We start from the raw sequence: 144,179 nt of genomic DNA on the forward strand, positions 1-144,179 counted from the left end.
GTATAGAAACTCTGCTTTATTTACTGGAACATTCAGACACAGACGTGTTGACTTGAATTAACTCTGTCAACTGATTCAGTCCGGTTGTTTTTAGCTTGTATACAATTCTGAATGCAATTTCAGTAGAAGGAGCTGAACAGAAATGATTTACAGAAAATTTGGAATTTCGGGAAAGTGGGAATTTTGGGGGTTGTGGAAGGTTGTTCGCCTGAAGATTTTGTTTTTGTCAATGTTTGTAATGGGTTGAGAAGTGTGTAAAAATGCCATTCATTTCTATAAGAACTTTGGAGATGGAAAATGTGAATGAAAATGTGCGCGTAGCACGAATTCTCAAGTTCAAAGGGAATTAGTGTTACGGAAAATGTGAAATTTCAGAAAAACTGGGAATTTTTGGGATGTGGAATATTGTTAGTCCGAATGTCCCGAATGTTTTTGTGTTGGGATGTTTGGGATTGATGAAGAAATGCTGGCCTTTGTGTAACCATTCATTTTCAATAGCATTGTTCTATGAGTAAATGAGGGAATTTCTTGTAAATTTTTTGATAGAAAGCCAGTCTTTTCCTGAATGAGATGAACATTTTGACGTTGGAATGGTTTGAATCGGTTGAGCCCTTCAGCATTCACACAGTTCAAGTTTATTACTACTGCTTCTAATAATAATAATAATAATAATAATAAAAGTGATAGTTATAATCCAGGAACTGTTGATTCTGAACACTGCAGATCATAATAGTAAAGATGGAATTTGCAGGATAAGCCTGAAAAATTAATCAGTTCATAAAACTTTTGTCTCTGAATTCTTGAGGTATCTCTGTACTTTTTGAAGCAGTGAATTCCAGCTTGGCCTTTTTGTTCTTCTTGCTAATGAGTGGTGTGCATCTTCTGTACATTTCTTCATGACATCCTCTATGAACAGGAGATAGTGATACATTCACTCCTGTCCCCTGCAGGATGTTGCTGATGTCACTAACAGTTGTTTTAGGGTCTTTCTTTACAGCTCTCACTATGTTTCTGTCATCAACTTCTGATGCTTTCCTTGGTTTACCTATAGTTAGTTAGTACATCGGTGATTTCTTTCTTCTTAAGGACATTCCAAAAGTTTGCAGTGGCTATGACCAATGTTTGTGCAATGGTTCTGATTCTTCTCTCAGGTTCACAATTGCTTGTTTTTCACCTATAAAAAGCTCTCAGGTTTTCATCTTGTTTTCACCTCAAAATGTAGCATACACAGGCAAAACATATCCTACCCAACGTGAAACTGAGCGTAGACATTCAGTGCTATTTAGAGATCGAATAAGTAATGCAATAGGACACATACGTTAGTCACATGTTCCAATACTTTTGGTGGGTTGAAAGAAAAGGTGCTAGCTTTTAGGTTGTGTACCCGATCTAGATCTAAATACCTGAAAATAAAAGCTGAACTGTTGCTCTAGGGGGCGGCATGGCTCAGGTGGCAGAGTGTTCGTCTCCCAACCTGAAGGTTGTGAGTTTGATCCTCAGTCCTCCTGTGATCATGTCGAAGTATCCTTGGGCAAGATACTGAACCCCCAGTTGCTCCTGATGCTGCCTCATCGGTAGGTAAATGTACTAACAGTGTGAAAGCACTTTGAGTGCCTTGGAGGTGGAAAAGTGCTATACAAGTGAAAGACCATTTGCTCTCTGGTCTCATATTCATCTTTTGATGTCAAACTTAAATGTTTTCAGTCTACAGCAAAAATAAAGGAATTCCAATACTGTTCTAATACTTGTGGAGGTCAGTGTATTTACTGAATAGATGTCAGAGTAATGGCTATAAACACTAATCGAGTGAAGTAGGTTTTGTTTTATTATTTTCCTTACCCCTCCAAGAAAGAAGTAGTGAAAAAATGCTTTCTGTGCATTTGTTTCATCCTTGGGTGAAACATAAGCATAATCAATATTTTTTAACGACAGACCCCATGCTTTTTAAAATATTGATCTCTACCAAATGGTTGCAATGTCACTCAGTGATTAAAACAACCTTATTGATAGTCACAAATGTTTGCGGCAAAAAAAAATCTGAGCTTATCAAGAGACCTTAGGTCATTTACACAGTTTAAAAAATCTCTTATGGGAATACAGTTGTCCCTCCTTTAACACAGTTAATTGGTTCCAGACGATAACTGAATTTCCGCAAAGTAGGATTCCTTCTTTATAAATGGAATATTTCCGCATTTAGAGCATAGAAAACCTGTTTATGACTTTCTAAATACATATTTTACCGTTATTAAAGCTCTGTAGACATGAAACAACACCCCTATGGTCACAATTATGCGCCTATTATTCTTTGTTTACATCACATATTGGTCAACTGTGCAGGCTTCGGGATCACTGCAGGGACACGAGACGGCCGCCGCTTTAAGCATAGCGTTCTGCTGAGCTAACAGGTTAGCCAATTTCTATATTCTAAACTAAAGAAAGGGTTTCAAACAGAGTGGGGAAGAAGGACAAAGTATGAAGTCTAAAACCGACCACTGCAATAGAGTGACGGAGCGATGTTCGAACCACGATGTAGCGAGGGATGACTGTATAATCAGGATTATTCTCAACTAAAGAGTACCACTCAGTCAAAATAAATGTCTCCTTTCATTCACAACTGACACCTTGCTACATCTCATTTACCTTGTGATGATTTCCGAAATTTCAAAAACTATTATTTTAATTTGAGGACCCTGCTCCTCATCTCAGAGCCTCATTAGCGCCGTATTGTGCTTTAGGCACCATCCTATAACTCACGTTCTCTCACATTTGCTGACTTAAGACACTGAGGTGATTGTACTGTGGGAAATCTCACTTCCTGCTTGCTCCTCTGCCGGGGGAATGCAAGCGCACACGACTTCAAAATCCATTTGGCAGAGTAAAATGCATTTTGCTCTTATCACCTTCAGTTGCTTACATTTTCAATTATTCATGGTGCGGTAAAAGCCACACACTGGTGAGATTAGGCTTCTTAATTGTTTAACTAGTTTACTGCTGAACATTAGCTTAGCTTAATGAGAATAAAAGAGGCTAAACAAAAAGTCAACTATAACAATAACGGTGCTTTCACACTTTGTTGGTTAGGCACATTTAATGAATTGTTTGTGTACTTAAATGTATGGCTATTCAAATGAAACTTATTTTTTTAGCTTACATACACTGCTTCGATTCCCTTGTATGCGTACTTGTCATTCTACACAAATATAATGACTACGCCGTGCAAGAAGGGCTTGGAGAGTCTAAATTGCATTGTAAAAATGATCTCAACGTTCCTCTTTGTCTGTCCTTCCAGGCTATGCCCCGCCCTCCAGCAAGGCTCCTGCTCTCTGCGACCCCAACATAAACGCTATGTATAATGGATGGATGGACTTACTTTAGCAGTGCGTGTCTCTAACTACTCCCAGGCCATTTCTGTAGGTCACCTTCCAAATGCTCAGTGCAGAAAGGCGAAACGAGCATTACTGAGCTTGTACTTACTGCATGCCAGAAGGAGATAAAATGGGAATATGTGAAAGCGACTGCTTGTGCCAGCAGAGAATTATTACTCACCTCTGCAAGTATCACGCTACATTCCATTTAATGTACCTCAATAGCTAGAATTAAGTGCTTGTGCAGTTAACTGTTTCAGCCTTAATTTGTCGCCTACAAATGTCATGTACAACAAATTTGGGTATAAATATTTTATATTAGTTATAATGAGGTAACTATGAACTGCGCGTGATGGTGTTTTTGCTTTTTGGAGTTGTTCTGGTTCATCCAGAAAAGGATTAACTTTCCTTGTGCTTTTTCATAGGCATCTTTGTGGATTACTTTTGCCAACTCATTGTGACATTTATTACAAAAGATGGACCAACAAAATGTTTTGCTATTATCATTTATCATCTAGTGTTACACCAGGATGCGGGGTGGCTTGTATAATGAATAAAGTATTTTTATTATTAAACAAAAGATTGACTTAACGACATACACAATTTTGAAGTAGCAAAATAATAAAGAAAGTCTAGGAGGCACAGCAAGGACTAACATGAAACTCACCATGGAAGGTGGAAACAGGAACATGTGAATGATTGTCTATATGTGCCCTGCGATGTTTGAGAACTGTTTAAGAACCTGTTTAAGAACTTGTAATATGTTTTTTAAGTGTTATTAGAGCCCTCTGGACATAAAATAACACTCCTATAGTCACCTTTACCCAATTACCCAATATAGTTGACATAATAATAGAAAATAAGACATCTTAGACATAAATAAGCCATTACAGTAGCATTGACAGGTGGCTTGGTGGCTATTGTCACATCAGTGTAACGTTCCTGACATCTAGTGGCCAGTGTAGTAGAATACTACTGCAATGGCGCAGTGAACATTTACACAGGAGTGGCTGTCAGCCACAACTCACGTCAGTCACTCCACAACACGCGTCACTTGTCAGGCCCCGCCTTTTAAAGGCGCACACAACATTACGCTACATGAAATATCTTCTTAATGCCTTATATTTGTATTTTTGTATATTTAGCCATTTTTATTATTGAAAATGCTTAATTTGTGAATGCTTAATTCCAAGAATACATACAATTTGCTTATAAATGCATATGTTTTGACTAATAATAATAATAATAATAGTAATGGGACTGCACGGTGGCCTAGTGGTTAGCATGTTGGCCACACAGTCAGGAGATTGGGAAAATCTTGGTTCGAATGTCATCTCTGTGTGGAGTTTGCGTGTTCTCTCCGTGCGTGCGTGGATTTTCTTCATGTACTCAGATTTTTTCCCACATTCCAAAAACATGTATGTAAGGTTAATTGGAGACTCTAAATTGTCCATAGGTATGAATGTGAGTGTGAATGGTTGTTTGTCTTTATGTGCCCTGCGATTGGCTGGCGACCAGTCCAGGGTGTACCCCGCCTCTCGCCCAAAGTCAGCTGGGATAGGCTCCAGCACACCCCCGCGACCCTAATGAGGAAAAGTGGCAAAGTAAATGGATTGATGGATAATAATAATAATAATAATAATAATAATGACAATCATTCAACCATGAAAATGATCATTTAGTAATTAATTATTTTTTGACAAACCGCAATAGAGTTAGGGCACGATTTCGAACCGCGATGTAGCGTGGAACAACTGTATCGTTAACATATGCCAGTGTTGTTCTTATATTTTTTGGAGCCCAAGAAGGCCAGCAGCTTCAATGGCAGGGTTGTGGCTCTAAAAAACATTGTCTCTACAGTTAATAAAGGTTTAATGAAGGCGACGGTTTAAACCCCAGATTACATTTGAAACCATGAGGTTCATTCTTCAACCCATGCAGCTCAAGATGCTGCCAACAGCTGGCTGGGGGAGATAACATTCGTCAGCCGACTCACCCACTGTAAATATTAAAATTGTGTTCCATAGATACATGTGTTTATCAGTCTGATAAAGTGACATGGACAGGAACGTCACACCCGTGTGTTTTAATTTCAGAGTTGGTGTTTACTGACAAGATGCCATCATTTTTTAAATAGAATTTTCAGCATGTGTCCTATCTGTTTATGACTTTATTTTAACGGTAAACCCCATCTTTTTAGTATGTCAAATATTGCTACTGTTGACCTTACCTGGACCACAGTTTATGTATTTGTACAAACAATGTACATTTTAAAGAGTAAGACAAAAGAGTATAAAACATCATATGAAAACAGAAGAATCCAAATAAAAATATGCAGAAATTGAGGAAAATGATATCAACAAACAAAAATCCTTTATTATTGCCCATTCTCCTTATGTCTCTGGCCAAAGTCACAAGTAAATGTGCAAGTCAGTCAGTCCATCAGACCGAGGTGGCGTTGACATAAGCGGGTTCCACTGTACTGTAAATACGTATGTACAATTTATATTTGAAATAATTATATTTCATTAAATTGACCCCATTTAAAACTATCAATAATCCATCAGTTGGGCCAGAAAATTATCTGCAATTTGCAATTATTTAATTGGATAATTTTTTTGTCTGCGAGGCATCTGATCTGTGAGGTAAAAAATAGATTTTATAAAAAAAAAAAAAAAAAGAAGTGCTCTCCAATGAACTCCAACTCCATTTTGGCCTTCAATACACAATATGAGTCTGAAAAAGTCTCTATACAGATACTGTATGACAGGCAATCCACTTTTAGTACGCTCGAACACAATAATTTTGCTTCTTTCTTTTGTCGTGAATACAATGTATGTGGAATTGGCTTTTTGCTAACCCTCTATTAGAATGGTGGAAATGTGATTAAAAATGGGGAGGAGCACGACCAAATTAGGTTTCCCGGAACAGCATTACATTGTAAACTACAACAAAAAGTATGTAATATCTATCCAACAAAACAATGCCAAGGAATGCATCATTATGAGAACTGTGAAGACTACATATTGTGAGGAATTAATAACATTTTATTTTATACTGTATACATGGTATTCAATCATCATTTTAATGAAGGTTGACAAAAGAAAATACAGTATGTTTGTTTAGATGACTAATTTTAAGTTTCTGTTGTTATAATGCGCAACTAAATAAGTATTGTAGTGAAAATAATATGTCCACGTAAATAATGATTTAATAACGGAACAGCAACAGCAAAAAGCTGGTCAGCACCTGTGCGCATGCGCGAAAATGAGGAACGTACGGTGGACGTCAACAACAACATGATGCTGTAGCTATGGCGCCGAATATTTACGGATTTATACTGCTCTTTTACCTCAGTTGAATGTATAAAAGAAACGAGGGGGAGAAACGAAGAGGTGAAACTTACTCTGGTTACACCGTTTATCCTTTCACTTGCTGTACAGGCAGTTTAAGTCATGAAGCTAATCTCCCAGCTAATTAAGTTGCGTTGGGTAAGCTAGCGGTAGGTTAGCCAGGTGCTAGCAACGAACTTGTTGAAATAATAATAATAATTCTAATTTATGTATGTTGATTACCGTGTGTAAAAAAATAGTTTGTTAAAGAGTGTATCAAGTGTTGCACCAGTAAGCTAGAAGTCAGTAAGTTCGAAACAACTGTCGTTGTAATTAATGCTAATGGTAACACAGAATGAACGAGTATTGACTAACAACTACAATGAATTTATACATCATAATAAGTACCTACCTTGAATGAATATCTACATCAGGGGTTCTCAACTGCATTTGTCCTGGGATCAGACTCATCATCATGACTTACACACATATAATTAACTTTGTAGCAGTGTTAAAACATTTTGAAATTTGTAAAATCAAGTCTGTGCTTAATTCTATCTGATAAAGCATGACTTGAACTTTAATATGATACCTCATTCACATCTCTACCCAAAATATAAAATACGTTAGAGCAGTATATACTGTATATATGCACGCTATATGTCTATCACTGTTGTAAACACACACTCAATTTAAAAAAGAAAAAAAAAAAAAGTTGGAGCAGATTTTATACCAGAAAATACTTGTAGTGCCTTTGGTGCCCATTGCTTTAACATTGAGTCAGGACAAAAGCAGTGATCAACCCACGGACTTTGGCAAGTACAACACTTCTACAAAACATATATTAACTTAGGCTGTGAAAATATGTTTTACAAGTCATCAGAGTAACCATTTACATTTTTTTGATAATCCAAAATTCCAGAGAAGAAAGCCAAGTGTCATATCTGTCATGTAGGCCTAGCACTGCAGTGCAGCTGCAAGCCGTGTATTCGTTTTCACCCCACACTAACCATAAGAAATACACCTCGCTATCATCGAGGACAGGGATGTATAAAATCCACCAACATCCACTCCATATTTGAGAAAATCAATGTTTTTTAACATGATTTTGTTATAATGAAGCGGCATAGAAAATTGATGGATGGATGGATATCTAAATTATCCATATTTATTTGCTTTTATATTTACAATCATGGCATCCATATTGAAAATAGGACAACAATGCAAACGCGACATGTAGTCATTCCGGGTCAAAAATACATCAGATTTGAATGAAATTTTCACTGCAGCCTTATAAGTTAGAAATTTATAAGGTGATATCTTTTTTAGTTAGTGGGTTAGTGAGGTGTGTTAAGTGTAAAGCCAGGCTTGCCTGTTCAACAAAGGTAGCTCTCTTGTAAAGCAACTATATCACCATGGTATCTTAGGCTAAACTCATAACCTGTCCAGATTTTCAGCTTAAAATCGGCGATGAAAGTGCCGCTGTTTCAATGTGGAAGTCATTTGGAGATGGTATCACCATTTAGTGAGAACCCGGTGGACGTGGGAGCAAGAACAATTTGAGCAGCACTACGACGGGAGTGGCTAGTATGAGATCACACTGATTTGCTAGCATTCACTGATTGAATTCTCTATAAGAGATAAAGATTTCAGCCGAGAAAGTACGCTACATTTGGTCACTTTTTGCAATAATAATATGCAATATGAGCTATTAACTCGGCCAATGTTTGCGGATGTATATGTCACAGCAGTCCTTATATATTTTGCTCAGTAAATAATATTAATCCATGTCGTCAAAGTGTATACACAGCGTATTTTACAACTTTATTTTATACTCAGCTCAGAGCTAGTGCATACATTGTACACTGTTGTCCGCCCAGCCCCGGCCACCTCGATTGCTTACCATCATGACGGACTTTCTCCTCCATGGCGTACTACACTCTGTTCCATTCATTTGCAGCCGAATCAACAGTCCTTTCAATTCTTGTGTCCCTGGTCAGTAGCTTCTTTGAGGCAGAAATGTCAGAATGTTGGAAGAAAAGTATCTATGTAGATAGTGCTTTCAAAAGTGAGTTGCAGATATTTTAAAAAGGTCAAAAACTCAAGAAACACTTGCAGCACACTTAACTTCCTGTGGTGCATATGTGCCCTATGTATCTGTAAAGGTCACGCTGTCATGATAGAAATGGTTTTTTTATATCTAAATACGTATGATTTTATATCTTACTACAGTATAGAGTTTGCTGTAGAGCTCTCAAATTAGAGATAATACACATATTTCTGTGTATTGAGTGCATATTATTATTATCAGTGCAGATCGTATCATTGTAATGTCTACGTCATGTCTACTTTCAGCGTAACGTCAGCTATGAAAGTGCCACGGTTTCACTTTTTATCTAATTCCAAGATAGAATCACCTTTTATTGAAAGCCTACGAGGTTCCAGGGGTGACATGGAGAAAAAAAAATTTGAAAAAAGAGCATTGCCTGATATTATCTATCTATGAGCGACATTGATTTTACGACGAGGGAATACGCCAGATATGCTCACACGAGCACCAGGAATAAAGTGCGATATTTAATATTAATAATGAGGCCAGCATTAGCAGACGTAATCATCGCTGCAGTCCTTGCGTGAGTACTCATGTCAACACTGCCATCTAGTGGTCACAATGAGATACAAAGAAGATGGTGCAAAGATTTAAAAAATGTTTTTTGCGCCAATTTATTTTTTTTTAATGGATAAGTGTTAAAATGTCAAAGCTGTGCATTGGAACTCCTGATAACGTTCTATAATAATTCAATACTCATTTTTTTGTAAAATACACTGGCTGGGATTGCTTCACTTTTCAACAGAAGTAGAATAATATGACGTCAAACGCCCCCTTTCTTGTGAACGTCCACTTAGCACAAAGCCGGACACCGGACTTGACAAAGTAAGTTGATAACCACCGTTGCGGGACCAATTAAGTCTGATTGCGGATGTTAGGTTTTGTCGAGTTGCATCTTGAGCACAAAGCCTGGGTTTGTTGAGCCACTTTCGCCGTACACCCCCTAGATAAGTAATCTGATCTGTTATGATTCAGTGCAACCACGGTTCTTAATTCCCATTGTCTTCGTCTCTCCTAACAGCTTCTGTGCCACAATGAAAGCGAGCAGAGGCAACATGCTGGATGCTGGTGTGTTCAACAAGGTCAAATATTCGCGGCTGGCTGCGGATGACGATGGATACATTGACTTACAGGTACTAGGTGATATAGATAATGCAAGGTAATGGATGGAAAATGCTGTCAAATGATGTTAAATCACCTGTGGAAAATAACTGTCTGCTGCTCCTGGAATGTCATTCTTTCCAGTTTAAGAAAAGTCCACCAAAGGTCCCGTACAAGGCAATCGCACTGGCAATCTTTCTCTTTCTGGTTGGCTCCTTACTCATCGTCTTCGGGGCTCTTCTTCTCGCTGGCACTATTGTGGTTGAGGTGAGTTCATGTCTGTGTGAATGTGAATGTTGAAGGATATTTATCCATATGAGTTTACCTCGCCTCTTGCCCAAAGTCAGCTGGGATAAGCCCCGGTTCACCTGTGACCCTAATGAGGACAATTGTTATAGAAAGTTAATGGACAGAAAAGGTGTGCTTTTTAGATCTGGAATGCGGCTAAAAAGCTTTCTCGTTTCGACATTGAAATATAAACACAGTGGTACCTCGGTTTTTGTTATGAATTCATTCCAAAAGGCAAGGAAAGACTGAAATGGTTGAAAACAGAAATAATAACAGTAATGACATAAATCCAATCAATCTGTTCCAGACACCCAAAAATATTAACAAAAAATACATTTTTAGTAATTAATTATAGTTTTCCATACACAAAACAATGCAAAAATGATTATACAAGACAAATGAAATGAATAAATAACATTTAACATCACTTTTACCTTTTATTGAAGACATGTTGGCAGACGGCAAGGAGCAGAGAGCGAGGAGGGGAGAGGAGAGGAAGAGATTTACACTAACAATGACTTCTTAACATCTTCAGTCACAACATTAGCTTCCTTGATTTCTTCTCAAGGATGGAACATATTGTTGATGAGGCAAACTGAGTAGTTTGTGTAACATTCTCGTTTGAGTTTGCCAAATGAATGTGCCTTACAGCAGTGGTTCTAAAATGGTTTGACTGCAGGACCCACCATCATTCTTCAATGACAAGCTGCGACCCAAATTGCAGAAATGTTTTAACACAAACTTCTCAAATATCTATTTCATTTAATGTATTTTATTTAAATGTATTTATTTCAATTTTAAATTTAAAGGGACTGTTGGCAACAGTTACACTGTTGCACAGAGGGCGCTAACCTTTGAATGTGTTGCAAGCCTTATGTCCCACCTTTTTCTGTTTCCAGCATGTAAGCTTCGCCCCAGGTAACACACATATACAGCAGCCTTTGCTAAGCGCTGGCGGCGTAATTTTGGGCCAGCAGCAAATGAAAAGACAAGTGCAGTTTGAATTTGAGGTAGTACAAAATAAAACGGGTTATCAGCACAAAACAAGCTTCATGATCGTTTCAAGAGCAATATGCTTTATCCACAAATTCTAAAATTATTTGAACAAAAATTGTCTGTAAAGGTTTTCATTAGGGATGCTCCAATCAGGGTTTTGTGCTGCCGATTCCGATACCGATCATCCATGAGTGAAATCAGCCAATAGTGATACCAATCACATAGATTAAGTGGAAATTTTTGCATTTATTTATGATGAGTGCTATTGGCCAGGTGGCCTTATAAGGTGGAACATTTAGGACAATTCCAATGGCAATATGCTTTTTCACGGAACTTGGACGATTTTGACCGGTGGACGATCGATCGGAGCATCCTTAGTTTTCAATACACGGGGTAGTTGAATTGGAGGACTTGCACATGGACCTGCAGGACTCCAGACTGCAACTAAGTGGTCGCAATTTGCGATAAAAATTTTAGACACGGCGAGTAAATTTTTCATCTACTCGTGTTATTTGTATTACCGTAAAGCACCGTGTATAAACCGCACCTGTGTATTAACCGCACCCCCATTTTCAGGCTCACGGCGGGGAAAGAAAAATTTTAGTTCATAAACGCTTGCCAACTCTTTCATCTCAAATCAACATGCGTTAAGGTACTAAGCAATTTCAAAAAGAAGAAGAAAGGAGAAATCTGCTGTCCATCAATTCATCTGCAATGGAATTACATAATGCTGCATTGCTTCAGTGTGAATTTGAATAAACTCCCAATGTTTATTCAAGCATACACAAGCATTTTCAGCAACTGTACAGCAGAGAGTGCTAAAGTCAAAGCAACTGTCTGACCCACAGATGGCTTCCCAAATGCGCTTCTGGTCAATTTCTCCCTGTATTTATAGCCAAATTCTGGTATAGCGGACCCAAGCGTCCACGAACTTGCGTCCAGCGGCACCAAACTTTGACTGGGCGTTGTTGGAGCGGTGATGAACTTTGCCGTGGCGGAAAATTGGCCGCTCGTAATATTTTGTGCAGCTCAAAACTTTCGGAGCGGTACGAGGGACCATCAGCGGTGGCCGAGCGGATACGGCGTTGCCTTAACGGGGTCCAACTTCTGTTAAACGGTGGTGAACGAGCGGTGATTCATTTTTTTCACCGCTCCAGGAACGCTACAGCAAAGTTCAGGCGGTGAGACCGGGCTTGTAGTATGAGTGATCTTCCGCTGAAGCGTTGTAGAAGCGTTGCCTGATAATATTTTTTAGTCCGAGTCTGGTCACAGACCTGTCATGGTGTATAAACCGCACCCCGATTTTTTGCTTCTTAGAGGTGGAAAAAAAGTGCGGTTTATACACGGTGCTTTACGGTACTTTAAAACAGGCATAAAATTAAATTCAGGTTTGTGTCAAATAGTACAAAGTTTGTTTCACACAATTAAAGGCAAAAAAAAAAAACATTTGGGTTGGTTGGTCCTGACAAAAAGGTGTCTCTTATTTATTTTTGTGGAAGTTGGCAACCCGACCAGTTAATTTGCTGATTTCATTTTATTATTATTGAATATTTTCTGTTGCTGGCAAACTCCTGCTCCACACTTCAGCCCAGTAGTTGACAGTAATGCGCAAATGAGATGCCCACCAACATTAACTCAAACCAAAACAAAAAGAAAGAAGACGAACACCAAAGAAGAAGGCAGACCAATGTGTATGAGAGCGGGAGGCGAATAGCCACTGTGATTGGCGTTTGTGTGAAAAGAGGGCGGTATTTTAGTTATAATATATATGATGCCACCAAAGAGGCCTTCCAGAAGCTAGGACAGAAACAATGTGGCTAGAGAAGACAGTTTCCATTCAAAAAAATTCTTTTTTTTTTAATAATACAGTGAAAATGAGAGGAAATGTGAATATTTACTTTACAGGTCGATTTCGGTTTGCGTCCCTACACTTTCTCCTTGTGCCTCCTAAAATTTTAAGTTCGGGGCTACTGTGGTCCTACTAAAAAAAGTTAGTGTGGAGACCTGTCCTGGAAGAGAGGTGAAACATCTTCAAGAATATCTAGCGAGTCCAGTTCCTCTGATTGAACACTCAGTAGGTACACTGAGTGGGTCAATAGGTCGAATTGCGCAAGAAACGCCTCCCAATACCGTCATACTGTGTCTGGTAGTCTTCATTGTGGGCAGAATTCCTCCACACAACACAGCATGAGCTGCAGCGGTGAGATGCACTGTTCTACATTAGGATAACAAATATTTCAATGGACGGCACATTAAGTCCACACTCTATGCCCTTCCCCTCCCGCTGTTGTTGGCCATAAACATGGCATGCACCTCGAGGTGGCGTAGCAAGCGAATGGCACATACGCAAGATGCATTTGCGGACATCAGGTTGTTACAGTTTTTTCTTTTTTGGTAACGAGTGGGTTGTGACCCACCAGTTGAGAATCGCTGCCTTATAGGATACCCTAGTATTGTGTAAACTAAATGTTGCGAGATTTGGTGTGATTTTGGTGTATGATCCAAGATGGCTAAATAAAAAAGCAGTGCTTGCAGTATTGTCCGTCCACATCTTTATTAATACCACAAGATTGAACGTACCAAAGGGTGAAATCCAACACTTTGTTCGGCGCAATATTGTAACCGAGAGAGTGTATATGAACCGAGGCAAAATTTTGGCTACATTTTTTTTTTTTTGTCAAAAAGTAGGGCATTCGAAAATAGATATATGATTGTACACAAAGTGTATTGTTTAGCTGCCATTTAAAATCCTGTGGGCATGTTCCCACTGTGCATGTCTCAGGAAAGTCATTTTGAGAAAAAAACCTTTCTATAGCTCCCAAAACCCTTTTTTTTCATATATAGACTACAGACAAGGATAAAATTGTTGGTCCCCCACTGTGAAAGAAAGTAAAACCTATAATAGTCACTGAAACAACTCAAAACTGACAAAAGAAGTCATTTATAAAAAATACTGCAATCTGCCAAAATGCATCTGACAAGCTACAAAGCTTCTGGGAGACAAATCTGAAGCTTTTTGGCAAGACACATCAGCTTTTTGCTGACAGACGCAAAAAATGTGTAGAGTACAATAAAATCTCGGGGCTACCAAGGTATTCTGAGGCCAAATGTGTTGCACATTGTCAGAAAGCTCGGTTTCAATTGCAGCTCATGGGTCCTGCAACAAGAGCAGGACCCAAAACACACAGCCAAAAAACACTCAAGAAGAGACAAACATTGAACTATTTGGCTATATATGGAAAAAAAAAAGAACAATGAAATCACATTAATTTAGGCAAAAACATATTTTGCTAACTTTTTTAAGAGAACATATATCACTTGTGAAACTTAAATGATGACAAGTGTTTTTTAAGGAGACTCCGGATGTGAGAGTACAATGGCTGCGCCCTAGCAGGACTTCAAGATAACACGTAGGTGGGCTCCACGTGAGAGAGCAGTCGGTGAACCCAGCGTCTTCCACCGCTGACAAAAGGCTACCCATTTCGTATGATGAATTCAATTATTTTTGGGGTTATTTGCATAGCTTTCTGACACACATTCGGGCGAGTGTTGTCCAGCATGGACAGATGAGCCTTGAAAACTCACCATACTCCATCAAGTGTTCTTCAAATGCTGTATTAAATTAAAGCTTTTGAACGTGTTATCTGTGCAAGATATTTTGTTGGCAGGTAGGTTCCACCTGGCAGACATGTTTGTTTTTGTTTTGGCACGCCTGCGTAGTGTAAAGGAAAGTGGAGCTGGAGCTGGACTGGTTTGCTCGTGAGGAAATGCCCATTGGCTAGGTTCACACTTCAGGTCAATTCAGATTTTTTTGCTCATGTGTGACATGTATCTGATTTTTTTCATGTCAGTGTGAACAGCACAATTCCGATTTTTTTCAAATGTGATTCAGATCTCATTCGTATATGGATATATATCCGATATGTATGCGATGTGACTGCAGTATGAACGGTCAGGTCACATGTCAGAACTATACGTCGTCGCAAGGCGTGTATTGCCGTGCTTACCGAGACTTTAAAGGTACTCACGGATGTAGGCAGTCATCGAACGGTGTGGTTTATCGTGTAAGACTTGGATAAAGGTACTCACGGAGGTAGGCAAAAGTTCTTCTTCTCATCTGAAAATAATTTTTAAAAGGTGTTGGTGAAGCAGCTCTCGTCATGTCTCACCACTCCTGCCTCAGACATCCACCACATGCACCTTGGAATAGACAAGCTGTCTACGAACTGCAATAGCCAAAATTCTTGCCCTCTTTCTTCTTAATCTCCTACACGGAATCTTTGGTTAAGAAAATATTGACTTCCGTTGCACAATATACTAGCTATATGATACTAGCTCTTCATGCTCTAAAGTTGATTTTGAAATCAAAATAGTGATACTTTTGATACTTCAGATATATGATTTTGTCCTTTGTATTTTCTGATGTTGTATATTAGCTTGGCTACATTGTAAATGACACCACTAACTCGATATACTTCAGGGTTTAAAATAAATAAATAAATTACTACGATGTCTTGTATTGTTTAAGCTATGATTTGAAATACTGACCAGACACATTAGGTGAATTTGCACATATCGCCGATACCTGCCTGAATTTGACCGGATCGGATTGGATCGGAAATGAAATCAATGGTATCGCGCATCACTAGAGCACACACCACCTCTTTACTTCCGTAAACACACGGAAATACGAGTGATGCCGTGCTTTTGCGTATGCACGCCACTTTCCAGACACTTTGCGTCATTAACAAGTCGCATTTGTTTGGTAATGTGGACGACCACATACAAAAATCAAGATTAAAACAAAAAATCTGAATTGGGCTAAATACTCTGCAGTCTGAACATAGCCATCGAGAGCTGCTGGAAGTGAGTGCTTTATTTCAAGAATTACTTCGAAAGATTGTGCAACAAAATAGTGGGTACTATAATTTTTGTCCAGGCTGGTTTCATTATTTTTTGTTCTCAACCACAATTCAAAATCAATGTCTGATTTTCATTTCAGGGTTTCCACTAAATGTACTGTAATTGATCGTTTCGAACAAAGAAATGCTGATCACTGTGGGGGTTTTATTTTGATGGACCGTGACAATAGTTTTAGCTGGTGTTCATGTCTGCATGGTGCCCTTGTGGGGAGGACGACTCCATCTATGAATAGAAGCGGCAGAGTGGGATGGCAGATTGGGCCAGTCAAATTATTGTCAATAGCCAAGCTTTGGTCCTCACTAATGTGATTTCACCTCACTACGTCACGCATGACATTCTGCTCTGCTCTTTCAGTCAATCAAACACTGTCAACTCCATTAGAGGTACAGAACTGCGTGTTGGAAGTGATTTCACCCCATTTGCTCTTGTCTAACAACAGAAATATAAAATGATGTCATTATATCGTAGATTTCTAGAGACCACATATGAGTCTTCTTGTAAAAACAGCAATGTTTTCTTCACAGAAAGTAATTCAGGGCCTACTAGTTTGCATCGCGGTTCGAACATCACTCCTCTATCACAGTTTTTCAAAAATTAAGAAATAATCAGTTTTGTGTTTGACTATGGCCCATTATTTGTAAAAAAATATTGAAATACAAGGTATATGTAGTAGGACTGTCCGATAATATCGACCCACCAATAACATCTGCCCGATGTTGCATAAAAATATGATATCGATAGACATCGGTATGTGTTTTTTCCCGATAATGACAACCGATATAAAAAAAAATGCTGTATAGATGGACATTTTAATGTTCTCTTGGCCAGGATAACACCACAGTTTGTTCACATAAAGTGCAAGCCCACCTCCTTTGCGCTTTCCACAGGCTGTTGTGTTCCTGGCTGCTCTGAAATCGGCTAGCTCCTCAAGTTAGCATCTGGGACCCTAGCTGTTAGCCATTCAGTGAAGCACAAATAAGCTGCACTCCCTGAAGGTCTTGAAGTTCTTGCCAGCTTGTCGATCTTGCTCGGTAGTGAATTCATGTTTCACGTGATAATTGAAGGTACCCAAGATAGATATATAGATAGATAGACGTATAGATAGATCGATAGAATCTTTATTACTCTCCAAGAGACATTCACATTTTCAGCAGCTCTGCAAAAATGTCGTAATGAACTTAATCACAAGATCACGTCAAATTTGTAGTGCAATATACATAATAAACAATCATAATATATAATGATAATAATAATGATAATGATAATAATAATAATAATAATAATAATAATAATAATAATAATAAATAATAATAATAAGTAATAAGTATAATAATAGTAATAAGTCCAGTCCTGTCAAGTCCAGTCCTTCCACGACAGGGGATATGTGATGTTACTTACACATATCGGTATCGGTTGATATTGGAATTGGAAATTCAGAGTTGGACAATATCAGCATATCGGTTATCGGCAAAAAAGCCTAAATCGGACATCCCTAATAAGAAGTCTTCTGGTCGCTAGGCGTCAGTAATGTTACATTGATGAGACATGATATTAGATTAGATTACCTTCACCATCATGGAGTCAGCCATGGCATGGCCGACATGATAGAGTGAAAGGAAGTTCTCCTCTCATTCCATGTGGAAGTGGTAAGCTTTTGGCTTCTTACTTTGTTTTACCACACTCCGTTTGAAACACTTTCTTAAGTTTAGCGTAAGTAAATTGGAGAGGCTACCTAGTTAGCTCAGTACTGTAGCTTTACTATGCTAGTGGCGGTCGTCTCTTGTGTCCCTGCAGTGATCCCAAAGCCTGTGCAATGTGGTGTAAAGTAAGAGTGTAAAGGTGACAATTGGGGTGTTATTTCATGTCTGCAGGGTTCTAATAATGTTAAAAACAACATTTAGGAAGTCAAACAGGTTTTCTATGCTTTAACTATGGAAATATTCAGTTTATTAATATTGAATCCTGCTTTGCGGAAATTCAGCTATCATGGTCTGATCTGGAACCAATGAACCACGATAAACAAAGGACGACTGTGCTTCGGAATCATGGCAACGATGATACATTTGGAGTATCGGCCGATCTCACTCATGGATGATTGGTGTCGGAATAGACAGCATAAAACCCTGATCGGAGCATTCCTATTTTATTTACGTTTTGTTTCTCTGAATATAGGCCATGTTTTCTGTAGAAAACGCATTCCATTCACCTAAATTGGTAATAATTCATAAATATGTGATAATACAGATAAAATGTACAGCATACACGTCCCACTGTTAAAAAAAAGCCCGCAACTTTTACATGTTTATGTCTTTTTGCTTCCCTGATCATATTTTTTGTAAAGCGTTGAGGTGTTGCACTTTGTTCGGCAGCCCTTGAACGCACCCTAGTTTGCTGTGAAATGCAAAAGTGACCACAATCTGGCCTCAAAACTTGTAGCGAGGTGAACACAAATTTATGATCTTAAACTGTAACTGGAATTACAGCAGGCAAGCAGTGTGGATTATGTTGACACGTCTTGGAGAAATGCCTTCTCTGAACGCTAGCCGGGACGACCTAGTGACCTGCAGAGCACGGAGTCTCGTACTACCACTAGCCGCTTTCGAGTGAGGTGGAGGTGGCCCCACAATAGATGTAAGCGTGATGGTTGCGCTAGCCTGTGACTCTAATCTGTTCTATCGATCATCATAGTGTGTACAAAGCTGTTGAGGCTGCCTGTGCTTGCGTGGGTTCTGTCACACATGGGTCTCCAGCTTCCTCACCCAGACTAATAATGCTCGGTTAATTATAAATAAATCGTCTGTAGGTGTGAGCGATGTTTTTTTTTATACACAAAGTGATATTTTTAATTTTAGCGTTAATAATCAGGTTCTGATCCAAGACGTCAAATGAAGCAGTAATTGAAACACTCCAGTTAATCCTGCCTTTAAAAATAGATGTAATTAAGTTGCCTCAGTGTCTTATTATCTTGCTGCCAGTTTTCATCCGTGTTCCTTTCCAGGCTACCGCCGTTTCATGTATGTTGGAATATGAGTCTGTTGTTTTGTAGCCTGTGGATGCGTGGATCCCCCGCTGTGCCTTCCACTTCCGAAATTCACCACTCCGTGTGGGAGCTAACAGTCTGAACATATCAAATTTGTAATTATCAGTAGGAGGTTAATGTGAATGTATTCCAGGCAGCAGATTGTATTTGCAGAAAATGTGCTCTGACATGACGGAAAGAACCCCACACTATTTGAGATGTTGATTTGCCAATTAGTGCACATTCATTTAAAAACATGAACAACATATTTGAGATCAAATAGAGGTTATTGCTCCGTAATCAAATATTGAAACTGTGTATTGCTTTAATTAAACAAATGAGCAATGGTGGCTGAGTGCATATTTCATTTTAATCTGGAGAATCAAGGGTCAACTTTTTAACACTTTAAAATAGGCCATGCCTACAGAGCATCTTTTGGAAAAAAGACTTAAGATGAATCAATGCACAAGATGGCCATCTTGTGGTGAACGGATACACTCAACTTTGTGATGTCTTGTCGCTTTGCATAGTGAATGAAACCAGATCTCAAACAAAACAATCATGCCTTGTCTGACGATGAGCATTTCCTGTTTACTCACGCACAAAGTACACAGTAATACATTAAACCTGGGTTACTTACAGTACAGTAAACTATTGACTGCCATTAAAATCAAATGTCTCCTATTTGTGATTGTTATGCACGACTGACGTAGCAGTACGTGGACAAACTGGAGCGATCGGTTGACAGTCTTAAGACTGACAGACAGAACTAAAACATGGTCTATTTCTTTTTGGATTTCAGCACCCAGATCGCACCATCCCTGTCATCATCATAGGGATTCTTGTATTCCTTCCTGGATTTTACCATTTGAGAATCGCCTACTATGCTGCCAAGGGATACAGAGGTTACTCCTACGACGACATCCCAGATTTTGGCGACTGAATGGAGAGACAGGCTCTGACTTGCCTTTTGCCATATTTACACCCATAAAGTATTGCCTGCTATTTTTTTTTTCCCAGGATGTAGCATATACAACAAAAGTATCACACAGGCCAGACACAGCACACCATGTTTATCCACAGGTGGACTGTGCCGGATTTAAGATAATCTCTATGGTTCTGTCTGCGTCGCTCCATACAGAGAAAAACCTTACTGACAGTGAACCAAAGTGGCACAAACGATGCGCCTTTTTACCTGCATCCTAGCAGCTACGTGTTCTACAGTCTCAAGAGAGAATGCTGAAAACATGTTGACTCAAATCACCGCTGTTGTGTTACTGTTAAATACTGTTACTGTATGTCTATATCTATTTAATGTTATCCATCACTTCAAATGAGATGCCTTATGTCCATTGTTACACTGCTGTTTCATCATGTCCAAGTTTAAAACCAATATTTAACTCTGTTTGCAGCACTATGCAAGGACAGAATGCTTGATCAAATTGCAGTAGATGTTCCCTACAATATAGGAATATATTTACATTTGCAATCGCCTTTGTTTTTAATAAATGTGTATTTTAAGTAGATCTGCTTGATTAAAAAAAAAAAAGAACAAAATCAGTATCCATTTATTAGTTCTGTGTTTTTGGTGACAGGGTGAATTCTTAATAATTAGATTATTTTTAGACAAATATACAGTATTCAGTAACTGTTTCATTAAAGAAAAAAAAGTATCATGGTGATTGATTATGAAAAGCACAACAAAACAAAAATCAGCAACATAAAAACACATACAAAATAGTTATTCATTTTTGTAGCTCAGTGTTCTGTTTTTTTGTGTTCTTCAAACCTGATGGGAACAGACGGGAAGGCCTTAGTGTGTTGCAACATAACAGCCCCAGCCCCCAAGGCAAGGTCCATGAAGTCATGCAATCCCACAGACCTCTGACCTCACAATTGTGCTGGTGGATGAATGGAAAAAAAATACCCCTGACGCACACGCAACGTCTTGTGGGGAAGCCTTCATGTCCCTGTTTGTGCATTGTCCCAATACTTTTGCCCACAGTGTGACACTTCCGGGTTGGACCAGCAGTACCAGGGCAAGGACACCCTCTTGTGGTTGCCACTAAACTGGACGCCATCGAGGGGGAATTATACAAAAAAAACCCCCATCTGTCTGCATTTAAGCACGGGTCTAATGTTTGGGTTGTATGTCATGGGTTGTAAGTAAATGTGGTGGTGTGAGATTTTTGAATATAAGCAAAGGGGTGGCGTGGATGGCGGGAGGGAGGACACAACAGCAGTGCGGGTACTTCACCGTCACCTGGATGTGAAACACACACCTGTTGCCTGCTCCTGTTCGCCACATATATCACATTTCAGGCCGTTTCAAGAGCTGCAACCGACGACGCATTTCTGGAAAGACTGAACAGAATATTCGAGGGATGCTTTTATAAAACAAAAAGGACTCTCACACACACGGAGGCTGCCAGTGATCAAGCTACAGCCAGGTACGGTGATTTAAAACAGTTCTCTCAAATGTCTGCTTTTAAACAGCCTTATTTTCGTAAAAATGCTTCAATTATTTTTTTTTGTCAAAAGTTGAAATATGCTTGACTATAGCCAAGCATTGTATAGTATATATAATATCAATATTTTATACATAAAAAAGTACTCACTTCGAATGTAACTATTCAAGCGTAGGGCACTTGTACTGACCTCTACTTAAAAATAAAGTAGTGTGCTTGTTTTACATGATAACATATGCGAAGTGCACTAAATACAAGAAAATACATAATACGCTGAATACATGTTATTTATAGGGTAATAAGGCTCAAATATGACCTACACTTACGTATACCTGAAGTAATCTGACAAAAATATATCATTGTGGCCTACCTACGTATTTATGTACGATGCAAACTTTGCACTTGAGTCACACATTTGTAGTGTAGTACACAAGCTAACCTTTTACTTTTATCAACTGTAAAGTTGATATCTACTCATAGTAAGCTTGGAATTAATACTACAACATGCTTAACAAATCTACCGTACCTTTATACCTTTTTTCTTCAATGTATGTGCTTTGATTTCTTCTTTGCCTTTTCCAATCAAAAATTAGTTTTGTTAATAACACACGACCATCTCTTTTTAGGTGACACTGTGAAATACTCATTTATATTCTACCGCAGTCAAAGGTTTGGACACACTTTCTCATCTCATAGCATGAGAAAGTGTCTCCAAACTTACAGTGTGTGTGCTATTAGGTGGTGGAAAAGCTTGAAATGTTCTCTTACAAGTACTTGAAAGTAAGTTGACCATATTAAAGGAGGTTGAAGCCCCCAAAAGGTTGAGAAAGTTAAGGATCTTTTAAGGATGGTGCAAGTTCCTCTATTTAATGACCCTTCTATGGGAACTTCCGCATGGAAACAAACTCCCTTTTAACCAACATGTAATCAGATTTGATCTTTGTTGCGCCGTCTCAATGTTTATGTTTATTTGCTTTGAGGTATGATGGTATTAGAATGGTGTCTCAAACTCTTTGACAGATTATTAAGTTTTTCGAACCCTTTAAAAATTCCACCTGTATGTAAAAAGGGCTGGAATGGAAACTTTTCCCCCATAATAAGCTTTAAAGTTGACATTGTCTGTCAGTTAAATTGATACAGTGCTTTATAGTACAGGTTCATTATTCACCTTCAGGGGTTGTGTACTTTTTGTTTTTGTTTGGGGTGTATGTTGTGCTTCAAAGAAGAACAGTGCAATGGAGTGTTTTATTTCACCATTTTAATAAGGAATAGATATTCTTGCTCACAAACTTTCATGCGCTGTTTATTGTGTATTGTTGTTACCATTATTTTATATAATAACGACAGATGCTCGATGTTGGCTTCATTACCGATATCAACCAATACTGGTAAAGGCAACAGATCTTCCCTCAAACTAATGTCAGGCCACATCTCGTGTCATGGAATGAACACATTATGCTTCTTTTAACTGTGCCGCTGGATACATTTCACAAATAAACACTGTTTGCGCAAAATAAGACAAATACCACAATATACAAAGTAAGTTATAGGTAAGTGCCATATTTACTTTAAACATTTTGTCTCAACAAAATAGTCATTTGAAAAATCAACCAAAGTTCAACAGTAGCCACGAATAAGAATCCAATTAAATAATGACGGCAACCTAGAATTTAGAAAGCTGCACATTTCTATGTGTGCAAAGTATGAAAATCTGGACTAATACAGTCAGTGAAATAATAAACGGGGCTCATTCAGCACGTCATGCATGAACGCAGCATGAACCAAACTTATTAGATTTAAAGTATTAAAGGAAGACTCCTGACTGCCCCCTCGCATTAACTAGTACTTCCATCGCAAAATTGCTTGTTTACAATTCAAAGGCGAAACTTGGAAAAGTTTTTGCACCACTTGCTGTTCTCAAACAAGGAGCTGAACCATTCTCTCTGTATTTCTATTGCAACCTGCTGATGACACTCGAAGATGAATTGACGTTTCCCTCTGAGAACATCCTGCTTGAAGCCTCGCAATGGCGGGGTAATCTTCATCAACTGTTAGATGTCATCTTGGTCTCATGATATCAAAATGTGAACAGCATGATGAGGAGGACTGAAAGAGGACAGTGGAATTTAAATGCAATTCCAGTCATGAAACTGATGACTTTTGTTCTGATATCATCACATTGTGTAAGTAGTGTTAGGGTCAATCAATAGATGTTACCTTGAAATATCAAATTGAGATTGAAGGGGATTATTGTTGTCAAGAGTGGTGATCCCTGGGATCAGGGCTGACAAATCCTTGCCATTACACAGAAATAGTTTGATGCCTGTAAGGTCAGACACAGTCTGTTTGCCGTTTGTTTATGTTTTAATACAATTATTCCCATAGAAAATCAATTGAAGGTAATACCGCCACCATCATAAAACCTTTCTTATGGTAACTGAACAGGAAATGTTTGACTTGTTTTGAATTACCATAGAAATGTGAAAAAAGTCAGCCAGTGTTTGTGCTGTTGATGTTATCAATGACGTCAAATGAACATGTAACCCATTCTTAGCTTGTGTGGAGAAAAGACCATAATAAGAAGGTGATTTGCGATGCAGATGCATCTCATGCATTACATTGTTTTAACATTCTTTGTTGTCACACAAGTGTAAAAATAAATCCAAGCAATCCTCTGTTTTAACTTTAATAACAAGTGACCACGCATATCTTTAGGCTGGAGTCTTAGTGCTTTGAATGCGAGTCCGCTTCACTCGTTCTTCTCTCGCATTTAGTTTTAACAGTTGGTGCTCGCTGCACTGAGATTCCGTGAGGTAATGTGTCACACAATATGCAATTTGTGTTGCACAAAGCGCATCATTTCTCGCTTGGAACGGAGGGAGGCCTCCTGCGATATGCTGACGTCTCGCGTGGCATCACGACAGTTCGAGCTTTTAAATTTCGTGTGCTTTGGTTATTGGTCAAATCAGAAGTTTTCTGACTGTAGGGGCTTGACTTTAGAGGTTCCTCTCTAAATTTGGTTCCTCACCAAAGTGTCCACCTTTGTAGATACCCACCTCCTGCATACGCCAAGATTTGTATTGCAATATTAAGTAAGACATTAAGCAAAGCATCCAAAAAAGCCCAATTTTTAAATAATTTAAGTAGGGGGAAAAAAGCCAAACTGTCTGGATCATCCTCAAAATTTAATGGAGTCTTGCCCCACCCCTCCACAGAGTTTCATAAGCCACTTTTACACAGAAATCTGTCAAAATAGCCACACTGTCCCCTTAAGCCGCCTTTGCCTTTTACACCCAATCCAGCAAAGGCAGGATACTAGCGCAACTGTGTGCTTTTACATACATATGCAATCAAATAATTAGTTGCCGTACTGCTTTCAACACAACAGGATGGGAAAACAGATGGTCTGGTGTGAAACTTCATACGCACGTCCTAATTACAGCATTGTCTTTTATATAGGCACACTCATGCTGGCCCCGCATTTTGATACAAAATCAGCCTAATTTGTGCTAATAAAGAATTGAAAATGACGTGTGTGTTGAACAGAAGAAGAATTGAGAAGATGTGTTCATTATGAATTATGAGCAATTGCTCGGTTGGTGGAAGATGTCATGGAAAGTTTTCATAAAAAAGTCTTTAAAGTCTTTAAAGGCTATATCTGCGTTGATGAATGCAGATATGGATGAAGTTGTGCGCCGCAATCTTGAGGAGGTAAATGCCTTATCTTATCTTATTTAAATTTCACACGTTTACTTTTGATAAACGTGTATTTGCGTCTACTTTCTGTCCGTGACATTTTTTCCGGGCTACCGAGTTTCCCTAACTACATATCCATTGCAAGCAGAAATCGTGTAATCACGTATGGAGTAGTCATCATCCTGGCAGGATGACGGTCATTCTTTTACATTTGCATGCTTTTGCATTTGCCATTACTAAATGACAAAACACAAATGGAAAAGACAAAGACAAAACAGGAAAAGCGAGGCCAAAATGGAAAAAACAAAGACAATACAGAAATCATTCTTTTGTCTTTGTCATTACTAAGTGCAGTAAGACAAATACAAAACAGGAAAAACAACGGCAAATTGGAAAAAACAAAGACAATACAGAAAAACCAATGACAAAATTGAAAACGAATATGACTACATTTGTATATTTTTTTTATTATTGATTCTCTTTGTATTTCCACACATATTTCCTTTTTTTTGGCACTCCTGTGATTCCATAAAATATTGGGTTTTCATGGTCAGTGAAAAATAAACTGAAGGCCTTAACTACTGTAGAAAATTTACCTGTAGACTGCCCATGCCCGTCTCTTATCTCCTCACCTCTTTTCCTACGGGTGAATTCAACAAAAAGCTCTTGACTTTTTTGGATATGGCTGCCCACTCAGATGGACAATATACTTTATGTTTATTCTGTGGAGTGGAGGGATACAATATTCACAGAGTGGAAGCCTATTCCTATTCTTTCTCTATTCCCCCTTTCAGTCTTTTTTTTCTTTTAAGTGCACATCAAGCGCAGTCAATTGCCAAGCCCATATTGTGATGGAAAGCTTCTGTTGAATTGACACAAACTGGCTTTTCACAGCCTTGTGGGGGTTGAACTTTGTTGTGAAGTAACTCAATTGCAGTAATCACTGCTTCTGCTGTTGCCGCCACTGTGTTTGGGCAATATATTCTGGCGTGTCTGGTCAATGCTTTGTTTTTGAAGACTTGTACATCAAATGTGAATGTTAACCCTTAGATGCACGAGTGACTGGACCCTACACTCTTCCATAAGTGGGTCAAAAATGACCCATAATACAATCAATGCGTTTTTATGAAATTTTTGTCATTTTGGTCAAGAATAATCACTTGTATAATATTTAGTATTATATTTAGGACCATACAAGAATGATTTCATGTTTGAAATATCTTTATTTTTCACTTTTTAACATTTTTGAAAAAGAAAATTACCCAGAACAGCAATAGAAAAATGTGAGCATCCATTGTGTGTGTGTGTGTGTGTGTGTGCATGCACATGTGTCTGTCTGTGTGTATGTATGTGTAGAACTGTCCAGTCATTGATTGACAGTTCCTCTCTCTTTTCCCTGTTTTGCCTTCTTGTCTCATCACTGTATGCAATTCTGACAAACTACCTGTTTCTGGCAGTGATCATTGCACACAGGTACATTGCATTTCCCACACCTATTGTTGACTTTGCGATCTTTGTTACTTGGGCAGATCTGACACCTTTTTCTCTTTGGTTGGCCCTGTGTATTTCTTTCCTGTGTCTGGGTTGTGGCTTTTGTCGCCCCGCACCTTTCCATTGCTTCAATAATCGGGGTTTGCAGTTTGGGGCAGCTTTCCAGTCGACTCCTCATGTGTGGTGTGACAAGCTCCTTTGACAGCTCTTTGAGCAACAGCCGTCGTGCATTGGTGATGCCGCTCTTGAAATCTGCGTGCGGAGCCATGAAAAAGGTGTAGGCATTCAGGGTGCCGATGTCAATTATGTTGTACCACGGCACCATGGGCCACCTCTGTGTCACTTCTGTTTTTTTCTTTCTGCTATGTTCATCCACTGCTTTGTCGTGGTGCATCGTGCTCAGGAGCACAACAGCTTTTCCTTTCTTTCTGACATAGCTGACCATGGTAAGGCTGTCGTTGAATCCAAACTCTGTGCTGTAAACCTCCCTGGACTTGGAAGGCTTCATCAGAGGAGGGATGTCTGGCTTGTTCTGACGTAGAGTCCCCACAATAGTGAGATACTTCTCCAGGAGATGCTGTGCGAGTGGCACACTGGTGAAAAAGTTATCCATGGTGATGTTGTTGTTCTAAATCTACTACACAACTGCTGGACAATGTTTTCTCCCAGATTCTTCTGAACTTCTTCCCCTGGTTGTCTCCCCGTGTAAACTATACCATCTATTGCATAGGGGATGCGTGCATCACAAACCCAGAAGATCTTTAGGCCGTACTTGGCAGGCTTGCTTGACATGTACTGTAGAAACTTGCACCCACCAGTATCAGCTCTTACTGTGTAAAATAATCTTCCTGAGGGGTGACACTTCTGATATAGTCTGCGTGGTCCACAGTTAATTTATTGCTGACAGCCAAAGTTGATTAGAATCAGTGGTTCCCATTGGATTCCATAGAAAATGCACGCGGGTCATTTTTGACCCACTTATGGAAGCTTGGGGTAGTAATACAAAAACTGAAATTTCTTAAAATGTATAAAAGGTAAGTTAAAATTGTGAATGACATTATATAAAAAACATGTGTTTTGAGGAATACCTGGAATATGAAATGATAACAAATTTTCAGTCCGAAGATATTTCAAGAAAACAACCTCACTGGGTCATTTTTGACCCACTTATGCATCTAAGGGTTAAGCTTGTGTTTCAGGTTTAAGACTGTTAAAATTTTAAGATTGTGAAACTGTGGTAGAGCTGTCCTACCTAGTATGAACTGATGAAGCCTGCTCGGATGAGAGGCAAAACGTCTTCTAAGACTCCTATCGACCTCATGCTCCAACCTTCCCTCACTCATGAACAAGACCCCGAAATACTTGAACTCCTCCACCTGGGGCAAGACCTCATTCCCAACCCGGGGGGAGCAATCCACCCTTTTCCAACTGAGAACCATGGCCTCGGATTTGGAAGTGCTGAGTCTCATACCAGAAGCTTCACAGTCAGCTGCAAACCGCCCCAGTAAACGCTGAAGGTCACAGTCCGATGAGGCCATCAGGACCACATCGTCTGCAAATAGCAGAGACGAGATCTTAAGACGGGCTGCACGGTGGTCTAGTGGTTAGCATGTTGGCCACACAGTCACAGTCTGGAGATCGGGAAGACCTGGGTTCAATTCTCCTTTGGGCATTTCTGTGTGGAGTTTGCGTGCGTGCTTTCCTCCCACATTCTCTGCGGTTGGCTGGCGACCAGTCCAGGGTGTACCCCGCCTGTCGCCCGAAGTCAGCTGGGATAGGCTCCAGCATACCCCCGTGACCCTAATGAGGAGAAGCAGCATAGAAAATGGATGGTTGGATGGAGAGCCTAACAGAACTGGACTCCCTCAACGCCTTGGCTGCGCCTAGAAATTCTGTCTATGAAAATTATGAACAGAATTGGTGACAAAGGACAGCCTTGGCGGAGGCCAACGTTCACCGGAAACAGGCTCGACTTGCTTCTGGCAATGTGAACCAGGCTCTAGCTCCGGTTGTACAAGGACCGAATGGCACGTAGTTGTACGCCACCAATCCTGTACTCCCGGAGCACTCCCCCACAGGAAACCGCGAGGGACACGGTCGAATGCCTTTTCCAAGTCCACAAAGCACATGTAGGCATACTCCCACTGCTGTCATCCACACATCAAACAAAATCTGTTACATTCCCTGTGATAAACAAACTCCAGGCTTGTACTAATGGTGACTGTGTATTCATTTTGTGCTTTTAATTTGATTTTTTTGCCCGTCTTTGCAAGAGCACGTTGTAAACACTTCCTGATGCCTTAAAAGTCACGCTAGACAGCAAGTTGACAGGTTGGGCTTTTAGCTTGATGGCTAGCGCTCTCGACTCTCACACAGTGTACACTGGGCGTGTGCGGGGACGGACCAAATGGTTTACATTTGTTTTAGACACAACACTGTATTTTATAAATAAATAGCAGTAAGCAAAAAAACACTCTCAACATGAAATAACAGACTTATATTCAGCGTTACACTTGTATTACAGGTCAGGTCAGGTTTCTTTATTAATACCTGTAGGTAAATTAGTGTGCAGTGCAAGACAGGCATCATATCAGCGACACACATACAACACTTACAGTAAAAATATATAAATCAAGATAAAGGATTACAAGGTGTGAGTCCATCGCCCTTATTGACGACGGGACATGCTGTTAGGAAAGACAATCGCTGCTGGGATCTCTTGGTTCTGCCTAATGCTAGAGCTCAGTCTCTGCAGCTGCTTGGTGTAAAGCGACTCCAAGCTCGCCTGTCACTGTCCAATCCGCTTGCCAGACCATTTGACGATCTGATTGAGGGCGGTTTTAATTTTTGCAGACATATTTCCAAACCAAGACAGTAAACAGAAAGATAAATACAGCTCAATATAGTAGACATAATAAGTAGAAAAAAATACATATAATATTTTTCTCATCAATGTAACATTACATGACACCTGGCGACCAGTGTAGTGGAAGCAAAATCTTTGAATGTATTTTCTGAATGCCTTATATTTGCATTTTAGTTCAGTTTTTTAGTTTTGTTGCTTTATGCTTGAAAATGGCCAAAAATATGTAAAAAAATACTTAAATTTGCATTTTTTTGTTACCGTATTCAACCACGAAACAGCGATTGTTTAATCCATCCATTTTCTTCCGCTTCTCCTGGTCCGGGTCGCGGGGGCAGCAGTTTCAGTCGGCAGCCTCAGTGGCCGGTCCTCGGCCACCTCTTCCAGTTCCACCAGGAGGACACAGAGGAGTTTCCGGGCCAGCTGTGAGACATAATTCCTTCGGCGTGTTGTGGGTCTGCCACAAGGCCTCCTCATGGCTGGACATACCCCGCCAGGGAGGGGTCCAGGAGGCCCCAGTAAACGCTGAAGGTCACAGCCTGATGAAGCCAGCAGGACCACATCATCTGCAAATAGCAGAATTGGAATCCTAAGGATTCAAACTGGACCCCCTCCAAATTGGACCTCCTGTAGCTGAGGTTTGACTAACAGGAGCACCCTTCTCTCCAGCACTTTAGAATCAAATTTACCAGGGAGGCTGAAAAGTGTGATCCCCCTATAGATGGAACACATCCTCCGGTCACCCTTCTTGAAAAGGAGGACCACCACCTCCTGAAGAGGCATGTCAACCAAGACACAAAAAGCATGCCATACTGTACAAAAACATACTGTTCGGTGTAAATGTGGCTTGACTATTGCGCATAGGTGTGAAAGCGAGTGTGAATGCTTGTCTGTCTGTCTCTGTGTGTCAATCTCCTGATTGACAGGTGGCAGTTCCAGGGTATACCTGGACTCTCACCCTCAAGCCATCTGGGATAGACTGCAGTTTCCCTGTGTCTGTATCGAAAACTGACTGATGGATGTATTCCTTTTAACAAATGCAAGTGTTCGTTCTATTCTGGTGGCATCACATATTGTTTTTCTTCACCCGGTTTTCACTTTGCTCAGAGGTTAATGTGCAATTGAACTTGCTGTCAGATACAAGCAGCCTTGAGTCCAAACTGAGTAAGCAAACACAAAGGCATTCATGTTCCCTGTAGGATACAGTACCTTCACTGTTTAAATCAAATGAAATCATTAAAATTGGTGCGCTTTGACACAAGCAAGCACAGACTGCGGCACAATTCATGATATAGGAAATTTTATTTGATTAGCAAGCAATGGTGGGATCCCCTTTATAGTTATCTTTCCAAGGTGATGTGGTGAGCGGTGGCAGAAGTGCTGATGGATGTGTTACAGAGCCTCAATCAATCAGCTGGGCCTTCATTTCTCTGTTCATGTAGATTAAAACAGTAACACCAACGCTTTTCAACAGCATATCTGTCCTGGCTTCTCAATTTGCAACAGCTGATAAATCTCGTGATAAGTCACGTGGCTTTTTTTTGCAAACAGACTTTTCATTTATGCTGATTTTTTTATTTTTTTTATTTTGTTTGGCTGTCACCTGGCTTATGTTTATGCAGGTACTCTATGTCAGCAGGGAAGTAAGAGCAAATGTCAAGGGACCACAGCACGTTGCCATGGTCGCATGCTGTATCAGGCTGCTTTGCTTTGTTCTGACTTTGAATTCACATTCAATCATTTTCTTGCTACTTAAAGCATTTGCCTCCCATTTTTCTCCCCGCCGGCCCCTTTTGTTTCCCATCCACAAAAACCCAATTGCTCTCAATTGCCTTGCTCTCCTTGCCAGGGACAATAAATCTTGTCCACCAGTAGCAACAGAAACAACATTTTGATTCAACAGTCTTATCCCCTTGAGATGCCAAATACTGGGCAGGCTTACTTGATTTTTATCCAATCATCTTCATTTTGATGAGTTACGGAGTGGGAGTCAACAGGATGGGACGTGACAATCAGCCAATCACCATGTGCCAAATAGGGAAGACTCTGCATCTTCATTGCAACAGGCGGTCTAAATTTGTGTGACATCCTCCCCATTTCACAGTGTCTGATTGTCTATTTATATATTGATGACAAACTTTGCACAAGCTGAAGGGAGGGGGATAGAAACATCAGTATGTCATGTCAGACAGCGATAAACAGGCGCTTCCAGTGGATTTTCACCCTTCATGTTCACTTTGACTTTGTGGAAACGTGTGTGAATGTACTGCTGTTTGCTGGAGCATAGGAGTGTATTGAAGACCTGCTGCTGCTGTTGACAGCCTGTGTAATTATTTCCCAATGGTTGGGGGGCCCAGCCATGAAATGAAAAAGCTCATAAAAGCCTTCTGGGAAGGTAGATATTGTTTTTTGTTTGATATTCAAGAAGTGTATTGATCCCAAAGGTGGGGAACATTTTCAGCAATCTGATCACATCTACTGGCATTCATTCACACAATGCTTATCCTGTTCAGGGTCACAGGTGAAGTGGAGCATATCCCAGCTGACTGGGTGAGAGTCCGGGTTCACCCTGTAGATTTGTAGATTTATTTATTTCAGAAAGACTGGGCTGTGCATCAACATGTCATGATCAGATCAACATTTAAATATGCAAGATTATAGGCTGTGGTTAATGTCCATCTTTAGTCCTTGAGGGCAGGTTGATGTTAATAACAATATCATTCGACATATAAGAAGATAAGAAAGAAGTAATCAGACAGATTATTATTATTACTATTGGCATAAACTGTATGCGCTTGACAAAACCATGAGTGCGTGTGTGCTACTGTTTAGGTGTTAAAGTACTTGTGTGCCGTTGTTATTACATGTCTTGAGATATTTCTTACTTCACACGAGTGGACTGGTCGCCAGTCAATCACAGAACATACAGTAGGGCTATCAGTCCTATTGTTTTTATGTTCTATATTATGGTACAAAGTCACAGTTTTCTTCAATTTCAGTTCCCTTAATTTCCTGTTTTGTACTGCTATCTCTGTTCCCCTATTGTCATTCCTTAAAACCATGGACAGAACCGTGGGGGACACCTGCAGCCACTTACTGGTGGTTTTAAGCGCGGGCCACAGCGGGTACACACCAGTTAATTCATCACTTCTGATGTTGATACCTCAACATTCTGTGCACCGCGTTCATTGTTTTCCCCACAGGACTGCAATCTATCTCAGTGGTGGGTTTCGGGATGGTGGGGGTCTGAGACTGACATAATTACATCATTGTCACATTTGCATAATTTGTCATGATACATTTCCATGTAATTGTAATGGACGCTGTAGGGGATAGGAATAACGTTGTGGGAGACAAAAAGTGAGTAGAAAAAGTAGAGATGCTTGACATTGTCTTTCTTACCAATATCTGGTCCCGTAATCCCTCGTTTATCGCCATTAATTGGTTCCAGACCTGGCCATGATAAGTGAATTTCCGTGAAGTAGAATTCCTTCTTTATAAATGAAATATTTTTGTATTTAGAACATAGAGCATGTTCACGACCTTCTAAATACAGTTTTTACACCATTAGAGCCCTCTAGACATGAAATAACACCCCTATAGTCACATTTTTGCTCCTATTACTCAATATAGTAGACATAATAATAGTAAATAAAACATCTTCATCATACATTAATAAAACATAACATAGACTCACGTGTGAGCATTGACAGCTTAATTGACAGCTTAATTTCTTCGGTGGGTCTCATCAATGTAAAGTTACTAACACCTAGTGACCAGCGTAAAATACTACTGTAATACCGCTGTTTGTAGTTAAGGAGAGACTCACAATGCACTTCAGTTGCTTTAACAAGCGGAGAACACATATGCAGTGAGCATTCACACAGTAGCTGCTGTCGGCCACAACTCATGCCAGTCACTGCACTCTCCACACTGCTAACACTCAGCTCAAGACAGTCACACTAGGTCCCTGCTCCTTAAAGGCACACACAACAAGTCACAGATATTACACTACATATAATGTCTTCTTAATGCCGCCCCCCACAGAGACATGTATGACTAATAAGAGGTCTCACACTGTTGTTCTATGGAACGGCGTTCTATCAAGCGTCTAGGTCGAGGGTCGGCAGCCTTTACTATCATAAGAGTCATTTGCCCCCTCGCCCACTAAAGAAAAATTGCCTGGAGCTGCAAAACATAGCAGTTTATAAACTTTTAAAAGTTTTAATCTTTCTTAATTATACCTGTTACAACACAATAAACAAAGAAGTGGAGTGTGCATGTGTGATGGATACCACTAATGGGGTTGTGATAGTACGCTGGTTAAACCTCACTACCCGACGGCTCAAAAAATGTATCAGCACAGTGATTGACAGTCTCTTACTTTTAGTTCGGTGGCTAACGCTAACTACCAATAAGCTTGTCACGATAATTAATAAATCAATTAACCGCACGATAAGTAAAAACAAACTCGATCATTTTGTTGTCTTTGCTTTTTGCTCCCGTCTTCCATGGTGTCTCTTACATGTTTTTCCTCATGCTCTGTCCAGCTTCCTTTTTCCTTTTAGTTTTAGTCTTGTTTTCAGTTGTTTGTTTGTTTGTTTGTTTTAGTGCTATTTACCTTTTGTTACGTACAATTAGCACAATTAACCGCAATAAATTGCGGACGACTGTATAGTGTTTTTTAATTATATTCCTTATGTAGCTCACTCAGGTGTCATGATGGTGCAAGACATCTTAATGTTCAGGTGTAGTGAGGAAAAGATTCCATCAAGTTTACAATAATATTGTGATGCATTTCTCCCAGTGACATTATGGCAGGTAGCCGTCAAGACAATATGCTCCACATCGTTAGTCTAACTTTGACTGCCTAATTCATATTGGACAGAGAGTGAGTTATTATTTCCTCAAAGATTTATTACTTATCCACCCTCCCCCATTTGCTCTTGTTCTTTGAGACGCCTGTGCTGACAACTTCTCCACTTCTCCTGCAAAAAGCAACTTTTTCATTTCCGCAGTACTTTACTGGGTGGAATAAAAGTGTCCATCAAAAGCATGCTCACCAATTAAACATCTTGGCTCTGTCAGAAAGTGCTGGAAAGTAGTCAACTTTCCCAAAGATTGTTATTAAATGATTCTGTTAAGAAATGAAAAGAATAAGTATGTTAATAATGGTCAGTTTGGCTCAAGATCTTTGTTAAATGAAGTTCTTTTTTACAAAAGAAGGGTTGAGTGGAACATTGTTCATTATGTTGACATTTTTATGTTAGTTAAGAAGGTGTTTGCTGTCTCAGCACTAATTGTTTGGTTTAAGAGTGGCTCGCTGTGTTTATAATTCAACTGGAAAATAACACTGTGTTTTTGACATATCGTAGCTTTTAGCAAAATATTATCGTGCTGAGATTTGCCAGATCTACTTTCAGGTGTCCAGGGTTTTTTTTTTTGAAGCTGTGGTGGTGGGCCACATGGGAGGGCGGGCTGCCGCTGCTGTGTCTGCAATTTATTTTTATTATGACAAAAAACAATTGTTATGACTTGAATTGTTTGTTTATTTATTAACTTATTTATTAAATTTTTTCAACAACCAGCAGAACAGAACAGTTGCAACATTGCAACTGTTAATTTAACGGCAAAGTTGCTGAGAGCACTTAAAGTGAGGGTCTAAAATGTCGAACCTCCTTTTGTTACTTTACCTATTTAGTCCACTTGTACCATGTGACTAGTACAAAAGTACAACATTTTGTACTATGTGACACAAACCTAAATTTAAATGGATGCCTTTTGTAGAGTAACACGAATACTTGGGAAATGAATTGTTCAATAATTCAGTTCAAAATAACACAATTAACAAAATAAAACAATATTTTTGTTATAGAAATGTGTCCCATGTAAACAGTATAAGTTCAGAGTCCCGGGTGGTGATAGCACAGGTGTGTCCAATTTATGATGCAGAACTATTAAAGCAACTTTAACAAATAGAAAGGAGAGGTGATCTATCTGTGTTTTATGTGACTGCCAACATTTAAATTGCGCTTTATTTACAAAGCACATCTCCACTCAGGGTTCTCATTTGTCATTAAATACAGATGTCATGTTTGAATTCAACTGTAGGAGGTGAAGCAGATATTCTTTGGTGAACTTCTCAACATCAGCTGGCATTCTACTGCTAGCAAACAAGCTACCTGTGTGAGACCCCTGTGATGGCATCACTAGCTTGAAGCTGGACACACTAAGTGTTTCTGTTGAACAACTTAGACACACAAATAGTTTTTGAAATTAGCATGTACTCCATGAACGTGATAGCCATTTGTTGGTTCCCCTTGGGATACAAATGAGCTCACTAGCCGCCACCAGAGAGGCAGTGAAAGCCAGGCAAAATGTGTAAACAAAGATGACCGAATGGGATTGAAACGTGAGCGGTCACACACGCTGGCATTGATAGACTTAGCCTGTGACGAGTCGTTGTCAATTGACTCCACATTTTACGTATTACTTTTCATTGTCATGATAATGGGTGCCACACACGGGAGGCGACGTCGCCTCTAGTCCATTCATTTTCAGTGGAATCTGCGCGACAGGGCGATTATCGCAAATCATCGACCGGCCAAGCAGCAAGCGAAATTTGCGCGTGTAAAATTTTGTGCATGTCATTGTGTACACGCCTTGCGACGCAATCCCAGAAAGTTGAAAAATGTTAAACTTTTCATCCCTGCCGCACAGACAACGACCAATCAGCGGGAGTTTCATTGATCGACCAATGAGCGGACACGATGCTAATTAGTAGTCTCTCGCACTCGCAGGTAAACATGGTGGAAAAAAATAATACTCGCTGTGTCAGATTTACCAGAGCTATTTAACAATTCTAAAAAAGAATATAGAGATATAAGGAAAAAAGCAGCGGCATGGGAACTCAAACATATCGGGTAAGTTTACATTAATTTACATGAACATTTATGTAAGTTTATCTTCAGTACTAGCAAGAGTACTTGATCAACACCAGCCGCTTTTCCTCCTCAGAACTACTTTGATACCCCCAAATTCTCTCCACTTCTGACAGCCAATCAAAACCATGGGAGACTCTTAATTCACTCTGGATGTGAGCGCGTTGCTCAACTGTGTAGCTGACCACGGACGCTCATTGCCTCCCATGTGCAGGGTTTGCTATATGTTGGCGATGAGTTTCACCAATCACCTCCCGTGTGGGCTCGCCCACAATAAGTGAACGTCAACACAAGACACGTTGCGTACTTTCATCTGTTCACGCATGCATTCTGGTGCATGGTTAGCAAAATAAAGCGCAGTGAAACATTTTAATGATCTTTTAAATTGCTTTCAAACTATTTGTGGCCAGTATGTGCGTAAATAATAAGTTATATATGTATCTATATAGCATGTATATCCTTTCATGCAATATATTACTTAACATTGTTTTCAGGTAAAAAAACAAAAACAATTGTGTGAATGCCGAGAGTCAAGCATCCACACTGGTATTATTGTCAGATCAAAATAAATATATATTTTTTTCTTTTCTTCTACTGTGAACCCAGTACAAAACCTCTGGTTGCCTTTACCATTTATCTTAACTTTATGTGTGCTCATATGTCTCACACACTGAAGGAACTCACGTCCCACATCAGAGCAGACTAGACTAGGTCACCCACACAGGTTACCCACGAGGCCACCTTGCTCAAATTGGAAGTCTTGGCCCGCAACAGTAGTTTGGCAGAAAAAAGGAAGAAACAGTGAAAATGTACAATCTATTTGAAATACTGAATGACCTGGTCTTGTATCTGTAGTATTTCTACTGTAATTTCACATTACATGGCTGAACTTTCATTCCTTCAGTTCTGTGACTGTAATGTGTTGATATTGAGCCTAGTCAGAATTAACCTTTAGCATTGTTGATTGTTTTGTATGTGAAAAAATAATTTATACAAGCTACTGTTGTTAGTAGCGAGTATTGTTTGGGAGCTAATTTTCGACACTCCACTAAAAAGTAGTCTAAACCTCTAACTGTACTAATTATAATGTAATTTATTTTTGCTAACATTTTCTGTTCATTGAGAAATGCACGTTTGTTAGTCCGCTTTGCTAAAACTGCCCGGTTTCCTGTCCACACCTGGAACAATAATTGTTTGCTTTGTAAGCAACCACCATTTTTTGATGTTTCATCTGCACAAGACCCAGCTGCTGTAGGAAAATCCTCCATTGACTCAATTTTCCGCTGTTCCTGTCCTTGTTGATTTTGCTCCATATTACAGAGGCTTTGGAGGCACTCATATAATTGATGATGTCGAGGGAAATGACAAGGGGCCATCAGGCAGTCATGTGTCAGCAGCCGTCTCTTGGTGTTGTCTTGTCCGGGTATTTCCTTTTGGCTAAACCTCTGACAGGGAAATAAAATACTGAAGCCGCTACTTCCCTGTTTTATTCAGGAAAACTCAGACAGATGCTCCAGCTCCTTATAATATTAGTGTTATAGTATACTATAGTGTGCCTTTGCAGGTCCCTAATATACTGTAGTGGTAGTGGTAACAATGGGCACACAAATGCTTCTTTTAGAGTTTGGCTTTGGCAGAGGCCTGTGCTCTACTACGCTATTTTATCACTGCTTCTGGCGTGTGTGATTGGCATGTATTATATAAAAAGGACAGTTCCCCTTTTAATTCAATAAGATGGTAATTCAGAGTCGCACGGGGCCCTGATTGTGTTTGTGTCTTACCCACAGCTGACAGCATTTCTGTTGAGGCATAGACCCATTACGGTTTGATGACACTGGCAGCGTAAAGTCAATTCCCTGTTGTTCAAGCAGGGATTGGACTATATTAACCTTTACGGAGGGTATTGTGCCGACTCGTCATTAAAAGACAATAGTGACAGCATTTCGGGACTCCCACTTGTCAGGGGAGGATGTCTCTTGATCTGAGTTATTATCCTTTGTGTAGGCCACACTCTCTTCAATGTGACTTTTACTTCACAAAGAGCTGTGACGAAAAGGCCTAGTGGTTTGAAACCGTTGCTTATAAGTAGAGATGGTTTAGAAGGATGCTGTGTAAGCGCTTGTATAGTTGCCTCTCTCTGGTGTTGTGCAGCCGATCTATGTCCTTGACAAGATGCGGGAAATATAAAGGGTATTGCTTAGAAATGTTCTTTTCACTTGTGTTGTGTGAACTAGAGCTATGAGTATCAGGTCTGCACCTTAGCAAGGGCAAGGATTTTTGAAGCCCTCAACTAAAACAAATGTGGGTAAATATGAACACAGGATGAACAAAAGTAATAAGGGCATAATAAGGAACTACAATTCCACCTGATTTTTTATACAGATATTTTATAAGATATGTTTTCCAGTGTCACTGATAAGTTGTGGTTCACTTGTCTGAGTTCCATGCAGGGACCATGGGTTAAGTTCTGTAGTTATTTTCAAATGGCTGCAAAACTAAATTTTTATTTCGATTTTAAACAGGAAAAAATTAAAAATCAACAGAAGGAGTCTACTGAGACGTCTCAGTGAGTGCAGCAGTAGCTGTCCATCAGATGGTGAGCTTTTGTAAAAACATAAAAGAATGATCCATAAGAATAAAAAAAAAACTGGTAATGGCAAAAGTCTGTTGGTTGCCGATCCGGTGGTACAGTTAGCCTTTGTGCTGAGTTTTGGTACCAAGGCACTGATTGCTGCAGAAGTGTTACTATTTAGGATTATATAATTTTGAAGTGTTAAAGCATAGAGCAGAACAGTGATGCGTCCAGCCAGGAAGTCTATTGTGGCTCTTATAAGCCCTGTTGTAGAGTCTAGCTATTGGCTCCAGGATTTCATTTGACAAAGTAGACAATATTATAGCATTACGATATGTTTTGGAGACAGATAAAGACAGATTCAACCTAATTTTACCATAAACATATATTTTCATTTTGTGTCAGCTTTTTGGAGACATTTGGAACATGCCCACTGTAAGAGGTGGGAGTCCAGACTGACGCCTAAATATTTGTAAGTGGATACAGTGGAGAGTTGTTGATTTGAAAAAATGATGGAATTGGACATGGATAAATGCTTCCTAGATGAATAAAAGTGGATGCATTCTGTTTTTTTAACTTTAATAGTCAATTGATTAGCTTGCAACCATTGATGTAAGTGCTGGAGAGCTGTATTTAGTTTGTTGTTAATTGCGTCAGTACTTCCGCCAGACACAAAAAGTACAATATCAGCGTACAACAGAGAGTCTGAGTAAGTAAGTGCACGGGGAAGGTCATTGATGTACATCAGGAAACGTAACGGTCCTAAAAGACTTTCCTGTGGGACCCCCATAGAACTGTCTAATGCCTTCCCAACTTGTTTAATTCTCCTACTTAGATCTTTATTTCCCATTGTCCTGATTGGTTGAGCAAATGTAAAGTAGAACATCAATATCCAAATATAAGAAAGAGGAGCAAGATTAGACAGTCTGCATAATACTGAAAACTGTGTTTAAATTCAGTCTGTTCATCAGCTGATCAAAAGTTTAGGACAATAGCCTTGAAATGTCAAAATCTGTGCAAAAATGTTTGGCTTTCATGTCATTTTTTGTCAAATATTCACACAATCATTACCTTCTGATCCCAAAGGTGTAGAGCTTTTCTGTCTTTTAACCTGGCACAATTGTTGAATTGCACAAGGCCTCTTATGCTACGTGTCATTGCTGCAGAGGTGGGATGCAGTAAGACAGTAATTTTACATTTCTTAAAAGATCCTGAGCGGGGCACTAAAAAGTCAACCTGCACTAATCGGATCTGATGTGCTTGTTTGAGAAGACGCAGGCCGAACCTCGACCCAAATTAAAGCTGATTAAGACCGGTGCTGCCATCCAATAACCATAAGATGGCCTCTACAAGAGAGAAGGTCTTGAAGATTACGCCAACGTATGAAAAATTTGGCCAATACGCTGGCGTACGTCGTAGTATGTCTAACTCGTCCAAAAATTTTGTGCATGCATAAAACTTTTCCACGTATGTCAATGTATGATTCATACGTCCCGCATCCGCGGGCAATAAGTTATGCGATCGTTGACGCCCGTTCACACACGTTATTTGTAAGTTACGTCGTAATACGTCAACATACCATGAGACAGAACTGTCTTCTTGGCATGGGGAGAGAAGATGGAGGCTGTTGTCTTTGCATTTGAAGGTAAGTTTGCAGCTTGACCAGTAGAGGGCACTGTGACACTGGGAATGGAACCAACTTTTTTTTATTTTCTATCAACTTTATTAATGCCTAAGCGAGTCACAAATCCATGAGTGGTAGCGTATGCAGCCTACACCAGGGGTCTCAGACTCGCGGCCCCCGGGACGATAGTTTGCGGCCCCCGTCTTAATATGAAAGATTAATATTCGTGTGGCCCGCAAGTTTGATATGAATGACACTTGTCGTGTGCGGAGCTGAACGAAGCACTCATGGTGAGGTATATGGGTCTCCAGGGCGGGACCTCGGCTGAACGAACCAATCACGGTGAGGTATATGGGTCTCGAGGGCGGGACCTCGGTCGGGCAGTACGTCCAACGCCTCACTGCCTTGACTCGTTCGCTCGCTCATTCATTCATCCCTCGGCGACAGAATGGAGTCAGTGGCTTCATGGCTTCTCCTCTGCCCAGCTGAGTGGAGGAATGAATGAATGAGCGAGCGAACGAGTCACGGCGGTGCGGCGTTGGACGTACTACCTGGCCGAGGTCCCGCCCTTGAGACCCATATACCTCACCGTGATCGGTTATATGGAATATATGTAAATTCTGACTGGAACTGTTCTGTTGTTTTCACTGGGCTGCTTTAGTGCTTGTGTCTGTTATAATGCTAGACCCAGCCTCTGTTCACACTGTGGTAAAAATAATTTCAATAATAGATTTTTTTTGCTCACATTCTTTCTCTGTGCTTTCCTCATTACCTGCTCAAAATTTTTCCGACATCTTCAACGTAAGATGAGATTGTAAACGACAGAAAGCCAACCAACATCCTTGACTTCAATTTTGCTTTTTCACATTTTTAAATCAATGTGAACGTTTCGCTCCAGCGAACTGAGCTCTTCGGAGGAGAAGCGAAACGTCCGACACCTTCTTCACAGAAGTACACATGACGTCTCAAGAAGCCTTTCCCTCGATGGACAACTCCTGTACGACTGAGAGCCTACACAGATAATTGATTAATTGTTTTTTTAAATGTAAAAACATAAGTATCCTCTGAATTCAGCCTCACAAAAGTGAAATGATTTTTAAAATGTATTTTATGTATTCCATGAAAGCAGATCCATTATCTTTGTGTTTTAGGCAAAACAAGATATTCACAGTGATCAGTGATCAACATTTTTGCCTCTTTTCTGATATGTTGCGGACCAAACCAATAAATCTGTTTGGTTCATATTGATTTGGTCCATCTAGGGCAGGGGTCACCAACACAGTGCCCGTGGGCACCAGGTAGCCCCCCACAACCACATGAGGCGCCTGCAGTCCTGCTTTTCATTCAGGTTTTCAGTTAATAATGTGAGAAATACTCGAAAGAAATGTATTCTGAAACATAAAATGTGAGATGTGGATACCAGCATTTTGTGAATGTTTTGGTAAAACAAGCATATTTGATTTGTTTGGGTTAAAATAAGGTATGAAAATCAATTCTACAAAAATGAGTAGCTCGTGGCCATTTTCATTTTCTAAAAGTAGCTCTCGCAAGAAAAAACGTTGGTGACCCCTGATCTAGGGTGTAACCGATTACTCTCTTAATCGAAACAACAAGCTTCAGATTAATCAACTAAGAAAATATTGGTTAGTTGCAGCCCTAATTGAGACTGACAGGGTAAACACAGACTTTGACTTCAGCTCAGCTTATTTTCGTCCTTGAGTGCTGACTGTCTTGGCTGCATGATCCAAATGTCTTCATTGATGCGCTCTAAATAAAACACTTAGATGTCGTTATGCACATGACTCGCTGAAGATTTACGTGACATTTATGACATTTACTTTCAGAGGAGGATATAAGCGCCAGGGTGTTTTCTGGCCACAGAGGCAACTATACCCATTTGTGTAATGATATGGGATGAATTCCAATCATTGGAAAGCGATATAAAAATCGGAAAGCTTCTCTCCCACTGTCTGTAAAATGATGACGGAAATAGAACCTCAAGCTGTAGCCCTTTCACAGACGGTCGTTTGTGCAGCCAAGTTATTCATGTGATTGTGATAATTGTGTGTCTTATGTCAACAGATTGAGTATGCTGCAGGTTGTTTGAGTGACAGATATGGGGTCAAGAAGATCTTATTTACTCATTCTGTCAGTGTTGGCACTTGCTTGCCTATTCCGTAAGTATAGTTGCATGTCACTGTCCCTTCAGCTTCTATTTCATGTGATTTTTTGACACATTTGAGAATAATTATTGAATTTCATATCATATTAAAACACGTCCATTTACCTAAATTTGCAGGGACTATCCGTGGAGAAAGACCAGAGGTGCGTGCAGCTGTCAGAGGTGTTGTCGAGTTGGAATGTCGTTTTCCACCATCAGATTCAGCTGATGTGTCCTCTGGGTCACTCCATGTGGTAGAATGGGTGCGACAAGGACTTGACATCCCTGTGCTGATACAATTTGGATCCTACACCCCTCGTGTCCATCCACAATATGAGGGTAAGGGCACTTGTATACAGTACACAGCAAATGCACTGTTACATACATCCCCTACTTAGATCTATTAGATTCCACTAACCAGAGTTGCAATTAATTGGTATGGAAGCATTTTGCAAAATATCCAACAGTTATGCCGTGTGTGTGGTTTCATGCAGTCGATCACTGGAACATACCAGGATGGTCTTATTTATGTTTTTGTCACTTTGCCAATTTTAAAACCAATCGGACAATATTAAGTATTAAGAATAGTAATGGTGAAGGCGCTTTTAATGAAATTCAGTCCCTGTGTTATCTTTGGAAAGAATGTGATGCATAACAATATCCTGTCCTCACACGACAAACAATAGACAGAACCACACCTTTCTGGCCTTTCAAAACCAGCCTCTGTGGGAGTGACTTTTAAAAGGATCACTCTTTTGTTGCATCATCATCTTTTGTGCCTACCTCCCTGACAAGAAACGGTGTCTGGGGGAAAAGATCCTCAATGACTACTTTTTGTGTCGATCCGGTCATGCTTTTAAGTCACAAACAATGAAACTAGAGTGGACAAAAGCAGGAGAGCATGACCGGTTGTCACATATCTGGCTTTTGTCAGAGTTGTTCTCCATTCCACCCAACAGTTTGAAACAAAATTCAACCGCGCTACCTTTTCCAACAACTTTTTAGATTGCTGCAGGGGAGACTTATATCAGACCTTCCAACATGGACACATTTTTTGTACACGGCCCACATTTTGAGCCTTGAATATGCTTGTACCCTTCACGGCTCTCAAGGTACGCATTTTGCCGATTTCATTTTCAAGTCCAGTTTCTGCACATAGCATGCACGTCAAAAAATCCTGGACTTGCAGCGACACAGACTGCCGAAATTGTGATTGGTCGGATTGTAGAACAGTAGAACCTCAGTTAGTGCCATTCGTTTTTTCTAGAAGGGCTGACTGACTGTAACCCAAACGCACTCTAACCGAATCTGTTTTTCTCCATAAGAAATAATGAAGACACAATTAATCCGTTCCGGACACCCGAAAATGCTTTTTTACAGTAGTTTTACAATCATAGTTTTGTATGCAGAAAACAGACAGATGAGCAGAGTTCCACACTCACACCGACGTCGTATTTTGCAATGAGTTATTTAATGACGTCAGTAGCGTTTCTCACCTTTTGGGGCAAGGGTGCTCATAACAGACTGTACTCACCTCCTTCTTTTACTCACATTTAGACAGTTTAGTATTTGTGTTGCACAGTTACAGTCAGATAACCAAGTAATCAATAGTTACAAGTGCTATCCCTTGTCTGGTTGCCTTTAATTGTCTTCAGACTGAAAAATATATGATTCATTGATGTGATACTACCCTTTGTGTTTGGATTTGGTCACTCTGTTGTTGCTCTGTCTTCCTAAATGTCTTCGTGGTGTCTCTCTTGTCTGGGAGATTTGTAGCTCTGTACGCCGTTGTATCTCAACACGTATTGAAACTATGTTTTTCATTTTGGTCAGAAATGTATTCCACTCTAATGCATCTTCAGTTTATTCATTGTCTGTCAACACCTTTGAGGAACTGAAGAGAAAGGGTGTCACAGCATATTTGGGTGCCATATTGGCATTCCCCTGACAGAATGTAATATTGACTCACCAAGACCTAGACATCAAGAAAATAAACTTACTAAGGTACTAGTTATGTTCAGTAAGGCTTGATAGATTTGTTGAACTCCAAGAAAATGCTGGATTTTTATCCTTAAAGTAACAACCGGGTCATTTTAGTGTTTGTTTGCGAAAGGATTTGTTCTTGCTTTTATCAGAGCCAAGGCCTTTTTCATTTGAGTGCGATGCCGCTCCCTCGCCTTACCTGGCCAGGAAATATGATACGGCCATTTACATAGCCATAAAGTCAGCTTGAACCTTGACTGTTGAATTACTGTGGACGAGAGTAGAGCTGAATTTAATTTCAGTCGAGGCCCATAAAGGACAGTCGCCCTTTTGTGGCTCACTCTGAAAATGATCCATCAACGTGCACTGAGGGTCACGTTTTATAACTGTGGATGTTACAGTGTCAGATGAGGCAGGGAAACACGCTGATATTTAAGGCCCCTAAATTTTTCTTTCACCTTTGTACTGTGATTTACTCTGCAATGTTTGTGTACACCTGCACAGGCCGTAAATCATCCTACACACACAAACACACACACATTACCGGTAAACCTATCTCATTCTGCTCCAGTGGCAAACAGAAACTACTCTGCTGTGGCCGCACAAAGGGTTTGAAAAGGGTTTATTGTAATCTCCTGCTTCACATAGTCTGTGGGAGTAACAGGTGCATCATGGGAAACTAACCACTTTAAACAACTACTGGTGTGGATTTCACATCCTCAGGTCATGTTCTCAGGTGTCACAGCTGTTTGGCTTGGAGACCCAGAGTCCAACGGTGACTGGTCAAGCTTGCTTGTTTTCCTTTCTACGTTGAGTGAATAAAAGCTAAGTGTAGCTTTCCTGATAGTAGGTAAACGTGTCCGATATTTATCTTTGTTTTAGATCATGTGTAAACTTGCCAATGTGTGCGATTAAATGGATTTGTAGCCTGCTGCCCAGAAAGGCTGAAATGGATTTGAATGTATTTGTTTTAATAGAGCGTAAAAACCAGAGGATTAGTATCAGCTATGTGAACAGGACAGACTCCCTCATCAGCCATACTGCTGCTCTATAAAAAATAAATACAGCTGTATAAATGTGCTTTTAGTGAGCTCATCCAGTTTAAATCCCACCACAATCAGGAAGAGAAGACTGTGTACAGACGTTAGCATTTTACACACAGCTAACATGGCTAATATGTTTCCTCTACCTCATGGACACACACACATGAGTATTTGCACTGGAATTACTCATGTTTGTTTCAGCCTCTTGTGGCTCTGCGATTGATAGGGAGATTTAGATACCTAGATGCACAAGCTGTCAAGGGTGAAACAATATCTTTCTCTTTGTCCAAACGTAACCTGAACATCCATGCGCATCAATAGTTTGTTGCCTTTAAATGCGAATGAACCCTTAACTAATAGAACTGGAATATAACTTGGCGCAGACCTCTACCGAGGCCAAACAATTGTTAACATGTCTGCCTGAAATACCATGACGTCCAAGGTAGGGATGTGACTGCATATTCTTGATTGGAAATGTAGAAAATAAGTTAATCATTAATTGTTTACCTTTTATTTTCTTTGGGCACACAAGTTTCCAAATATGAATTGCCTAGTGTCAGTGGGCCTATATAAATGACAGTAACCTGTCATTTATCGTAGTTAATCGGTTCCAGACCCGACCACGATGAGCACAATTCCGCAAAGTGGGATTCCTTATTTATAAATCAAATATTTTCGTATTTAAAGCATAGAAAACCTGTTTAGGACCTTCTAAATATGTTTTTTAACATTATTAGTACCTTCTAGACATGAAATAACACCCCTAGATTAGTATTGTATTATCCAATTATCACCCTTGTATAGTGGACACAATGAGAGAAAATAAGGCATTTAAGACATAAGTAAGACTCATGCTCACGTGTGTTGCAATAAACGCGTTCCGGATGTATGGAGGACTGGGAGTGGCGTCGGGGTTCAGAGTTGAGTTTTGCTTGGAGTAGATTAGGGCCGTGGGGCCGCAGGGTGGTCTAGTGGTTAGCATGTAACCACTAGCACAGTAACAGTCCGGAGATCGGGAAGATCAGTGTTCAATTCTCCCCTGGGCATTTCTGTGTGGAGTTTGCATGTTCTCCCCGTGCGTGCGTGGGTTTTCTACTGTACTCCGGTTTCCTCACACATCCAAAAACATGCATGTTAGGTTAATTGGCGACTCTAAATTGTCCATAGGTATGAATGTGAGTGTGAATGTTTGTTGTTTGTCTATATGTGCCCTGCGATTGGCTGGCGACCAGTCCAGGGTGTACCTGAAGTCAGCTGGGATAGGCTCCAGCATGCCCCCGCGACCATAAAGAGGACAAGCGGTATAGAAAATGGATGGATGGATTAGGGCTGCAACATTAGCCCATGTTATTATTATGATGATTAATATTATTATGTTATAATTATTGTGCCTGTTGTGAGATCATTCAAACCTGCAGTAAAAACTGTTGTTGCGGCGATCAAGCCTGATGCTTACAGTATGTGCCTTGCCGAACATTACAGTAATATTACCGACACCTTGTGTCACGTCTTAGTCTTACTTGTTGATAGTAGGTATTATTGTAGTTCACTATTGGTCCTGATTTTTTGAATGACTTTTGTTGAGGCAAAATGTTTAAAATAAATGTGGCACTTTGTCTATAATTTACATTGCATACTGCACATAGCACAGTGTTTACTTGTGAAACGCATCCAGTGGCATCACAGTGAAAGAAGCACGATGTGTTCATTACGCGACATTAGTTTGAGGGAAGAGCTGCTGCCAACTAACGCATCTCCGTTGGCTCCAGTAAACTTTAACATTAAATTCTTATCATGCGACAAGGACTTCTAAATGAATCGCGAGTGTACAAATGGCATACACATAAAACTTGAATTCAGAAAGAGCGTTGCATTTCAACCAAGCCTTGAGTGGTTTCCTCTTTCTCAGTCATCTGAGAAAGTATTGAAGAATGAAACCTTGTAAAGAGTTTGGAAAATAAATGCTTTAGGCGACCTGGTGAGTCAGTGTGTGTGCGCATGAATTCACCTGATGGAAGACATTGTTTTGGACCAGTCAGCTAATTGAATGGAGCCAGTGAGCTGAATGGGGGATGTGCACAGAAGGAAACGTTAGATGGAGGCGATGATGTAAGTTTCGTTGGCTTCACTCAGCGGCGTTTGAGAAGGAATACATATGTCGTGATTTCTTTACTGCTGTTTAATTCCCTCATCTGTTCAAACTACACAGAAGTTAGCTGGATGTTATATCACTTAAGGCTTTACTAGACGATAACACATTAATTAATCTTAATGGGAAATGAAATAAAGCAGTGTTAAGGTTGTGTTCTAAAGCATAGATTCTCAAGTGGTGGGTCGTGGACCTGTTTTAAAAAAAAAAAAATCATGTGAAACTAATGTAGTAACCCGATGTCCGTGTATGCACATCGCATTGTTATCTGTGATATTCGCTTCCTTCACTGCCACAAGGGGCGTGCCCTGTTTCTGGGTGACTTTGTCAAGCTTGAACAGGAGGGGAAGGACAATTGTGGGATGCTGCAGAAATCCGCAGGAGAAGAGTGAGCCATCAAGAAGGAGACAGCGTCTCAATGCCGCAGTTCTCACATCCAAACAGCACTATAAGATATATGAGAAATTTGACTTGAAAAATGTCCACTATTTGGGTCGCTGCTCATCATCAACGGGTAATGGTGGGCCCCGTAGCCAAACCAGTTGAGAACCACTGTTCTAAAGTATTTAACCCAGTTTACAAAAATGTGTTAACAACATGTAGAAGATGCAAAAAATACACACATTGACATTGACGTGTTATAACCCCTACCAAAGTCTTGCCGCAGGGCTTTGGCCTTGTTCAGTCGTAAGGCGTTAGTGAGCATGGTCTGATCATGGTTAATTCTATATTCCATGCCTACCTCAGAGGTGTTGCAGGGTGTTGTTGTTGAGCCCTAACCATGTCAGATGTTGCAGTAACAAACTGTGAATGGCTTCACTTTATAGTCATGACAAGACTCATAACACAAGTATCTTGAAATGCAAACACTCTTACTTTGTTGGCCAAAAATGTCATTGAACTAAAATTTTCAACATTGATATTGGTCATTGGAATATTTCTTTAATTTTCAGGAAATGTCATAACTGGGACATACTGAAATACTTTATAATACCACTAATATACCGAGTAGTGAGAAACACAACTTAAGCAGTAAAGAAATTGATCCAGGGAGAAGCTATTCCCATAATTACAGACTTCTCTTGGTCAACTGAAAAAGTACATCTGTTTTTCACTTCTACAATACACATTAAAAGGAATCTTAGCTTACATGAGCTTGTTTCCCACTGCATGGGGATAATGCACACACTTATTTTTTTTATACGGCATTATATTGCATATTACATGACATTCTCCAAACCTGCAGAGATTTTTACAAGGCTCTTCTATTCTATGTATATTTTGAAGTTCTTAGTCGTAGGTGCAATGTAAATTACTGTACATGGTTGTAAATGTTACATTATTGAGGTATATTGATGGTTAACTGAATCTTGGATAATGTTTGCTCTTTGCTTGGTGGATGATTTAATCCTGAATATTTGAAAAAAAGGAAGACACAAAAACCTGACAGGAATATCATGGTTTTATTGACTGGCTCTGACATGAACTGTAGTACTGTAGTACTGTATTTGCAGTTCAAGTCATTATTGATGTGCTGTTTGCAAAATATGCACACAATTTCTGATACACAGATAATATTGAGGAAGTACAAGAACTTTGGAAATTCAATAACAATCGTTACCTTACATGTCTTATGTGCGTTAATTAGCACGGGGAGCACCTTAAACACCTTCTGTTTTGCTTCTAACACACACCAGTTGCAAAACAAGAAGGTGAGCTACAGCTTTTGGACCACTTGAATTTAAGTTTTATTATTTATTGATATTTCAAAGTCATGTGGTGTCCAATCATCAAGTTTTGAGTGCATCTCGACTTTAAATTTTCATTCACTTGCCAGGTTTTTAGTCAGCAGGTTTGGAGAACGTGTCTTCCAGGCTATTATATAGTTGTTTGATAAATAACGTGTGTTTCTGTGTTAACCTGCGTCACACTCACATGACCTCCCATTCAAATCTCTCGCAGTCATGTGTTTTTCAAATGGTACTACTACTCTGTTATGTTCGGATGTCAAACCACCCTTCTTCCTTTTTCTTTAAATCGACAACTCCCAGTCATGTTTGTTGCCTCAGCACAGCCTTTCCGTTGCGGCGGCGCTGCGGTGACCCAGTTATCACACTGAGCTAGTAAACATAGGACTGCCGTGGGTCGAAGGTTGGATTTGGAAATCCTTTGTGTGATAAAAGGGTATTTTACTTGACATTAACTGCCTCCCTCCCTTCTATTCCCTGTAGAATTAGTCCCCGTTGGCAGCCTGGAAAAGTAAATAGTGTGTGTTATCGCCAATGACATGCCTACCTCCGACTTCCTGCTTGTCTCTGACGGTCAGGACCAGCATTTTTTTGCACAGGCCTAAGGACTTTGGCTCCACACGGCTCCACTTTGGTTTACCACACACCTCAGTGGCGTCCACACTACATTGTCTTTGTATCTTTTCATATTTAGACATATTTAGAGAGGACATTTAGTCCTTAAATGTAAAATTTTACCTCTTCATTCTCTTGTATCATCATGGGTATTTTCTATTTTCACCGCAAGTGAGACATCAGGCAAAGATAGAAATTAATTAATAAAGCTTGAGCTATCCTGTTGGGTGAGTCATCACTTTGCAACCATCAGATCAGATTTCTTAGTGTGTGGTGTTTTGCACGTGTGTCACTTTCAGACAATGACTCAGAACGAAATAATGTTTTAGCACAGCTGCACATCACACTGGCAGATCTACACGTCAGGCCTCAGACATTGCATGACATCAATGTTACGTACATGCACGAAGTCGCTTGCTCTGACTTGTTTACCTGTACTGTTTACCTATACTCATATGTACTCATGTGTAATCTGTGCAGGGCGGGTGTCTCTGGTGGGGATCAGCACTCTGAGGTTGGAGGGCCTGCAGTTGGACGACCAGGGCTTATATGAGTGTAGGAGACTCTTATTAGATAAACCAACAGAGGAGCTTCGGAATGGCACCTGGATAATGCTTTCTGTAATTGGTGAGTTCTTCGCTTCTAGTCACTTTGTTCTGTACAACACCTATCATTTTGTTAGTTGTCAAAAATCTCTCTTTAACTATGAAAGGTAATAAAATGTCTTCCCAGTTTTCTAGCTTTCTGAATATTGTGGAGAGCAACAGGGTTGTTTCTTGCAAGAGGCAAACTATTAGTCTAGGTAGGGCCCCCAAGCCAACAGGTGGCCCCAAAGCTGCATTTTTAGCCCCACCTGAGGAGGATGAAAATGTCCTGTCTTCATCTGTAGCTATGATTTGCGTATATTATCTATCCAAAAAGTCTAACAATTGCAAGGAAGCAACAGCAAGCAAACGTAGAGCAACACATGTGAATGAAACTGAAGTAATAATTCGGCAGCTGCCAGCGTTAAAGAAAATGTAAAGTTGCCACAGGAGGGCTAACACAGGTAATGGGCATGACAAAATAAAAGTCTAAACAGGAAGTCATGTGGAAAACAAGGAAAAACACAAACACAAGTCCAACTGTTTTTTGCATTTGTGTGATTTTGTTGAATTACTTTGAATTACTTAGCCATCATTTCCCACAATTTTTATGCATTTTACTATTTCCTATTCTATTTTAACTGATTTTTTTCTTAATTTCACCTTTATTGTACCAGAATAAAAACTCATTGAGACTAAAAGTCTCTTTTATAAGTGGCAGTGACCCAACATAAACAATTTAGCATATTGAAAACATATTATAGAGAGATAACTGTTTACATGTGCACATATTAAACTGCATCGTACAGTTAAGTAAAACATTTACAACCGCCACGGTTTTCTCCAAATCTTTTAACCGAGATCTAAAAATGTTCAGAGATGTCAACTGTTGAACAGACAACATATTGTAGAGTTGATTCCAATCTGATGCAGCCTTACTCTAAATTGACATTGGTTCTGGGGGCCATTTCCTCCCCAGCGGTATTGTGGATGTCTTATTTAAATTTAACTGCTAAATATACCCGTTCTTGCCTCATTTATTGTTTTGGTATTATTACTTTGATGTGTTTTCTTTTTTAAAGTAAATATTTGTATAAACAATGAAAATTGGTTTTGTTTACTAAGATGTTAAGATGTTTCATTGGAACTGCAGACTGTTTTGCTCAAGAGATGTAATAAATTGTGGCACCTTAGTGGACCAGCCAAGTAAGGGTTATGAATCTATTCATCGTAGATTGACAAACTCGTGGCACCAAACAGCATCTTGCCTAGGGCCCCATAAGGTTAGAAATGGCCCTGAGGGCAAGTAAGTTTAGTTGCAGACTTCAAAATGAGTAAGAAACATAGTGCACTTTTGCAGTTTCTACTTACACTACAGATACCATATCAGTATTGCAATCCTGCGTATTGGCCGATACTACATATCAACACAGAACAATAGTCAACAACAATAGATACAGAAAAAACTGACCCATTTACTTGACATTACTCACCAACGCCAGGGAATTTTTTTATTGTCCAAAAAAGAACAAGACTCCAAAGGAAAAAAAAAATCCAAGGAACACATCTGGCTTGCTCTTTTGTGTCATAGCTAAAGATTTTTTGCCGTCCAGTGGGAGTTTATCTAGCTTTGCGAATGTTTTGGACAGCGTTGGCTGTTTGAGGAAGCCGTGGTCTCGCAAAAATGATATGCCATTTTTTAGTGATGGTGCTTCAAATGCACGATGAGGTTAAACTTCCTTGATTCTGCGCCACAACCGGAAACTTATACAGTACATGACGTACTTTACACTCAGCTGCAACTTCTTTTTCAGACTGTACCGAAAAATACTGCCATACGGCCGACATAACTCCTCCTCTATGCTATTATCACCACGTTAGCATGTTGTGATCCTGCGGGGCTCCATGCAGGTGCTGCTGCACAGAACTGCTGGAGTGGAGTCTGGAATGGACTGCTTGTATCAGAGTGCCAGTATCGGTCACTTTAGATGCAGGCAGATATAATCCGGAACTCATTTTTTTTGCTGATATAGGTCCGATACATGTGAGTTTTTGAAAATATTTGTTTTATCCATTAACACTTCATAGTATATAGAATTTTTTCTGAAGCTATACTTTGTGTAGCAATTTTGATCATGTAACAACTTTAATAACACATTATTTTATTAAAGTAGAGCGAAATGAAAAAAAAAAAACAGAGCAAATTGTCAAAGCAAGGCGAGACCGTGTCACCAGTGACGTGTGAGCGTCAGGTAAGAGATAAATGTAATGGTTGATTCTGACTTGATGTGCGCCATCGGTATGCTCTTCCCGTCCAATTGGAAGATGCGCTTGAGGACAAGAGGGCTTGTCAATAGCTCCGACAGGATGGATGAGAGATTTGAAAGGAGACGGTGGTTATGAGAACAGGTAATTGATAATTGATCGCACCTGATGACCGATAACACAACCGCAAAATGTAATTTATATAGACAAAGATGCCGAAAAAGAAAATGTTCAAATATTCGAATATAAGGATGGAAGCAGACAGACGTTGGAGACATTTGAAGAAAGGGCTGCTTATGTGCTGTACAATACATAGAGAAATACAAACAAGTCATTTGAGAGAAATCTGATTCAACATTACTTTGTCTCTAAACTTAAGGGAGTTCATGTTTTGTCCTACAGCGCCCCCTACCTTTACCAAAACCCCACCTCCTGTGCTGGAAGGTGTGGTTGGCAATCACCTGTCTCTTGTCTGTGCTGCCATTGGCAACCCTCTTCCAGCCATCACTTGGCTCAAAGATGGAAGGGTGATTCAAAGAGGCAATGGCCAGGTAAGTGTGTACTAATTCCTTATGCGAGTAATTGGCATCCTGTGATTTCAAATATTGGTGCATCCATTCCTACCTCATGAACCAATATGGAAGTATGCAGTATCACACTAATAAGAGGTAACGTTTCAAACGTATTTGTAAAATGGACCAAAGCAGATTCCTCTTTTCTGCAAAAGAGGTTTCCAACGTATTTTATTTAAATCTGGAACTCCCCCACTGCCACATCTGCCAATAAGGGCAAGAGGAACAGTACTTTTTTAATCCTATCAATACTTCACACTAACCCTGTTATTCATCTAAGATCCCCTCAGTGCAATATTTTGCCTAGTAACTATTCATGTGATCTGTAGTTATTCCCCTTGACTATGTGTATGATATATCTGTCTCTCTGTTGTATCATATTTACCAGGAGCAAGTGTTATCTCTGCCAGCAGTGAGCGTGCAGTCAGCAGGACAGTATACCTGTCATGCTTCCAATTCTGAGGGAAACGTGACTCTCGAGACAAAAGTAAAGATAAAAGGTCAGTAACAGCCTGTCTGTTAGTCTGTCGTTCTCCTGTCAATTTGTCTGTCTCTAGGTTTGCCTGCCGGTTCCTTTGGGAAGTCACGTGTCTATGTGCTGGTATGGCCGTGAGCCAGTGCAATTTACAATTTTACATTTCTCCCTCTTGCATCATAACAGAGGAGCAAAGCGCTCTCAAACTGAACACTTTTCTTATTAGCTCCGCGTGACGTTAATATCATTGATATCATGACATTAGGCAAGCTGTCATCAGTGCCTTGGCGGCATCACCTTATCATGAAAAATTTGAAGTGTCTGCGTATTTCAGTAGAAGAGGTCACATGACTCTGTGGCACATGTCGTAAAGTGCCCTGTGATGATAACAGATACATTTGATGTAATTTAGCAGCAGTTTAGAACTGCTGGAGGATGTGTTTTCTCATAGGATTTCTTCAAAGTTGGCCGGTCAGTAATTGTTTGTAAATATTTAAGTAACACGAAAGCATACTTTGCTGGCCAGACAGAAGACCAAATTAAAAGCTCACTGAGGCAATAAGTGATAAGTCTCCTTTATGTGGTGGTCGAGCTGCGTGACTGCACGCTTCTCCATCTGCTGCCTGCCACCATGTCCAGAAAATTAGCTGAGAACATTGGAAGGCCCGTTTGGCTCATCAAGTGCTGTGGTGGCTCTGTGCTGAATCCTGTAGTAGCCGCTCAAGATGCTTTTCTAAAACGCTGACTTGCCGCCAAAATGGTCCTTCCAATAATTCAGAGTAGCAAGACAGGATAAAGGAGGAAAGGACTGTCACTATATAATTTTACAGCGTAATACATATTGATGTGAATACCATGTGCAACAATGTGTGATTGGATTGTGCCATAACTTTACTGCATGAAAATTCAGACTTCCAACATCATTTATCATCCCCGGAGGAACTTTACACCGTTTTATACTACACCTTTCATGCATACACATGCACAAACCATGATTTTATATCGGCATAGAGTTATGGTGAACAGACTGCACGCATAGTAAAGTGGAACAAAATATTGATATTGTGATGGACTCTTAGGGTGCAGTATCAAGATACCAGCGTCACACACTGATATTTCAGCTAGCCAATTAAATACATTGTTTTCCATTTTCTGAAAACACCACAAAATGACCAATAAAAACTATTTTTAAGTGGTTCTTTTCAAGTACCACGTTTTGCTCTTTAAAACCCATTTTAATTTTGGTTGCATTTTTGTATGTGCTTTTATAAATGGTTCACATATCTATGTTATTAGTTAGTTAGTCCTTATCCTATCTTCTTTAATTTACAATAATAATATTATTATATTTGCAGTAACTCTGTAATTCCCAACACAAAGACGTACTATAGATGGCCACCTGAAACATGGGCAGTCTTGCTCAACGGCAGTGCTTGAGAGGCAAACTAGCACCACTCCAACAACCCGTTCCGTATCTACTCACTACCCATTTTAAAACTACATTGGTCATATTTTGAATCACTTTTAGAGTGATAATCATCCAAAGACTCTAATGCTCTAATGCAGCTCAGGCTAAGTCACATTATCTATGCTTATGGTTGCTTGACTCAGGAGCACTGCCACATGGCCCGATATCTGATCGGGATTAGGTCGGATTAAAAGCCTTAAGTAACCCATAAACTGTCAGTTATGTTTATATCCGTCAAGCATTAGGGTTTTAAACCAGCGATGCTGCACTTTCAAAAAACAGGCTGCCGAAAACTTTCAGAAGCAATGAAATAAACAATTTTTGTAAACAAGCGCATCGAATTGAATATAAATGCTTAGAAATTTGGGAAATAAGGGTGTTTATTTTATTTGAAAAATAATATTCAACAAAATGACATCACATTGGGGTCAAAGTTAGGCACACACGATGACTACAGGCAGTTACGAAAATGAAGAGACAAACTACACTGAAGAGCTTCCTCGCTGAGGATGCTGGAAACCCTTGCCAGACTAATGAGGATAATGGGGAGAAAGAAAGCAAATTTCTAACCAGTAATGACAGCAGCTACTTAAAATTTGACACTTCCGTGCTAATGCGTCAAACCACTTGTGTGTTCGTTGTTGTGTCATTTTACATTAAAGTTAAAAGGAGCTATCCAGCACGTTTGACAATGGCATTGAAGATGTTGTTGCTGTTCCCATCTAAGACTAGATTTTTTAAGCTTACCACCAACCGTGGACGGTAACAACATGCTGCGCCTGTCACCTACACACATCAAACCACGTTAATGTCATATTCTCTGAATATAAAAAAAGAAGTAACTCCAGGCTCATACTGATGGTGAGTTAGTATTCAACTTTGTTTTATGCACTGGTAAGTGACAATATCATTATAAGGCTTGCCAGGAGCCGCACATAGTTGAGTGCTGTAGTGTGCAGGAGTTGCCAGGTAGTTTGAAGTGACATAAACTGTTACGTTAGTGTTTTCATAGAGTAGTACCCTAAATTCCGGTGTAGTCGCTACTTTTTTCTTTGAACCCTGCGAGTTATACAGTGATGCGGCTGATGTGTGGTCGCGTTATGGTCCCGCAACATTTCTTGTGCTTCGGAGCAGTCATTTTGAGCTTCGTGTGCGCGCCCTCATCATGGAGAACACGCTGAGAGGTGCATGTGATGCGGCTGTCAGGTTGAAGGTGATTTATCTAGCGTCTTTTCTGCCGGTGGATCTTGGAAGCGTGGAGCTGTGTCGTGAGGTCCACTGTCGGCGGCGGATTTCTCGGGGCTGGACTGCTGCGTGGTGGGGAGGACAGCTAGACTCGGGGGCTGATTTGCCTTTAGGATGGGGGGTGGCGCTGGGAGCAACAAGGAAAGCGGCAGAGAGACTGGCAGGGTGTGTGGCGAGGACATTGTGGGGGCAGTTTGGTTTCCTGCTGTGTTTTGAACATCTGCCTGTAAGACATAGAGCCCTGTGTCTATTTTAAATGAAAAGGCTGCCTAATTTATAGCCATCCTGACGTGCTGTCATTCAGACATTACATTGATGATAGAAAAAGCTACAATGAACTCTCCCAATGCTAACGTGTGAGGTTATGTTATATTATGTGCAATGTAACTTATTTTCTGTTATTATGTCTACTATATTGGGTAATAATACAAGTGAAGGTGACTATAGGGGTGTTACTTCATGTCTAGAGGGCTCTAATAATATTAAAAGGTCATAAACAGGTTTTCTTAACTACGAAAATATTCCATTTCTAAATAAGGAATCCTACTTTGCAGAAATGCACTTATCATGGTCGGGACTGGAGTCAATTAACCGCGATAAACGAGGGATTACTGTATTTGTTTTCCATAGAGACTGAATTATATTTGAAATAATCCACTCTGGATTTAAATAGCAAAAATGTAACATTTTAGAGTATAAGACCTCTGTGATTTCTCTGTATAACGACAAATAGATCAATGATATGCATGACTTGGTTTGAGTACATTTTATTAGAACTGCCAAGTACAGACTTCCAATGTGAAGCTCTTAAGACCTTGTGAAGTGATTGTAACATACAGTAAGTTGTGTTTTTGGTTGCTTGACTGTCACCAGGTCCCCCTGTCATCGTTGTACCTCCCAAAAGCACCTCTCTAAATGTATCCCAGAATGCACTTCTTCACTGTCAGGCGGTGGCCGATCCCCCCAACATGACCTACGTGTGGCTGAAAGGAGGAGAGAACGTCTACCATGTAGAGTGAGTGCTAAAATCACATGTACCTCTTCACTTTTTATTGTCTATTTTGGTTTTAGTCAGCAGTACTGGAAGCACTAGTGAAGGCACCGAATGCATGACAAGAAATGAAAGTATAAAAAAATCGCACCTTTGCCGAGATACAAAAAATAAAAATACTTAAAATGGAAAAAATTGCACCTTTGCCAGATACAAAAAGTAAAAATACTTAAAATTGACTCTTATTCGAAAAGCAGCACAAAGTTATGGTGACACTGACATGTCGACATTGCAACAATAATGTCACGGAACACCATTGGGAAATACATCATATATTCTTTGCCACTCTCAAATGTGTGTGCATGCGTGTCTTCATGCATGCGTGCGTGCATGTGTGTGAGACAGCCCCTAGAGCGTCAGTCTTTCATATAGTGGTTGCCACAGTACAGCAACAAGTAAAGCATTTAAAAAGACAGAGCATCATATATTTAGCATCAACAAGTAAAGCATTTAAAAAGACAGAGCATCATATATTTGATACATGTGTATGCACACAAATACCTCAATGCAAACTGTGCAACTTGAGACTAGATTGCTTTGTTATGAGGGAAAGAGAATGCCTACTACAACTAACACTAGTGATAAGAGAATGCTGTATTCCACCAGTGTGCTTTCAAGAGCTACATACTGTATAAGTAAAGTCATATTTCAGAGATGATGACGTTTTCTTCCAATAATGACTTAAAACAGTTTTACAACACACAGATACACACATTCTCTGATTTTAAATGATAGCAAACGTTCTCCCATTAGATTTGTTTTTATCCTCATTGTTGCATTTGCTCTCTTTAGTGCTTACAGTACTGGAAAAAAAAATACTTTCCAACAATTCTCTTAATGAATAAACATGAATTGCTTTGTTTAAACAAAAGAAACGCTCAATGGCTGAATCGGTTAGACCTCTTCATGTTCAAATTCAAAGTCAATTTGAACAAATTAAAATAAATACAGTAATAAAGCGACCCCGCTCCACAGATTCTGAGAAATGAGCAGATTACGGATGTGCATTTCAATTACAAAAGTGAAAGAAGACTAACTTTGCTAGCATAGGCAATGTAACTGCATTTACTTTCCACTTTCCTGTGTTACACATATACCAGTGACGTGCGGTCACGGGAGGCAGATGAGGCACAGCCTCAAATAATCCATCCATCCATTTTCCATCCATCAATTTTCTATTCCGCTTATCCTCAGTAGGGCCTATCCAGCTGTCGTTGCACTGGTCGCTAGCCAATCGCAGGGCAAGCCTTGAATAATCCATTCATCCATTTTCTATGCCGCCTCTCCTCATTAGGGTCGCGGGGGTATGCTGGAGCCTATCCCAGCTGACTTCGGACGACAGGCGGGGTACACCCTGGACTGGTCGCCAGCCAATCACAGGACACATATAGACAAACAACCATTCACACTCACATTCATAGCTATGGACAATTTAGAGTCGCCAATTAACCATGTTTTTGGAATGTGGGAGGAAACCGGAGTTGTCACTGCCTTCTTTCTATAGAGAGGAAAAGCCATCTTTTTTTTTGACAGCAGCACAAGCTGGAGAGCAGTAAGTCAAACGTATGAAATATATTTGTATGCTCTGCTAAAAGAATGAATGAATATTTAATGTTACTGAATATAGTGTATATATCAAGCTCACCAGAAGGTGATCGGACTTTTACAGCAAAGTATCAGAGCTTTTCCTGGAGAAGGATACGGTGCATATACAAAAGGTAAGACCGCAAATGCTTTTCAGTTAATAAAAAAAGAATACAAGTAAATACTGTAAATGGGACGAAGAACAATTTTTAACAAAAATGTATTATTCTTTTCTTTTTATTGTTATCATTTTAATGAGCAACCTGTGTTAGCATAAAAAAGTCAGTGCCTCACCAGTCGTGAACCTCACTGTACGTCACTGAAATATCGTGTCCTGAGCATTCCGTGGACCTCTGAGAGAGTCATCAGAAGTGCACACTAGTATCGCACCTGTCGAACTTCCATTCTATCGTATTTTAATGTGTCGTATTTATTATGTATAGGCGGCAAGACATATTTGAAAATATAGCCTTCTTCATCGTCAACCTCAGACAAAACAGGCCAAGGAAATGTCTCATCCAATTAACAATCTGAATCTAGTTTATAATTCAATTTTCCATTTCTTTTCTTGTTTACCATTTATTTTGTTAATTATGTGTACTTGACTTTCCTCATTTCCTTTCGGTTTTGCAGCAGCCTGTTCTGGCACTATTTCATCCTGGAAATTTACTTGTAATTGATGCCATATTTGTTGTAAAAATGTACTTTTGTCTAAACAAAAAATTCAAATAAAAAGCCCGGTCATCAAAATAAAAGCACACAGGTAAAAGATTACACGGTTACACTACACATTTAGTCCACACTTTTCGCTTTGAAAACTCTCTTGCTACTTTAACTTTGCATCCAAAATCTCACCCAGATTCATCCTTTATTCTTCTGTTCACGCATCGACCTTAAAAGAACCGACGTTTGGTGGCTACTTGGTGAGTGGATGTGGCACTGCCTCTTCATTTTGTCATAATACACGGTTAGCAAGCAGCATTTAAATCTCTTAACTCCGCCGCACCTTTAGCTATATGTTAATCTGCACAACAGTAACATGTACTACATAGCGTGCTGTTAATGAATTGATTGGCTGCATAATTAAAAACGTGCGAACAGGTTCTTATCCTTGTCTGGACAGTGTTTGTCGTTTTATTTTGTATGTTGGTACCGCCTGTTGTCGCCTTTCACTCACTCAGTTGCATTGCAAAATGGTACAGAATACATTTTTTATTTTGTGTGCTGAAGGCGGTAGCGCTGCACGATTGCACACACGCGTAGCTTTCTAGGGAACATTGCATATCGGTGTTGCAACATCAATAAGATTTACAACTATTTTTTTTGTTCAAAAACGCTTCTGAACCAACAAACCTCTTCCACCACAACAGCAGACCTGCCATCTCTGCACGCATTTTGACGCCTAACTACACTTGTACGCTTTGCTGCTCTCCAGATACGCATTTTAAGGCTTTCAGTTTGTGTCTGAAAACCTATTCGCCAAACACTCAGAGTTAAACCTGAATTACTTAACGCACTTTAATGCATCATCACTGGAACACGGCAGTGCATGGACAGCAGAGGGGAGCACAGTGCTTCAGGTAATAGTGCTCCGACACTGAGGAAAGGAGACAGACACAGAGTTGTTCATTGTTCTGTGTGTGTTATATGAACAAATAAGTTTGATGTTTATATTGTACATTGAGCATGTTTAATTATTGAAGGTTTCATTTATATTGTGTGTTAAATGAGAGATGGTCTTTTGTGGTACAGTGACTAATGTACACAATGTACTGTCTGGAACAGCTTGTTTTGCAACAAATTAGAGTAATTGGGCCTCTTCTGGTTGCTACTCAATAATTCTATCCATTAGACCTCCTTCTACAATACCATGTGAATTGCCTGCCAATGTTAAATAGCTGTATTCCTCCTTTGTATTTATCATCACTAAAGGTCTTCTTGTTGTGATCTGCAGAAAAATCTGATAAAGAGATTAAAAAAAAACCTGATGAGACAAATAATATGGTGCATTGTCTCCAGCTCTGCCTTGCTCTTAATACAACAAACGTTTTTCCCTCTCTTCCAAAGACTTCAACCTTAAATTGAGCTCTTTAAAATTGTTGTCCAAATATTTACCATTTAAATAAAAAAAAAAAATTGATTCATTAAATACAAAAATAGTTGTTGATGAATTGGACAGTTGAGTAATCATCCATTCGTTGACTAATTGTTGAAGCTCTATTGCTGAGTGTGGAAAAAATCTGCAAAAAGTATGGAATTTCAAATTAATTCTAACTAACCACATTAATTAGCCATGGTGTGTTTATTTGGTGTGCACCAGGGTATAGAGAAAAGCATTGAATAAATTGTACCAAAACTCATTTTAACCAAGCTGAGTGTAAACAAGCCAAATTGCTTAAAGGGTCCCGGACATGATTCATCAACTTTGCCCAAATATGTTATGTATTGTTTGTAATTATGTTCTACATTGTTGTTGTTTTTTTTTAAAGCGAATGGTAAATTCTCAAAAAGTACATTTAGAGTTCATGGCGCAAGCCATGACGAGCTAACTCGCAGCTTAGTGATTGACCTTGAGTCAATCAGTCGTCCAAGTTTTAAGGCCACTGCATTCCTAGTAAAAGAAAGTTAGTTTGGAGCCCTGTGAAGGCATGGCCAAAAGCAGCGTTGCAGGGAAAAATAGCAAATACAAAAGTACAGGATGTGAACGTAGTAGAATAAACAGTCTGGCGACGAATGAGTGTGGCAGCAAGGCTTAAGAAGGCCTGATTAGCAAGTGCACCCAGGTTACTCCTCCCATGAACACCAACAGAAGGCACTGAAAGGCAAGGCAGAGAGTGACAGCAAAGTGGCAAGTTGCAGGCATGACAGTACTCCCCCTCTCATAAGACGCTCTGTGGTGACCCACTTGACATCGAAGAAAGGAACAAGTGGAGGTAGTGGATGAGGGTCAGGTGCGATAGAACAACTCCTGCTCCAGGTGTGTATAACGCCTGTGGCCAAGTCGCCCCTGCCATCAGAGGTGTCCAGCCTGGACTTTCCGAGAGGGCAGTAGAACCAGATAGTTTCATGATGATTCCCATAGAGTTTCAAAGTCTAGTGTGTACACCTCCTTGGGTGAATTGAGCGCAAGTGTGGCTTATGAGTCGTAACAAAATTATGAGCCCACAAAACAATCATCTCACCCAGAGTCAATAAAAACCATGACTTCGATACAATAACTCATAAGTTGAAGTCACTTGTCCGAAACTTGGTTAGAGCCAGGGTATGAGGATTGACGTTGTGGTACTCACAGGACTGGTTGAAAGGTGGAGACTTGCAGGAGGGCTGATGAGGAGCTGGAGCGAGGTTAGCTGCTTTAGTTAGGTCTGCCGGTGCGGTGCCAAAGCATCTCCAAGAAGCACTTGGAAACGTCATCATCTAGATGTCTGCAGTAACAGCACAGGGTCACAGGGTCGACCACAACAGGGGTCAATATTGCCATGGCAACCCAGTAACAGACTGGAGGCAGAGTCTTCCCGCATGTTCTCTGTCTCGTTCTTGCAGTCTTTCATACAGACGAAAAGTCGATAAGTTCATTTTGTGATTCTGTTTTGTCGTATGTGGCAAGTCCTTAATGTAGGGCCTGAGACCCATGTGAAAAATGCACCAGGCCTTGTCGTCATGTCGTCAGCCGATCCCGGCTGCCAGAATACAAAGATTAAGGGGTAGTATTTGGCACCCAACAATCTCTTTTGCTTGTAATCCAGCAGGCTTCCTTGCCTTTAAGTGGGTGAAAGTTTTTCATTCAGAAGAATAGGTAAGGAGGTGCACACGGCTGAGTGAGCCTTTCTTGCAGCCATAACCCAGATGGCAGTCTTTTCCATCAGTAAACTCATAATAAAGGCTACTTTGGTCTGATCGAGAGAGTAAGCGTATGGTCAAAAACTAGGATACACCGGTGAAGAAATTGTCCACTGGAATCAGATGCACAGGAAAAACAGGGAGGATGGGGAATGTTAGGTTTACGTGGAGAAGGCATAGCTGCAACAGAGGCCAGGGAGGTGTCAACAGCAACAGTTTGGCCCGTGGGAGGAGCGTTTCCCAGATTAATGTGAGCACAAACCTGATCAAGGTCAAGGGCTATTAAGGGTTTCCATGACTTGTCATGGCTCATGAGATCGGGAAGATCTGGATTCGAATCTCCATTGGGCTTCTGTGTGTGGAGTTTGCATGTTCTCCCCGTGCGTGCGTGGGTTTTCTCCGGGTACTCCCACATTCCAAAAACATGCATGTTAGGTCAACTCTGAATTAACCATAGGTATGAATGTGAGTGTGAATGGTTGTTTGTCTATATGTGCCCTGCGATTGGCTGGAGACCAGTCCAGGGTGTACCCCGCCTCTCGCCCGAAGTCAACTGGGATAGGCTCCAGCATACCCGCGGCCCTTGTGAGGCTGGTAGTGGGACACCGAGACAGAGGAGACTTACAGTATTAAACAAAAAGGCCTAATCAAAAGGAGTGGAATGTGCAAAAGAAACAAAGTACAACAGAGCCAAGGCGAAGCCACTAAATAGCAAATGCCAAGGTGCTGCAGCAAAAAATGATAAAGCTACTTCACTTACTCAGAGATCAGAGTGAATGGCAAGGCCAAAAGCAGCTAAACAGGGAAAAATAGCAAATCCAAGAAAGTAAGTGCAGAAAGCGAGCATAAGCAAAAAATCCTTCTGGTGCACACTTACACGGAACTGTGGACACATCATGGATTTTTTTTTAACATGTTATAATGTGCAGTTAAACCATCACCTGTAAGTCAAATTCATGTTTTGTTGTTAAATAAGGTTTAAAAACATGAGATAAAGTTGCACCCTTTTTGTGACTCAAATCGAAAAAAGCAAAATTTTTCCCGACCACACACAAGCACGGAGTGAGAGTGTCTGAAACTCTCCAATCTGGCCGGAGTTGTGCATAATGGCCAATTAGACAATGTTGTCTATCCCCCTGAAACCCCCACGCCAAATTTGGTTCCTCTAAAAGCCAGGAACTTCATTTTGGCTCCAGTTCCTGTGGTCGAAACGCACAAAGTTACAGGGTAAAGTTCCTGCAGTGGAAAAGGAGCTTTAGTTTATTCCTAAACAGTCTAACAAGTAGGCAATACCACCAACCCCTCTAATACAACAAACAATGCATCCAAGATCATGCACTCATGTCACATCAAAAAGATACACTGAAATTGGATTTAACGGAAAAGGACAGACTGAGCAGAATTAGGCTACTTTTTACAATAGTGTGTCTAAGTGGCAGGAAAAAGGGTGCTTAAGAATTGCCAGCACATCACCCACCAGACAGCTGAAACACTTTTTACAAAACGATAGCTGGGAGAGAGTCAATAGAGCAGATGGAGTTTCTTCATTTGCATTTCTCCTCATGAGCTTTTCTCTATCACACACTGGATATGAATTAACATTAGAGATCTTTAAGGTTAACACTCAGTCTGATTTTTACTGGAAAGTTGGACTTTTTTGAAAAGGAAATGAAAATCCAGCTTCTGAATTCTTGTCATTATATGTTACTAATTTAGGAAAGTAGACATATTTGGTGAAAGTAATTATAATGACGTGCCCTTTGCAATTTCAGTTACAGTGTGCAATGACAATACACACTATTATTTAAACTAAACCTTTGTGTAGTTTTTAAAGGTTGCTGTAAATGTTAAATGGCAAAAAATACACTGGCTCCTTTTTATTAGTTTTTTTTTTTTTTTTGCAAAGTTGTCAATTTACTCACAAGAAGCAGATATAATGTGCAAAGGTGCATTATTATTCTTAATGCACAAATAATTTTTATCTCAGCTTTTTATTCCATCTGATAGAAAAAAAACATGATTTTAATCACAGAATGTAAATACTTGTAACTTTGACTTGAATCTTGGTAGTTTTTGTTTAAATCAACATACATGTATTTTTTATATAATTGACAAACTGTATACTGTATGACCCTTAGGGATAAACTGTCAAAACATTCTTTGATTAAATACATTGCAGGATATCATGTTGAAGTTTTGTGTTGCTACTGTTAACTCGGTTGTCGGCTTGTAAAGTTGCTGCCTATAAAAATGTGTAGAGTTTTACTTCAGTTGATGATAGCCTATTACTGTATGTCTGTGATTGCTGTGGACATGTATCAGATTATTTAGTGGTAACTGCTGTCTGTAGCTACAGACCAGTTTGATGTGAGCACAGAGACTGAATCATACATCGATTTTGTTGTAAAATGAGGCTAAAAAAAGTGCTTACCGCCACAGAGTCGGCAGTTAATCTCAAAGCGAGGCATAAACACTCCACATTAGTCACTTGGTTTACTGCTGGTATGAAAAAAAGTCTGAGATCACAGAAGCATTGAGTCACGAGTTGAAATCCAGTTATGCCAATACATTCATGTGTGGCGGGTCGCCACAGATACATTTGGACCGCCACAAATACATCTGGCGCTACCCGTTTGCCCTCGCTCATAAACACATTGTAACGCACTTGGTCTGCCAGAGGGAAAAAAAGACAGAACTGGAGGGATCGGTGTTGCCAACTTAGCTTTTAGTGAAGAGTCTTTTGTTGACTCTGACATGAATGCATGTGTAGCTCTTCTCAACAAGCAGAAGATGCTGCCATGCGCCCCTCCCCCATTTCAGAGCACTCAAAGGCGGCTCAGTTTTGTTTGTGGCATAAAAAAAAAGACAAAAAGAAGCTACAGAAGAAAGTTCATTTTTAGTTCTAGTGTTCTAGTGTGGTGTTTTGCTTTTCATGCTTTTTTTACTCACTTTTTGCAAATGCGTCATGGCCAATTATGCACATTTGACAATTACAAGTCCTGTGAGAAACACTGACATTCATACAAACGCATGGAGAGGAAGGAGAATAGTGGGGACAAATACTTCGGACAGGTAAAAAACATTAGTCATGGTGGCTTAGTAGCAGTTGTGGTAAATGTGTGAGCCAGCACTGAAAAACTGGACATAGTGGTGTTGTAAAATATATTAAAGTGGCTTTAGTAATAATAATAATCACTAATATTAATAATATTTAATAATAATGACGCACGGTGGCCAAGTGGTTAGCACGTTGCCCACACAGACAGGAGATCAGGAAGATCTGGGTTTGAATCTCCACTTGCCAACTCTAAATTTTCCAGAGGCATGAATGTGAGTGTGAATAGTTTGAAATTAAGAAGCAATTAGAAATTATATCCCCGATTTATTCACATAATTGATGAATTGATTGGTTTTGTAATTTTGATTCAAAAATTGGTCATAGAATTTAATTGTTTTATCATAGCACATGAACATATTCATATGTGTCACAGTTTGGTCACAGTCACACTTTTTTTTTTACATACAAAGACTGCAATCTGCAGGCAGTTAATTCTCCAATAAATACAATCCTCAAATAGAATAAACAAATGAATAAACAGCAATTACGCAACGGTTATTTATATTAATAGTTCCAGCTTGTAGCCGCGTTACCTACATCTACTGAACAATGCCGACGCACTCATTTTGTTTACATACAGTACTATATGTCACCGGGAAGGCAAAGAGCTCCCAAACAGGAGACTTTAATGACGGAAGAGGATTTTCAAGCTGTGGCTTCTCCTTGGCACTATTGCTAGCAGTGACTCCTACTTGCCATATGCTGGGCTGTACTGTATTTCTTTATGGAGTAGACGTGTGACTACATCACGAGGCAGTCACGTTTGTAAATCTGATAACGAATACATGCACTGTTACAATAAGTACAAAAGTAACCCTAACGTGTTTGAACTTGTGCATGCGTATTGAGACAAGGCAAGATACTGCAATATTTGCTAGGGATTGTGTTTGGGACTGACAGTGATGGAGACTTCAAAAGCTTCTGAAATTGTTGTCAGGGATTAGTGATTCTGTTCTGTTTGCACTGGAGGATTCACAAACTTAAATACCATGTCTGACTTGTGGAAAGTTGAAAAAATGTCAGCTAAGATCTCTCGTCTTTTGACCAGTGATGTTTATTTCAGATAACAGATAAGACAAAAGTTAACATTTTATTTCTGTTGCAATGCTCTGTAAGCACTGTTGACTCCTGATAACCTCAATTTAAATATATTTAATTTTCACACGTAAAAAATGGTTTTGGCATATTTCGCCTTTTCAGCTGTATCGATTTTTGTCATTCGTAAGGTGATACATGTGTTGTTGGTTGATGGGAGACATTAGGCTGTTTTGTTTAAGGTAGAGATGCACAATATATATTTTTTCAAACCGATAGGTAACCTTCTGCTTCTCAAGACAGTACAGAAAACTGATTACTTCTTTATAGCTCTTAGTTTTTTACATTTACATTTAATTGTAATTTGTGCAGGTTGTTTGTCTATATGTACCCTATGATTGGGGGGGCGACTGATCCAGGGTATACCCCACTTCTCACCAGTAATCAGCTGGGATAGGCTCCAGCATACCCTCGCAACCCTAATGAGGACATGAGGTAAAAAAAATGAATGAATGAATGAATGTAGATTGTGCATACCGGGAAGTAAAAGACTCAAAGGTGGATTGACAAACGGCACCCAAAATTCTGGAAGCAAATATGTCTCAATGCTTCCCAGTTAATTAAAAATCCCAACCTACAGGTGGTTCATTTTAAAACTCTCCACAGAGTACACTACACAGGTCAAAGAATGTCTAGAATGGGTTTAAGTGACTAACATCTAACATCTGTTTAGATGTTAGCGGGCGGGGGCCTTGGGGCCGGGTTTGTCAGGTGTGTGGTGCTTAGCCGGGTGCTTGGGTGTTTGTTGCCGCATGTCTTAATGCTTCACTGAGCAGTTTTCCATGTCTTTGCCTTTCCCTTATCTGGCTGCTGGCCTGTCGGGGTTGTCGTTCCGGTGGGTGGGCGGTGTGCGGTTTGTTTGGGGGTGGGGGGTAGTCCGGTTCCTGGAGGCTGGTGGTCTGACCAGCTGCCGGTCTGGCCTTCTCGGCTCTGATGCTCTGCCAGGGCTGGGCGCTTGGCCTCTCTGCGGCTTATGGGCTCAGGGGGTGTGCTGCCTGGCGAGTGTCGTCCGGCGCAATGTGGTGGATTGGCTTGCTGCTCGTCCATTCTTCTGCCTGCTTGCTCGTTTGCTGGCTTTCCCTCTGGTGGAGGACTGGTGCTCCTGGTCATGGGCGGGCTTGCTTCCTGTTGGCAGGGGCAACTCTGGGCCCGCTGGTGTGTGACCCCTGGGGCCCATCTGCCCTTGTGGGGTGTGGTCCTTCGCCGGTCTCGGGGGCTGGTTGTCATCCGGCTGGGTTCTGGTCTGGGTTGCCTCTCTGCAGCCCCTTGCTGGTCTGCCCGGAGTGGTACAGCGGGAGAACAGTTCTGTTTCTAAAAATTGGCATTTATTTTTATCAAACAAAACTGTATAATTTGAAGTCCTTATCCAGACCTAGCAAGCTAACATGGTTAACATCATACGTCTATACATCAGTAGAGAAGCTTATGTCTATATTTCCATATATCAGTGTATGCAGTCGTGTGGCAATCATGTCCTATTTTGCTGGCAAACAGCGTTGGCTCGGAAGTACAAACTGTGGCTGCAAGGAGTTTACTAGTCGACAAAAGCCGGTATCTTCAATGATGTCGCTAGCTTTGTGGCTCTTATTTTAGCAGCGCAGGTGTCTTCATAGACTTCGGCTTTCAAAACACTGTCGCAGCGATGGCGTTTCAGGTGGCTGACAAGTTTTGATGTACTGAAGGTTGAGGTTTTTTTCCCTCCTCACGGAATGTTTGCAGAACATTTAGTGCATATGGCACACAACATGTCTTCCTCTGAGTCCCACACGATCGTCGCCATAATTGTTCACCTTTTAGCTCAGGGGAGGTGAGGAAAGGACGATAGCTGCAGCACGTCATAGAAAAGGAGCACTTGATTTGCTCACCTTTGCCCAGTAACATGCACCACAGTATGGGTAAACTCCACTCATTGGAGAGTTTTTTTTTTTTAAATATCGGTCATCTGAGCTATTTTTAATTCTGTCGGATTTCTCAGTATAATATAATTCCTCATATTGTCCCAATAATTATTGCTTCAGTAATTACTGTGCACCCCTAGTTTTAGGCATCTACTTTAGGTGGGCTACCTTGGGTGAAGGTTATACTTTAAGTCAGGGGTTTCCAAAGCGCGGCCCGGGGTTCAATTGCGGAAGGCAGCTTGTTTTTTAGTGGCTTGCAGCCCGGAAATAAGATTAAACCACAAAAATGGAAAAATAGAGCAAAGAGACATAATAAAAAATGAAAAAGTTCAAATGTTGATACTAATTACTTAACTTAATAACGCAAAGCTTTATCTTTAAATATGCAATATATCTAACCTTTCTTTCGTCTTTTTTGCAAATTTACAAATATCGGGCCCGGCATTCTTTGATTTTTCAGTGTGTGCCCTGCAGTGGAATCATTTCGGACAACCCTGCTTTAAAATATTTGTTCCCTGACTTTACTTGGTTCTTGAATACAAATGATGTATTGCTATTAACTGTTAACAAAATAAACAGTTGGATTTTTCTAGTATTGTGGTTTATTATAAAAGTAGATAATCCTATAAAAATAAAAATAAAAAAAGTAATAAAAAATGTAAAAGTATAGTAAGTAATTATTAATACTAAGTTTCTCTACCTGTACTTTTCATGCTAATGTTTACTAAGGTTCATACTAAGGTTTCACTGGAAATATTTTACACTGTAAAAATGAGTGGGAACTCTTCTTCTTACACAAACTGCAATTATATTTTAACATCCATCTTCACCTTGGGGAACAGTGTAATAAGAAAATAATTAAAAAAATAATAAATGAACACTGAGCCTAGGAAAGCACAAAAAAGCTGCAAGTCTCCAGTTTGTTCTTTGCATATTCAAGTGTGTTTTTTCTCCCCCTGAAGGTCTCTAAAGTCGCGCGTGAAGATTATGGTAGATGGAACTCTGCTCATCTCCAGTGTCACCCCAGAGGATTCCGGGAACTACACCTGCGCTCCAACAAATGGCCTGCTAGCGCCTCCCACAGCCTCAGCCAACCTCAGAGTAATGCGTACGTACATGTGTGTGTGTGTGTGCGTGTCTTTCTGTACATGTGTCTCTTCAAGCAACATGAAACGCTCCTTTTTTATTTATGAAATTGAATACCAACTTTCTGACAATTAAATTAGTAGCGGGCAACCTGCCAAACACATTCCAAAACAAATGTTCTCATAAAAATAACGGAAATAGAAAAGTGAAATTGTCATTAAACCTTTATTAACTGTACAGGCCATGTTTTAAGCAACATTTCAACATTATCATACAAATGTCACCTTATAAGTTGATGTTGAACATGAGGGCAATTCAAAGGTTTTGTGCGACTTAAGAGGCATATTTTGCTGTTGTTTGAGTGCTGTTATTGTGTTATTGACTGACATAGTAAACAATGCATACAGTATGATTTAAAGAAGATTTAAACGTGTTGCATAACATTAAAGACCAAATATTTCATTGTCAGTGTAGCAGGCCACCATACTAGAGTAACCGCTCTTAAAATCTGGCCGATTAAAGTCTTTCTTCAACAGCGCTGTAGTAAAAAAGCACGGACAATAAATACTCATAATATAATTTATTATGACAATTCGCAATGGAAAAAAAATGTAATTCCTGTAATGTAGTTATGAGAAAAACAGGGCTATGGGGATTATACAGAGTTTTATTCCCTTTTACTCATACTTTTACTTACTTCTTTACTATTATTCTTACTTCTTTTTTATTTATTTATTTTTTAATGAAACCAAAGCACCATCGGATGAATCAGGTCGGGCATGGTCCCATTCGCCACTGCAGGTTTTTTAATCCTATATACAGTAGTTTCATAAAGAACTGAACTGTAACTACTGGAATGAAAAAAAATCATAACAAATAATATCAATCCTTAACAAATATTAAATTCATAGGATACATCAACTTAGTTTCAACCAATTCTAAAAGAAGTTTTGAATGCTGTAACTTTCTTAGTTTTAGTGTTCATTCAGTCTCTGCTAAAATGTATCTTTTAAACCTGTTAGTCCATTAGGGCATGAAGGATGGTGGTTATTTAATATATGCAGCGACTCATAGTTCAATAACATGCTTGATTTATAGTGTAATTTCTTCACCATGCCTAAATAATTCTTAGTTTCATCTAGACCTGTAAACGCCTTCCGTGTGGGAAGCACTTGTAGAATATGTTTATTGCTTTTCATCACTTCTGTAAATTAATCAAAAGTCACGGTCCAGTTTCACGGGGATATGTGACTTTCCATGTGTATAAAATAGTGTGCTGTGGTTATTAAAAAATCACAAACGCCATGAAATGCATGCTTTCCCTTTCTCAGATCCAGCCCAGGCTCTTCCCATGCCCCGGGAAACTTATCTTCCCACAGGCATGGGCGGCATGGTTAACTGCTCCTCAGTAGCTGAGCCGCCTCTGCTTTATGTGGTGTGGACTAAGGATGGAGAGCCAGTGGATTTGTCATCGGTAAGAGAGTATGGGGTACTATGTGATCAAATGATTTCTGACCAGGTTTATGCTTCTGCTCTTCCTGCCATTTCTCAGAAATAACAATAAAAATACAGCGATCCCTTGCCACTTTGCAGTTCAAATTTTGCGGCTTTTGCGTTTTTTCAACAATATATTAATTAATGAATCATGCTGTTTTGTGGTTGAGTACAGGCTACTATTGAAGCATTTTTTTGGATGAAATCAAGCATTTTCAAGCGGAAAAATGGCTATGCATTCAAAGACGATCCAAGGCGATGATGATATGTAGTATTCTACACTGGTCACTAGGTGTCAGTAATGTTACTTTAATGTTTGGTGAGACACACACACAAACACAGCAGACTGGATCACTGGAACAACAGGCTGTCATTGCAAATTTGAATTATCTCACAAATGGCACAATAATCCCAAATAAAAATCCCTAATAAAAACACGGGAGACTATTGCTCTTAACCCCCATGTCACCTTGTGTCCTCCCGCCACTCAGCTCCAGCGGCACTCTGGGAACACATTTATAGCAGCACACATGAGCACGAGTCTTACTAATGTCTCAAATGGCTTATTTACTCTTGTTATGTCTACTATATTGGGTAATACGAGAGTAAAGGTGACTATAGCGGTATTAGTTCATGTCTAGAGGGCTCTAATAATGGTAAAGTCTGTACTTAGAAGGTCCTAAACGGGTTTACTATGCTTTAACTAGTAAATATTTGATTTATAAATAAGGAATCCTACTGTGCGGGAATTCACGTATCACGGTCAGTAATTGAGCCCATTTAACCAAAACGTATTCTTGTTATTGAACAAACACATTTTTAATTTAAAAAAAAGTCACAAATTGCATGTTGTTTTTGGTCTTCTCTGAAAATAATGGAAATTCTATGTTTTTACATGGAAAGATGCCCATCCTCAGTGCAATCACCCAACATGTTAGCGCTTTGCTTTTTTGAGACGGACATGTCGTAAGACACGCCACAGGAAGTGTGATATATCTCCTGTGGTGTGGAACAAAGGCTTTTGGGAGTCAGGATGTTGCCAATTATCCCAGTTGTACCGCCGCTGTCACAAGCGCTCACGATCACAGTAACGACACGCTGTCACAGACCTATTCTGATGGGTATACTGTAATAGCAACACTGATGTCAGTACAAACTCAATGATGTAAAGACAACCGGAAGTCCTTTTTGTATTTGATCCGCTTTTCCTGAAAATGGTAAAAAAAACCCCAACTAAATTCAAAGGTCTGAAAGGTCAAACATGCATTTATGTTTTTGTTCAAAGCCAATTACCATCATTCACTCAAACAGTGAATGGCCGTGTAACTGATCAAATGAGAGGATTGAGCACTCATTTCAAGACCATGATGATGTTGAGTGATTCAGTGCATTCTACCAGCACAATTATTCAGATAAAACATGTTATCCCACAAATTGTACAGGATATTGCACATTTTGTTACAATAAATGTAATATACTGTAGATTGGTCAAATATGGAACGGCAGGCAGTCCTCGGGTTATGGTGCTCCGAGTTTCGGTGTTTTGTGGTTACGTACGCTCTCCCACAAATTCATTAGAAACCTAATTTTGATTGGTAAACACGAGACTCACTCAAGAATGAGTTACAACGTGGTGCACCACTGAAGAATGCACGATGTGCAGCTCACGCGAGCCACGCTACTCTCAACACTGGACTGTCGCTACCATATGTATGGTGTGGCGTCATATTTTGTGCATGTGTGTTTCACTTCTCGGACGCATTGCATTCACATTCACAAGTCACATTTTTTTTTTGTTAAAGTATGACAACATAAAAGATGGGATTTTAACAAAAAGTCATAATTGGGCATCAAACCGAACAGTATGAATATAGTGATATGAATAGAACTCGTACATAACCTGAGGACCGGCCATATTCCCACTGCATGTAAAAGTAAAAGGAAATGGGGGGAAAAAAATTACAGAATGCTGTAACTGGTGATTTTGTTTTATATTTTTTTTATGTTTTCTCCCAGTATCCAGGGTGGACCCTAACACCGGAAGGAAATTTGCTCATGGCTACAGTCAATGATGACGCAGCGGGCGTGTACACATGCACCCCATACAACAGCTACAGGACAATGGGACCATCTGGACCAACCAAAGTCATTTTGCAGGTTGGTGTATACACAAGTGTTTTGGAATGTATAGTATGTAAAATATTGCGCATTCAACGTTGAATCTTAATTTATCCCTATCTTTTCGCCATTTAGATGCGTTTTGTAAAAGTTTTCTGCATATAAGTGTCTTGTGTTAACATTTTTGGGTGTCATAATGGATTCATTGGATATTACATTGTTTACTATTGGAAAAATGGTTTCCGTTTTTGTACAGAACGAATGAATAACGAAAACCGAGGTACCATTGTACTGTGATATTTTAATGCAATTTGTTACATTCAACCAGAAGAAATGCAAACTTTTAAGGTTATTTTCTTTTTACACACAGGTGTGGCCCAAAAAAATAATTATGATTCAAATGTGATCATTCTCACGATAATAATATTTAATAATAATGTAATCAGTAGTATATGGGGTTTTCAAATGTAGCATAATGCAAGGCAGTCTATATATCCATACAGTGATTGCGCTTAAAAATGACAATGAATGTGTCCTTCTAGTTCAACAACCACTGTGCATTCATTTTATAATAAGCCAAAATGGCATCTGTCACAGTCAATTAAAAATTTAACAGGAACAACATTTCATTGACCTTTTTACTTCGACGTCGGTGCCCTCTGGCATTAATGGAAGTCGGCTCAGTCTTACCACAATAGCTGCGCTATTAGGGAGTTAATTGCGTGGCTAATCCTTCTGTTATTAAGATAATCTTGTCCAAAGAGGCATTAATCCAGTCTTCATATCCATTGTTGTTACTGCTGCAAGCGCCGTGATTCAGCTGTGTTGCTTGGACGATTCACAGGACCCCCCATCATTCAGCATCGCTCCAGAGAAGCAGTACAAACAGAAGACTGGAAGAACCTTGCTTGTCCCATGTCAAGCAAACAACAATTTCACAGTAACAGTTACCTGGACTAAGGTACATTGAAGATGGAGAGTGAGCACTCAGTCTGTACTGATAAAACTTGACACAGTACAGAGCAACTCACTTTACATAGAAGATGCCCTGCGTGTTAATCAACATGCTACAGGGACCGGATGAATTGTAATATTGTGATTGCACAATTGAGTGATTTTTCTCCTATTATCATAAAGTAAACAACCGAAATTTAAACTTCAAAAGATGTATTTCAACATCAAAACATACTTGTCATGTTTATTACTCGCCATATTATTTTGATTGATCAGTTATTGTTAGTTGCAGTTTTTCAGTGTTTGGTGTATTGTGTCATGCATTTAATTATTTTATTTGTTACACTAAGGTTGAATTGGTTCGCCGCATATCTTATTCCATCAAACCCAATGGCTCGCTGTTGCTGCGGCCCCTCGCCAAGGACCACCACGGAAAGTGGGAGTGCAGTGTTTCTAATCGTGTTGCCTCGGTAAAAGCCTACACTCAAATCTTCGTTTTGGGTAAGTGCAAACAAGTAACAGAAGCAAAAGTCGACAATGTATTATGTGAGCTGTGCACTTTACAAGGCAGCTTTTTGACACTGCAGCTTGTTTTGTTTATTGAGGTCGACTCGCGGGTCTGAAAGGTGTTCTTTATATTGTATTTCTTTTCATGTACACAGTAAATGGAACCTCTCAACATTATTGAATCCAGTTCAGCAACACTGTAACCAATTACCTATATAACACACTGAAATAGTGAAGTAGTGTTGACATTGTTGAGTTAAAACATTACTGACTGGACATAAGGGCTGTAGAAAGCCATTTGACATCTATTGGCATGTAGCAATGCCACTCCCCACATAGCTGAATGAGCTCAAATGATCAAAGTTGCCCCCTAGCATTTCAGAGGCACACAGCAGTTGGCCAACAATCGAATTAGAGCGAGCGGATGTAAACCGGGGCCTTCGTATGGAAGTGTGAAAAATGGAGAGACTCCAACTGTTTTAGTGCACGTAAACGTACTGACTGTTGGAAATAGGGATACAGCTGGAGTCCAATTCCTACCCACAGCTGATATCTCTCTGTAATCTATAATTTACACCATTAGCCTTATTACTGGGCTCAGAGGTTTCAGTTAGTAACTATCCTAGGCCAAAACTATTTCAGGCGCAGATGAATAATCAGTTCCCGGGGTCAGGCTGTTGCCATCATAAACCCTGTATTAACTGCACAGGCAATTTATTTTAACATCACTCACTCACATCCATCCATTTTCTATGCCGCTTGTCGTCATTAGGGTTGCGGGGGTATGCTGGAGCCTATCCCAGCTGACTTTGAGTGAGAGGGAGGGTACAACCTGGACTGGTCGCACTTTCATACAAGTGTAAAAAAAATAAGTTCACCACTGCTGATTCATTGTAAAAATTAACTTTAATAGCACATTAAGCAGGCGTATCGTGAAGGTTAGTTGTGTGGCAGAAATGCATCACGCGCATTACTTCTTAACATTTAATTGTAGTGTAAAAAGAAGTTATTCACTGTTGATGAAATGTAAAAATAAAGCAACTTCAATGAAAAAGTTAACTGCTGTCATACAAAAAACACTTTAGATTAACTTTACAGATTATAATATGCGAAAACAACGCTAAAAACCCACAGCATTTCAGGATGTGGAATCAAATTATGGAATGGATTGAGTAAGGAACTCAAACAAAGCACCAAGATGAGCAATTTCAAGAAACAATACAGTTGATGTTTGCAAAATACAAGGAAGAAGAGTTTTGAACCACTGTGTACAAAATGCTTTGTCTCATCACGACAACACTCATTACTTTTCATTCTTGTGAGTTCATTGTCAGTACGCTAGGTCCCCAATTTACGAACACAATTGATTCCAGACGACTGTTCTTATGTCGAATTGTTCTTAAATAGGGGAAAAGGTAATATTACCAATTATATACCTGTAGGTACTACATGTACGTGTATACATATACAGTATATGCGTATGTATGTAAATATGAGTTTGGATGCAGTAGTAATATTAAATGAGGATAATTAATGAAAAAACAATAATAAAAATGATATAATAATACGTAATGATAAATGTTATTTACCTTGGAAGAGGAGTGGTCGAGCATACGTCGTTGTGGTGGAGAAGGAGGAGGAGTTATTGAGAAAAAGGACAAATCGTCATCGTCGTTAGACTCTTCTAAAAGAGGTAGTGTTCTGTTGGTGGTGTAGAATTAAGCAGGCCTATTAACTCTTCATAAACTTTAATCACACGCTCTGTCCAGGTTGTATAATTTAGCTTTCCATTTAGCTTTATCTCCCTCTTCCTCTGTTGGTCCCATTAGCAGTGTCACAGTGCCCTCTACTGGTCAAGCATGTACAGTAGCAGTATAAATACTAATTGAGCGACTACAAGGCAAAATAAAATAAAATATAGACCAGTCGGCTTGTGTTTGTATCCGCGAATGTTTGCTAGTCGGATGTTCGTAAGTTGGGGACCTAGTGTACTCACTTATTATCACAGCTAAGTTCAGTTATGGCCTTAAACTATTTATTATTTATTATTTACTATTATGTGATTAGTAGTTATTGTGATTGAAGAAAAACCCTGACAATTATTTTACTACACTGTTACATTACCTTATCATTTTCCATTGTATCATTTTTCCATGTATCAACTGGTAAAGACTACATCAGAGTACAGAAAGTGAATAAATGTATTGCAATTGATGTGAAATGGACGAGGCGTAGGATTAAATACGCTTTGCTTCTTCATACTCCTTTTGGACATGTGGAACTGCGAATTGAACTATGTGATGTATTCCACTGTAACTTGTATGCATGTTCAAATAAAATTAAACCATTCCCATTCCCATTAACTTTGATTGACAAGTGACCACGCATACTGCTTTGAATTCAGTTAAATCCAGTGTATTTTCTTCTTTTCTTCTCACGTTCTTCTAATAAAACCCCATGTTGAGGCTTGTCAAAACGCACATACAGGTGGTGCAGTTCACGATGTTTCGTAGTTACCACACACTCCCATAAATTATTTAAAATGACTTACTTACTTTTGACCTAATCAGTTTGTTTTGTAAAGACTCGCTTGAGAACGGGTTATGTGCACGCGGCGGACAAACACGTAGTCACTCGCAGGTACACTGAGAAGGGACGCCCCCTGTTCTCGCTCACCAAGCTCCGCCCTGCATTGTGTCTCCCAAGCTCAAGGTCGACTCCGTTGATGGCGGAAAAGGAAAGACACCACCATCGAAGTAAAAACCGAACATCGGCAAAATGCTCAGAAAGGGGAGAAACGGCAATCAGCACTAGCTGCTTGCCCGGTCCAAGCCACTAGACCACCGTGACCAAAACAACGATGATTAAAAAAGGAGAATTTGCTGATATGAAATGGACAGATAATCACTGTTTATTTAAGTTTTGTATATTTGTTTATTACTGTATTTCATATGTCCTTTGTGTGCTATGTGTACAGTGTGATTGACTTAGGCATTAATTTATGTTTAGTTTTATGTAAAAGTTCCGACTTACACTAAAAATCAACTTACACTTCGTAGGAACGGAACTTGTTTGTAAACCGAGGATCTCCTGTGCAGTGGGACCCACTTAAGTCGGTCCAACTTATGTCGACAACCCGTCTATATTGACCAACTCACCAATTCCCGGTCCATTGTGGTCTTATTATTACTAAAAAGCGCCTGCTTAAGTCGACGTCGACATACATGGGGTCATTTCTGTGAAAAGACGTACTGATATCGTTAACGTCACCATTATTGCTAAAGAGCGTCAAACAACAATAGCGACATAACTACTGTCTAGTTACACAGCAATAATGCATGCACACAATGACTTCCTGTTCAGTGCACAGGAAGCGTCAAAATAAAAACAAAGCAGTATCAACCTGCAGAAATACGCATAAATGGAGGAAAGTGACGCAGTGTTGCCCCAGGACTGTAATCTGTTTTGGGGGTGGGGAATGACGTAATCGCGTTGTCGTTGAAATTGCATAATTAGCCTTGACACATTTGCAAAGTGTAAGTAACAAAAGATGAAAAACACTTGCTGCTCCTTTAGAAGAGCTATACTTACTTTCATGTCGAGAGTCTCCAAAAGTCTCTTCACTAAATTCACTCTTCGTCGCTTTTTTGAAGAAGAATATATTGAGGGGTCTGATGACTCGCTAAATATGGCGACAAAGTTGCTAAGTTGGCAACGCTGATCCCTCCTGCTTATCCTCTTATTCTCTGGCAGATCAGCTGCGTTATAATGTGTTTATGAGCAAGGGCGAACTGATAGCGCCAAATGTATTTGTGGAGGGCCAAATGTATTTGTAGTGGGACATGGCGATGTCAAGAAATTGCCGTAGTTTCAAATAGCGCTCATTTTAATTATATCTTTGGCAAAAGTCACAAGTAAATGTTGAGGCAATGGTTATGTTGACAGCCACTTATGTTGATGTCAGTCAGCCAGCCAGAGGCGTGTTGATATAAACAGACTCCACTTTAGAATTATTTCTTTGATGCTGTTGAACTGGACGCTTTTGAGGTGCACAATTACGGCCCGAAAGGTATGATGATGTGCTTTTTCTGTGAGAATGTCATGAGTGGATGCTTGCATTTCCAACCTTCCACCAGATGTAAAACATTGGTCCAGTTCAAGATGGGTGTTAATGATATAAGGCCGTTAAAAGTGCTGTTCAATTTACATGAACTCCTGTCTGTTCTTCCCATTACAGGAACCAGCCCCCACGCAGCTACAATGCTGTCTGTCTCTCCAGGGGTGAAGCAGGCCAATATATCTTGGGAGGCAGGCTTTGACGGAGGTTCAGCACAGACATTTTCAGTTTGGTGGGTGTAAAGCTTCCCACTTTCTGCTTGGGCTGTAACCATGGCAGCTTTTGACAGCACTCGTATTACTCTATTGATCTTTGGAATGAGGAATTCATTTATCCGTTATCACGTCTTGGCAGCTACAATAAAATATGCCACTGCACTGCAGCGCTTTATAATGCGGTGGCCATGCTATGGCAACATTAGGAGGATACTGACAAGCGACAAGCGATAAATTGGTTCATGACAATCAGCACTTTTATAATGGTGACATAAATGAACACAGCGGGTTTGGGTTGGCTTTGTAGTCTGTGCGTAGATTCGTGGTGATCTGATGTATTCCATATGATATATTTAGTGATTTTGATATTTTAAGGGTGGATTGGAATGCAAATGGAAATAGGACTGCATCATCATGTAGCAAACTGTCACGGCAAAGATAAGATTAGAGCGACAGCATAGACAGTAAATAATATTATGATATTAGTGATTATGTATTTGCGGGAGCTCTGTGGGCAAATAATGGCATTCCCTCCTTGTTTTCACACATAAAACAGGACCTTACACTTAACTGTACCACATTAATAAAACATATTCTCACCTTTAATGAAAGATGACACTTCAACCAAGGAGTTTCAAACCTTTTTTTAAGACTGACATTAATAATTTTCCAAAGTTCTTTCAGTTGTGAATAGGTGAATCGCTCTTTTCTTCTTTTGCCTCAGGAGTCAAGAAATTTGCTCTGTATAAAATAGATATGTAGGACCTCTGCTCTGCAAGAGATAACGACAATCGCTCTAATTAGAGTGGCAAGCTCTCTGTGCTATAAGTAGGGATACATCAGTGCTGTCTTTGAAACAAAATTTGGAGCCGGTGATGAGGATGAATGATTAATGAAACCCGTTTTTCTGTCATGTTTCATGAAAGCAGACTCCCATAATTCCCCTCCTCTCTTTTGTTTTCACATCTCGTCTCTCGCTCTGATTCCTTCTGCAGGGTAAAAAAAATGTCGGTGCGTGATAACGAAAGCAAGCAGGACTGGTTCTCTGTGCCCGTGCCCCCCCTCTATGGCAGCTCCCTGCTGGTGACAGGCCTGTCTCCTGCTACAGAATATCAGTTCAGCATCCTGTCCCACAACAAAATGGGCACGGGACCTTTTAGCGGAATTACCACAGCACGAACTTTAGGTCAGTACCCTCCTCTGTTATCCACTTAATCTTTCTGTCGTAGAATTCCAAGATCTGATAATAGCTTGGTGAAAAAACACTGCACTGAAGAAAACAAATCTCATAGCAGCAGCTCATTTTTTTTCTTTTCGATAAGCAAAGCATAAAACACTGGTTTTGTCGAGTCTTTATGTGCGCTCTTGGAGGTCATCCATCCTTATTTGTGTGCTACTTGGGTGCTGCTTAGCAACTATAGCAACCTGAATGTGTAAGTGTTTGTGTTAAGCCACTTTCAGACTAGTACTGTATTTTATTTGGAAACAATGGTAGAAATTGTAGGGCCACTTACCACCACTTACGAAAAACCCTCATACTTTTGCTTTTAATCATTTAATCTGTAATTCCTTATATCAGTGGTGATCCTCTGACATGTCATGGAATGGCATCAGTGAGACAACATTTTAATGTTTTGTGTCACATGTCATCCAACACATGACAATGAGTTCTCCACATTGAGATGTCCTTAGTTTAGTTCACTAGGAATGCCCCAGTCTTGGGTGACCTTAACTGCAAATCTGTTAAGGTAGGTATACAAGGTAACAGGCTTATCTCGGGGTAATACTGTTATCATTATAATTCAGTATCAAATTTCATGCAATCATTTAACTGTTATTCAGGGATAGTTTGTTGATTTCTTTTGGTCAACTTAAAGTTGCCTGCACATTACCAAATGTTCTTCAAATTCAGATTCTTGATCTTGACTAGCAATGTTTTTCAGCTTCAGTCTGATTCAGTGAAATTAATCTTAATATCACTGAACACAACAGCACATGCACAAATGCAGAAAGAGACTCTAAATTGTCCATAGGTATGAATGTGAGTGTGAATGGTTGTTTGTTTATATGTGCCCTGCTGGCCGGCTGGCGACAAGTCCAGGGCGTACCTCGCCTCTCGCCCAAAGTCCACTGGGGTGGGCTCCAGCATATCTGCCGACCGTAGTGAGGACAAGCGGCATAGATGGATGGATAAAATGAATTATGTATTTACAATGTAGTGCAATGGTTCCCAATCGTTTCACAGTCTCGTACGCCTTCAGACATTTGACCTGAAGCCATGCATCCACTATTCCTGCACACTTAAAGTAAAACTGCACATTTTTGGGGAATTTTGCCCATCATCGACAATTCTTTTGTGAGACATAAACACAAGTCTTTCCCTTTTCTGTGTTCTAAAGACAGAAAAACAGCTAGCACGAGGCAGCTAGCAATGTATGTATGGGGATTCACCTATTTCATCTGTAAAGCCCTCAAAAAAACCCTCCAAAAACCGCCAACAATGCTCCATTTACATGATGTGACCTGCATATTAACCAAGGTACAGCAACATCGTAAGAACTACTTTTCTGGCATAGTGACACAGGGCCTTACCATGCAACGTTATTCTCTGCCTGGGGTGAGTACAAGTAACGCTATGGGCTCTGTGAAATAAAAGTGCCCATGAAGGAAGCAATACTTAAAATGACCAAAATACCGCAAAACACTGTAAGCATTATCATGAATGTATTATGAACAACATGGTCACATAAAACGTTGTTGGAGGTTTTTTAATAGAGGACTTCATAGCCATAATAGGTAAAGCCCCAGTACATGCATTATTAGCTGCCTCGTGCTAGCAGTTTTTCAATCTTTAGATGCACAGAAAAGAGAAAGACGTGTTCATGTCTCACGTAAGGATTGTGGATGATGGGCAATATAAAAAAAAAGTGCAGTTTTCCTGTAAAAACATAAACCAGTGTCTGTACGCACACAATAAAACTCGTCCTCATTTGTCTATTCATGAATGTACACACATACACCAGGGCATGTGCCAGGCCGGCTATACAGTACCTGTTGACTCATCCAGCTGTAGTGCTTGTATGCACTGTGGTAGCTTTTTTTTTTTTTTTTAATGTCCTCCGCCATGTCATTAGTGCGCAGAGAAACTGTGTTGTTGAAGGCATTGTCTGTGTAGTTTTTCTGGCCGTAGTCTCAAAAAATCCTGTGGCTTATTTTACAACTGCACATATACAGTCGTTCCTTTGCAGTTCAAATTTTGCTCTGCCATTAGTTTTCAAACATACTGTATATTAAAACATCATGCCGTTTTATGGTTGAACACGGCATATTATGTAAAAAAAAGATGCATTTTTAAGCAAATGGTATGTATTTTTTGTCTAAGTGAAGCATTTCTAAGCATAGAAAATGCCTAAATGAACTAAAATACAAAAAAAAATTAAGAAAATGATTCAAAATGAAATGTAGTAATTTACTTGGATCACTATTGGTCATTAATTGTTCGATGAGATAAGCAGTAGACTTGATTGCAAGATTGAAGAACAGGCTTTGCAGGTTTAAATTATTTAATAATAATAATAATAATAATAATATTAACAGGCACAATGATAATAACGTCATAATGATAACTATGATCATAATAATAACACAGGCTGCTGCTGCGGCCATAATGACAAGTTAAAACTCAACTCTGAACTCGACATCACTTCCTGTCAGCAACCCATTCTGGTCCCCTACTAGCATCGGAACGCACTCACTGTGACACTGTTTTTTTTGGTATAAATGGTATAATTGCCGTTAAATAAATGCTTTAAATTATACTGCATGTGCTATTTTTGGAAATCTGAATATAAAAGTGACTCTATGGGTGTTATTTCATGTCTAGAGGGTTTTAATAATGTTAAAAAAATATATTTCAAAGATTGTAAACAAGTTTTGTAGGCCATTACCACGAAAATATTCAATTTATAAATAAGGAAGCATGCTTTGTGGAAATGTATTTATGACGGTCGTGTCTGGAACCAATTAACCACGATAAACAAGGGATTACTGTACTAGTCAGTGCATCTAGTCAAGAAACATATTACAGACTCATAGCTCAGAAATGTCACTAATTAGTCACAGCACCACTAAAGAAGACTAGCTTTCATTTAGCACACAATATTAATGAACTATTCAAGATTGAAACACTTTTAATACACAACATAATCATCAAAATTACTTATTTGTTTTCATAGCGTGCACAGGACATTGTGCATTATACTCCCTGCGCTGTGCAGGTGCTGTTCACATGACGAGGAGTTCAAGCGCACTGCGTAACGCTGAGTGTTCGGCTTTCAGGCACCAATGTATGCGCTGTTTTTCATTTTAATTCACGTACCGTCTATGACAATTTGTGTACCTTTGGGGGTACATGTACCCCACTTTGGGAACCTCAGATGTAGTGCATTACCTCTTTGAAAATATCATAATTTATGATACAGTTCTTGTAATTTGATGGTTATAATATTTTGGATGGCCGTTGTAAATTAGCATAAAGTGATTAAAGTCATCTTTCATCTCGAGTTTCAGTAATTAGAAGCAGCAGCTATTTGATCAATGATCATTAATTTTTCAACATTATCCAGCAAATATGCCTGAGTTAACTCTTGGAACTTTCCTGCATGTTTACTTGAATTTAGTACAAGTGCCTTAACTTCTTTAACGACACTGACTCTTTGTAAACATTTCTGTTTGAGCGGCAGGACTGCAATTTCCTGCACTCTGATTTAAATTTTCCACCTTAGTGCATCTGGCTGATAAACTGAAAACTCTTGTTTTGTTTTGTTCGTTCAATCAGAGGCTACACCAGTGAGAGGTCAGCCTGTGTTGCTGTCAGCTAGTCAAGGCTCAGCAGGTATTGTTCTGCAGTGGTCCCTTCCAAAGGTCCAGGACCCGCCCATCACAGGGTTTGTTCTCCAGTCCCGCATCAAGCAAGGGGAGTGGCTCAATTTGGATGAAGACATTAGTGCCAACACCAGCGAGATAGTCGTTCCTGGGCTGCATAAGGTATCATGCATCTCCATCTCTCTGTCTAGCTGGCCATCTATCTATCTGTTAATCCCAAAATGTATGAAATGACACCCCAGCCAAATTCTGAGTGAAAAAGAATGTTTATTTGTTGAATATGTATAGGTAGGTGTCAAAATATATTCTGTCTCTTATCAATTGCTGGCTTTTCCTCTCTGCCTGTTTCTTTTGCTCTGTAATATAGGCCTAGTCAAATTCAAATCAGCTTCATTAGCATTGCAGGCACAGTCCCGTGTTGACAAAGTGAGGTTTCATCCCGTGTGTGTGTGTGTGTGTGTTGGTCACAGGACTGTGTATATGAGCTGCGGCTGCTAACTCAACGCGGTGAGCTGCTGAGCGAGCCCAGTCCATCACTCAATGTCTCCACCATGGGTAGGTGTTCGAGCAACCTTGCCCCTCACGTTCCCGTCCCGCCTCGTGTTTTAATCCCCCCATCGACTCAGAATGTATCTCAATTTCTATTCCCATCCCTTTGTTTCCCAAAAATTGGAGCAGGGCCCAAGGGAATGTTGCCCATTAGATTCCCGAATGGAAGAAATTGCCACGCAAATAACTTATTGAAAGAATTGTTACAACTATTTGTGCTGGTTTTTTTGTTCTGTATCTTTGTGAGTGTGACATGAATGTTTCATTCTATACGGCCCAGAGATACATACTGCAGAGACCGACAAACCCCATGGGTTTAATCCAAAGGATGTCATTTCATCAGAGCCCCAGCTCCTACTGAACTGTATATTATTTAACACAGTTGCTCATCTGATTAACTCTGCCTGAGCAAATTATCCAGAACAGTACAATTGTAAGATTTACAGATAATGATCCTCAAGGACACATGTTGTTGATTAGACACACTTAAATCTGCTGACACTAGTCCTCCTCCTATGGCACTCATTAGCTGATGATGTAAACACTGCTACTGGCATGGAATATATGTCAGTTGGGTCACACCGAGTTTAGATGTAAGTCAAATCTATACCTAAATTTAACCGTAATTAACTCCCAAGTCACTCGCACCATACACACAACACATGGACATACACTACAACACAAAATACTGTACAAGAACTAAATGAAACAGTAATAAAAAGAGAACATATTATTTTTTTATCTTTTTTAATCTGCAGTAGGTGCTGAGGTAGAGAGTAGGAATCAACATAAGGCTCACTGGGTACTGGTACTGGTTGATTCTGGTCTTCCAGCCAGAGCACAAGCAACCATTCCATCTAAATAATAAGACCACTATATTACTTAGTTATCGCTGTCGCTTTTATAGGAGTAGATGCTTTTACTTGGTCAAAGATAGGGTTTTTATCCTGTAGTGGTAGACGTCACAGCTGAACGGCTAAGACCAAAAGTGTGGCCAACATTGGTGGGTGTTTCTGATGATGTCTATTGTCACTTCCATGGTGATGGCATTTCTTTTTCTCAGCACACTTTCACCAGAAGAGCCTGCCTTACGCTTGGTAGACTTAATGAAGTGCATAAAGTTAATTAAGATGTTATTCCCTTTGTGTAGCTGTGAATGAGACATACTGTACACTGTACAGTATCCATCTGCAGTGCGTCTCGCGGCACACATCTTTGTAGCGTGCAACATGTATTCATCAGCTACGAGTGAAAGTTATTCCAGTGTTTATGGACCAAGTGAAGTAGTTAATTTATCGGCGTGTGTACGTAATCACAAAACAGCGAATGTCTGACGACGTAGCCCAAGGACCACATGTATGTATGTCTATTCTTTCCTTTTCTTTGCAATTAAAAAAAAGACATTTTGTCTCGATATCATTGCTGCCTAATAAAAAGCATTTACAATTTATCACGACAATAATAATAATAATAATGATGCTTTTTATTTGTAAGCGCCTTTCAAGGAACCCAAGGGCACTGCACATACCCCCAATTAAAAGCAGCACACACATAAAAAAAAAACAAAAAAAAGATGATACAATTATAGAGAATAAGATGTCCTGAATAAGTGGGTTTTGAGTGTGGAGTCTGTTCCAAAATTTTGGAGCAGAGTGGCTGAAAGCTCTGCAACCCATGCTGCTGAGGCGAGCAGGTGGGACGGATCTGAGGGAGGGACAGGAGGTGGCAACGTTGACGAGATCAGAGAGGTGGGGGGGAGCTTGTGGATGTCCTTGAATGTATACAGCAGGATTTTGAATTCAATTCTAGATGTGACAGGGAGCCAATGGAGGTGCTGCAGGAGGGGGGTGATGTGATGAAAAGAAGGGGTTCTGGTGATGATTCAGGCGACTGAATTCTGAACCATTTAAAGCTTATGGAGGGATTTGTGAGGGAGGCCGACAAGGAGAGAGTTGCGGTAATCTACAGTATATGAGAGGTAACCAGGCTGTGGAACAAGATTAGAGGTAGTATGGGGCCTGAGGGAGGGGCGTAGGCGCCCAGACTCTGAACCTGAGGGGAGGGGGAGACCATGGTGTTGTCAATGCTGAGGGAGAAACTGTCAACTTTGGATAATGTAGATTTAGAGCCAACCAGAAGGACTTCTGTTTTTCACAGTTGAGTTTAAGGAAATTTGAGGTGAGCCAGGATTTGATTTCAGTTAAGCAGGTGGTGAGGGAGGGAGGAGGGAGGACGGAATTTGGTTTGCTAGAGAGGTAGAGCTGGGTGTCATCCGCAAAGCAACGGAAATGGGTGGTGTATTTACAGAACATATTGCAGAGAGGGAGACGGTAGATGATAAAAAGGAAGGGTCCTAGGACAGAGCCTTGAGACACGCCTGTAGTAACAGGGGAGGACTGGGATCTGTGGGACTTGAGCTGGATGAACTGATCGGCTGATGCCGATGGAGGAAAGTCTATTGAGGAGGATGGAATGAGAGATTGTGTCAAAGGCTGCACTCAGATGGAAGAGGATGGGGATGGTAAGTAGGCCAGAATCCGCTGCCATGAGGAGATCGTTGGTGATCTTGAGGAGTGCGGTTTCACAACTGTGTTGGGGGCGGAAGCCAGACTGGGACTGTTCATAGAGGGGATTTTGGGTAAGATGAGCATGCACCTGAGAGGCAACGTTTTTTTCCAATATTTTGGAAATGAATGGGAGGTTTCAAATTGGCTGAACGTTATTGTAGATGTGGGGGTCTAAACCTGTTTTTTTAATAACAAATTGGTTCCGGACCGATAAGTGAGTTTCTACAAAGTAGGATTAGTTGTTTGGAATATTTACATTTGGAATACTACATCTCGTCGCAACGTCTTTGAATGTGTCTTCTGAATGCGTCTTCTGAATGCCTTATATTTGTATTTTACTTTATTAGCAATTTTTATGCTTAAAAATGTTTGCATTTATTTGTCTATATTTTTTATTCATAATAGGCCATATTCAACCACGAAACAGCATGATTTATTTATGTATTTTTGAAAAACCATGATAGAATGAAGCCGCAAATTTTAAGGCATTAAGTGGCGTGAGAAGACTGTTGAGTTTTAAATTCTTAACCAAAACTTCTTTCACATTTGGAGAAGCATGTTTTTCATTTGACAGCGACAGTACTGTTAAACAGTTTTTACTGTTCATCTGAGAAACTGACCAGTTCTCGCCTCTAGCCCGAAGACAGCTGGGATGGGCTCCTGTGATGTGTCTTCTGTGACCCGAGTGAGGACAAGGGGTACAGAAATGGATAGGTGGATCTGGAAAATTGCTGTTACCAATACTGTAGTTTGGAAAAGTGCGAACACTTGCAGGATGATTGAGCAAATGTTCTGTTTGTTACATCCATCAGATTAACAACAGTAGTTGTAGTTGTATGCCACAAAGCAATGGACTAGTCCAATCATGGACAATTGTCAGCTCAAGCATGGATTTTTAAAGATGGAATTCAAAGCTGCAATGTTAGTTTTAGGTGATTGCTGTCCAAATTAGCTCAGTTTCATCTGCACATACCAATTCATCTTGGGTGAATGTTGTTACAGGAATGGAAATGTACCCTTCGACATCCAGACTGCTGGAGTCTCCAGAACCGTTATTGGCTGGCATTCTTGGTGGGGTTGGTTTCATGTGTTTGGCACTGGTCCTGCTGTTGGGGTCCGCCTGTCTCATCAGCCACAGAAGGAACCTACGCTGCCGAAAGAAGCGGAATGGTAAACCATTACTTTGTCTGACACTCAGCAGGCACTCAATGATGAATAACATCTTAAATAAAGTATTTAACCACTCAATTTTATGAGTCAGACCACACTATATTGGATCTATCGCTTCAGATTTCATAAAAGATATTTATTCCACTTGCATTGCTGGCTGGTAAATGTAGTGAAGTTACACATGTTTTTAGTTGCTCAATTTGGTTGTACCCTGTAATAAGCTAGACACCATGTTGCCCCTCTCCCTCCCTTCCAGAACCCCCACCTGCCATCTATAAGTGCTCCCCATCAATGTAAGTACCCCTAGCTCATGTCCTTAACATAACTTGCATATACCTTTTCCCTCCATTCTCCTCTCAGGAAAATGTGTTGAATAATATCAAAAATGTCAGTAGTGTTCTATTTTCATATCCTTTTTCCTCTTCACCCTCATTTATTGCTGGTCTTTTTCTGTGTTCAGCTCATTCTCTCTCGCTTCCTGTTATTTTCTCTGTATCTAACACCTTTGCTTTTTCTAACATTTTTTCCCTTCCCTGCTCTCACTCACAGAAAGATTTCAGGCACCGGCAGTACAGACAGTGTGTTGAAGAAAAGCCTACTTCCAGCCAGTTCCCTCTACCCCACCACTTCCTCTACCATTTCATCCTTGTCCTCGCAGACACATTGTTCCTCCTTCAACAATGAGAATCATCATCACAAGCAGCCGCTGTCCTCTCACCACACAGGAAACCCAAATCAATTCCAATGTTCCAAATCGTCTTGTCCCGTTGCTCCTTCCGTTGAGTTGATCTCAAGAGGTCCAGATGGGCGCTTTGTAATGTTGCCATACGACACTCTGAGTGTTCAAAGTAAGGAAAGTGTAAAATATAGCCAACCGTCCAGTGTCCGAAGGTCTGTATCATTATGCTCCGAGCAGCAAGACAGTAAAAATCCACCGTTTGTTCTTTCTGTGGATCTCCCACCTTGCAAAGCAGCTGAAACAAACACTCGGCAAACATCTGACACCACCCAGCATGCCGACATCGATAACTTTGATGACAAGGGAAATTCTGATGGCTTTCCTGACCTGAACAGCGTGTGTTCTAACAGTAGTTTGGCCAGTGTTTTTCACAAAAGAGCACTATCTCCCACATTTCCAGTGCTGCCACATATCCGCTCAGGCCTCGGCAAGCCATCAACAACGGCCAGTAATCTGGTTCTCCAAATGGAGCATGAGCGGGAGAGGGGAAACCTCAGTCGCTGCTTGAAATTGGCTCAGGAGAGGGAAGAGCTGGCGAGGGAACTCCAGAAATACACGCTGTACAGAGGCTCCAACGGGGAAATGAGCATACGGCCGCATGTGTCTGAGAAGAGAGATGGTTATGAGCTTATTCGGGAATATAAGAGCAGCACCTTGCCATGCAGACACCCTCCAAGCTACAGGGAGAATTTTCCAAGTCATTGCTTGTCATCGTCTGTTCACTTGGATGCTAGTCCCACAGTGATCACAGCCAGGACCTCTTTTAGTCCTTCCACACCTCCAAATTTGTCGTATTTAAATTCTGGTAACCAACATCCTACTCTTTCCTTAACCGGACAGATCCCACTCATATGTGAGGGAGCAGACCATTCTTCCAAAGACGGATTAACTCCTCCACATCTCTCCCCAATGCAGAGGCATGAAAGGGTACAGGAATCACCACAGGGCTATGATAATTTACTGCAATCCTCTTCTTTAGAAATGCAAACAAATGTACCTTCTTCTGAGGCATGGAGACAAAACAATACATCTTTTCATTGCAATAAATTTGTCAAAAGATCCAATTTGTTTCTTGACAGAGCTTCAGGTTGCTTTCAAGCAGAGGAAGAATTCCCCAAGCCCACTGAGCAGGGTGTAGGTATCGAGATGAGTGTAGATGAGCCAGAGTCTAACTTTGTCACACAGCCTGTACAACCCAGGCTGCACAGCAGAATCGCCTCTCATGTGCAAGAAGGGTGCTCTCTGCCTCGGAAAGGCCGGTATGAGGAAATGAGGAGGAGCATAAGCTTTCATTACCGCGATAAATCTTCAGAGCCAGAGCTCCGTAGAGTAGTAAGCCAAGGTTCTAAACTCTGGGACTCCAAGCAACGAAGTCAGAGTCTAGACTCCAGAAGACAAAAAGAGACCGTTTTCCTGACCCCTGATGCATGGATAGACTCTCTAAGCCAAAAAAATACCTCCCCTTGTCATCCAGACCCTTTGTGCAAAAACCACCAAAGTTCACCCACCAGCAATATCTCCAAATATTCCACAAATAGCCCAACTACCTGTCATTCACCCCCAGTGACCGACCCCCCCAGGAGGAATCCAATGAGGCCTGCGCAAAATCCCATTGTTCCATACGACCACAAGCCAAGAAGAGATGCCTCTGTCTTTTCTATTGCTGCCAAATGGCCAGCTGTCTGCCAGGAAGCCATGCAAAAGGCAATGGGTTACTTAGAGGCCACTAAGGAATCTTCCAGATGTTCAGTGCCTGATGACAGCAGGCCACACAATAATCCAGAGGCGCTGGAATTGGCAGACATCTACGAGGGAGTTCCTGAGTGCGGGAGCAGCTACAGTAGTTATGCAAGCAGTGGCCGAGGAAGCATGGAACCCGCTAATGGACGTTTGTCACTGTGTCATTTGTCAACAAACATCACCAACTCACCTGAAACCGCACAGGAAGAGGCTCAGGCAAGACCAGTGGACAAATACAGTCTCCAAATGGAACACCCCCAAAGGTATTAAGAGCTGATAATTGATGCAAATAAGTACAAAATGAGAAGTGGCTCGAAGCCTGTGTGGTGGATACAAGGCTTTTAGTGGGAGCAGCTGAAAAGTATTCACTATTGAAGTGCCTGAATACCTGAGAGGAAAACGCTGTATATATTTATAGATGTGTAGATGTATTTCATAGGAGATCATTAAAAGCAAAATAAAACGATCTAATACAATAAATCAAAGCAAAATTGTTTTACTAAATGTAAGAAAACTTCTTAGCAAACATCATCCAGTCTTTATTTTAAATAAGCTTCGCCTCAAATTAATCAAAAAGACCCCAATATGTCTAAATGATGAAAAAAAAATATTAATATTTTAAAATGAAATGTTTAACACAGGACTCTCAGTTGGACTTGATATTTGTTTCCTTGGTGGACCTTATTATACATAGGCATTGATTTTGTACATTTTATTTAGCATCCTACGTCATTTTAAATTCAGTCTGAAATGATGTTCTGTGCTCTCACCAGCAGAAAGCCCTCAGTTGATGAGAATTATGAATGGGATGATGCTGATATCAGCTCACAACCATCCGACCATGATGGTGAGTACTTTGCTGCTTTTGATTTTTGGTGCAACAACTGCTGTAAAAAGGCTTAAAATGACAACAATAAGACATCTGCATTGCAAGAAATTCATTATATTGATGGTAATCATATAGCATAGAGAATACAAGATATTTATGAATTCAATAAATAATTAATTTAAGTAAATTAATAATGAAATAAATAATTTCAGTTATTTATTCATTTCAAAACATGAAGTATAAATTATATAAAATATGTGAAAATAGTATTTAAAATAAAAAATGACTATAAAAAAAGAAAATAAGTAAAATAATAAAACCATTAAAATAAATGATGAATTATTAAGAACTACTATAAGATTGAACTTTATTCACAATTCACACATGGGTCAGTTTACGATCGGTCATCGGTCAGAGTTTCAGACAAACATTACCTTAAATGATTGAAGTATCAAATATAGCGATATTTTGATTTGAGAATCGATTTTAGAGAATGTAGTGCTGGTATCGTAAGTATCAATAGTTCAGTATCGATTTGCGCATCACACCAACGGTCTTTGATTTTACATTTTGCTCTGTTTACTGTGTTAAGGGCAGACACATCGATGGAGTACAGCTGCACTCAACAAATGTTACAAATGTTTTACTGCTTTAAATAAAGGTTAACTTAAAAACTCAAATAATAATACTAAGAATGACAATTTGCACCTGTTTGTAATTCCACATGTGAATGGGCTTTGAGTGTGAGTGAATGCTAGTGGTTTGTTGTTTGGGGGGCGTTTTGGAGAGAGGCCCACAACTTAAGACTTCGAAACGCCTGCATTATTGAATATATATACTAGGAATGAACCGGATACTCGTTTTAGATGAGTATCCGTTACGGAAAAAAAGTAAATCTAACATACACATACACTACTGGAAGCACTGCAGCCAAGAAACACACTACGAAATGAAGATATTAGACTATTGGGAATAAATTGATACAATTCAATGGAACAAATACTACAATTTAAGTTTGAAATGTAGGTCAGTGCATCTGGTAACGGTAAGGCCAGCAGAGAAGGCCTTGCTGGCCCTAAATGCGCACCACTTCCTACAGAACACAGAATACTCATAAATTAGAGCTATGGCATTTTCATTGGACAACGTTGATATATTTCTTTAAGTTGTATGTAACTTCTATATAAGTTTTTGGAATATTTTATAGTTTTCATGTGGAGGCTTGAATCACATTCAGTGTCCAAAAAGGGTCATTGCTTTGTAAAGAAATGTTTAATCTTTAAGTGACATTTTTGTTGGGAGACAAATCAGCAGAGCGTTCCTTCTTTTGTTCCTCCACCTTAACTGATGTTTTTCTTGAAGGCAAATACATAAAAGCTGGCACTTTTGCTTTGAGTGATTTCCATCAGCAGGAGTTCAGGCTGAAATACGTTTAAAAAAATTACATGCAAAGTAAAATATCATTAAGTGAAAGATAATATCAACCGTTTCTTGCTACCCACAGGCCTTCTTCCTTCATTGAGCCGACACAACGCCGCAGCGCTTTGTCGCCATCCCAGCATGCAGTTTTCCCCGAACACACTGAAAAACTTCAGTCAGCAGTCTTTGCTTCCGGAGCATCAAAGCAGCTGCTCTGCAGAGCTTGAACCTGACACTGTGCTTTTCTGACAGCGTTTCTCTGACTTTTCACTTATTGACTTGCAGCACAAGTCAACAAAAACGTTAACTTTTTACCTGATTCACCTGGTGGTGTTTTTTTGTTTTTACTAAAAATAGGACGTGACATTTTTTTTGATGGTTTGTTCATGTTAACTAAACACTGCTTGTTGTTTTAGACAATCTGTCCATATACAGTAGATAGCCGCTTTTCACGGCAAATTGATACGCCCATAAAAATGTATATTATCATGTTTTTATGAATTGTTACCAACTTACAGTGAACCAGGTGCGTTTAGGAAAAGTGGCCTTTTTTGAGCAAACTAAAAATGCTTTTTTTTTTGTTACCAAAAATCTGCAAATTTGCGGGGCTGTGAATGCTTAATGTGCAGAGATCCACTGTATATCAAATATATTTTGCTGTGCTGGCTGTGACGAAAATAGATCTATATTTGCTCCGAGAGCACTGTCAGTGCTCCAAACATATGAAATTGCTCTCACTACTTACTTCAGAACTTTTTGTTGTTCACTTATGCAAGGACATTAAACATGTTCATTAATTGAAGTGGGTCAAGTCCTCCTTTTAGGTTTGTTATTTTTACGTGGCCTACAAGACTAGGTGAAAATTACCGTATTTTCCGCTGTATAAGATGCTACTTTTTTCTTAAACTTTGAACTTTGCGGCTTATACAGCGGTGCGGCTAATTAAGGCTATGTTCTAATCTCATGACGTCTCCTGTGCTTCAGAACTGCTACTAATCATTTAAACACTGTGCCGCTCACGAGTCAGTGAGGAAACGGTAGCTCTTTCTTTGGCAGGAGCCAATCACAAGCTTTCAGTGAACTCATGACAAGTTTGTCAACCCACTGGAAATTGCAGGAGGTTATTACTCAATATAACAGTCTTGCAGTGTCATCCTGCAACGAATGCTAAACTCATCACACAGCAACTTAACACTCAAAAGGTAGCTAAGAAATATACAATGCAAGTACCAATACAAGTTTAAAATTGAAAAAACAGTTTAAAAACAGTTTGAAGTTTTCCCATAATGAATTTCGTCCCAGCAAAGCATTTGATTGGTTATGCCTGACGAGGCGCTGGCATCCTTTCAGGCCACACGGGGAAGACATTTATATTAACACACACGAGCCTGAGTATTATTTATGTCTTAAATCGCTTATTTACCCTTATTTTATCTATTATATTGGGTATTGCGAGTGTAAAGGTGACTATGGGGTGGTATTTCATGTGTAAGAGGCTCTACTAATGTTAACAAACGTATTGAGAAGGTCGTAAACTGGTTTTCTATGCTCTAACTACAGTATGAAAATATTCCATTTACAAGTAAGGAATGCTACTTTGCGATAGTAAATGAGGGATGACTTTTATCGTGGTTAATTGGTTCCAGACCCAGCCGCGATATGTCATTTTCCGCTAAGTAGGATTCAACATGAATAAATGGAATATTTTCATAGTTAGAGCAAACAAAACCTGTTTATGACTTTATAAATACAATCTTTACCATTATTACATCCCTGTAGAAAAGGAAATAACACCGCTATAGTCACTTTGCACTCCTGTTATTCTTTGTTTACAACACATTGCTTAACTGTAATGCGCAGGCAATCGGATCACTGCATGGTTTCAAACATTAGCAAGCTAGCGAGCTAACTAGTGAGCCTCCAATTTATGTACTGTACTCTAAACTTAAGAAAGGATTTAAAACGAAGTGGGGAATAAAGACAAAGAAGCCAAAAAATACCACTTCCACACTGAACGGGAGGAGAACTTCTTTTGACTCTATCATGTCGGACATGCCATGGCTGATTCCATGCAGTGTGACGGTAATCTAATGTCATGTCTCTATCATGGAACATTAATGGCGCCTCGAGGTCAGAATACTACATATTAACTTGTCTTTCAATGTTTTTTGTCTCATAATACGCCACACTCTACCACAAAACAGAGATAATTTATTAATTATCCATCCATCCATTTTCCTCCGCTTATCCGGGGTCCGGTTTGCGGGGGCAGCAGTCTCAGTAGGGAAGCCCACACCAGAATATAACCTCGCCTGGGACAATATTTCCAGACGATAGAAAGGCCTACAAGACAACCACAGGGATACAAGTAAGGAGTTGTTCTCTTTTATCACTGTGCCATTTCATTATTGTATTTAATCTTTTTGTATATGTCCTTCATGTGTTCTGTGTACAGTGTGAGTTTCCGACCCTACACTAACACCAGACTTGCATCACAGTCTAAGAACGAAACTCGTTCGTAACCCGAGGATCACCGTATTTATGCCAGTGATGTGAGTATGCAAACATCTCTTTTGCCAAACCTCATATTTGTAACTTCAGAAAGTTTTATGTTAAAAATCAATCTTTCCTTGCAAAACCTCTCAATATTAGCCTTGCCACAGGTTTGTAATTATTTAAAGTAGGTGGGTGGCTTCCAGCTGTAGCTCCAGTCATTTACATTAATAACCAAATAATGCCATCATGTTTCAGGGCGTTGTTGTAATTCCATCCCATAATTGAAATTCACATCTCATACAGCCTACATTTACAGCAAATCAATGTTTCCCCCTTGTGGAGTATTTTCATGTCCTGCTTTTCACATATTATAAGTCTATAAAAGAGCAAACCACATGTGGTACTCTGGGGATTTGTAGTCAGCACTGCTTTTTGCCTGCAGTTTTTAATCCAAACATGGTGTCCAAAACCTCAGTGTGTGAAAGAATGTGTGCTTTTCCCCCATAAATACTAAAATAAACATCAACTCTCATTCTTATATTGTTTTCTTACGTTGTTTTATATACACAGCCCCATACTGAGCTGATCGACTGTGTTTCCGCTATTCTGTTTATAAGTTAGTTATAAAATATTCACTTTAGATTCCAATTATGTCCACATCACACACCCATGTCTTACATTCCCTTAGAGGTTCACATCCATTGCTCATCAGATATGCGCATTGGACGTGATGTAATGTGTTATGACGTGTTGTCTATAATGTATTTCATATTCAATGAATGGGAGCAATGTTGTTGCTTGTTGCGCATAGAAACACACTTGAACACACTGGAATCTATATCAAAATCTATATCACATTCATTTATTAATCTACTACCGCTTTCAGACAACGTTTGCTATATGATCAAAGTAAGAAATCATACAATAATGTAATAATATTAGCCTTTTTATACAGAGATTGATGTATAAACTCAAAAAAATTGTCTTTTGAACAGATGTATCAGATAATGGGTACACGATGACAAAAAACAAGTAAAAACATGAGACATTTTTTTTTGAATTTTTTAAATGCAAACAAGGCAGGTCCGCTAAGTGCACCAACATTTAGACTCAAGCTCTCAGTTATTTTGCTACTTTCTGTTGTGTTCTTGTCAGTGGTGGAGCGACTTGCCATCCCACTGGCCATGTAGACATTTCAGGTATCAACTTATTGCCACCCCATGTATAATGCTAATGGTCTCACCTTCGCCACCCCAATGAAACATTTCTGGCTCTGCCGCTGATTGTTGTTAATGACATACATTAACTCAAATGACTTAAGTATCAAAGTATCAATATTTTTGACTTGACAATTGATTTTAGAGCATAAAGATCTGGTATCAGAGGTATTGATGTTTCAGTATCGATCCGCACATCACTAGCAACTCTTGATGCTATCATATGCGTGCCAAGTCAGTAGTTGGCACTTTGTTGAATCACATAAATGCCCTTCACTGGCATAGAAGTGGTTTTAAAATGTGTTTTTTTACAGTAGAAGTGCAGTAAATGCACACTTTGCTGGACACGTTGGTGTCATTTTCAAAAACTTGCACTTTAAGATTGTTTTTCCAATGGCAGCGGTGTACTCCACTAATGTGTTTTTTGTAGATGGCATGCAGTACTCAAACATGCCTACACCGAAGCCTCCGTTTTGACAGGCAACCATTTTCAGCTTCTGAAATGATTACAGTGTCGTTTTCTTAAACACTTTAAGACTCGTTTTCAAATGCTCCGAAATGCCATTTCCACATACCTAAAAACAGTTTGTCCTTGGCTCAATGCTGTGTGGTAATTGTCATAGAACTTTAAGACAGGCAAGCCAGCAGGCGTACCTTTTTTTTCAGCGCAGTAACAATGTCTCTCAGGTCTCCTGCGCGGACTACGATGGCGTACAGATATACAGCTCAATTCTGCTCCTTTGACAGCGAGTGTGCCGCTGATTTAATTGACTGATAAAATACTTGTCTTACATTTGAATGAGCGCCCAGTTGTACTAATGGTATTAGAAATGCAGCGCCAGGCAACGACGGTCTCGACAAAATCGTGTGAGGTAATGTCACAGTCGTCTGTTTTAATTCAATTTATTTAACCTTTTGTAGCACTTTGACTTGAGCCATTATTGGGTGGGACAAACGCATCTCTTCTGGCTGGCTGCAGAGCCTTTTCTTCCAGAATATTGAGAGCTCACAGTGGGAGTGAGAGAGTACAATATATGTTGCTTTTAAACGACCAAGTAGGCAAAATTGACAGGTGAGGTGGTTTTTGGAGTGCGAGTACACTGAAATAGTCAATACCTGCCAGCTCCCTTGTATTGTTTCTCTCTATCAAGACTTTCTTTTCAAACTTTTCTGTACAATCACAACTGGTGACATGTTCTCAGGGGATGTTAGAAAGGCAACGGATAAAATATTATAAATAAATATTATGCAAGGAATATTATGCAAGTCCTGAGGCAACACACTTCCTAAATATAGCAGGGATGCTGCAGACATCCTGAAAAAAAAATGGTGTTGGATAAATGTGCAGATTTAGGAATTTAGGGAACATAAATGGGAGAAGCAGGGGGTTTATCCCCTCATTATCATTTCCTTGGCAGTTTTGCAATCCACATCAGTGTCATTTACAGGCCTGGAGGGTAAAAAGTATCATTGCTAATTTAGGGCAGTTTCAATTTAGCGAATACTGCAACAAAGTGCAGGAAATACAAACTACAAATACTGTCTCAAAACATACCATATTGAGGGATTCAATTGTTTGTGGGTTTTCAAGTGTATTTCAGTGATGGCAGTCAGGGGAGACATGATGAAACATAAAAAACTAATAATGACATCATCTAATATTAATATTTTTCCATTGAACTGTATATACATTTATTTTCTGGATGATTTGGATCGTTAACAATGGCAGAATGTGCACGTTTCCTATTCAAGTACAAGGCAGAAACCTAAAGTTGAGGCTGCCGTGAGTGTCTCTTCGTGGCTTAGTGCACAAACCCTGCCTAGCATCTAAGTGCACTCACTGAGCGCACTGAGTTGTATCATGACTTAGTGTTTGTCAGCATGATACCAATAATATAATGTTACAGAAACATTCATTATACACCATTACTTTCTACAGCCTGTGTAATGTCTTCAATGTAAGTGATAGTGTTAATCGGACAATAAAATAGAGAAATGTCATACGTGGAGGTGCTGGAAGTACCTGCTTCATCCTGAAGAGGTGGGGGTGTGCGTGAGCTGGAAGGTGATTGTCACTTCCCTCCTTCCATAGAGAGGAAAAGCCAGCTTTTTGCTTTTTTAATTTTAACAGCTGAAGAGGAGCAAATATTTTATGCTGTGCTGAATGAATGAATGCATTTGGCTACCAAGATGGAAGATTATAAACAGCACACATCCAAGCTCACCAGGAGGTGATACATCTTTTACGACAAAATATCAACACTTTGATATTTGAAATACTACTGAGAAATTGATATGTATTTATTTGTCTGTACTGTACAGACTGAACTTGAAACTGAAACCAGTGAAATGCAACAAAATGGTGAGCAGTGAAGCATACAAGCATATTCAAGAATGAAACTGCATAGAAAAAAAAATAGATAAGTAGAAAACGGGATCATAATGCATATCATGGACACGCCATATTTCTGGTTGTGAATCAGTGTTCCATTTGTTATTGTTTGAATTGTGGACAAAAAAAAGGGAGAAATAACCCGGAAATACTCTGGAAGTCGCATTGTGTGTCAGCTCGTTTGCAAGTCTTCCTCGATTCAATTTTGGTTACATTGCGTGTGGACTACGCCGTTTACGCTAACGAAGCGTAACGTTTTGTCGGTGTTTGGTCAAAGCACATGTTTTGGATGCAGCAAAATGGGTGTGGTGCACAATGAGGTGTTACACAGCAGCTGAAAAGTGAGCTCCACCGTTTTGTGTTATTTTTTCATCATCTTTCTGACATGCTTTTTCATGTCACAAGATGGCGATGCGCAAACGGGCTGCAATTGCGGGTGCCTGCGAGTATATATTTGTAATGTTTACAACCAATATGTTCCTACTTTAAGAAAAGTTTATGAAATGTTCATAACCTGCTGAATTGTTTGCACCTGTGTCAATTTTCCCTTAAACTGCAGTGAGTAAATGAACCCCAACGTCTTTACAAGGGCATTAAACCGGCACACTGCTGAGTTTGGTACAGGTGTGAACAATCATGGGGGGTTGTTTTTACATTTTTTTCTTCTTTAGAGTCATCTAAGAAAACATTTAAGAGATATCTTAAGAACATCATCATTGAGTCAGGTCCATTGTGACCTCAAAGAAAGATTCCTGATTGTTGCAAAAGAAAGTTTGAAGGCCAACCATCGTCAGTCGTTTTGTCCCCCCCGTCACCATTCTCTTGTGCATTGTTCATTGAAGCTGGCAATGTGCTGCTCACTGAAATTAGAACAAAAGCAATTTGGCATCACAGTCAGATTATTCATTTGCCGCATTGCTATGGGGTTAGAATCAGGATCCACTAATAAAAGTGGGCACCAGACTAATTAAATGCTATTCTTAAAATGTCCTTGAGACATTACCAATCCTGACGTAATTAAGAGGAAGCTGTGTCGAGGGTGCATTAACCATTTAATTAGACCTTTTCACTTCGGTGGCACTTAAATAAGCCACATAATTATTTCTGTAATGGACGCAAAACAAGGAAAGTCAGTGAACACTTTAGTTGGACATGTAACCGAGCTTCAGTCAGATGTTACATCATCACAGAGAAACAGGCTTATTCATTCACATTTAATTATGAAGAGTCGGTGGCTTTCGGAAACAGTTGACATGCAGAAGGCACCTCTGGATGTAAAGTGCAGAGAATAGTAGAGCAGATCACACCAGATGGTCAAGACATGGATTGTTCCGGACCCCATTTTGAAAGCGCATGTAAAACCCTCTATAAACTGAAGCAATTGGTCTTGGGAGTCTGTTTTGTCTCATGCAAATGAGACACTACTCACTCTCGAACTGCCATGGACAATTGGTGTGGTTCCATCTTTTACAAACCATCTTATTGCCTAATGTTAGCCCAGGCTTCTCGTAGGCTTTGCGTATCATAACGACGACTGAGCATGGCTGCCAGGGAGACACAAAGGAAGAGGAGGACACAACAAGATGTTACTGATTGGTTAGGTATTCATGAACTTTGTCACTGAGTGCAGCTTATAGTGTATTGTGTGGATACCGCTATTTGCCAACATTGCCTTACCTGTCTTGGGTATGGAGTTCACTAGAACATGACAGCTTGCCTCCGGAATCCATGACGACGTCATGGAGATGGTTGACGTTACGACACCTTGCACTCCCCCACCTTTGAGACTGACCAACAAATTTAGGATTTAGGTCCACCAGCGTTACCCTCAGCTTCTTGAACAAGGCAGCGGTCGTCTTGGACGTGTGTTTGGGGTCCTTATCATGTTGGTGCTCAGTTTCCAAAGGGAGAGCATCATACTCTGCTTCAGTATGTCACAATACTGTATATGTTGGCATTCATGTTTCCCTCAATGAACTGTACTCCCCGGTGCCGGCAGCACTCATGCAGCCCAATACCATGACACTCCCATTGCCATGCTTGACTGTAGACAAGACTTGTCCTTGTCCTTGTCCTCCTCACCTGGTTGCTGCCGCACATGCTTGACACCACCTGAACCAAATATGTATCTTGGTCCCATCAGACCACAGGACCAGTGGTTCCAGTAAACCATGTTCTTGATCTGATTGTCTTGCCTGGCAGGCTGTCTTGTGCATCATCTTTAGAAGAGGCTCTCTTTCCGAGAGGATAGCCATGTACACCAATTTGATGCAGTACGCAGCGTATGGTCTGAGCAATGGCAGGCTGTCTCGCAACCCCTTCAACATCTGCAGCAATGCTGGCAGCACAAACACACCACTGGATATCTCAACTTCCTTGGTCGCCCGAGTTTGCAGTCTTATAGCCTAGAAATCTTCATGTAGACCAACAATTCCTTTTTTTTACATCCTCAGAGAGTTCTTGGCCATGGAGTGCCATGTTGAACTTCAAGTGGGCAGAATGAGAGAGCGTGAGAGCGATAACACCAAATGTATCACACCTACCCCCCTTATTCACATAACATTTTGTAACACTAACAAGCCACATGACCCCGGGGAGAAAAAATGTCTGTTTGGGCCCAATTTGTACAGTTTACAGTTGGGTGTACTCACTTTTGTTACCAGCATTAATGGCTGTGTTGAGTTCGTTGGAGGGGACAGCAAATGTACACTTTATCCGAGCTGTACACTGATTACTTTACATTGTATCAAAGTGTTGTTTCTTTGGTGTTGTCACATGAAAAGATATCATACAGTACTTGCGGAAAGGTGAGTGGCGTACTCAATTTTGTGACATAGTGTGCAAACGCTGTGCGGTCCTCAAACTCCTATCGGTGAGGAAGGCTGCCATGCATTCCTCATAAGCCACATCATTTTAAATGGCATGTGAGTGACAGTCTGATTAGTTTCTGGAATTATTGAATTATTTGACAAAATAAGCACACTGCCAGTTGCATAGTAACCGTTATGTTGGCAACACAAGCTGTCAGCATGTGAACACTTTAGGATTTTACAACATCGAACAATGCATTTTCCCAGCTTTAGTGTTTGACTGGAAATTGTGTCAAGCAGACTTTTTACAAAGCAAATCTCTGCTCAAAAGAGAGGATTTAAATGGAAGCACAGAGACCAGACTACATTTTAGTATCTCATTTGAGCCAAGTTTGTAAAAACCTGAGGGGCTCTCTGTTGCCAAAGTGTTTGCAGGATGATGCTCGAAAACAGTGCCTTTAAAATATTCCCCGTACAGCCACAAAGGATATTAAGTGTTTTCAATGAGTCATAGTCTTCACAATACAACCAGCAAAAAAACAAGCTTACAAGGAGCTCTTCGTGTCTATGCAGCCAGTGCCAAGCCAAGATGTGGACGAGCCAATGCACAGGCCTCTCAAGTCACATTGCCATTATGCATGATGTCACAAGTGTGTTTTCATTCTGATTTTTTGGGCTTTTGCTGCTAATGGGAATTTACATTAACAGTATTATTGCAACGTAGCAACAAGGAAAGTGCAGTTAAAGTCAGCTGTTTTGAGTTCATGTGAAAGACCTACATCCCTGGCACACTGCTAAGTTAAAGAGCATTTAACTGGAAAATGATTTTGGCCATCTTACTGTATCTAATGGTCACAGACTTGGGTCTCTGTTCACACTTCCCAGGCCCCCTGTGTTGTTTGTGCAGCTATAAGTGCTCCTGATCGGCCATGCCCTATTGAAGAACCATTTCAGTGTACAAAAGAACAACAAGTGCTTGACGAGACATGTGGAGGTCTTGCTGTCTTGAGAGCAAAGTCCATTTGTTTGCAAAGTGTGTGTTAGACCAGAGGTCTGTACTACCAAACAGGATTTCTTCTTTAATTGGCTGAGTACCTTCCTAAAGGGACAGGACTCATTTGTGTGCCGCACATCTTGTATTTGTTCCATTTTCAAATCATCATGCCAGCAACGGTCTCTTACAGAGGTTGGTAGGGTATTTCACGAGTATTTCACTCAATCGAAGATAAATGTACTTATCACCAATAGTTTTTTTTGTGTGTGAATATTCTGTCACTCCGTTAAAATAAAGCTATCATAACAATTTGGATAGTTGATGTATTTGCAAGGTGTTGTATTGTCTCTTGTTAGCCTTTCTTCCTGGTTCTATGGACCATGTTGCTATCGGAGAAGTAGTCAATGATTCACAACTGAAAAAGTTTTCAAAGTGTATTAAAACTAAAAGCAATAATTTGGTTACAGCGATGGACTCTTAGCATCAGCGAGGAAGTGCGACGAAGGGCCCAGAATGAAAATACAAAGGCTTTATAGCAGTTGCCACAACCCTCTAGAAAGTGAAAGTGAAACTTAAGCTTGTGTGTGTGTGTGTGTGTGAGAGAGAGAGCGAGAGAGAAAGAGAACACCTGTTGTGCTTTGAGTTAATAGACTGGATGTAAAGGTGCAATAATAACATCTAACAGGGTAAGCCAACAGATGAGCATCGGATAATTATTTCCCTTATTATTATTATTATTATTATTATTATTATTATTATTATTATTATTATTATTATTATTATTTCACATACCGTTTTGACCTAAATATAAGACAGCCTCTCTTTTTCAAGACCCGTTTTTGGAGGAATATTTCTCAAGGCAAAATCAAAGATAATAAATAAATTATTTTAAAAATAATATTTTCTTACTCATGTTTTATGTAATGTTTTTAATTCAGTTTTAAAACTACTGGACAGAGACCGAAACAAAGCCTCCTGAGCTTCTTCCTGTTTTCTCCACTACCCTTGTTCTTATTCTCGTAAGAACACAAACACAATCCTACTTGGCCAGACTCCCCAGAGAGTTTAGTGTTCTCGCAGTTTTGACCTCCAATCCAGGTCTGTCTGTGTTTCATTCGCAGCATGTCACTCAGTGAACTGTTTGTTTGCTACTCACTGCTCGATGCCCTGTTCCTGTCCCCCCAGAGTTCCCTGTGGGCCCCTTGTAGTGGAAGTGATTTTACATCACCGGCCCTGTCTACAAAGGCTACTTAACCTCAAAGTATTTAGTCATTTTCTTCACACACGGATCTTTGCTCAAAGCAGAGCTATCGCTTCATAGCCTTCCCGCTGTTTCTCTTCATTCTTTATCGTCATCGCTTATCCTCATCCTCATGTAATACAAGCACTATATACAGTATACACTCAACAAAAATATATGCGCAATACTTATAGCATGATTATATACTTACAGCACAGGTGTGCCTTAGGTTGGCCACAATAAAAGGCCCCTCCAAAATGTTCAGTATAACTGTATTGGGTGTGGTCCGGAGGGGTCCGAAAACCAGTCAATATTTTCTGTGACCACCATTTGCCTCAAATACCGTATACACCGAGCCACAGCATCCCGAGCATGCTCAATGGGCGACATGTCGGGTGAGTATGCCGGCCATGCAAGTCCTGGAAGGTTTTCAGCTTCCAGGAATTGTGTACAGATGAGGCCGTACATCTCATGCTCCAACATGAGGTGCTGCTTGTAGATGAACGACACAACAATGGGCCTCAGTCTCAGGCACAGCATCCCAAACACGGTCACTACCCTCGAAACACCATCAATACAGTCAAATGCACCTGTGTTGTGGATGCAGTGGCCCACTGTGGCAGTGGAATTATGGTATGGGCAGGCCCTTATGTTATGGACAACAAACACAGGTGCATTTTACAGAATTGATGGCATTTTGAAGATAGTGACCATTATGGGATGCTCTGGGTCGGTGTATCCGTCAGACATTCACACGGTCATGACAAAATACTGTCTTTGAATGTGTTGGGATTGTTGAACTGCACAAGCAAGGCCTCTTCCAACCGCCAATGCTGCTGAGATTGGACGCAGTAGGACGCAGTAGGCTTAGCGTAGTGACATTTTTTGGGGTCTACCACTTGACTTCTTATTTTCCTGTGACCCTATTTTAAGAAATGTAAAACCACTGTCTTATTGCATCCAACCTTGGCAGCACTATGCTGGAAGAGGCCTTGTTTATGCCGTTCAACAGTTGTGCCACATTCACAGACAAAAGTCTTTCTGCCTTTTCCATCAGCATGAGAGTGGGGATGTCAGACAGAAAATGACATGAGCGACACATTTTAGCACAGATTTCACTCTTTCAGGCCATGGTCTTGAACTTTTGATCAGCTGATGAACAGCCTGTTTGACATAAAGCAGTAACTTTCAATCGGTAAACATTCTACCAACGTAAAATTCAAACTAATTGAAATGAATAGTAGTCATAAAGATTTTGTTCAGGAGTGTACGAATGTTGAGTGGAGTGCATTGCAATGGCAACCAATGGCATCCAATCAAAAACCGTGATCGGTGTTCTATGCAGAAAAATCTCAATTGATGCAATACATACTGTAAAATAAGGCATTTAATGTATTGATGGTTAATCTCAGTCTGTTTTCAAACTAATCATGCTTATTCATAACTCTACTGCATGTTAAACAGCCATATAATAACACAATATCATATATACAAAGAGATGTGGCGTATATCCCTTTTTGGTTACATACCAATGCTATAACGAGTGGATTTAGGGAAGCTAAAGGTTTGGCAGCCACAAGGGAAATGTAGGCTATGAACATGTTATGTCATGCTATTCCTCAAATAGCCCACTTTTCCTCCCTCTGGTTTTAGTCTCTTTGTCTACCTCAGCCATGCATTCGCTGAGCATCCTGGATGCAAAAACGTCATCGGTTATTCATTTCTGTTACCAAAACGAACAAGGCCAGGTGATATAAGTTTGACATGCTGAGGATGATTGCTTTTCCCAAATGGTGGGAATTCCCATTGAAGCCTTGTCATCATAAATCAGTTCCTGGTCAGCAGGTGGAAGGACAGTGACACAGATTGTCACAGGTGTAAATAAATGACCGTGGGTGTCGTATTCAAAAGTGCCCTAGTGATTCCTGCTAAAAATGCGCGTACACAAAGAAATATACAGAAAAAATCGACATGGACATGTGTGCTGCTTGGTCCGCCTCATGTCCCCACCCTTTCCACACCCACTCTCACCTCATGAATGAAAATGCATATCGGTAACCTTGTTGATCAATGCCACTAATGACACCATGAATCACCACCGTCAGCAAAAAAACCCCCACAAACAAACAACACATTGAGGTGCTTATGGGGGTTTATAAGTACATTTTGTTTGATAGTCACAGCACGGCTCATGGCTGGTGAGGCATGGCTGGTGAGGCGCTAATTCGGTCAGATTTACAAATTTACATACAAAAGGAAACTGGTGAGAGTGCATTTGTGCTTCTGCCTCCATTTGTTCCAAATTTGCAATTCCTTAATTTGCACTCATTCAGTGCAAATACAAGTATGCTGTATCGTCATGTCGATTCCAATTTGGACCTCAAGGGAAATATATTATGTTAAAAACGCTTTTAAATGAGTGGCTTTAATCAACAAAATGACATCAAGAAAAACAACATATTTTATTTAAGGTAAAAATTGAGTTTGGATATTGTTTTTCTCGATCATGCATTTATAACATCACTAAACGTTCAAAGTCTGTCCATCCCAATGGAAATTATTGTCCTGTATTTGTCCTACTGCGACTGCATGAAGAGAATTGATTCGGCCTGCTTCCCTCAGTGGGGCGCAGTACTCGCCGCCTCACCATGTGCCTTTTCACCATGCTTTTATGTCCGAGCAGGAAGACTAAATTATGTCGCAAACATTCCTTTAGACAGGATATTAACCAGACTGCGGAAAGTCAGGTTGTATAACAAATGTTTGAGCAAAGTTATATAAAACTTCCTGTATATTGGTGGCACGACGTGTAGCAGCAACAGGCGATTGAATGCAGTCTGTGGGTGAGGTGAGGCTAGCTAGGCTAGGCTAGTCATTGCCTCGTCTAACATGTCTCCCCTGGGTTTGAACAGGAAATGTGCAAGTGCAGTGTTAGCAGTACATTTTAGCACACAGCAACAGCCACTGGAAAAGCAACTTCCTGGAGAGTCTAGTTGTGTTTTCAGGAATTGCCTAAGGTAAAAGACATAGAGGGTAAAGACATTTGAATGGAAGAGTGGTGCTCTTGGCTACTTACTGCTGTCAGAAAGTCGTTATGACCTGTATATGGGGGATGATTAATCCAATTCTAGCAGCAGTACGGAATACACACTAGAATAACTTAATAGAAAAGAGAGCTGACAACGCCAACTTGGGAGTTTCAGCCAAGGAAATAGTTAAATGGTTAGTATGAAACCCAATCACAGCAGGCAACACTATTTTAATAGGCTGGATAATGAGGTTCGTCCTGCTACATGGTGACTGGAGGTGGTGTGCAGGTCCAGGACAGACAGCCATTCATACTCACATTGACACCTACGGTGTAGACAATTTATAGTCTCCAATTAACCTAACGAGCATTTTTTGTGTACTGGGCAGGACTGTTGGAGAAGAGTACTCAAAGTAAACCCATGCGAGCGCATGCAAGAACATGCGAACTCCACACACAGAGAGCAAGCTGACTGTCATGCCGTCTTACCGGAAGGTAAACATTTCTCTATAAAAAAAAAATAGATTGAACATAAGCCTTCCATTCTGACCAAACAAGATTTTTGTTCAGCTTGTACCATAAATCCTAACAGGGTACACTCGGTTCCTAAATGGTCTTTCCAGCGAGACTGACTTCCTTCCAGGGACCAAACGCTACTTTAATTGAAAGTTCCTTTTTAATGCTCCTTTTATCCGCTGATGGTTTGTTGAAGGTATGAGGGCCTTCCCGATATGATGGAGACTGACATGACAGCGAATGTATACAGCCTTCGCTGACACAATATTGGATGTTATTGCTGAGAATGTTATTATAGTCTAACCTCAGGGGATGCGAATGTATGAACAGAATCTGAAGATGAGCAATCAGGAACGGAGAGGAAAATGCATCTCTGTGGAATAGCCGATTCTTTTGATAAGATTTGTTTATGTTTACCATAGTAGTGGACCAAAAAGACATTGATGTTGTTATCCCATGAGAGGCCAGTTACTTTAAGAGGCATGGATGGATTTATCTACGCCTAACGCTACAAAAATCATCCGATTTTTTTGCTTTTATTGAACCTTGTTGACCTAGTATTGCTCTGCAGATAGGATACATTGACGAGCGGCAACAACAGACAGGAGACTCATCAGCTATGACTTTTCCTTCACATTGTGATTATGTCTGCAGTCACAAGCCAAAAACTACTGGACATTTGTCATCAAACACATCCAGCATTGAGGGTGGCAGCTATGTAATAAACCTGTCAGCAGATGACATCTTTTATTAGATGGAGTTTAGCGGATGGATATGCATAATGATCCATCCCCCGCGTGCGAATCCTCTCCTTTGGTAGTGAAAAGTTGTGCCGCTGTCGCAATACAACAATTATTCCCGCAATGTGTTTCTTTCAACTGGAGAAACAAACAAAAAGTGAACGTGGCTTTCAGCCATGATCCATAAAATATATGCATTAGGTAGAAATTATAATGAGAGAAATTACACCCTTTGGCTAGACAGATTTAATAAATGTCTACAGAAGCCTGAGTGGTTTTTCCCACCTCCCATGGGAAGCTTGAATTTACAAAGTAATTAGTTGAGTAGAGTATAGCCTCCAATGCACCCTCAGCCCATCCTGCTCTCTTCTGCCGCTAAGTTTACATTTGGTGATGAATTTAGAGCCTCGTAGTACTAAAAGGCGTTTTTGCTGACATCTCAATGAGCTTAAGATAAGCCAGGCCTAAATCAAGAAAAATGCACAGCAAGCACATTGCAGTCCAAAGAAATCTAAGTGCAACGAGCCTTTAGCCTAAGGTAGCAGTAATGGTGTTTGCCTTTGCACTTCCAACACCCAGGCTGGAGAAGTGAGGGTTCTTCCTGTCTCTCGAGATATACCGCCGTCGCTCGCTTATCGCGGTTAATTGACAAGCATAGGATAGAATTCGATATTAATAAACTAAATATTTTCGTAGTTAGCGCATTCAAAATGTATTTATGACTTTCTAAATACAGTTTTTACCATTATTAGAGCCCTGTGATATGAAATCATTATGTCATGTCTGCAGAGCTACAGGCTATAGTCACCTTCATACCCCTGTTATTCATTGCGCAACACTAATGCGCAGGACGGGATCACCGCAGCACATAGCATAAAGCAAGCTACCGAGCACACTAGTTTATTTGTTCTACAGTAAACGTGAGAAAGTGTTTCAAACGGGGCGGGGAAGAAGGGCAAAGTAAGTGAAACGCCGACCAACACTGGCCGCATGCCTGGTCTAAGCCACTCCACCCATAGCATGGGAAATTATCTGCTCCTTCACAATCAGCATTTACATTTCATCTTTTCATGACCGCATTCTATATGTCCTCAGTTGGTTCCGTGTATAAATCGACTCACGACGCGTCGTAGGAACGGAACTTGCAAACAGGGGATCTCCTGCACGTGTACCAAACCCCACCCGACCCCATCACCCTGAGATCTCATAAGCTTGTATGCAAGCTAGGCCCTGTCCTATTATTTCACATGTACGACGTAAACAGGCTTGGCAAGTCTACCCATCGACTGCTGAGGTGAGTACAGGCTGACAGCTGACATCCAACTTTCACTGTAATATTCTGTTCCTGTCAGCACTGCATCATGTACACCTTGTTCTCGCAGACGGCTGCGAAAAACAAATCAGCGCAAGATTCACTATACGGGTCAATAATGTTAATTGTGTTGGAAATAAGCGGTGAGAGAACAATCTTTAAATTAAATCTACCTTACAGCCAAAACAATTGGCGGCGTGGAGCGCAGCAGTTTCTCAGCGAGTTCGCAAGTTGATTCACTCAAAAATCGATCTGGCAATAGATCTTTGTTTAAGTATCCTTGAGCCAGACACAAAAACCCAGTTTGTTTGACAGAGCGCTGCTGCCTAAAGCTAAGTGGTAACTAAAATGCGTCTAAGATGGATTTACTTAAGTCAAGATCATGGCCTCCAATTTGTAAAATAAAATAATAGTGAAATTTGCACCAATTAAAGCTGGAACTGAAAGCATAAAAAAAGTCACCCTTCTTACACCCCGCTGAAGTTCTAAACACCGGTGGGACAAAATACCCCATTAATCTTACACTGCAGCTTTTCATATTCAAAATGTGGACTGCATAGGAGACACGTGTGTGTGTTAACTGAAAGTGTGAAGAGTGTAACATGCGCAGTTTGTCTGCACTTTACCGTTATAAGAGTTTAACAAATGTACAGATGGTCTTCGGTTTCTCACGTTCTGTGGTTACAAATGCGATCAATAACGAATTAGAGCATGTGTGGTGGAAGAATACGTGCCACAAGTGTGGAAGTGCACCGTGGAAGAATGCAGTGTGAGGGTGGATAACGTCGCTTATTAGTAGGGACGGGTTTTATGCTGCCCATTCCGATCATCCTGGACTGAAATCGTCCGATACCGATACCAATCACATGGATTAATTATAGGTTTTTCTATTTATTTACGATACGTGCTATTGGCCATACGATATGAAAAAAGAAACTATAAAATCACCTTAATTTAGACAAAAACATATTAGACTTACTTTTTGAAGAGAACATATATCACTGGTGAAACTTACAGAGGACGAGACTCCTTCTTTAGGGGGCCTTTGGATGTGGGAGCACATTGGTGGAGTTCTAGCAGGACTTCCAGGGAAGTGAGAGAGAACTCGGTGAACCTGGTGTCTTCCACCGCTGAGAAAGGCTGGTCATCTTGTCGGATGAATTCAGTTATTTTTCGGCTTATTAGGTTAGCCTTCAGACTGCATGAGCGTGTGTCCACGTGGCTGCGTTCGTTAGTTGCCGTTTGACGGACGATCACACGGTCAGCCTCGAAAACTCACCATACTCCGTCAAGTGTTTGTTGTTCAGATGCTCAAATAAATTAAAGTTTTTTAACGCGTGCTACCCCCGCAACATAGTTTTCGTAGCATGTGTTGGTAGTTAAGTTCCACACAGCAGACATGATGTTTTGTTTTTGTTTTGGCATGCCTGCGCACTGTGAAGGAAAGAAGGAGGAGCGTTAGTTACGGCACGACACTACACTGCACGCATGGATGGCTGCGGGCTGCAATAGTACCAGCCACAGGTGATCAGCTTTTGTGATCGCCGCTGAAAGGCATTTATCGGCATATGCCGATTTTTTTTAACGAAAATCGTTCGATACTGATCGGTGGCCAATCGATCGGAGCACGCATACTTCATCATGTCTCCGAAGCGGCAGTGCAGCAAAGAAAAGGAAAGCCATCACTACGCAAGTGAAAATGAATGGAGGATCAGGAGAAACAAGAGCGCTTGTTGTCAAAGATATCAACGATCTGGATACATATTAAAAGTCATGTTACTGTCACAATAAAGATAACGGAGTCTATAACCCACAAGAAAGAACCATGCAGCGAGAGGATTCCATTCTATACCAATGACCTTGATATCATTGTTGCAAGGGACTGTACTAAAATGAGGAACTCATGTATCTACAGTCAATGAAGGCTGTCTAAGGATAAAGCTTATTGAATGCACTGGGAGGCTGCATGCCAGTGCGCAAAGCAAATGTTGAAATGTTGAACATTTCCGGCATACATAATCTTCGTGCCACATGCCTGAACTAGCCGTGAACGCAACGCAACCTATTCACAAACAATGCGGGTGGCGCGTATCGGAGCGCGTACCATATCATAGTAGGATGATCCAGCTTTGCATGGCTTATTCATAGGCACATGATTGCAGTCCACAGCCCCCATCCGGAAAACTAAAACTGATCATAATGCCCAAAGTGCGATATAATATATACATTTCACAAGACACACACCCTTACTTTACCACCTGTGATATTATTTTTCCTAACACATTCACCAGATGGTGGCGCTGTTATTATATTAACCTGAAAAGTTTGACCCAAAAGTTTGACCGACTTGAAATTTCCCGAATCCCCACAAAAATTGGCACACACCTTTAGGGGACCGACAAGCGCATGTGTAAAATTTGAGCAAGATTGTTTGAAAAACATGGCCGTCATTGAGCTTAACGTCTTTGCAGGGACTTGGCGACTACGGCAATTTTCCACAAGTCATTGACTATTTGCTTGATGATTCTAAAACTTTTGAGGATCTATGTGTTACATGTACTGTATGCCTTCCAAAGCTTTTGGAGCACAACTCATAGGGGGGCCACCAATGTCATTAGTTCATCCGAAGATGTGTCAGAAGCACAAAATTGTCCAAAATGCCTCAGTAAGACTAATGAGAAAACAAACGAGTTTTACTCAGTTCTTATACATGAGTTGATTGGGTAAACTGGTGTCTACTGTGTATTGGTTATCCACATCTGTTTATCCACCGCTCTATTTTACTGTTGGAACTTTCAAGCACATTAAACATTCCTAAAATTGTACTACTCAGGAACTTCACTGTTTACCAAGCAAGTCTGTAGAATTCATTTCAATTATTCTTATTTTTTTTTTACCTTGAATGAACGGTTGCGTGTCATCAGGAACTCCATAATACAAACTATAATGGAACGCAGACCCCCCTTCAGTTTTGTTTGCATGTTATCTTTTTGCCTCAAGAGAAAGTAGAATTCTGATCTATCGTATGGAAAGTCACTGTTGAGACTCAGAAGTTTGGGACAGACGGAACTCTTGTCAAGCTAAACTGTGGCTAAACCGATTTGGGCGAACATTTCAGAAGGCCAGCCAATAACGGTCGTGGTCATGGTTTATGTGTTTCGGACATGCTTAACAAGTAACATTAAGGAGCAACACATATTTATGCGCAATTTGTCATGTTTGAAAAGAAGTAGGAAGAAGCAACTAATCGGGCAAAGTGCCTTGACACAAGGGTCTTCTCAGTACCTATCAAACATGGGAAGAGAAAATGGAAAACACCTAAAATGGCTTCTAGTCTGTGGGAAAAACAAGACTGAACTCTTTGTCCACAACTCAAAGCATTATGTACTTTATATAGCCAAACCTCAGTGTCTCCCTTTTCGTATGATACGGTTTTTCGCCATAATTTTGCCCCGGTTTTCATACACTGTCACGGTTACTGTACAATATTGCGTGTAACAAACTTCTCCATTTGCCCTGTACGGTGACATTCCGGAATCAAGTGCCCAAACAAAAGAAAGCATCTTACATGTTGGTGACTCACTGTCCGTGCATTTTTTATTGTCTGCAACTGCTAAAATAACTACTTCGTTCAAGAAAGAACTCATTGCAAAGTACGAAGATTGCGTCCCCTTGCCTCCTCTTCAATTAATGTAAAATTGATGTTAAATGTTGATTGTCCCGCATGCTTCGTCGCTTACCAAGACAGAAGACGAGAATGGATGTAAATAGCAGCATCGCGCTAGTGCTAGCTAGTTACCGCAAAAGATTTTGAACACATCAGCAAAACAAAAATCGAAAGTTTGTAACGTCTTCAGATTTTACAGGTGGGATGTAAAACTCGACAAAAGCCACGCTATGCAGAGCAGCATTTGACATGTCATATGACATATGACACATGACATCTTGACCAGTGAGGCCAACAGAGACGAGTACGGTACCCACTTGTCTAGGACTGCTTCTTACTTTTTGCGGTTTGTAACTTGTTTACTTTGATATGTTGCACCTTTTCTTAGGTTCACGGCCAAGACCAGAGATCTTGGGCTGAAAAAGGTGGGTGACGACTGAAATGCAAGAAGCCAAGTTGGAAGACTCCACACTGTCCTAAGAGTAGGGTGTCCAGTATTCCAGAATAGATGGTCTCCTAATAACCATCCATCTATCCATTTTCTACCACTTATCCTGTTCAGGGTGATAGGGTGCTGGGGGCTGTTGTTGGGGGCCCAGCTGACTTCCATGAAAGGCGGGCTACATCCTGGACTGGTCGCCGGTCGGTGGAGACAGACAACCATTCACAATGTCACTGAGTGGCGACTGAACCCACGCTTCCAGCAACTGAAGTCACACAAGTCAACCACTCGACCAACAAAGTCATCAAAACAGTTTGATGACTTTGATACAGAATTTATCTGGTGTTATGTGGTGGGCACCGTTCCATCAGATGTTTTCAAAGTAATGGTCTCATTTGTGTGTTTGAATGTAAGACAGGTTGTATCTCAAAGCGTGCTATTATGATCAAAGCCCTTTCAATATTTCTTTCTAGAGGAAAGACACCACAGGGAAAGGGACAGTGGTTCCACATGATTTGACCACTGTCGTGCCATTTCTTTGCAATCCATTCACAGCACATTTAGTTAACAATCTTACATCATTACGTTTTTGCAGAGCATTAACAACATGTTGCTTTATGATTTTACTTGATACATTATTGATAAAAGAGGTTGATATCCGTAAATATTCATTTTATTCACGGTTTCATATATTTTTTTCACTTTCTGTCTGACAAAGGCTCATAATCATTTTACAAAGCAAAAGGAAATGCAAGGAAATACTATTTTACTCTTTTGACTACTTGTTTTAATTGACTTTTTAGTGGCCACTGTTAAGTCCAAGAATAACAGTAGAAATGCACGTTATTACATCAGCTATAAAAGCAATGATAGAGTTCCCACCTCAGTTGTTCCGTGCTGGCAGTCGGAGCTAAACAATAACTGAGATAGTCTTTAATTGTCTGCTCAGAGCTTCTTCCAATCCTTCTCCACGTGAAGGATGAACAACATAAAATGTTGAGTCAGCAGATCTTGAAGTGGGTGACAGTCAGATAAGCTTTGGGATTTGCTTTCCCTGTCATAAGCAATGCATGCATTAACTAATGATAAAAATGGCTACACCACAGCAGTAATAAGGGGAGGGAAAAAACGTTTTTCACTGTTTGTCCCAATGAATCAGTTTGATGTCAATTTGGAAAGATGCCACCGTGTTTGCACAATATAAACAATCCTGGAAGATGCCTGTGTAGATAATCAGTCATCCAGGTCGTGGTAACCTGCAAAAGTTGAACCAACTGGACTCTTCCTGTTTGTTGAAGGTGTTTCACCTTTAGTCTAACAGGCTTCTTCAGTTCTATTTATGTCTCTGGTGGGTGTCTCCCCAGGGGGTGGTCACAATTGGGTTGTTGTTGTTGTTGCTGCCGGGCCATCCTGCATATCAACAAGTAATTCACCTGCTCGTGAGTGGCCACTTTTCTCAGGACGTTGTTGTAAATAGACGATAGGTGATCCACTGTTTAAATATGGTCTTTCTAATTTGGTGTTATGGCGATCTTCACACCATCCAGCGGCCCTCCCTATCCAGAATTAGAAAATCGATGTCCTCAGAGGAATGTTCCTTCATTTTCAGATGTAAATGAGCTGCTGACTTCGGGCTAGAAGAAACTGCTCTCCTATGTTGTGCCATGCGTTTGTATAAGGCGCGTTTGGTCCTGCCAATGTAGAGGTCATTGCAGTCCTCACTACACTGCACTGCATAAACAACATTGCTGAGTTTGCTTCTCATGATTTTGTCCTTGGGGTGAACCATCGTCTCTCAGGGTGTTGGTGGGTGTGAAATGCATCAGTATGTTATGTTTGGAGAAAATCCAAACAGAGCTTCAAACCAGCAATGTCAGATATTTGAAAGCCGCCATCTGAGGAGTCAAGGTCAGGAAGCATCGTATGTGTTTCCTTAAAGATTGGGAGGAGGACTGTGAGGACAGGTAGGGTCCTTGAAAACGTCGTCTAGGAAAAACATTCCTCTGTTGTGGGCTTCTGCCTATGAGCTCTAGTAATAGGTTGCAGGGAAATATGAAAGAAATCGTTTTCTTCTTTGACAATCTGAGGGCGATCTTATTAAGTTTTAATGGGCCCATTTGTGCATTAAAATGAAGTAATGAGGAAAACAACAGACAAAAGGCATAAGATACAAATATCATATGCACAGTTATGGGGTGTTTGTGATTACATATTTATGCAAATGGATGGCAGTAAAGTGAAAATTTCGGAATCGTTTTCAAGATACCAATATATCCTGAGGTAGGAGAACAGATAAAACAAAAACAATATGTTTTCCCTGATTCAAAGCCGGTAATAAGGAAACTATATTTTACAATTCTATTTGATCCCGTCTGCAGTGAGACCAGCACTTTTTAAAATACGACATTGCATGAATACAAAAACAAGTGCCTTATAGGGGTGTAAAAAACATTTTAATGATACATCTGTCAGCCCTCAGGGATGAAAGACCTGAACTCACTAAAGTACAAAAGTGAAAAAGAAGTCGAAATTTTACTTTTAAAAGGTGCCATTTTATTTGGACAAACGCTATCCATACACATTTTCCTGTCACACTGAAGGAGAGCCACTTTTGTCGCTTTTCTGGTGTCCACACACGTGGTTCCACGTGATCCGACTACTGTCACGCCATTCAATTGCAATCCATGCTGCAGCCTATCCCAGCTGACTTTGGGCGAGAGGCGGGGTACACCCTGGACTGGTCGCCAGCCAATCGCAGGGCACATATAGACAAACAACCATTCACACTCACATTCATACCTATGGACAATTTAGAGTCGCCAATTAACCTCACCTGCATGTTTTTGAAATGTGGGAGGAAACCGGAGTACCCGGAGAAAACCCACACACGCACGAGGAGAACATGCAAAGAAGATGCCCAACGGAGATTCCAACCCAGGTCTTCCCGATCTCCTGACTGTGACTGCAACATGCTAACCACTAGACCACCGTACGACCTAGTCCTCCATCTTCACAGTCAAATTCATTCGTTCACTTAGCAGAGCATAAAAATATATTTAATACATTTGAATTGCTGCTGTAGAGAAAAACAAACATGTGGCTTCATCTCTACGGAAGAACGACAGTGACAAACTGTCACGCAAACCCCGCCCCCTTCAGGATGAGGAGAGTACTGTGGCGTCATTTACAAACATTTCTTTGTATTTTATTAGCGATTAGCAAGAATAATGACGTCACACTTACATACAAGGGAAACTGCACTTTTTTGGGGGGGATTTTGCCCATCATCCACGATCGTGATGTGAAACATGAACACACGTCTGTGGGGAAAATTCCCCCCCAAAAAAGTGCAGTTTTCCTTTAAAAACATTACAAGGACTGTAGAAAGTCATGTTGTATAATAAATGCTTTTGCCAATGTATATTATCGCACATGCTAATAAACAGAAACTGGCATGTGCCATGATGCAACAGACAGTAGGCTGGGGTCGTGCTCTAAGCCGAGAGGAGACGCTCACAACAGCCATTATAGCCATCATTATAGGTTTCTGCACTGTATTTGAACAAGAAATGTGCAAAGTCTGCCATTTTTTCTTGCGAAAATGTTATTGATTGGACCGGACAACAAACACAGGCACGTTTTATACTGTATTGAGATTGTGAGGCACATTGTTGTGCCATTCCACGACCATTACCTCATGTTGCAGCATAATAATGCACAGCCCCAAGTTCCAAGTATCTGTACACAATTCCTGGACGCTGAAAACATCCCAGTCCTAGCATGGACAGCATACTCGCTGTCATACATGTCATCTATTGAGCATGTTTGGGATGCCAAAAATGACCGCATAAGCTCCAGCAATTTTGCACAGCAATTGAAGCGGAATGGAGCAACATTCCATAGGCCACCAATCAACAATCTCCATGCTGTGAGGTGGAAGTGCTGACTGACATAGATTTGGACAGATTGGTGAACATTTGAGAGAAATAGGCGTCTGAGCACACAGAAAAAGTTTTACATGTTTGAGTTTAGCCCATGAAAACCAAAAGTGTTGCGTTTATATTTTTGCTGAGTGAAGAATTACGTGTTCAGTATGACAATATAGAAAAACAGCAGGCTATTCATGCTGTCAACATGGAGGCTGGATTGGGATGTTTTTCTTCCTTTGTCTCACATGCAGGGTATTAGAATGAATGTTGTAAAACATCAGAGTAAAAATGAGGGACGCATCTTTTCATGCCAAAAACGACGGGCACAAAGAACAAACAAAAACACACTGTCACAATGACACTCCGACCACCCCCACAAAACAACCCTTCATTGTGGCTTTGACTTCAGTAACCCATTAGTTAACTGAACCACTAATCAACAGCAAAGTATTTGCATTTTACTTGACAGAGCAAATTAATCATTCACGTCAGCCTGGCAGGCACAATTCCAATAGGAGAAACTAACAGTCTGGACATGGCTTGTGTCTGTGTGCTCAGTGCATGAATACATATACTGTATAAACATTCACAGAAAACACCTTGCTGCTCGGGGAGTCTGTATGAAAATTCCCAAGGGTTTGTGCGGTGATTTTGTGCGGTGATTATTGATGCGTTTCGATGTTTGAAGCAGCGAAGTAAACAACCTTTTGTGCGGTGGTTATTGCCTTCGTATAAAAAGCCAATCCCGTCTATCCAGCTGCTCATGGAGAAATACTTCAGAAATATTTGACTTTGAGGAAATATTTTTTCATCCTTCAAACAACAGCAACGGAAACGCCTGCAGTGAGCCAAAACAAAGGGAAGTCATAATTATTGCACTTTAAAATGATTCATCGTTTTAATTAAAGCATTAAAAAAAAGGTGTACTGACCTACAAAACAGATTAAGGATCTACTGTATGAGAAATGATATGATGGTTTTTAAAAATTTGATATAATGAGAAAGCCATATTTGAACCGCTATATAGCGAGGGATTACTGTATTACAAAAACTATCTATAAAAATAATAAATAGCCAAATATATAAATACTGGCCTAAACCTTTGACTGAATCACACATGTTTTGGCTTTATTATATTTAGGTTGGATTACTGTAATACACTTTATTTTGGAGTTAGCCAGTCTTTCCAGCTGGTTCAAAATGCAGCCGCACGACCTTTAACTGGTCCCAAAAAGAGAGAACACATTTCAGAGTCTATTTTGAAATCCTTTGATTTGTTTTTCGGCCTTTAAACGGTTTTGCCCTGCCTTACCTCTCCGAGCTGCTTCACGCGTACGCCCTTTCCCGCTCCCTCAGGTCAGCTCATCAGCTGCTCCTAGAGGTTCCGAAATCAAAGCGTAAGCCCAGAGGGCAAAGCGTATTTTCCACTGCTGCTCCGAAAATGTGGAGTGATTTCCCCGTCCACCCCTTCAATATTGATTTTTAAGGCCCGTCTTTAACCTACTGTTATTCTTTGGCCTTTAACCCAGAATGCGACTAAATCTATTTTATTTTATTTCTTATTGTATATATCTCACCTATTTTTAATGCCATGTGCTTTTATTTGTAATTTTTGACTACTATACAGTTTATTTTGTTTGTTTTATGTTTTTCCTGCACTTGGATTATTTTGATGTCCAGTTGTAATTAAAGGGCTTTACAAATAAAGCCGGCATGTTGACCACCATGAGTGTTGGTGACTTCCAGCTATACAAGGTATATCCAGCTCTAACAAGTCTTTTTCCGTTTTAATTTCCTTCGAGTCAAGATGATGTCATCTTCAGTGTTCGTCCAGTTCCTTGATGTCTTTGACACCAAGTACTTTGGCTCCCTCCGGTCCTCCGGTTAATGTGTTCCAAGCTGCTCACCTACGAAACCCAGCAGACCCCGACCCCGGGGGCTTGAGTGATTCACCAACCTGACCAGAAGACTATTGCCTTTGTCCAGCAACCAGTCTGCAGGCCGACCATCGTGTCAACCTGGGGAGGCAGCTAAGTCCCCGAATGAACCACACCATCACATCATTTCAACTTCACTGAGACCAGATGTGATGCTTTCCTCAACAGTTTCCTGGGAGCATGAAATCAAAGAGGCTTACGTGCAAAAGTGGATCATTTTTTCCCCCCCAAAAAACTCCCAACCCAATGAAATAAAAAATAGACTAACCTGATAAGATTTAACAAATGCAGTACGGGGTGGAGCACTTTGACAAAAAAAAAGGGAAAGAATTAGCCCCTATTATCTAGGAAGTAATCTAAGCATTGTTACTTGAAAGGGGGGGGGGATGCAAGAGCAACAAAAATAAATCTAACAGTGAATAGATTGTATCCAGAAACCAGAAAAACAAATATGCACAAGGCCAAAACGCCACTAAAGCAGTTTTTTTCTTTTTCAAAGCCAGATGTCTGTGCAGCTTCATAAAAAAGATGAATACAATAAGCAGGCCTAAAATGATCAATTCAAGTATCGCATTCAATATCACAAAGATACAGGTGGTCCTCGGGTTATGTAGGAGTTCTAAGACTGTAATGTGAGTCGAACCTTATCCCTAAATTACAGCTATGAACTCCTAAGTCACTCACACGATACACAGAAGGACATCAAATACAGAAATAAAACACTAAATATAAGAGAAACAGTAATAAAAACAAAAAAAACAACACAAACCAAAGCACTAGCAATCTTCCCAGTGCAATAATAAAACCACTATGCTGCTGTTATCACTGTCACTTTCATAGGAGCAGATCCTTTAACATGCTCAAAGACTTTGCCGCCACCTGCCAGTTATTTGCCATGTGACAGAGTTTTGTGATTTCCGACTGTCTGTGAATGTGACATAGGAGGAGGAGGATGGCTGCATGCAGAGATGACACTTGAGTTTGCTGATGTTGTTTTGGCGTAGTTGCGGCCGACAGTACCCTGTTTTTTTTTGCAATAAAGAGATTGTCGATCGAGCACCTCCCCGCCATCCTTACATCTGGGAAAATGTGACAATACGACTTTATCCTTAATGATGGTCACCAGTGTCGAGAGTTGGGAGTAGTGTGTCTGCACGTGAGCCGCACACGGTGTATTCTTCCTCTCTAACTAGTTCTCCAGCGAGTCTCGTGTTTAAGGACCAAAATGACATTTTTATATAATTTATGGCCGTGCATACATGACCACAAAACACCCGCAAAGAATGGATACGCTAAACAGCAGTGGTATCTACATGTTTTACCAACAGCCATTACAAGAAGTACAAATATGATTGCTATTAAAGCGCGGTCTACTGAAAGGGATTTGATCAAATAAATACTTTTTCAGATCAAAGCATGTAATACATGCTGATTTAAAAGGCGCTGCTATTTTGGCAGGATTGCGTCTTTCTCAGCCAAGAAAAGGACTTTGCCAAGAGTCCTCTAGAGTCTAGAATGCTGGGAGTTCCACTTTTCTTCATTTGATTTCTCTCAAAAAGAAAACCACGAGAAATGGGCATTAATTCAATGAGGTTCATTTGGCCTACGTAATATATTCAAAAACAATTCTTTTACTTTTTCATCCCTGATAGTTTCGACTGCTCACTTGGTCTTCCGCAGAGTGGTGACGTGATGTTGCTGTGACGTGGCTTGTCAGCTGATTTATGTCGGGTTTTGGCGTGTGTCTTCCTAGCGATACGGTCAGGACGACAGCGCCATCTGCAGTCAAAATTCCCCTAACATTAACTACAAAACAACTACAACAGAAGCACAGAAGGATATTTGAAGTAACAAAAAATGGAGACATGCTAATTGCGTGAAAAAAGTTAAAAGAATGCCACAACAGAGAAAGAAACGATCTGTATCCCAGACAGAACTAAGTGTATTAGCTTGTGGGTTCCATTATCAGGCCCTTATCAGCCACCATGAGTGGATTCTTCATAGTGGACCTAGAGGAGAAGGCCCGACCAAATGCGGACTCATTATATGGAAAAGGTACGTTGTTTACGACGTTCGTGAACAGGTCAGGGAGAAGGAAAAACAAAACAAGCCAAACAAAAACAAAACAGATAAAAAATATCACAGTCATGGTCGCATTACCACACATCAGGGGTCGGACAGAACATGTGCAGAAGGCAATGAGAAACCACAATATCAACACACTAGTAAGCCATATCAAAAACTCAGACATCTAGTACTCGTCCACCCAAGAGGTAATAGAACCACAACACAAATGTAACGTCATATACAAAATACCTTTCATGTCTTGTCATAAACCAAACACAAAGCAGAACATAAACATTTCCGACCATTGCTACAGAAAGACATTATGGATCGGAACGGAGCAAACATCTTTGGGACAGAGGACAACAAACATCATCGCTGGCTCGAAACACGGAAACGTGCCTACAGGACTATAAACCAGCATGAGGGGCCCTGGGAAATGGTCAAAGGTCCTGAAGAAGTCGGACTGTAGATGACACTGTCATCCTGCCCCTACTGGTAGGAAGACAGCGCCAAAGCCCTGTGTAAATCAGTTGACAAGACACATTACTGCAACATCGCGTAGCCGCTCTGAGGAAGACTGCGAGTGAGCAGCTGAAACTGTCGGGGAAAACTAACTCCGGTCTGGGAAAAGAATTGTTTAGAAGAAACGGGCATGTCTTTTCCTTTTTATTTGTGTATTCGTCACCATGCAGCTCAACGAAAAGCTTTTGCCACCATTTCTACAAGTTTAACATCCAAAGAGAACTACTGGACTACTTGACTTTCAAATTTTGGAAATTAAATGGTTGCATAGGACTGTGTACATATGTGTCCCGTATGGGCTAAACTACAAATGTCATAGTGCCAAATGAGGGATACTACAAGTATACTTTTGACTGATAGACCTCTGACCACAAATATGTGCCGGTATGAACTGAAGACATGATTTCATCTTCATCAAGCTGTGACATGTGATTGTTTTGATTCGCCTTACTGACTTACTTAACAAGATTATGCAAGAATTTACATTTTGCACTGTTGGATCTTAAGGAGGTTCTAAGTAAAGCTTCAAAGTACAAAAAGAAGAAATGGGAGGGAGACAAAAAAAATAGATGCGGTCTTAAACTTTTGATGAGCAGATGAACAGCCTATTTCAGTTTCATGATTGTTTGCAATAAATTGCTTCCTCGAACGATTTTTGTCTCAGTTCCATTTCTTATTTTTACATCTTGAAGCTCTCCTGAAGATCCAACAGTGCAAAATGTAAATTCTTGCAATCTTTCAACTGGTCTTAAAATTTTGATCAAGTGTGTGTTCCAATCTGGTGTTTGAAACGGAGCAGACGGGCAGACGGAAATGGGGTGCGTGTTGTCAATGTATGGGAACGTCCAAGTAAATCAAGGCATCCTGAATGGCCACCAGTCTACATAACAGCAATGCCTACTGTATATGACTATTCTGTACATATTATTTGGGATGCATTGAAGCCTGTTAGCTCAGAAAAGGTGTTGAGCCTGCAGATTTCTCCTACATATCCCGTTTTTTTTTGCATAATGCTTAAAGTGAAGGGCAAGCGGGAACAAGATGGAAGCAATGATACAGCCCCATCGAACACGTAGAGTCACAGGTACCATCAGCTATGAAGACGCACTCAATCTGGCAGTAAAATATCCTGTGCTTCCTTTATTGCACTGCTTAGTCATATTCCTTGCAGGAAATATCTTGTTAAGGTGCCTTTACCGTTTGTATTGTAAAGCTTAATGTTCCTCTCATCGGCAGCAGGAGGATCCCTCAGAAGACCTCAGATGGAATGGGAGAATGTGTCGGATGCCTTGCCATGGGCCTGGCTAGGTTACGTCTTGGCATATGAGTTGCTTTGTGATCTCCTAGAGGATTCACAATAGTTCGTAGAGCAGCAGACTCAGCCTCCACTTGTATGCTATTGCAATCCTTCTAAAAGATGGACTGCCATGATGCTGTGGATCATGTGGGATGTCAGCACATCGAGCATAACCACAGGTTATGAGCTCAGAGAGCAAATTAATTATTTTGTGCTTCATTTTTGGTTAACAAAGCACTGTGAAACAGATGATGCTCAACCTAAGAGGTTCCAGTGCATGTCATATTGATTGTGAGATGTTCGGAAAGGCATTCACATTTGTTTTAACTGTCATTGTTTTTTTTTTTCCAACAGCGTTTTTCATGAAATGTACAATAGCAGACACCCACTGACAACAAAAGATCTTGGCTTTAATTTACAATTCATTGCTCGATTATGGTGATGGATTTTTTGGAAAGCAGTGAGTGTGTTGTTGGAAATGGAAGAAAAAGTTGAGTGGAAGACAATTCCCCAAATACAAACCTTAAAGAGACAGAGAAGCTTTCAAGTGCATGTCGGTGTATATTCTGCCAACACGTGAATGTTGTTTTTGATGGTGCTTGACAGAAACAAACAAGGGATCGGATTTATTCCGAATGAGCGATCGAGAGCATCGATTTGCCACAACAACGAGGAGAAACAACAAGACAATGCACTCAGGGTTCATTACTTTTTGAGCAGCTTTGAGATCCCTGGACAAAAATGCCACAGAGTTAATCATTTTTTGCCAAACTTCGGTGTTGACTTAGAGCCTATCCTGAAAAGATTGGTATTCATTAACATGCTGTTCTACTTACACAATTTAGAAAGGGCAAGGAAAGTTTATTTATAGAACACAATTCATACACAAGGTAATTCCAAGTGCTTTACAGAAAGGAAGGGTAAAATCACTTCATAAAATCATCCCATAAAAACATAAAATCAAAGAGGAATGTGGCATTTCCACAGTTCTTACAAACATTTTAATGTGTTATGATATGCAGTCAAACCGCAGTTTTCAAACGCCCCAGTTTTCGTATGATTTGTTTTTGACAAAAATCTTTTCCAAAATTTTGCACCCTTTTTCGGTTATCGTACAACACTGTTCACAGCAACGTAGTCTGTTTGCCCTGTACTGTATCATTTTGTGGAATTGAGTGAGCACCCATTTTGTATTATTTTCTGATTATAAAACTAGAATTATTCTCTCTAAAAATGTATGTTCTGTGAATATTCTTGGGTGTCTGGAATGGATTCATTGGGTTTACATTATTTCTTATGGGAAAAATTGCTTCCTTTTTCTTTCTGAACAAATGAATAACAAAAATCAAGTTACCACTGCATAATGGAACCTCGGTGAGCATCATTGATCCATTCCAGAAGGTACGAACCAAAATCGTTAATTTTACCTTGATTGTTGAAAAGACTTGATTGGTGAAAAAGGACTCTAACCAAGGCAAGTTTTCCCATAGAAAATAATGTAAATCCAATTAATCCATTCCAGACACCCAAAACACACATTTTCTAAACAATAATAGTAGTTTTATATGCACAAAATAATGCAAGCATAATTACAAATGACAAATGAATGGACAAATTCATCACTTTCACCTATTTTTACAAGGAGGGATTATGCTTGGAGGGCAATCCCCTTTTTTTTTAACTGCTTCTGCACTCATGCCACAAAAAATGTCTACAGAGAGGTCCGTTAAAGGCTTTTTAACATGCACAGTGTTACATAAACAAACATGACATATGAAATAAACATTTAGCATCATTTTACCTGTAGTGGACACCCTTGGAAAAAAAAAAGGACAACGACCACAGCAGCAATTTGTTCACTAAAAAAACTGCTAGTGCTGCTGTCATATATGACTAATGTAAAATCCATAAAAGCACTTAAATGCACCGCAACCGATGTGCAAACAATTTGGGCGGTGAGTATCAAATCGTGCCTGTGTGTGTCCTTTTCCACCAACCAGCTCCTGGAGCAGGTAAGGGGTGGGGTGGGCTGGGGGGATTTTCAAGTAGCTTCCTTGCAAATAGAGGAATTAATGAAGCTAACATGTGGCGTTATTTGCGTCCCGTGACCAAATAACGCCACGACTGCTTCATGGATGCGGGAAGTGGTGGTGACAACGCACACCCATGCGGGAACAATGTGCTTCAAGCGTATTATTGTCGACAAGCTGTAAATAAGTCATACGGGAGCGTGGTCATTTCGTGCAGACACAGCGGCACCACAGTCAATGTTTTTCAACAAAACTGTAGGATATCATTGGCATATCACTACCTTGCCGGTGAATAGCATATTATTTTATCCAATAGAAAGCAGAGTAGGAAAGCAACTCAAACTTGACTCCAACATAAAAGCATCTTTGCCTTGCCCCAAAGAAGATCAGGATCCTAAAAGTGTATTTGAAGCTAACGTGTTATTATAGCTAATGAACATTCACATGTGAGTGGAGTGAAGGAGGAAAAACAAAAGACCAAATGTGTCCTCTATTATTCTGACAATGAGAGTAATGAGAGTATTATGCAAAGTTGTCTCGCTCAGGGGTCTCAAACTCTGCAACCATATTTTGTGGCCTCTGGCTTGACATCAAAATGTTGTTTAAATGCTGCCTGCACACCACGGGAAGATAGTTAGAGGCACTTTAGCTTGCTTAAAAGGAGATCCTCTTTAATAGGTCAAACAATAGCCAATAGTGAGTTTTTCACACAGTGAAATGAACACGGAGTCACTAGACGGAACACTAGCTACAATCACGGTGCAAACACAAAAAGCATAATCATACTGTGAAGCAAGTTTAGTGCGTTAGTGATGTGTGCTGAGTGTAAAGCCGGGCTTGCATGTACAACGAAGGTGGCTCTCTTTTAAAGTGGCTATATCACCATGGTAACTTAGGCTAAATTCATAATTCTGTCCAGACTTTCAGCTTAAAATCGTCTATGAAAGCTGCTGTTACACTGTGTAACTCATTCGGAGATGGCATCGCCATTTATTGAGAACCAGGGCCTGGGAGTAAGAATAATTTGAGCAGCACTACTGCAGTAGCTACTTTGAGATCACACTGATCCGCTAGCACTCCCTGATGAAATTCTCTATAAGAGAAATTGATTTTCAGCCGAGGGAATACGCTACATTTGCTCACATTTTAAGCCAAGCATCAGGAATAAAAAGCAATATGAAATATGAATTGGGCCAGAGTGCTCAGTCTTCTCACATTACAATATTTGCTGGCGGAATAAGCATCAATCAGCTGCAACAAAACACTTCTTTATTCTAACAAAAAGGGAAAGAAAAATGTCACAAAGAGAGAAGTTGCCACAACACATCGACACCCTGCACACCCAGTGGTCGCCATGAAGTAGAGCATTCTGCAGCCGTCAAATATGAAAAGAATATAGACAAATTTAAAAGATGAAAAAAGTTGTCTCCAATGCATTTTTAAATGGATAAGTGTTACTATGTTGAAGTTGCACAATGATGAGCATTCAGAAATGATAAAGACTAGTAGGGTATAGATAGTACTTGTATAATAATCATAAATGATAAAGACTAGTAGGGTATAGATAGTACTTGTATAATAATCATAAATGATAAAGACTTGTAGGGTATAGATAGTATAATAATCATAAATGATAAAGACTAGTAGGGTATAGATAGTATAATAATCATAAATGATAAAGACTAGTAGGGTATAGATAGTATAATAATCATAAATGATAAAGACTAGTAGGGTATAGATAGTATAATAATCATAAATGATAAAGACTTGTAGGGTATAGATAGTATAATAATCACAAATGATAAAGACTTGTAGGGTATAGATAGTATAATAATCATAAATGATAAAGACTAGTAGGGTATAGATAGTATAATAATCATAAATGATAAAACTAGTAGGGTATAGATAGTATAATAATCATAAATGATAAAGACTAGTAGGGTATAGATAGTATAATAATCATAAATGATAAAGACTAGTAGGGTATAGATAGTATAATAATCACAAATGATAAAGACTAGTAGGGTATAGATAGTATAATAATCACAAATGATAAAGACTAGTAGGGTATAGATAGTATAATAATCATAAATGATAAAGACTAGTAGGGTATAGATAGTACTTGTATAATAATCATAAATGATAAAGACTAGTAGGGTATAGATAGTATAATAATCATAAATGATAAAGACTAGTAGGGTATAGATAGTATAATATTCAGTGTTAACTTACACACTCAGCATGATCCTCCCTCGCTCTTGTACAGTGTACAGTATATCCAATTAAACAGTGTTATTACTAATTTTACATTTTTACAACAATGCTTAATTTTTAAAGCACAAAAGCATCAGGTCGGAGCTACATCCAAAGACTCTTCTTATTCACTGGTCATATTATATTGAATATTTAAGTGCCACAAGGACAAACGGGATAGAAAATGAATGAATGAATTTTGTTGACGCTGACTCATACGGTCGATGTTGACAATGTTCTTTGTATAAGAATGTAAATCAGCATCTAATGCTGTTTTGTTTTGGTGGAAACATTACAAGGACTATTGTCCTTGAAAACAAAGCTACCTGCAGCTCATTTTTTTTAAGTTTTTTTTTTTAATAAAACAATTAAAGAGTTGCAAACATGGGGAAAAGTTGAATTGTTTATAATAACACACTTCACCAATTATACGACACGTTCTCCGAACCTGCAGTGACCTTTGCGAGGATCTTCTGTTCTATGTATATTTTGGGATTGTTAGTTGTAGGTGAAATGGAAATTCCATGGTTGTAATTGTTACATTACTGAGCTATAGTGATGACAAAATGAATAGTTCGGTCTTTTCTGGATTGGCGACTTAATCGTGGATATTGGGGAGAGGAAAAAAGACACAAAAACCCGATATGAGCATCATGGTTTTATGGAGCGGCTCTGATATGAACTGTATTTGCATCCTGTAAAACGATTTGCCGTGGAAGTTATTATTGATGTGCTGTTTGCTAAATATACTATTTCTGCTACAGAGATAATATTGATGATGGACAGGAACTTTGGAAAACGATCATATCATCATATATCATCATATCAATCGTGTTAATTTGCGTGGGAAACGCCTTGGACGCCTTCTGTTTTGCTTCTACCACAGACCAGCTGTAAAGCAAATAGCTAGGCTATAATTATGGGGCAAAATTACTCCACCTTAATAAACAATATTACGTTAATTATGTATTGATGTCTAAAAATCATGTTATCACTGACAGTGAGTAGAAGGTTTTATTTGACACTATTTTTCAGTTTTCTTTTAACCTCTTTTTTATGATTTGCTGGTGATTGAACACTGCAAAAAAAATAAGCATGTTTTGCGTGCTCCTCAACTTGTCAGGTTTTTAGTATTATATACACGCCTCACAAAAAGGCTTTTGGGTGAAATGATTAAATGATGATTATTTATCAATTGTATCGAATGATGTCAGATCCATAATTGTACTAGCTGCCTATCGTCTGTGACCTTTTACATGGGTCATTTGCAAACTTATTTCAGTTATTGCTATTGATGTTGAAATGTCGCCTTTCGCAACATTTTTATCTAATATGTTTATATATAGATTTAAAAAAAAAAAAATCAGGACTACTCTGAATGTGCTCCACAGGGTCTAAGCTAGCTAAGCTGGGGAATAGACTTTTGCAGAGCTGCTGGAAATGTGAATTTCTCTTGGAGATGAAGAGAGTATCTCTACAAGACTCTTATGATAAAATTCAAGAGTTTGATTATGTAAGGAGACAATAGACGTGGAAGCAGTAGGAAGGGACTCTCGCTGCTTCTTTTTTACCCAGTAATCCATAAAACCCATTTCTTTCTCTCATAAGAGTTCTTCTCTGGGAAAGAGGTACTTGGAGATTTGGCATGAACATGAAAGCTGCCATCAGACGTGGATATCTGGAGTAATCATGGTCCACCGCCCATCACTACTAATTATTTGATGTATAACATCTCACCAACCATCCGGTGTGTGACATGCTGGGGGACATGCAGAGAGCTTCATTAGTGACTAAGCTATGCCATGTCGCTGCCATCAGTAGATGCACTGCTGATTGGCTCGATTATTTGCCCTCGATAGATATTGATCTTACGTCAATGCTAGACGTGACTCAACACAAAAAAGATGCAGGGATGAAGAGGCTGTATAACTAGTGGATGCCATTTTGTACAACGTAAAGGACATATAGTTTAACATGGGATATGTATTGATTGTTGTATTTATTTATGTACTTTAGACTGGAAGTCTACTTTATGATGATTTTCATTTACAGTGGAACCTTGGTTAGTGTCAGTCATTTAAGTCTGACTGTAACCGAAACAGACGCTAACCGAATAAATAATGTAAATCCGATTGATCCGCTCCAGAAAGCCAAAAATATGAACTCAAAACAGGTCTTTATAGTTTTACAATTACAGTTGGACATGCAGAAAACAACACAAAATATGTGTTTGTTTGGATGAAAAGACACACATTTCTGTCCATTAAAAAAATCCCTTATTTGTTTAATAGGGGATTAGCCATGACAACAATTCGCAGTGTCCCGTAGAAGAAACTGCTGATGTACTAAGTAAGCTAATTTGCATATTATTGGCATGACAGACGCTGTAGGAAAAAAGCACAACCTTGTAGGAGAGAGACAAAAAAGTGAGTAAAAACACCTTAATTACATTTAGAACTACAAACAAACTTGAGTCTTAGTTTGTTCATTTAAAATTGGCCATCACTTCATCAAAATGAAATTGTTTTAATATTTTAGCTCGGCAGGATAAGCAGCATGGAAGACGGGTGTATGGATGGATTTTATCTCAGCCAGTGCGTCTCACATAATAATTACATCCAGACTTGCCTGCAGCCTCCACCTTTTATCTTGCAGTGACTTGTTTAATTTATCATACAACGTTCTCCCATCACACGTTCTGACACACTGGCATATAAGTGACCGAGTCCGAATGAAGATTGATTGTAATGAGGAGTAATTTAATGTAGACTAAGACACATTTACGTTTTAAATCCTGTGAAAAACGACAAGATCCACACCGGCGTGATTCATGGATGCGTAGAGCTCCACTGTACTCCCAGTGTGCCACGGGAGCTGACTGTGCACTGACTGCTTGTGAGCCGATGCTGCTCAGTAAAAACAAAAACTGCACAACAATACGTGCTTTCGCTATTAAGTCCCCAAATAGCAGAAAACTCTCCAATGACGCCAGACAAAGTCGCTAGGTTTGTCGCGAGTCGCTTTTGGGAAAATATGTCGCCAAGAGGGTTTGGAATGTTGCCAGATTTTGCGACAAAGTCGTGAAGTTGGCAACACCGGTCTAGACAGGCAAAACCTATCCTACCCAGACATTCATTGCTATTTATTGATTGGATAAGCAATGAAATACGACACAACTGGGCAACAAAACACACCTGTCAGTCACATGTTCCAGTACCTCTGAGGACTGATGCCACCTAGATGGGGATGTGTGTATCGTTCAAGGATGGATACCATGCATGTAGGTCATGCATGAAGACACCGATATACACAAACAAACACTGCCTTAAGGGGCTTCTTTTTAGGAAGCGCTTATATTGGATGGAAATTGCTGGGATGCCTCAATATTTTAAAACATTAAACATGCTCGTACTATAAAAATATACTATAGATTTAAATTTCTGGTGCTAAATGTGTCTTTTCAAAAGGAAATGGGAACAAGTAGCATGCAAAGTCTTTGACTCAAGACCCCACAGCGAGTGGATCCATGACAGCAACATGCCGGTGGACGTTACGGAGGTGTACCTGGGATGTTCAAGATAAAATAATCTCTCTTAAAAAAAAGAAAACAAAACACATTTATCATTTATGATGCTTTAGTTTACCCCCATTTCACCCCTCAGTGGTGCTGCTGTCAACAGTTTTACATTTCTTGTTCCCCTTCCTTGTAACAAGGACATCTCTTTGGAAGTCTTTTAAAAGTCACATGCCAGAAATGTTGATTAACTTCAGCAAGAGCACAGCTAAAAGCACCAGAGGCAATCGCATCCCTGTTTCCTGCATTAACATGCATGCGGCAATCCAATATAGGCCTCCGGGATATACTGTACACATGTCCCTGCAGGAGGACTGAACAGAGTATCATCATCAAAGATAACACTGCTCAAGCAGACGACTTGTTGTCATCATCTAAGGCTTGTTAGCGCAGTTAAAAATATCTCAAAAGACCTGCTTTAGGAATTTGTGTTTCCAAAGTAAGGCTCACATTGCCAGAGACGGGAAGAGCACTTACTAAAATACTGTGTTGATCCTCTACTAATTAACTAAGGCAAAAGCAAACAGAAGCTTGTCTTGTGTACGGCCTGTATGACTGTTCCAGAAAAGCATTACATTGGGGCCTATTTAGATTGTTTTGTTTCGCAGTTTTTCTCAAGCAGTCATGTTTTTTTTTCCATACTTTCTTTGATTTACGGAGCTCTTTTTCATATATTCAAACATTTGAATTCCCCTGCAAGTCTGGCATATGAGTACAGCATTACGCTTTCACGTTGACTTTACCTCTAATTGTAATGCATAATGCAGTGATGCAAGTGTGCAAACAAGCTCACGGGCTTTGGTTATGCAAATTAAATTTGAAGATGAAGTAACACAGACTAATTGTTTGTGACTACCTCCTATGTCATAATTACTCATGGTGAATGGGGGTTAAGACGTGGAAAAAAGTAAGAAGTAAATAAATACAATACTATGCATCCCCCCCGAAAGGAGCATTCTGCCTCTTCTGATTGCAGTACAAGAAAAGTAGAGTTAGTATTCAGTGTCTAATTTGAACGGGTAGTGTCCTCTCTTTGTTTGCACCCATTACAGGTGAAAAAGCATCAGTTAACGACACACAAAACATGAATGAGCGAAAATTCTATCATTTGAACAGTGGGGCTTAGCTGTATTGAATTAACATATCGTATGTTTACGTTTACATAAAAATAAGGTATCAATATGAGACATGTACAGTACAGAATAGCATCCTACCAACCTACAGTGACAGCCCACTCAGCTAATGAACCGCACTATTAGTAGAAAATTAGGATTAATACGGCCTCCTAACACCTCTACACAAGACAGCAAGAAAACACACAGACGCATCCTGGCCATTACATAAACAGTGCATCAAGAAAGTATTCATAGCGCTTCATTTTTCCCTCCAGTGAAGCTGCAGAAACATGTCAGGGATGATCAGTAGAAACAGGATGCACCTGAGCACAATTTCCGTGGCAAAAAGTGTGAATATGTGAATATGTATGAATGTGTGAGTTCTTCCTTTCTTTTTTTTATTTATTAATTTTCAAATAGTCAAACATGTTTTCATGTTGTCATTATGGGGTGTTGTGTGTATAATTTTAAGGGAAAAATGAACATATTCAATTTTGGATTAATTAAAAAGTGGAAAAAGTGAAGTGCTGTGAATACTTTTAAGATGCTTCAGTGTCTTTCCAAAGAGGGTAGTTTGACCTGCCAGCCAAAAAAGATTTGTTTTTCCTGTGTTATCTCTTGTATAATGACTGAAGATTATAACGATCAACAAATAATTAGCTCCCAGCATCATGGCAATATCGCAAATCAAAATATCCAGGCTAATTATTTGTGCATTTTAATATCTTTTTCATGAGGGCATCGGTTCATTTCTGAGGAGCACTCTTACCAAATTTAGTTGTGGCCTTTTAGTGCTTCTTCAAGTCAAAGCTTCTTTCTTTTGAAACATTTGCCAAAATCAAATCCCCGAGTGAAGCTGCCCCCACCCCACTCAAAACTCTCATTTTTTAGTGCTACGTTTGTGCTGTTTTGTGCAATTAAACTGAACCTTTGTGCTGCTTTCGTTTTTGAGTTATTACAGTTTATTTTGTAGGTCAACCAAAGTTCACCCAATCCCCGACATGCTCAGAATGAAACCAAAATAGTAAATTTTTTTAGTGCTATGTTAGTGCTGTTTTGTGCAGATAAAACGAACGTTTGTGCTGCTTTCGTCTTTGAGATATTAACGATTTACGTTTTTGAGCTATTACATAATCAGCCCCTGACATGCTTGGAATGAAACCAAAATAGTTATCAGCTACTTATTTTTTACCTTTTATTTTTTTGTCAAGATCGTTTTCTTACTATGTTAAATCAATTTGCTTACCTAAAGTACACAAATATACTTCTTAAAATAGGCACAATTTGGCAAGTTAAAATTAAAGATCCCATCATATACTATTCACCGATTTTAAGTCTCAGAGGTCCTACTGGGAACACACTTTTTTGTGTGTCTGTCGCTTTAATGCTAATGAGCTGTGTTTGTCCACACCTGTCTCCAAGTGTGTGTGGCTCCAAGAAGCGCTACTGTGGACTTTATCCACATTTTACATATACTGTAAAGCTGCACTTGCTCAATGTAATAGACGCCATATATCAGTGGTTCTCAACTGGTTTGGCTGCGGGACCCACCATCACACTTCAGTGACAGGCGGCGACCCTACGCTTTTGAACATATACGTCTCAAATATCTTATTTATATAATAAATAAGATTTATTTCTTATTGTTAAATGTAAAAAGACTGTTTGCAACGGTTAGGGAGTTACGTAGGGCGCTAACGTCTTACAAGCATTATATACCGCCCTGTTCCGACAGTGTAAGCACACACACGCAGGAGCATTTGCTAAGATTCACAAATTCAAAAATTATTTTTTTAAAAAGTGTGTGTAAAGGTTTTCAGTTCATGTTTCATCGGGGGAGTTGAATCAGAGCATTTGCACGTGGACCTGGATGAGAAGTGAAACAAGAAGTTAAAAGTCAAGCAAGTCCAGTTGCTCTGATTCAACATTCAGTAGGCAAGTTTAATAATAATAGTAGGATAATTTGGTCTGTATTACCTGGGCCAATATATCGAATTGGGCACTAAACAGCACCGTCATACTGTACCTAGCAGTCTTGATTGTGGGTGGAATTTCCCCATACAACACATACATTTCCATCAAAAACAAATACAGTATTTATGACTTTGATTTCAGGTATTTAATCTTGCTTCATTGCAATTGTTGCCGTGGATAGTTCATATTTTAGTGTATTTTTAGCAACACTTATTGTTATTCCAAAAGGTGCAACGTGATTCTTAGTGAAGTCATGTTACGTAATTTGTGTCCCAATTCTTTTGTCCAGCTTCAGAATGCCTAATGCGTGGGTTCTCGCCGGGTACTCCGGCTTCCTCACACATTCCAAAAATATGCATGTTAGGTTAACTGGAAACTCTAAAGCGTCCATAAATGTAAATGTGAGTATGAATCTGTCTATATGGCAACCAGTTCAGGGTGTACCCCGCCTCTTGCCCGAAGACAGCTGGGATAGGCTCCAGCATACCCTTGTGATGTTTTCACATTCTGTGTACTCCTTGTGTCCCCAAGGGTCAAAATGACCTGCCTGAATTGAATTTGAAACATTAAATCAGTTTTGCACGAAGAAACAACTTGATAGGACAAATTGTGTGAATGCCTGCGTTTTCCCTCCTCACATGGCAGAAATAATGCATCTATTCCCGGCCTTTGAGTGGCCAGACAGTTTGAATTTTGCTCACATTGCAATGACAAGTGCCTAGGTGTTCCTGCACCTGCTTCGTCGCACACCTGCACACTGTAGTAGTACAAGCACACACACACAGACGGATTTATGAACTTATGATTATCCAACAGCACTTTTTGGTGGCAACATTGTTACATTGTGAGCATTTGGCACTGTCTGGTCCCACATTCCCAGAACTGATTGTGTTTGTGTTCCGTGTGGAGGTTCCACTGTGCCAGGAATATCATATTTCTCTACTGTATCAATTGTGTTAACATGACTGATTCCTGTATGAGTTCCTTCCAATGACTCCGGCCTCCAGGAGACTCCCTGCGAGGCTCATATTACATCTCTAGTAGTAGAAGGGATGAATAACGTTTGGGAAAATGATGAATTGCAATTTTTTTTTTCAATATTTGATATGTTTTCTTCAACAGCACATAATGAATGATTTTATTATGACCAACACAAGATTAGGTACATTAAAGCCTCTTTCTAAATATTTACGTCAGATTGTGTCCAAAATCTTTTGGCCATGGACACGAGACAGAACAGCATAGGCAATGTCCCAATACATCTCACAAACATCTGTTAAGTATGAATAACGTTGTCATTCACAACAGATTACTGGCGACTGGCAGGAATATTTATCAACCAATAATTGGCCTGGACGATTATTGGCACCAATATTTCGCATTTTTACACTTTTAATTGAAAAGTAATTCAATTCAATATGATGATCACGCTATAGCGTCTCTTCGGGACATCATTAACGTCCTACTCCTGTACCCGAAGGATCATGGGAAATCTGTTTTAATTTATGCTTTGACTTAGCATATTTCACACAACATGTTTGCACACTTCTCCCCGTGTGTGCGTGGGTTCTCGCCGGGTACTCCGGCTTCCTCACACATTCCAAAAATATGCATGTTAGGTTAACCGGAAACTCTAAAGCGTCCATAAATGTAAATGTGAGTATGAGTCTGTCTATATGGCAACCAGTTCAGGGTGTACCCCGCCTCTTGCCCGAAGACAGCTGGGATAGGCTCCAGCATACCTGCGGCCCTCGTGAGGACAAGCGGTCTGGAAAATGGATGGATGGATGTTTGCACACCTTCCATAACTGCATGAACCCTAATGGCACAGTACAACCAAGTACATGTCTGGTCATACTACTAAACATACACTACTACACACTACTATGCAGTACATAGTACTCTGATGAATTGCGGTGCATGGAATAAGGAAAATAATTTGAGTTAAAGCTAGTTAAAAGTTGGAGAGTGTATTATTCAATATTTTCACTTTTACTACAAATGAATATCGGCTCCAAATATTGGTTATCGGCCTCCTTGACTACTTAAATTGCTATCAGCTCTGAATAACATCGATCAAGCTCCACTAAGGACGCGTGTTTAACCCTGACAGTTAATAATAACGTAGCGGCAAAAAGTTACTCCAACTTAATTATTGATTGCTAGTTATCGAATGTTCAAATTGGATTAAACACCACCAAAAGGGGGTACAATTTCTCCGCATCAATCCCTCTCTAATCAGCATCATTTAGATGGATGTTTTTTTCCTGTTTACCTTTTGGCTACTTGCTATGCATTAGAGTCAGTATTAACCTATGCCTTGTACTAATTGGTTCTTGGTTTGCATTTATCCCACTCAGCTCTTTATTCATTGGGTGTTAGAAAGCCAGCAGTACCTTGCCTGCGCCTGAGCGAGACAGGGAAACAGTGGGTGCTTTCTCCAGAGAACAGACAGCTGTATTCATGAGGATATGCACGGTGCAGAAGGAAGGCTAATTTGAGAAAATTAAAGCAGAAAGGTGAAAGATTGAAGAAATATTGATCGCTAATCACCTTATTAAATATATTTTTCCCATAACCCTTGTCATCTCACATCTCTGTACTCGGTATATACTCTCTTTCTACCCATCCTTACCTAAGGCAATACCCAGTCACTTTTGCTGTTGCTAAGATATTCTCCCAAACACCACTCACCACTCTAATTAAGTAGGGTGAGAAGTGGCTGTCAAGTTGTATTTTCCTTTCACTGTTGAGAGTTAAAATGCTGTTTTTCATCCTGAGATGTATTCCACAGGATCTCGATAAGGCACTGCAGCACACACACATTAAAAGACACTGTAGCGTAACCTTAACCTCCAGCCTGCCTCTATGTACCAGGAGCCTTTTCTGGATGAATGTAGCGATTACAGATGTCCTTGATCTTCAAAAATACAGGTACATTTATTCATGTAAGCACAGCCACCCCCATTATCCTGCTATTTGCTTTTCCCTCATGTAAAGCGTCATTAGTTACAGTGTGAATTGAATTGATATGGTGAGCATTGTACACTTTTATGAAGCAGCCATCAGGGAGAGACGGTGATGACAGTGTGTGTGCACAAAGACAGGGAGTGCCATCATTCACAAAGACAGCAGGGGAGTTACAGAGAAAGAAATGGAGGCAGGAAATACCACCAGACCAAACATAGCACAAAGAGCTGCTTACATAAACTGTGTATGTGTGTATGTAACGTGACGAGCTGCACTGTTCCCCTCCAATCCTGTAGGTGGCTGTAGTGCACATGAAAAAGTTCTTGCTAACTGTGACACATTGTTGTTTTTTTTCACCACAGTGCCATCTGGTCACTCACACACTTGGCCCCAGTGCATATGCACTGTGGCAAGGATCTTGATTGGAATCAGCTCAAAATTGCATTGGATTCTTTCCTGGTTCTTACAGTATGATACTTGTCAGTCAGTTATCAGTTTTTGCACAATTGGTAATTTGAATTGCACTGCACTTGTAAAACCCAACTGTCAAAAGTGATAATGCCCTCGTTCATATTAGGGCTTTGGACTAATATGAAGTACATCCCTGCTTTTCACAGGGTTACTTTCCGGGACCACCAGCGAATGGCACCCATAAAAATATCTATTTTTGACATAGAGCTTGCTCCCCCTCCCCCTCCAGCTAGCTTGATGTTGAAATTCTCCTCGGATTTGCAACAGGAGTGATTGTTGTAATTATTACATTCGATGCAGCTCCAGAACACTCCCCTTCTCTCTTCTCCTTCCATTCGTTTTCTATGCCACTTATCCTTCTCCTCACTAGGGTCCGGGGGGTATGCTGGAGCCTATCCCAGCTGACTTTGGGCGAGAGGTAGGCTACACCTTGGCACATATAGACAAACAACCAAATCTCCAAATCTCAAACAAACATGTCTGCCGTGTGGACATTTTTATGCGATTTGTGAAAGTGATGTATAGTCTGCATCCTGCAACACACGCCAGAAAAAATATCTTGCCGGGCGAGCACGTTAAAAAGCTTCAGCACAACAAATTGAATACAACATTTGAAGAACGAACGCTCGGTGGAGTACGGTTAGTTCTCAAGGCTCACACCAGAGAATGAAAAGAAGGGAGCTGGTGGTGTGAAATCCGGTTATACATTAGCTAGACAGCTGCATAGCCAGGTGAAATACACACTAAGGCTGAATCCCAATTCCACCTCTTAAACCTTATTTCACAGTAACTTCACTCATGTTTGATTCGATATTAAATCCTTTGCTACTCTATGTAAATGCTCCATATTTTGAATTGGTGGTTATTGCTAGTTAGAACTAGCAGGCTAACACGCTATCTGAATTCACTGCATTCTACTGCATTTCATAAATGATTAGACAAATATATATAGCGACCACATTAGCCTGTTCATTTTAAGTTGCATTTTAAAATTGCTCGCTAGGGAACGCTACGTTACTAAACTGTACTGTGACGTTCACATTTTATATTATCTATCTAATCACCCATGTAACGTAGCACATTGTAATGAAGTCTATTTGCTGTGAATTACAGTCAGTCACCTAATCCACCAACTATTCTCATGGTTGAGTCGCGGTCTTGTTAGTCTGGTAGGTGGGCTACCACGACAACCGCACTTCTGTCTCCTGTTGCGCAAATAGGCTAGGATCCACTGTAATTGGAAAGCTTGTTGTAATTTTATGTTTGTTATTTTTACTGAACTGAGAATGTTTTAGTCTAGTCAACTGCTGCTGGAACCTTGACCACAAGACATCATAACGTCAGCTTCTCCTTTAGTTGCGGATGCAATCAGTGTATTCAACCACAAAACGAACAGCAGCATTTTATATGCTTCTAAATAGAGTGAACAGGGATGTGGGAAAATTTGCATTTTCTCAAGAAAAAGAAACTATAAACAGAGAACAAATACTCTACTATGAATTCATAAACATACTTATCATTGCTTGTCAAGAAGGCACAGGGAGATAATTGTCCACAGATAGGACACCGTGTCACACTGAGTCTAGTGGGAGATCCTCTTTTAATCTTGTGTTCTGCAAGACTGTGGCGGGTATATGGTGACATCAATCACAGAGGTGACATTAATATGCAAAATGTGTCAGAGATGATCGATAGTAACCATCAGACTACCTGAGAGACCTAAAAAAGTGACAAACATTTACGCAGCACGTACCACTCATGATGAGGAATGAACGTAAGTAGTTCTTTATGTCTGTTTGAACTGCTCTGATCTCACATTAAGAGATTAAAATAATTGGGTTGCTTTTTCATAGCTGTAGAAATAGATGCAATTTATCTTTGGAATATTTGATATCACATTCTCAGAGGAATTAAGTAGGATTTTGCATGAAAAGTAATGCAATGTAATTGGGAGAAAACTGATTTTGGGGGGAGGAAAAGCTCATTCATTTGGAATTCATTTTATGAAAATATTATGCCGCAACTCTGCTTTTCATTTGAGCATTTCTACTGTGTGGAGTGCACTACAGCAGGACTTGTTTCTGGCGTGCATGGGTTTGCATACAGTAACACAGCTGGAAAACAGCCCAGCTTTAATGTAGCATAGTACTTACTGAACTTCTGTTTTTAAATCCTCCATAGAAAACAACCACCGCTTGTCCTGTATCCTATCCAAGCTGACACTGGGTGACAGGCAGACTACACCCTTGACAGGCCGGCAGTCAATCACAAGACACCTAAAGAGACAGACAACCATTAACACTCACATTCACACGGAGCGGGTCCTGGATCCAAAGCAGCCGATTGAACCACTACCGATTGGCAGACTCTAATCCGAATCAAGACTGAGGCAGCCTTTTTATGACCTCTCCACAAACGCGTCTGACTTTGCAGAGCTTCTATGCAGTTTCATAGACGGTAGAGGTGAACCTCACTGTCCAACAAACCATGTCAGTGCAACAGTACAATCTAACTGAACAGTCTAGCTCAAAGTAACACAGGGGTTAAAACTGTTTAGTTGTTTACATTGAGTGTTAAGCCAAATGAGGTTGTTTATATCTAAATTAATTTAGGAAATACATCATTTATATAAAAAAAAGTGTTCATTATTAACACATTCAGACTATTTTATGTATGTCACTCTTAGATGCTTTGTTCTAAGTACTTTTAAGCACAAACTTGATTTAGCCCTTCAAATTCAGTGTAAAAATCAAGAATAAATATTGATGAAATACTAGATTTTTTTTAAAGTTAGTTATTAGTTTATATTTATATTTAGATTTATATTAGTTTCTAATTATTCATAGTCATAGTTTGTTAAGACAGACTTTTTGGGACTTTACTGTATTACAGTGAATGTTTTTTAAATGTTTTTTTGGAATCTGGCTTGAAGAAAATACCCTGAACTGGCCCTGCATCTCTGCACGACATGCTCAGTGACTCTTGAAATGATTTACATGTCGTACGAGCTTTCTTTAAAACTTGACTCAATTTGCATTCATTCATTTTAAAGTACCACTTTTTCATGAAGCTTTTATTATATACTTGTGTTTTCAATTAATGTGACTCAAATGCATTTATGGCTTAAAGTGAAGATGAAAATCTTTGCATGGGACACATTTGTTAGTTTTGCAGGGAAAAGTAATGTTATGGCTGGACCTTTTTAAAACATGCAAACATGTACAGTAATCCCTCGTATATCGCGGTTAGTTGGTTCAAGACTCGACAGTGATAAGTGAAAGAGAACCTGTGTACGACCTTCTAAACACATTTTTTTTTAACAAAATTAAAGACATCTAGACATAAAATAACATCCCTACACACACCTTTACACTTGTATTACCCAATATAGTTGACATACTAACAGTAAATAAGCCATTTAAAGCATAAATAAGTCTCATGCTAGTGTGTGTTGGGACGGACAGGAAGTGACGTTGGGGGTTCAGAGTTGAGTTTTAGCTTGGGGTGTGTTACAGTTGCAGCAGTAGACTGTGTTTTTATTAGGGATTTATATATTTATATAGGGATTATTGTGCATGTTGTAAAATAATTCAAACCAGCAATAAAAGCCTGTTGTTCCGGCGATCAAGTCTGGTGCTTCTGAGTCTCACCTAACATTACAGTAACTTTACTGACACCCAGTGACTAGTGTAGACTATTACGTATTATCATGTCTAATTGTGACTTCTGAAACCCTATATTTGTATTTCATTTAGTATTTTTTATGCTTGAAAATGTTTAATTTAGCCACGATTTGCTTAAATATGCAGGTTTATTTACTAATAATATGTTGCATTTAACCACAAAACAGCATGATTTATTAATTAATATGTTTTAGAAAAACTGTGATAGAGGGAAGCCACAAAATTCTCACCGCAATGTGGCGAGGGACTACTGTAAATATATTTAAATTACTAAACAATGCCATTTGCTTTTACTGTGCAGAGACAAGTCTTTGAAAGTCATTTCATGGAGTATGGAGAATGACAACTGGAGTATGTGTGTGTTATAATAGAGTTATCAAATCAGTCACAGTTGAGTTAACATACTCTCTCCCTGGAAAACCAGTTTGACACTTGTCATTTTGGTTCAAATGCAGCGCAGCTCCATTGACTGACTTTTCACTGATTTTGTCTTAATTGCATTTCTGGTTGAAAGAAATTAGCATAATGCCAAGAGGAACAAATGATCAACGACTCGAGGTGCCATGCAGTATTTCATCCAATGCAACCCAAAAATGTCTTTGATAATTAAAATTATGTTTTTAAGTGCATTACAAATTAACTTGCAGTTTGTCTTAACAAAAATGTTTAATCTCATTCCAAAGGAATATTGATGAGAGAAACAGTCGCCTAGGAGGATGAGTGCATTATGTAATTATAGTAAAGTGACAGTTTTTTAAAGAGTTTATCTTTGCATTTTTAACATTGTGCCCCAAATCTTGGCTTCAAGCTAAAAATGATGATGATTCCATGTTTGTGTGATATGTATCAACCGTGGGGGAAATCATTATTTTTTTCCTCCTCTGATGTGTAAGCTAATCCTCTGACAAAGATATTAACCATCCATAATGTTTAAGGTAGGTTTATTACCACAGAGAGTTAGAATATAAACATACAATTAGAAGAAAAGCCTGAAGTAAAGGTTATAAATGAATTAGTGTTTAATTGTGTGAAATAGGTATTTGATCCTCAAGCAAAACCTGACTTAGTACTGCATGGAGATACACTTGTTGACAACACAATCAGCAGGACATGAAATAATATACGTATATAAACTGAATGCATGTTGATCATGTGTAAAAGACCTGGAGCTCAGGTACACTTTGGTGGGGCTTGGCTGCCATTTATGTGAAATCCTGGCTGGAAGAGATATGACTGATGTATTCAAGTGTCCTAAGGCCTCCTTAGACATGACGACGCTAGGGGTGGTAACTACATGATGTTGATGAATAAGAGCATAGCCAGCGAGAAGTAAATGGCTTAAGGGAGTGCTTCTCCATCTCAGCTATGTCAAAAGTGACTCGTGAATAACTATCCTCAAGGGTTTTATGACAAAGTCCCATTAGTGGCGTCA

The 144,179-nt window shown here is 39.9% G+C and overlaps 2 protein-coding genes across 8 annotated transcripts; both read left to right on the forward strand.

The window, feature by feature from the left end:
• The first annotated feature begins 6,601 nt into the window (after positions 1 to 6,601).
• tmem230a (transmembrane protein 230a) lies at positions 6,602 to 20,754 on the forward strand. 3 transcript variants are annotated; one of them, XM_054757856.1, is made up of 4 exons: positions 6,602 to 6,760; positions 9,829 to 9,940; positions 10,053 to 10,175; positions 19,937 to 20,745. In XM_054757856.1, the coding sequence occupies exons 2-4, from the start codon at positions 9,842 to 9,844 to the stop codon at positions 20,075 to 20,077; spliced, it is 363 nt and encodes a 120-aa protein (XP_054613831.1). In that variant the 5' UTR covers positions 6,602 to 6,760; positions 9,829 to 9,841; the 3' UTR covers positions 20,078 to 20,745. The 3 variants fall into 3 exon arrangements, with proteins under 3 accessions (XP_054613831.1, XP_054613832.1, XP_054613830.1); XM_054757857.1 differs by having other exon boundaries at positions 6,609 to 7,512; positions 19,937 to 20,748; XM_054757855.1 differs by lacking the exon at positions 6,602 to 6,760 and adding an exon at positions 7,526 to 9,632 and having other exon boundaries at positions 19,937 to 20,754.
• A 527-nt stretch (positions 20,755 to 21,281) lies between these two features.
• LOC129170088 (protein turtle homolog A-like) lies at positions 21,282 to 94,851 on the forward strand. 5 transcript variants are annotated; one of them, XM_054757276.1, is made up of 22 exons: positions 21,284 to 21,584; positions 41,688 to 41,786; positions 42,872 to 42,966; positions 43,089 to 43,289; positions 50,969 to 51,115; positions 53,740 to 53,888; positions 54,298 to 54,409; positions 57,971 to 58,112; positions 70,646 to 70,791; positions 72,101 to 72,243; positions 74,280 to 74,420; positions 75,226 to 75,342; positions 75,686 to 75,836; positions 80,080 to 80,191; positions 81,170 to 81,360; positions 85,012 to 85,220; positions 85,529 to 85,613; positions 89,177 to 89,344; positions 89,601 to 89,637; positions 89,894 to 92,086; positions 92,597 to 92,670; positions 94,157 to 94,851. In XM_054757276.1, the coding sequence occupies exons 3-22, from the start codon at positions 42,906 to 42,908 to the stop codon at positions 94,318 to 94,320; spliced, it is 4,743 nt and encodes a 1,580-aa protein (XP_054613251.1). In that variant the 5' UTR covers positions 21,284 to 21,584; positions 41,688 to 41,786; positions 42,872 to 42,905; the 3' UTR covers positions 94,321 to 94,851. The 5 variants fall into 5 exon arrangements, with proteins under 5 accessions (XP_054613253.1, XP_054613254.1, XP_054613251.1 ...); XM_054757275.1 differs by lacking the exon at positions 41,688 to 41,786; XM_054757277.1 differs by lacking the exon at positions 41,688 to 41,786 and having other exon boundaries at positions 92,600 to 92,670.
• The last annotated feature ends 49,328 nt before the right edge of the window (positions 94,852 to 144,179 follow it).

The sequence above is a fragment of the Dunckerocampus dactyliophorus genome, chromosome 17, assembly GCF_027744805.1.
Source record: "Dunckerocampus dactyliophorus isolate RoL2022-P2 chromosome 17, RoL_Ddac_1.1, whole genome shotgun sequence".
NCBI classification, from domain to species: Eukaryota; Metazoa; Chordata; class Actinopteri; order Syngnathiformes; family Syngnathidae; genus Dunckerocampus; species Dunckerocampus dactyliophorus.

Excerpts from the sequence above, each read along its gene's own strand:
- LOC129170088 (XM_054757276.1), top strand. The coding sequence starts at position 42,906 with ATGGGGTCAAGAAGATCTTATTTACTCATTCTGTCAGTGTTGGCACTT. Across the intron at positions 54,410-57,970 it reads GACAAAAGTAAAGATAAAAG|GTCCCCCTGTCATCGTTGTA; the intron begins GTCAGTAACAGC and ends GACTGTCACCAG. Across the intron at positions 72,244-74,279 it reads AGCCAGTGGATTTGTCATCG|TATCCAGGGTGGACCCTAAC; the intron begins GTAAGAGAGTAT and ends GTTTTCTCCCAG.
- tmem230a (XM_054757855.1), top strand. The coding sequence starts at position 9,565 with ATGACGTCAAACGCCCCCTTTCTTGTGAACGTCCACTTAGCACAAAGC. Across the intron at positions 9,941-10,052 it reads ATGGATACATTGACTTACAG|TTTAAGAAAAGTCCACCAAA; the intron begins GTACTAGGTGAT and ends CATTCTTTCCAG. Across the intron at positions 10,176-19,936 it reads CTGGCACTATTGTGGTTGAG|CACCCAGATCGCACCATCCC; the intron begins GTGAGTTCATGT and ends TTTGGATTTCAG.